This window comes from Castor canadensis, chromosome 11 (assembly GCF_047511655.1).
Source record: "Castor canadensis chromosome 11, mCasCan1.hap1v2, whole genome shotgun sequence".
NCBI classification, from domain to species: Eukaryota; Metazoa; Chordata; class Mammalia; order Rodentia; family Castoridae; genus Castor; species Castor canadensis.
This window is the reverse complement of record NC_133396.1, coordinates 63,493,938-63,632,625: the sequence shown is the minus strand read 5'-3', so window position 1 is coordinate 63,632,625 and position 138,688 is coordinate 63,493,938. Positions and strand designations below refer to the sequence as shown.

Sequence of the window (138,688 nt, the reverse complement as noted above, 5' to 3'; positions counted from 1 at the left end):
AGCTACCTGGAAGGCAGAGACCAGGAGGATCACTGTTCAATGGTAGCCTGGACAAATAGTTCGAAAAACCCTATCTTGGAAAAAAAAAACCCCAACACAAAACAGGGCTGGGGACTGGTGGAGTGGCTCAAGTGGCAGAGCACCTGCCTAGCAAGCATGAGGCCCTGAGTTCAAACCCCAGTACCACACACACACACACACACAAACCCTAAAAAAAAAAAGAAAGCAAGAAAAGAAAAAAAAATCCTACTGAAAACTACCAAGCATGTTATCAGAATGCTTGAGGAATCCTCCCAGGTGAGGGTTGGGACAACTGACATGGTGAGGTTCCCCAGGCAGGCTCCAGCCTGGAGGCTGCTCTGTAGAAAGGTGACTGGACCTTGACCGGGGTGGGGAGTGGATGATTGGGAAGCCTTCTGGCAGTTTTTTCTTGTTTTCTTTTGTCAGTACTGGGGTTTAAACTCATGCTTGCTAGGCAGGCTCTCAATCACTTGAGCCACTCTGCAAGCCCTTTTTTGGTTAAGTATTTTTGAAATAGAGTCTCATAAACTATGTGTCCAGGCTGACTTTGAACCTTGATCTTCCTGATCTCTGCCTCCTGAGTAACTAGGATTGCAGGTGTGAGCTACTGGCTCCTGGCTGCTGTTTGACCTCTTGATTTGGGGAATTCCTCTGTTACCCCTCTGTCTCCCCATAAAAGAGAAAAAGGGCTTCAGTTCTGCCTCATTCCAACACAGCCCATTCTACCATCCTGGCCACAGCAGCTACTGCCAAAGGAAGGGGTATTTGTAACCAAGGATGCCATGTCCCTGTCACATAGGCTCACACCTCCCTCCGTCCCTCCCTTTCCACTTTCCCTGGTTCCTGTCCTAGGATGGACTGTGCTGTTACAGGGCGCAGGAAGATAGGCAGGAAGGATACGAGCCCCATACCTCCTCTTCATCTTTTCTTTTGGCAGTACAGGGGCTTGAACTCAGGGCCTCTGGCTTGCCAGGGAGGCACTCTACTGCTTGAGCCACTCTGCAAGCTCTCTGTACCTGTACCTCCGTCTCACAGGGCCCCAGCACACCTTGCCTTCATCTTGGCATTGAGGATCTCTTGGAATGATGGAGATGCAGGGGAGGTCCAACTGAGGCCCAGTTTTCTTGTAGCAGTCACCTGTGGCATGCTGGGGCCACTTGCTCAGCCCTGTGTGCTTTCACTGCAGGCCTCAGACAGCACTAACAAGGAGACAGCCTGCCCTGCTCTTGCTCTCTCGATCGCTCAGCCCAGGGTCTGGTTCTATTTGTCCTCAGTTTATAAACCACCTGTGTTGTTTTTATTTCAGATTTCACTCTTTTATATTAGGGGCCTTTTATTCTTTTGTTCAGTGTTAGGACTTGAACCCGGGGCCTACCTTATGCTGGGCAAGTGTTCTAACACTGAGTTACACCCCAGCCCTTTACTCTTAGACATTGGTCATCCTTGCTGCTGCTGCTGCAGCCAACGGCAAGTGTTTCTCCTCATGGCTTCTCTTCTGCCCACATCCTGTCTCCCAATTTGAAGGGAAGGGGGATTGGGAAATAGCTACCTGGGTTACTGACTACCCCAGTCCCAGGAAAGATGGGACCTGTCCTTAGGATGCTGCAGCCCCAAACATCAAAGAAGTGTAGGGGTCACTGTTTCCCCCATTCTGCTGTGGAGGAAGGTGGATCTACCCTCTGTGTTCCTATTTGCATTACTTGAATAATTTTTTTTTTTAAACTTCTTTGGGGCAAAAAAAAAAAAAAAAAAAGAAGCCAGCAGAGCAGGAACGTTTGTACCATGTCTGCCAAGTGGCTCAAATGTTGGGTAGTTTCAAGATAGGGTCTCTCAAACGATTTGCCCAGGCTGGCATTGAACAGCAATCCTCCTGATCTCTGTCTCCCTAGTAGCTAGGATTGTAGGTATGGACACCAGCTCCCAGTTCTAATTAATGTTTTTTTGGAGCTGGGCTTGAACCCAGGTCCTCTCCTGTGCTGGGCAGACAGAGAGTGAGGGGTGGGAGGCAGACCCTTCCCTTGATTTTTTTTGGCAGTACTGAAGTTTGAACTCAGGACCTCATACTTGCTCTACTACTTGAACCACAGCCCCAGTTTTTTTTGCTTTAGTTTGTTTTTTAGATAGGGTCTTGATTTTGCCTGGACTGCCTCAGACCTCAAGCCTCCTGAGTAGCTGGGATTATAGATGTGAACCACTGTGCCAGCTCTCCATTGGGCTTGAGTGTCCCCTTCCTTAAGCCACTCATTCTGCCTCCTGGCTTCTATGCCCACCAGCCCTTGCCGGACTGACTCCTGCTGACCACCTGCCCCATCTGTTCCCTGGCTTCCTTTCCTTTTCTTCCCTCCTTGACCATGACTCCTTCTCCCCCATAAGGATTCACTTGTATCCCATAAACCTGCCCCTGGCCCACCCACTCCTAGGAGTGAGTTTCTAGTTTTGTCTCAAGCCATATGTGGGCCCAGGCTGACAGAAGTTCCTGTGCCTGTGGGGACAGAGGTAAGGAAGGGTCTGGGAAAGAGCTGAGTCAGAAAGAAGCCACTTATAATGAGTAGTTTAGGATGCATCTATGGTCATAATAAGCATATGGACACATTTATTGAAGCGTCAAACTTAAAAATACCACCATCGATCAAGTCCATATTCTGGTTCAACCTCAAAAATAGCCCAAAACATCTACGTTGACTAACCCCAGAAACTCACTAGGCCTCATTTTCCCTAATATCCACTGGCTCATCTCTGTATCTCTGCTTGAAGGGCAGAGACTGGCAAGCCCAAGTTAGGAGGAGGGGTGCTGTCTGACCCTGTTGGAATTCTCCAGAAGCAATTTCCCTCATTCTCATCCCTCCCTGGAGGAAGCAGGTGGGGAATTGCTGCTGTTAGTTCCTCCCAGCTTTCAAGAGCTGATTGGGTGCAAAATTTCCCACCTCTGTCTGGCAGAGTAGCATAAGGTGGTAAGAGTGCCTGTGTAGCAAGCATGAGGCCCTGAGTTCAAGCCCAAGTGCAGCCAAAAAAGTAAAATAAAATAAAAAGTTTAAAAAAGTGCTTGCTTCGGCAGCACATATACTAAAATTGGAACAATACAGAGAAGATTAGCATGGCCTCTATGCAAGGATGACATGGAAATTCATGAAGCATTCCATGAAACAACAACAACAAAACCTTCCCACCTCTTTGTGTTTAGCGGCATTGGTGGTTTGGCCCATCAGTGGGCTGTTAAGCCTTAACCACCTACCACTGGAACTGAATCATCCTTTCCCAGATTCCCCTGAAGCTCTTGGCCTGACCCTACTGTGTGGAGGCTCCAGGAGAGATGTTTGGCAGGAGAAACACTGGTGCAGAGCAGGGCAGGATGCAGGCGAGCTGGTGGGAGTGAGGGTGGGGCACAGGCATTTCAGACTTGTAGGTGGGGTGGGTTAAGGGTTAAGTGGAGCAGGGGCATCCTTCTGACTTTGGTGCATCCCCGCACACAGGTGTGACTGTTCCCTCTGCCTGTGACCCTTTGCCTTCTCTCAAGGCCCTACTGGCTAGCCCAACTCTGCCACCTATTAGTTCTGTGACTTTGGTTCCCTATAAAATAGGACAATGATATTTATTTTGACACAGGATGAACCTTGAACAAGGTACCTATGGGACATGCACAGCACAGAGCTGGCACCACATTAACGCTTGGCAAATGACTGTTCCTTTTTCTTCCTTTTGCTTGGCTGTGGCAGATTGCAGGCACCACTGGCTGGCCTGGGTCACCATAACTGTAAAGGCACCAGCTTGGCCAGATGGGTTGTCAGATTGTATTTTAAAAAAACCCAGATTCATGCTGTTCACAAAAGTTGTTTATACACCTAAAACAAGGATCTGGAAGGTTGGATGTAAACAGGTAAAAAATACTCACCAGAAGAAAGCTAGGTGTGTCTATACAAATACCAAAGAAAGTAGTATTTAAGACAATTTGGGGGGCAGATTCTGAGAATGGAATTGCAGGGCAAAGTAAGTCTTCTATCACTGAGCTACATCCCAGCACTGACAAAAAGTAATTATGAAGGAAAAGAGCAGCGCCCATATGGTGATCATGGGATCAAAACACTGTGATGGGACAATTCTCAAGTTGTGTTATTTAATATCTTTAACACACAAAATGCAAACAGTAAGTGAAGCTAGTCCACAGGTGAATGGGAGAAAACTTTTCCAAATCATGTAGCTTATTATAAGGGATTTGTATCCAAAATACATATCCGTGAATTATAATGGGGGGGCATTTGATTAAAGTACATTGTACATGCATGTGAGGAAATATCACAGTGAAACTCCTCTGTACAATTAACTATATATATATATATTATCTATATCTATATAGACTGGGGGTGTGGGGGTGTGGCTTAAGTGGTATAGTACTTGCATAGCAAGTTCACGAGGCCCTGAGTTCAACCCCCAGAACTGCTGAAGTAAAACCTTTTACAATTCAAAAAAGCCAATAACCCAATTTAAAAATGGGCAAAGAGCTGGTGGCTCATACCTGTAATTCTAGCTACTCAGGAGGCAGAGATCAGGAGGACTGTGGTTTGAAGCCAGCCAGGGGAAATAGTTTGTGAGACCCTATCTTGAAAAAAAACCCAACTCAAAAAAGGGCTGGCAGAGTGGCTCAAGTTCAAACCCCCGGGAGTTCAACCCCCAGTACCAAAGGGGGAAAAAAAAAAAAAGAAATACCATTTCATATACACTGGGATGGGTAGAATACATAGAGTTTAACAAGTGTTAGGAGAACTTGGAGACCTCACGTGCTGCTGGTCAAATGGTGCATGCTTTGGGAAACACATGGAGTTGCCATTTGACCTAGTAGTTCCTCTTCTAGTCCTGTACCCCAAAGTGAAATATGTATATGCTTACACAAAAACTTTAATATGAACGCTTATCCATGATAGTCAAAAAGTGACTCGAGAGGCTGGGACTGGAGGAGTATGAGTTTGAGACCAGCCTGGATGTATCACTAATTTTTTCCCCCATTGGACTGGGGTTTGAACTCAGGGCCTTGTGCTTACTAGGCAGATGCTGTGCTCCTTGAGTTATATTTCTTTCTTTCTTTCTTTCTTTTTTATTATTCATTTATTCACATGTGCATACATTGTTTGGGTCATTTCTCCCTCCTGCCCCTCACCCTCACCCTCTCCCCCCTGAGTTATTTTTCAGATAGAGTCTTACGTTTATGCCAGCTGGCCTGGACCTCCATCCTCCTATTTAGGCTATCTGCATAGCTGGGATGACAATTGTGTGTCGCTATGACCAGATTTTTTTTTTTTTAATTGGTTGAGATGGGGTATTGTGAATATTTTGGCTGGTCTCACTTTTAAACTGTGATTCTCTCACTCTCCACCTCCTCAGTAGCTGGGGTTATAGGCATGAACCATTATGTCTGGCTAAAAACAAAATTTAAGTGAAAGCAATCCAGATGACTAGCTAAAGAATGGATTAACAAATTATGGTATATTCATGGAACATTATTCATCCATCAAAAGGAATGGAGTATTGATGCATGCTTTACTATAGGTGAATCTTGAAAACATTATGCTGAGTAAAAGAAGTCACTTATAAAAGGCTAGATTTTGTGTGATTCCTTTGATATGAAGTATCTAGAACAGGCAAATCCATAGAGATGAAAAGTAAATTGGTTGCCAGGGGCTGGACGGAGGAAGGAGAGGTTGGAAGGAAATGGAGAGTGACTAGGAACAGGATTTCTTTTTAAGGTGAAGAAAATGTTTTCAAGTTGTACAAGCATCATCACAATCGGTGAATCTGTTAAAAACTATTGAATTGTATACTTTAGGTGAAATTATATGGTATGTGCATTATATCGTAACAGAGCTGATTTTATATATACAAAATCGTAAATAGACATCACATAGATAGATGATAGATGGTCCCCCCAACTCATGATGGTTTGACTCATGACTTTTTGACTTAATGGTGGTATAAAAGCAGTAAGCTCTTAGTAGACACAATAAGCCAAATTTCAAATTTTGAGTTTGGATCTTTTCTGGGGCTAGTGACATGCTGTAAGATTTTCTCTTGATGCTAGGAGTGGCAGTGAGCCCCAGCTTCCTGGCAGCCTCTTGATCACAAGTAGAAAGAATTGATGCCCTGCAATTGCTTGTGTTGCTAAGCTCTGATGTATTCAGTGCATTTTTCATTTATAGTATTTTATTATTATTGTTTTGGCAATAGTGGGGTTTGAACTCAGGGCCTATGCTTGCTAAGCAGACACTCTACCACTTGAGCCTCACCTCTCCCCCAAGCCCTTTTATGCTTTAGTTGTTTTTTAGGTAAAGTCTTGCATTTTTTTTTTTTTTTGATGTGGTTGCAAAGGGAGCTTATTAAAAGTTAGGACAGGGAAATACAAAGGGAAGCATGGTGGGGCCCAAGTGGAGTCACCAGCCCAGAGTGTGATTCTGCCCTTCAGGTGCTTTTAAACCTATGAGAACCTAGGGGATGGGACAGACCAGGTGACTGGCATTCAATGATCAATGAGTAGGGAGGGGCATGGGTCATTCCCAGACAGGTAAGGGCAGTTCCTGAGCCAAAGCGTGGTTAATCTAAGAAGTAAAAATTTTTTTTCTATGAGTTCCAAACTTGCCCTACTTTAGCGTGCCTCATAATCCCCCTGAGAGATAATATTCCAAAAAATTCTTTTTCTGGGGTTGCTGAAGGAGGGCGGTTCATCTTCAGTATCTGCTTTGAGCTGACAAGGGGCAGCAGACCCTACCTACAAGGGGAAATTGTCTCTCCTACTTCTTTCCTGTGAGACTCATTTGGACACAGTGTCTGAATTATTTATTATAATTATCGGGGTTGCTCATGGAGGAGGTCTTGTTTGTTTGTAGAGATCGACAGTCTTGATGCCTCCTGATTTGGGTCCTAAGGCGTTCATCCTGGAAGAGACAAATCTGGTTAGGAGGCCTGACCTGAATACTAACGATGACAGGAGCATCAGAAGGAGCCCTGCCAGGTGTGGCAGGAAGGATAGAGAATCTAATTTTTCATTTTGAAAAGTGACAGAGGGTCTTATGGTTACATTGCCTATAACTATTTATAGGTATTTTAAACTTTTAGCTGGCCCTCTATTTTGGACTGTCACTATAGTTAATGGCTGACTGCATTAGGGTCAGGTGTACCAGGGGGCAGGTGTTAGTCCAATTAGAGAGTAAACATCAGTAAGTCAGTTCTGTACGAAAGGAAGGGGAAAGTTACATTGCCTTTGTTTAAATAGAAGGCCTTGATTAAAGATATGGGTTTGCCTTTTGCCAAAAGCCTAGAAGGCTTAGAGTCTTGCATCTTTGCCCACAATCCTCTACCTAAGCCTCCCCTGTAGTTGAGATTACAGATATGTATCACCATGCTGTTTATTTGTTGTTATGGGCTCTTACTAACTTTTTGCCTGGACTAGCCTTGAACTGTGATCCTTCTGATCTCTCCCTCCTGAGTAACTGAGATTACAGATCTGAACCACCAATGCCCTGCTCTTCGCTTACAATATTTGCAACTTGCCATTGGTTTATCATTAACTTTGTTGAAAGTAGAGGAACATCTTTCTCTATATGTATGTGCATATGTATGTATGCATACACACATATGTATATATTCATCTTTCTTTTATCCTTCCTATGGTTTTGAATCTGTTCCTCAGAACAGGCCCTAGTTCTGGTGGGTGAGACTATATTAGAAGGAAATTTCTTCACTGCTTGCCCTTGGATATTTGACAAGGATATGAGTCTGTGCTTCCAAAGAGTTCTTCAGCCTGTGTCAGAATGTGCCTCCGAAAAGAGACCCGTTTTCGGTAGGGTCTCAGTGGGTCAGGATTGAGAAGGTGATCTGGCCAAAGGCATAACCATCTAGAGCACTTTGATGTGCACAGTAAATTCTTTTATTTTTATTTATTTATTTATTTTTGTGATACTGGGGCTTGAACTCAGGGCCTACGCCTTAAGCCATACCACCAGCCCTTTTTTTGTGTGTGTGAAGGGTTTTTTCTGAGATAGGGTCTCATAAACTATTTGCCCAATCTGCCTTTGAAATGTGATCCTCCTGATCTCTGCCTCCTGAGTAGCCAGGATTACAGGCGTGAGCCACTGGCACCTGGCCAGGGAATTAATTCTTATTGAAAATGTGAGGTCCTGGGCTCTGAGAACTGAGCGTCTCACCCTTGGACTCAGGCACAGGAGCCTGTTGACCATGGTGTGCATGTGTTTTGTAGAAAGGAGGAAGAGCAGTGACTTTAGCTGATCAGTACCCTTACTTGGGCCTCCTTTCTGAAACAATACCCGAGATCTCAAGTGGCTTATCACCGGGTTTTCTTCTAAATCAGGGGCCTGGGAACTCTGGCCTGCTGGCAGCCTGTTGGCCTCCTTTGTGGTTCCTTCTCATCCAGGAGCTCCCAACCCCCACAAGCATGATGGTAATGCTACACACCTTGTGTGTGGGCCCCTGGGAGTGTGCTCCTGACCAAGAGCAAAACCCTTCAGAGCAGCAAGCAGAAGACAGTGCAGCCTCTTCCATTTTCCATCTTCCCCCTTTCCATCCTCTGAGGCAGAGGAGCCTGGACAAGAAGGGTACCTATACTCAATGGACAGGCCAAAGACGGACAGCCAGAGATTCCAACCTCTGCTTCTGTGCCTGAGAACAGTCATTGGAGATCCCCATTTCAGGATTGTCCCTCTAGAAGGTATGGGTTCACTCCAATGCCTGGAGCCCCTTCCTGGTGGTAAACTAACCACAGGACACTTGGGCTCTCTACCAGGGAGTGTTTAGTGAAGTTCTCTCTTTAGTGTTTGGTGACACCTGGTGGCCACTGACCATCATAGCCTAGAAGCATTACCCATTGCATAGCTTCTTGTTTCACAGAGAAGGCTTGAGAGGGCACTGTTGACCTGCCCCAAAGTCACACTGCTTTTTCTTTTTTCCTTCCTTCTTTCTCCCTTCCCTTCCCTCCTTTCTTCCTTTCCTTCTTTCTCCCATCCCTTCCCTCCCATCCCGTTCCCTGCTGTCCCTCTCTTCCCCTCCCTTCCCCTCTCCCCCTTCCCCTTCCCTCCCTTTACTTCCCCTCCCCTCCCCATCCAGGCCCTGCACACGTTAGACAAGAGCTCTAACACTGAGCTACATCATCAGTACTTATTTGTTTATTTATTTATATTTTTAGGTTTTGTTTCTGATTTATTTATTTTACTTTCTTGTTTGTTGAATTTTGTACATATTTAGTGGGTTTCCTCATGATATTTCATACATGTATATACTGTACTTTGACCATGTTTTCCCTCTCTTGTCCCCTCTTCCCACAAATTTGTCCCCCTCCTCTTCTCAAATAGTCCCTCTTCTACTTTCATTTGTGTGTGTGTGTGTGTGTTGTTGGGGCTTGAACTTAGGGCCTCCACCTTGAGCCACTCCACCAGCCCTTTATTGTGTGATGGGTTTTTTGAGATGGGGGTCTCAAGAACTATTTGCCCAGACTGGTTTTGAACTGTGATCCTTCTGATCTCTGCCTCCTGCGTAGCTAGGATTATAGGCATGAGCCACTGGTGCCTGGCTACTTTCATGTCTTTTTAAAATCTTGATTACATATATAAAAGAAAATGTGATATTTGCCTTTCTGAGTCAGTCTTATTTCACTTAACATGATGATCTCCAATCCATTTTCGTGCAAATGACATCATTTCCTTCTTTATGGCTGAGTAAAATGTGCATATCTACCACATTTTCTTCATCTGGTCATCTGTTCATGGGCACCTAGGCTGATTCCATAGCTTGGCTATTGTCTCAGGAGCCAAATAGGGCTGAAAATAAATATGAATGTGCAGGTATCTCTACTATATTCTGACTCAAATTCCTTTGGGTATATGTACACTGTTAATAGTGGTACAGCTGGATTGTATGATCATTCTACTTTTAGTTTTTTTGGGGGGTACTGGAATTTGAACTCAGGGCTTCATACTGGGCAGGCCCTCTACTGCTTGAGCCAAGTCAGCCTATTTTGTTCTGGTTATTTTTGAGATAGGGTCTCACTTTTTGCTCAGGCTGACCTCAAACAGCAATTCTCCCTATTTCCACCTCCCAAGGAGCTAGTATTCCATGCACAAACCACCAGTGCCTGGCTCTATTTTTAGTTTTTTGAGGAACCTCCATACTGATTTCCATGGTGGTTGCACTTATTTACATTCCCACCAGCAAGGTACAAGAGATCTTCTTTCCCCACATTGCCACAAGCACTGATAGCCATTCTGACTGGGGTGAGATGGAACCTCCGTGCAGTTTTGATTTGTATTTCCTTGATGCCTAAAGATGCTCACATCATTTTCTCATGTATTTATTGGCCACTTGTATAAGTTCTCTTGAGAACTCTCTCTTGAATTCATTTACCCATTTATGGACTGGATTATTTGTTCTTTTGGATGTTAATCTTTTTAGTTCTTCTTTTTGTGGTACTGGGGGTTGAACTTAGGACCTCCTGCTTGCTAGGCAGGTGCTGTACCACTTGAGACATGACTCTAATCCCAGTTCTTTATGTATTCTGAATATTAATCCCCTGTGAGATGGTAGCCGATAAAGATTTTCTCCTATTCTGCAGGCTTCCTCTCCTCTGGTAATTGTTTTCATTGCTGGGCAGAAGCTTTTAAATTTTTTTTCAATACTGGGATTTGAACTCAGGTCCTTTCACTTGCTAGGCTCAAGTGTGAGCCTAGCCCTCAGCAGAAGCTTTTTCTTTTTCTTTCTTTTTTTTTTTTTGGTAGGACTAGGGTTTAAATTCAGGACTTTGTGCGTGCAAAGCAGGTACTCTACCATTTGAACCATGCCTCTAGTCCATTTTGCTCTGGTTTTGTAAGTGCGGTCTTGCAAACTATTTGCCCAGGTTGGCCTTGAACTGCCATTCTCCTGATCTCACCCTCCCAAGTAGCCAGGACTATAGGCATGAGTTATTCTTGCCTGGCTAGTAGAAGCTTTTTAAATTTTTTTTGGCAGGACTGGGGTTTGAACTTAGGGCCTCAAGCTTGCAAGTGCTCTACATCTTGAACCATATCTCCAGGCCCCCATTTGCCAATTCTTGCTCTTATTTCCTGAGTTATTAGAGTCTTATCCAGAAAGTTGTTGCCTATGCCTATATTTTTAAGTATTTTCTCTATGTTTTCCTGTAGCAGTTTCAAACTTTTAGGACTTACATTAAGGACTTTGATCCACTTTAATTTTTGTACAAGGTGAGAGATAGGGTCTAGTTTTTAGTCTTTTACATGTGGATATCCAGTTTTCCCACCACAAGTGTTTATTGAAGAGGCTATTATTTCTCCAACATGTGTTTTGGAACCTTTGTCGAGAATCAGGTAGCTATGGCTGTGTAGGTTTATTTCTGGGTTTTCTATTCTATTCCACTGGGCTTTGTGCCAGTATCATGCTGTTTTTATTACTATAACTACTATAATTTGAAGTCAGATGTTGTGATACATACAACATTGCTCTTTTTGCTTGAGAGTGCTTTAGTTATTTGAGTTCTTTTGTGCTTCCAAATGAATTTTAGGATTGTTTTTTCTATTTCTGTGAGGAATGTGATTGGAATTTTAATGAGGATTGCACTGAATCTGTAGATTGCTTTTGGTAATAGAGCCATTTTCACAATATTAATTCTGCCTATCCATGAATATGGGAGGTCTTTCTATCTTCTAGTGTTTTATAGTTTTCATTGCAGAGGTCTTTTACCTGTTTAAGTTAGGTTTATTCCTAGTTTTTTTTTTTTATGGTACTGGGGTTTGAACTCAGGGCCTTCACCTTGAGCCACTCCACCAGCCCTTTTTGTGATGGTATTTTTGAGATAGGGTCTCACGAACAATTTGCCTGGGCTGGCTTTGAACAGCAATCCTCCTGATCTCTGCCTCCTGAGTAGCTAGTTTTGCAGGCATGAGCCACCGGCGCCTGGCATCCTAGGTATTTTTTGAGGTTATTGTGAATAAGATTATTTTCCTGATTTCTTTCTTAGCATGTTCATTATTGTTATATAGAAAAGTTACTGATTCTACTCATTTTTGTATTTGATTTTGTGTCTTGTCACTTTGCTAAAAGCATTGATCAGATCTCAGAGTTTTCTGGTGGAGTCTTTTTTTGTTGTTGCAGTGCTGAGGTTTGAACTCAAGGCCTATACCTTGAGCCACTCCACTAGCTCTTTTCATGATTTTTTTTTCTTCCGAGATTGAGTCTCGAGAACTGTCTGCCCTGGCTGCCTTCAAACTGTGATCCTGCTGATCTCTGCCTCCTGAGTAGCTAGGATTACAGGTGTGAGCCACTGGCCCCCGGCTGGTGGGGTCTTTAGGGTCTTTAAAGTATAGGATCGTATCTGTGAGTAGGGATAATTTTTATTTTTGAACTCAGGACCTCACACTTGCTAGGCAAGTGCTACACTTAAGCCACTCAAGTGTTGGTTATTTTAAATTTTTTTTTGCAGCACTGGGGTTTGAACTCAGGACCTCATGCTTGGTAGGCAGGCAATCTACCACTTGAGCACTGGGTGCTTAAAATTTTTTTTTTAATTTTTATTTTTTTATTATTCATATGTGCATACAATGCTTGGGTCATTTCTCCCCCCTGCCCCCACCCCCTCCCTTACCACCCACTCCACCCCTCCCTCTCCCCCCCACCCCCTCGATACCCGCCAGAAACTATTTTGTCCTTATCTCTAATTTTGTTGAAGAGAGAGTATAAGCAATAATAGGAAGGAACAGGGGTTTTTGCTGGTTGAGATAAGGATAGCTATACAGGGAGTTGACTCACATTAATTTCCTGTGCGTGTGTGTTACCTTCTAGGTTAATTCTTCTTGATCTAACCTTTTCTCTAGTTCCTGGTCCCCTTCTTCTATTGGCCTCAGTTGCTTTAAAGTATCTGCTTTAGTTTCTCTGCGTTGAACAAATGCTATCTACTTTTTTAGGTGTCTTACCTATCCTCATACCTCCCTTGTGTGCATTCGCTTTTATCTTGTGATCAAAGTTCAATCTGCACTGGGTGTTTTTGAGATAGGGTCTTATGAACTGTTTTCCCAGGCTGGCCTAGATCCTCGAACCTTCTGATTTCTGCCTCCCAAGTAGCTAAGATTACAGATGTGAGCCACTGGCCCCTGGCTGTGTTGGTTATTTTTAAGAAATAGTCTTAATTTTTTTTATGGATGCTTCACGAATTTGCATGTCATCCTTGTGCAGGGGCCATACTAGTCTTCTCTGTATCGTTCCAATTTTAGTATATGTGCTGCCAAAGCGAGTACCATGGTCTTGATTTATGCCTGGGTTAGCCTGAAATTTGATCTTCCTCATTGTGTTTCCCTGCATAGCTGGGATGACAGGTGTGCATCACCATGCTCAGCTATTGGTTCAGATGGGGTCTTGAAAACTTTTTACCTCAGCTGGCCTTTAACCATGGTTCTCTGCCTCCCAAGTAGCTAGGATTATAGGCTTAAGCCACTGCATTTGCAAAATAGGGATAATTTGAGTTTTTCCTTTCCTATTTGAATTCTTTTTTTTTTTTTCTGGTGGTTTACACTCCAGGCCTCAGGCTTGCTAGGCAGGCACTATATCACTTGAGCCACTCCACCAGCCCTTTTATTGTGTTGGGTATTTTCAAGATAGGGTCTCTTGAACTATTTTCTGGGGCTGGTTTTGAACTGCAATCCTCCTGATCTCTGCCTCACAAGTAGATAGGTCCACAGAGGTGAGCCACTGGTGTCCAGATCTATTTGTATTTTTATTTTTTTCTCTTGCTTTGTTGCTCTAGCTAAGAATTCAAGAGCTATATTAGTTCTTGAATTAGAGTGGACACCCTTGTCTTCTTTCTGATTTTAGAGGGAATGCTTTCAGTTTGTCACATATAATCTTTATTATGTTGAGCTATTATCCATTTATTTCTAGTGTATTCAGGGCTGTTTATAATGAAGGGATGTTGGATTTTTGTCCAAGGCTTCTTCTGCATCTATTTAGATGGTCATGTGATTTTTTTGTTCTTCATTGTACTTATATGCTCTATTGCATTTGTTGAACCATCCTTGCATTCCAGGAATGAAATGAACTTGATCATGATAGATGATCTTTTAAATGTGTTATTGAATTCAGTTTGCAAGTATTTTACTGAGGATTCTTCCATCTATGTTCATCAGGGAAATGGTCTATCATTTCTTTTTTTGTTGTGCCCTTATTGGGTTTTCATATCAAGATAATACTGGCTTCATAAAATGAGTTTGGACGTACTCTGTCCCTGTCTTTTTTTTCTCCTTGGCAGTACTAGGGAGTTGAACTCAGGACCTTGCATTTGCTAGACAGGCTCTTTACTACTTAAGCTGTGTCCCAGTCCTTTTTACTTTATTAATTTTGAGATAATTTACTTTAAATTATGCTCAGACCAGCTGGGGACAATCCTCCTATTTGTGTTTCCCTGTGTAGGTGCGGATGATGGGTGTGTGCCACGAAGATTTTTTTTTTAATTGTTTGACATGGGGAGGGTCTCTTGAAATTTTGGCTGACCTCTAACTGTGATTCTCTCCATCTCTGTCTCTTGAGTACCTAGGATTACAGGCTTGAACTACCTTGCCTGGCCTATCCTTTTCTATTTATGGAATAGTTTGTGGAGCACTGGTATTGGTTCTTCTTTAAAGGTCTGGTAGAATTAAGCAGTGAGTCTGTCCAATCTGGGGATTTTCTTTTTTTGGGAGTCTTTTTTTTTTATGCTACTGGGGCTTGAACTCAGGCCATACCACTTGAGCCACTCCACCATCACTTATTTGTGATGGGATTTTTCAAGATAGGGTCTCTCGAACTATTTGCCTGGGTCTGGGTTTCAACTGCCATCCTCTTGATCTCTGCCTCCTGAGTAACTGGGATTACAGGTGTGAGTGCCCAGCAAGAGATTCTGTATTACTGCTTCACTCTCATTGCTTAGGCCTTTTTAGGTGTGTATATCCTCTTGGTTCAATTTTGGTAATCATATGTGTCTAGAAATTTATTAATTTCTTCTAGATTTTCCAATTTCTTGGAATATAAGTTTTTGAAATATTGCTTATTGATCCTCTGGGTTTCAGTGATATCCATTGTAATATCCCCCTTTTCATCTCTAATGTTATTAAATTGGGTCTTTTCTATTTTACAGTTATCTTGTTTTTCAATCTTGCTTCTCTTGTCAAAGAACCAACTGGTTTGTGTGTGTGTGTGTGTGTGTGTGTGTGTGTGTGTGTGGTACTGGGGTTTGAACTCAGGGCCTACACCTTGAGCCACTCCTCCACCTGTTTTGTGATGGGTTTTTTTGAAATAGGGTCTTGTGAACTATTTGCCCTGGGCTGGCTTCAAACCAGGATCCTCCTGATCTCTGCCTCCTGAGTAGCTGGGATTAATGGCATGAGCCACTGATGCTCAGCAACAAACCAACTGTTTTATAGATTTTTAAAAATATTTTTTGGCAATACTGGGGTTTGAACTCAGGGCCTCATTCTTGCTAGGCAGGTACTCTACCCCTTGAGCCATGCTCCAGCTATCTTTGTGTTGGTCTTTTAGTCTCTGTTTCATTAATTTCCACCTGATCTTTATTATTTCTTTCTTTCTATTAATTTTGTTCTTGTTTTTCTGAGAGGTTGAGGTGCATTATTATGTTGTTTATTTGAGGTCTCTGATTTTTTAATATAGACACTCATAGCTATAAATTTCCCTCTAAAATGCCTTTGTTGCATCTCAAAGTTTCTGATAAGTTGTGTTTTCATTTTCATTTGATACTACAAGTTTTAAAATTTCCTCTGATTTCTTCAGTGATCACTGACCACTCAAAAGTGTATTCTTCAATCCCCATATGCTTGCATACTTTCCATTCTTTCTCTTATTGATTTCTAATTTTATTCCATTATGATCTGATAAGATACCAGAAATCATTTTTATTTGTTAAGACTTTCTTTATGGCCTAAAATGCGATCTGTTTTGAGAAAGTTCCATGTGCTGCTGAGAATGGGTATTCCACAGCTGATGGATGTAATATTGTGTGGATAGCTGCTAAATCCATTTGATCTATGGTGCAGTTTAACTCTGAAGTTTGTTGATTTTTTTTTTTTTGATCTGGATGATCCATCTGCTGGCTGGAGTGGGATATTGTAGCCACCCACTGTTGTTGTATATGAATCTACCCGACCCTTTATATCCAGTAGTGTTTGCTTTATGAAATTAGGGTGCACTAATGTTTAGTGCATACACATTTACAATTGTTATAGTTTCTTGATGGGTTGTTTCCTGTATTGATATGTAGTGACCTTCTTAATCTCTTCTAATTTTGGCTTGAAGTCTACTTTGTTAGACATGAGTAAAGCTACTCTTGCTTGTTTTCAACTTCCTCTTGGTCAGTGTATCATTTTCCCTCCTTTCACTTTCAGTCTGTGGGTGTCTTTGCCAGTGAGGTGAGTTTCTTGTAGACAGCAGATACTGCATCTTCACTTTTTATCCATTCAGCTACTCTGTAACTTTTAATTGGAGAGTTAAGTCCATTTACATTTAGGGTTGTTATTGAGAGATGTATACTAACTTCTCCCTTCTTCATTTTAGAGACTTGCTGTTTTACTGAGTTGATAATAGTCCTATTCTTTCCTACTTCTTATTTGTTTCTCTATTCTCCTAGTGAGATTTATTCTTTCCTGAGCTCTCATGCTTGTGTGTATCTTTCTTCTTCTTCTGTGTGTGGTATTCCTTTAAGTATCTTCAGCAATGCTGATTTGGTGGTCATGAATTTTAGCTTGTATTTATTATGGAAGGTCTTTATTTCTCCTTTGAGTTTAAAGAATTCCTTTGCTGGATATAGGAGTCTTGATTGGTAGTTATTTTGTTTCAGTACTTGAAACATACCAGTCAATACTCTCCTGGCCTTTAGGGTTTCTTCTGAGAGGTCTGTTGTGATTCTGATAGATTTGCCTTTGTAATTAACTTGGTACTTCTTCTCTTTTTTTGTTCTGTCATTTTAATTATGATGTTATTTGGAGATGTTCTTTTCTGGTCATGTCTATTTGGGGTTCTGAATGCCTCATGTACTTGGTTGTCCATTTGTTTTCCTGGGTTTGGGAAAAATTCTGCTATAATTTTTTTGAGTAAGTTTTCTATGCCTTTAGTTTGTATCTTGGTCCTTTCTCCTACATCGCAGATTTATAGGTTTGGTCTCTTAGTTGTATCCCAGAAGTCTTGGCTGTTGTGCTCATGATTGCTTTTTTTGTTTTCTTTTTTCTTTATTGCTATCTGAATGTAATAATCCCTAAATCTGGTCTTCAATCCCTGATATTCTTTCTTCCACCTGGGCTAGTCTATTGGTAATGTTTTCCAATGAGTTTTAAAATGTGATTCATGAGCTTTTCATTTTCAAGATTTCCATTTTTTCCCTAATATCTCTGCCTTTTTGCTGAATTTCTTATCCAAGTTGTTGAAAACACATGAAGCAGGAAGGCGACATTGGAGGTTGTGCTATCTGCCATTCACAACCTGGAGTTTGTACTCTCTGCTGTGATTCCAGGCAATGGGTCTTATTCCTTACCACAGAAAGTGGGGCCACTGACCACCATGACCTTCATAGCCTGAGTTCCTTACTGCCTAAACTTCTCAGCAGGTCCACTCATGGCTGTCTCCCACCCAGACAGTGTGGAAGAGTGTGCCCACGCGCCCATGTTTTCAGGTCTTTAAAGTGTCCCAGTGTCACACAGTAGGTCTCCTTTCAAGAAGGCATCTGGTGGGGCCTGGCATGGTGGCTTAAGTCTATAATTCATGAGAATTCATGAGCCTAGAGTGAGGATCTCTACTTCCTAAGGTAGAGATCAGGAGGATTGTGATTTGAGGCCAGCTCAGGCAAAAAGTTGTCAAGACCCATCTCAACAAAACAAGTGATACGTGTTTTGGGTATAGTGGCACATGCTTGCAACCCTACCTACATAGGGAGGCATAAATAAGAGGCTGACCCTTGGCAAAATGCATGACCCTATTTGAAAAATAACTAAAGCAAAATAAGGGTTGGTGATGTGGCTCAAGTGGTAAAGCACCTTCCTAGCAAGCATGAGGTTCTGGGTTCAAACCCCAGTATTACCAAAAAAAAAAAAAAAAAAAAAAAGACACTTGCCTATAGCTTTTCAAGATATAGGGAGTGACAAAAAAGATTTCTTCTCCAGTGCTGGCATGCCACACAGGAGGAGTCACTCTCACAACAAATCCCCACACTGAATTTAAGGCTTGTGGGAACTGTGAATATATCCTGTGACTCGGGCTGACTGTGTGGGTCACCTTGTAGTTATGGCTTCAGCTTCCCCTCCCATGTGGGGAGCCAGAGTTGGAGCTGTGGGCTGTTTCCTACTTTTCTGTGCACAGCCTGTCCTGTTTCTACATGCTGTCCTGTTACCTCTTTTGTTGTTCCTGATGCTCTTCCTCTCTTCCTGCAGAGTGTAGCCTGTTCTTTGTTCCTTTTCTCATTCACAGTTGAATGGAGGAAGCTTCTCATCTGCCAGTTTACCTAGAATGTCGTCTTCTTCTTTTTTGGCAGTCCTGGGGTTTGAACTCAGGGTCTCACACTTGCTAAACAAGTGCTCTACCACTCAAATCACTCCTCCAGCTTGTCTCTTTATTCTTAAAATGTCTATGGGTGGTACAACATGAGTGTCAGGCACCATGGGGCTGATGACACAGCAAACCACCAAGACAGGTGAGTCAGGAAGAAGGAAAATAAACCAAGAAGCACATATGAAAAAACATAGGAACTATGTGCAGAATTCAACTATGGAGCTGGTTGGCCAGGGAGGGCTTCTTGGAGGTGACATTTAAAATATCTGAAAATAAGGAGTTGTACAGACAGCTGGAGGAGAGTGTTTCAAGCAGAGAGGATTGCTGAAGGGTTTGGGGACAGAGGAATCAACATGGTGGAGATGGAGTAAGTGAATAGGAGTGGGAGTGGTAAGAGATGTAGGGCTGGGATGACAGGGCAGTAACTATGACCTGAAGCCAGAAGAAGTGACTTCATCTGATGTCCATTTTGTATAGATCCCTCTGGCTGCTGTATAGTAGTAGACTGATGGGGGCCAGAGGAAGCAAGGGGGCAGTTGGCATCCCGCAGCAATGATCAAGGCAAGGAATGATGGCAGCCTGGACAAGACCATTGGTGCTACAGAGCGAGAGAGAGAGAAAAGGATTTTCAGGGCAGAGTTGGCATGATTTGCTGAAGGACTGGAGAGAGGGTAAAGGAGAGAAGGGCCTTGTGAGGTTTTTTTTTTTGAGATGAAAGGGGTCTTACTATGTAGCTCAGACTGACCTTGAACTCACAATCCTTCAGCCTCAGCCTCCCTAATGTTGGTATTACAGGCATGACCAAAACCTGCTGACTCATGAGGGTTTGTGTGTGTGTGTGTGTGTGTGTGTGTGTGTGTGTGTGTGTGTGTGTGGTACTGGGCTTGAACTCAGGGTCTTCACCTTGAGCTACTCCACCAGCCCTATTTTTGTGAAGGACTTTTCAAGATAAATTCTTAAGAACTATTTGCCCTGGTTGGCTGCAAACCGTGATCCCCCTGATCTCTGCCTCTGAGTAGCTAAGATTACAGGCGTGAGCCACCAGCACCCAGACTTCATGAGATTTTTTACTTGAACATCTGGGTGAATAGTGGTGACTTAAAGTTGGGGGAGCTGTGGTTGAGATGACAGAGAGCAAGCAGGGAGAATTTTGTGGGAGACTGAGATATCTGTGGGATTTCAGCGGAGGTGACAAGAAGATGGTAGGAAAGATGTCTGAAGCTTGGGGCAGGGCCAAGTCTGAGGATTGGAATCTGGAAGTCCCAGAGATGAACTTAGTGTGGACAAGATGAGAAAGAGAGAGAAGAGGGGTCAGGATGGGCTCCGGGACCAACAGGATTTCAAGGTGGTGCTGTGAAGGTAGCAGAGCAGCCTGGTGATGAGGAGATGTGAGTCAGGGGACCTTTGTAAAAAGATGGATGATGATACATCATGCCTTGGGATGGCCCAGTGGGAAGAGAGAGACTGATGCAGTGGAAGTGATGGGTCATGATAGGCAAGGAAGTCGCTGAGGAGCAACTGGCGGACTCTGGGAAGGACACAGGAAGCAAGATACACCGGGCATGGGAAGCTGAGCGATCTCTCCAGTGCTTGCTCTTTCTTTTCTCCTGGGCATTGGTTGAGAGTGCAGGGGGAACAGTGTGGAGATTTGAGGAGACAGGTGATGCTGTGCTGTGGCCATTTTGGTTGATGGGAAAGCAACCCCCCTTGGGGAGACAGGGAGCTTTCTGAGAATTACCCGGGCCCACTGCAGGATTGGAGGATGAATTTAAAGTGAGTTTCTACCAGTGGCTCATGCCTGTAATCTTAGCTACTAAGGAGGCAGAGATCAGGAGGACCATGGTTCGAAGCCAGCCCAGGCAAATAGTTCACAAGACCCTATCTCAGAAAAAAACCCATCACAGAAAAAGGGCTTGGTGGAGTGGCTCAAGGTGTAGGCCCTGAGTTCAAGCCCCAGTACTGCAAAAAGCAAAAACAAAAACAAATAAAGTGACTTTCCCAGCACAACATGGTGTGTTCTTCCCCCTTGGCACCATCTAGCTGTGCCAAGGGGGTAGGTGTGACATGGACATCCTGCCCAGCCTGGAGTTGAGGCTTTGGCAGATGGGTCCCTGGAGAGAGAAAGCAGTGGAGGAGTTAAGGGTGGTGATGGTGATGGTCCATGGGGCCAAAACTGGAGAAGGAGGGAGGTGAACATAGGAACTGATGGCTGGTAGACATGAGGTGGACTGAAGAGGAAGGCTAGCAGGGAACAGGATGAGGGGAAGGAGGTGCTGGTGTGGGTGATGGCCTTGGGGGGTGATGGCCAAGATGGAGAAGAAGGCTGTTATAGGAGAAGTTACAGAAGTGGAGCGCAGTGGCCCAGGTGATGGAGCCAACTATGTGGTGGTGAAGTTGCCTAAATGGTGGTAGAAACAGGGAGGATGAATGAGGGGATGAGCAGGAGGCCTTTAAGGTCATGGAAAGGAGGCTGAGGAGGAGGAGTGTGTGCCTGAATCTATTGGTACAAACTTCTGAAGTTTTAAAAGACAAGGAAGGAAAATGGTTTGGAGCAGACATGGTGCACATCTGTAATCCCAGCACTTAGGAAGCTGAAGCAGGAGGATGGAGAATTAGGGGACAGTCTGGGCTCCATAGCAAGACCCAGTCTCCAAAAATCTAAAGCAACAACAAGAAAATAAATAAATAAGATAAAATGGTTTGGAGGTGGTCATAGGGAGCAAGAGAGACAGACATCTGTCATGCTACAAGGTTTTGAGAAATGAGTGATAAAATGTGATGCTGTTGTGGATAGAATTTCTTTAATTTTGTTTTCAGATTGCTTGTTGCAAGTGTGTAGAAATACAATTTATTTATTTGTAGTTTTCAACCTTTCTGAATGCATTTACTAGCTCTAGGGGTCTGTTAGTGGATTCCTTGGGGTTTTCTATATACAAGGTCATGTCATCTATGAATGAATAGTTTTGCTTCTTGCCTTTTTATTTATTTTATTATTATTACTATTATTATATTTACTACTATTATTAATATTATTTGCAGTACTGGGGATTGAGCCCAGGGCCTCACATAAGCACTCTACCACTTAAGTAGTACCTTCATCTTCCTTTTTTTTTTTTTAAAAATTTTTTTTATTGTTGTTGTTGGTTCTGGGGTTTGAACTCAGAGCCTCACACTTGCTTCACAGGCACTCTGCCACTTGAAACACTCTGCTGGCCTGTTTCTTCCTTTTTTTGTTTTTCTGGTACTGGGGTTTGAACTCAGGGCCTACACCTCAAGCCACTCCACTAGCCCTTTTTTGTGATGGGATTTTTCAAGATAAGGTCTGGAGAACCACGATCCTCCTGATCTCTGCCTCCTGAGTAGCTAGGATTATAGGTGTGAGCCATTGGTGCCTGGCTTGTTTCTTCCTTTTTAATATTGGTACTTTTAATTTCTTTTTCTTCCTAATTGTGGTGGTGAGGACCTCTAGTACAATGTTGAATAGAAGTGGTGAGAGCAGCATCCCTGTCTTATTCCTGATCTTAGGAGATAGCTTTCAGTCTCTCACCATTAGGCATGATGTTAGCTGTAGGTTTTTCATAGATGTCTGTATCAGTTTAGGAAGTTCCTTTCTATTCCTAGTTCAGGTGTCTTATCATGATGGAGTGTTGGATTTTGTCAAAGGATTTTTTCTGCATCTATTGAGATGATCATGTGACTTTGACCTTTTATTGTATTAATTATTATTATTATTATCTTGGCAAGACTGGGGTTTGAACTTAGGACTTTGTGCTTGCAAAGCAGGCACTCTACTGCTTGAGCCACACTTCTAGTTCATTTTTGCTCTGATTATTTTGGGAATGGGGAGTCTCACAAACTATTTGCTTTGGCTGGCCTCAAACTATGATCCTCCTGATCTCAGCTTCCTAAATAGCTAGAATTATAGGCGTGAGCCACCGAGTCCAGCTAGTTTTTTATTTTATTGATGTGATATACTATATTAATTGATTTTCAAATATTAAATGAACCTGGTATCTCTGGAATAAATCCCACTTGGTCATGGCATATAATTTTTAAATATTTTAACTGTTATTGTTTTAACCTATTAAATTTTGGGGTAATTTACTAAGCATTAACAGATAACTACTTTTTTTTAAGGTAAGGTCTTGCTGTATAGCCCAGGCTGGCCTTGAATTCATGATCCTTTAGCCTCAGCCTCCCAAGTGCTAGGATTACAGGTGTGTGCCACCATGCCTGGCTTTAGACAATTATTTTAAACTGCGTGTTATGGGGTTGCAGGTTCTTTTCTGCCTCCTTGGCTTACAGGGGAGTGTCACCAAGAGGGACAGATAGCTTCTTAGGGCCGGCTCTCTTGGGCAGCTGCGAAGGCCTCTTCTCTCCAGTGGCTTGGTAGTGGCGGAGTGTCACACAGAGCTAGGGGCTGGAGACTCCTGCTCTCTGGCAGTCTGGGTGTTACAGCTGGAACAAGGGGCACATGGTAGTAGATCTGGGACTAGAACTCGAGCCTCAGGTCCCTGGGTCTCCAAATTCTTTCATCGGTGGTAGGACTCAAGCTTGAGTTTCTGCTCTGCTCCCCTGTGGCTTTCAGTTCTGTTCAGGCACATGTGAGAGACAGGTGCCCATTTGTCTGAGGGTCTAGATTGCCTTCCAAAAAATGATTCACCCTCAATAAGTTATTGAAAGCATCAGGCCCTCAGGCTTGGTTGGAGCAAGGCTCCAGTGTTGGAGCAGAGTGATACTGTGTACGGCACCTGCCTATTGCTCGTGCTGCCCACTGCTCCCTAGCCCTCATTCCAAGCCAAGGGGGAGGGGCTGTGGATATGACTGCGGGAATGGCTTCTGTAGGTTCCCAAGAAACTCTGGAAGCTCCACAGAGGAATGTCCCGTGTGCACAAAGTGCCTGGGAGCCCTGCACACAAGATCCCCTGTGCACAGTCCCAGAGGAAGTATGCGTGGTCATGCTTTCTAAAGGGGACAGGGTTCCAGCTATTTTACTACATCTGTTATGGTGACTTATACTATGGAAATACCTTTGCTGAAATCACTCATGCGGAGCACCTGCTCTTTCTTTCTGCTCTGATCAGGGGCCAGGCCAGAGTCTGGGGAGACAGAAAGGGCTCAGATACCACATTTCCTTTAGGGCCTTGCTGACCAGGGGAGGAAATCCTGATAGTGAGCAGTAGCATGATGGATAAGCAGTTAGCCAAGCCTGGAGGCTTCCTGGAGGAGATCAGAGTGGAGTCTGCACCAGTAGGAGGCAGCATCAAGAAGCTCGTGGAGTGGGTGTTGAACCTCAGGAAAAGTGGGAGCTGGGGATGGGGGAATGTGGAGCACTCACCTTCTCCCTCCTTCCTTCCTTCCTTCCTTCCTTCCTTCCTTCCTTCCTTCCTTCCTTCCTTCCCACCTCCCTTTTTTTTTGGTAGGACTGGGGTTTGAACTGAAGCCTTTGCACTTGCAAAGCAGGTGCTCTACTGCTTGAACCACACCACCAATCAATTTTGTGTTGGTTATTTTGGAGATGGGGTCTCAGAATTATTTACTCAGACTGGCTTCAAAGCACAGTCTTGACCTCAGCTTCCCAAGTAGCTAGGATTACAAGCATGCGACACAGGTGCCCAGCATTCTTCCTCCTTTCTTACCATCTCTGCCTACTTCCTCTTCCTTTTCATTTTTCTTCCTTTGTTTTTCTTCTCTTATCTTCCTGTCACTTTGTCACTCTCCCTTTCCCTGACCTCTGCCTCTGGTCTAGGTCCATTACTCACCAGTCTCTATTAACTGTGGTCCTTGTATTTATAGATTCCAAGGCAAAGGAGAGATTTTGATTATTGCTTCCAAATCAGGAAAATCCAGTTGAAAAGGGGGAGTGGGCCTTTGCAGACACAAAGTCTGACCTTCCTCGTGTAGCCTTGACCCATGCAGCTGCATGGATGGCCTGCAGGCAGATGTGAATTTTGTTTTGTTTAATAGCATTATTTGGGCTGGTGGCATGGCTCAAGTGGTAGAGCACTTGCCTATCAAACACAGGCCCTGAGTTCAAACCCCAATACCTCCACACCCCCTCACCCCCTGCCAAACCAAAACCAAAAACATTTTTCTGACTATAAAAGCTATGCATGAGCTGGGTATGTTGTATAGTAATCCCAGTACTGGGGAGGCTGAGGCAGGAGGATCTTAATTAGAAGACTGTCTGTCTCAAAAACCCAGGCCCTCTAAAAGTTATACATGCCACACTTCTTTTGTTTTATTTCTTCTTCTTCTTTTTTTGTTGCAGCACTAGGGTTTGAACTCAGGGCCTCATGCTTGCTAGGGAGGCATTCTACCACTTGAGCCACTCCACCAGTCTTGTTTTGTTGTTGGGTAATTTCAAGATAGGGTCTCTCAAACTATTGCCTGGGCTGAATTTGAACCATGATCCTCTGATCTCTACTTCCCAAGTAGCTAGGATTACAGGTGTGAGCCATCGGCACCTGGCTACACACTTCTTTTCTTATATTATTATTAGTATACAAGCAATACTGTGCAGAAAAATCAGTGTAGATAAATAAGACAGGGGATGGCACAGCAAAAAAGGAGTGGAGCCATACTGGCCTCACTTAGCCTCTTAGTTGTCTCGATTTCCCCATCTAAAAAGTAAGTGTAATGATCAAACCTAGTTCACAGGTGTCCAGCTTACGTAAGCACTATGTTAGTTGTTATTAGCAAGTAAGAAAGAAAAAAAGGAAAAGCTAAAGAAAAAAAACTATGAGCCTGACAAAGTATTGTTGACCCTTTGGAATACAGCATTTCACTTTTGCTATTGACATACACTACAGAAATACAGTCAGTTCAAAACTCGCTCTACAATATGGTCACAACTCTTATTTTCACGATTAACGGCCCATGCTTGCATATGCCTTGTTAAAGAAAATCCAGGAGCCTGAGACCACCCTGAAATATCTCTCTGTGGCCTCCCTCTGTGACTGGATTAGCTCATGCTGCTGTAGCTTGTCATGACCACATGGTGTCGCTCTTGAAGCCTGGCCCTTACCTCCACAGGATTCTGTGAATGATACTTTTTGAAATTGTAAATGCAGTTAGGAACATCTCAGTCTCAGGCTTGGTTGTGGTCCTCAGCGTTCAGCAGCTGCTTTTCCTGTGCACTTTCTGCCATCTTGGGTGCCTTCTAACATCAAAGGTCCTTGGTAAGGATCTTAATTTAAGGCATCTGGCTACTTCAAATTTTCTTCTCGTCCTTGGCAATCCACATCAAGAGGCCATTAAAAGGGCCAACTGTACCCCCTTTTCCTGGAACTGTGGATGCTCCCTTCCTTCTGTGAGGACAGCAACCCTCTCAGGTTTCTAAGTGGTCAGTCATTTTATGGAAGACGTTGTCTGCTTGCACAACAGCCACTTTCTTTCCTCATCTTCCTCATGGACAGGGCTGACCTCCTGTAGTGCCTCCTTCCCAGCTTCTCTTGCAGCTGGGGCCTGGACATAGGACTCCATCCTGGCCCATGGCTCCTGAAGTAATGGCAGCTGAGGGATTCCTAGGAAAGAAATCTTGAACATTTTCCTCACTGATAAATATACATGGCACACTTCAGGAAGAGTCTCCTCTTTTCTCACATGTGCAGTGACAAGCCCTGGGATGTGACTGTGGGAGACAGCTTCTGAGAGGGTCTCTGGACAGTTTCTTAGCATCCGTGCACTTGGGTTGTCCCTTCCCACAAAGAACAAGACAGGTCAGTGTGACCAACAGAACACAGCAGGATATAGACCTGGAAGGCTAGGTCATGAGAGGTGTTGCAGTTTCTGCCTTGGTCCCTACTGGAGGAAATCAGTCTCTGTACTGTGAGGGCACATAGCATCATATGGAGGACCACGTGGACAGGAGTTAGCAGCCAGCACCCACATTCAAGCTGTGTGCATGGTGAGCACCTTGGAAATGGAGCCTGCAGCCTGTTGCTGCACTGATGAGAGACCCTGAGCCAGAGCTGCCCATCTAAGCTGCTGTCCGGTTCCTGACCCACTGAACCACAAGAGATAATAGCTCTAGGTCTTGGGGGATGGTGGTGGCATTTGTTATACAACAATAGAAAAGTAACCAAAAGTCACCACCAAAGACATCAGAGGGAAAGTTGAGGACACTGAGGTCTTTGAGGACATTGTGGTACCAGTGAGCTAATCAACCTTGAAGGTGCCTACTTCTCCACTTCTCATTCATGTCCTTGTTTAGCTGCTGATCGGTCTGCTGTTACTTGCAGCCAAAAGCATCCTTACTGATCTATCCTCTAAAAGAAGACTCCCTAGGGATTTTTCTTTCTTTTGTTTTTTGCAGCACTGGGGTTTGAAATATACTGAAAGGTATATTGAGGGCCTATACCTTTTTTATGATTTTTTTTTTTTTGAGATAAGGTCTTGTGAACTATTTGCCCAAGCTGGCTTCGAACTGCTATCCTCCAGCACCTGGCAAAATTCTGTCCTGGCTATGGAACTACAAGATGGCTTTTATTTATTTATTTATTTATTTATTTAGGTGGTACTGGGGTTTCAACTCAGAGCCTCAGGCTTGCTAGGCAGGTTCTCTACCACTTGAGCCACAGCCCTAGGGATTTCTGAGGGGTGAATCTCCAGTGATTTTCTGTATCCTTTTATTCTGTGAAAGGGCTCTGGAATCTCAAATGGGCTGGGGATGTGATTCAGTGGTAGAGCCCTTGCCAAGTATGTGGAAGGTCCTGGGTTCTGTCCCCAGCACTTAAAAACAAAAACAAAAAAACTCAAGTGAATGTCTCTATCAGTCAGAGTTCATGGGGGCTCCCAGATGAGTTATGACTACCCAACTCACAAGTTTTCATTTTATTGTTTTTACCTAAATGGAATCATGCCAGATATGCATCTCATATTTTTGTTTTTTAACACTTCATGTCCTAAACACCTTTGAAATCAACATAGTCTGACATCATGAAGAGGACTGTTATATGCTCTATCATGGAGGTACCATTATTTATTTAACCAGACCTTGAAATTGGGAATCTAGATTGTTGTTACCTTTGATATTACAATTACCACATTTAAAAAAAATTATGGTAAAATATACAATTTAACTTTTTTTTAACTGTGCAGTACTGGGGACCAAACTGAGGTCCTAAACTAGGACCTTGCATACCAGGCAAGTGCTCTACCACTGACCTCAGCCCCCAATTTAACCTTTATTATTATTATTATTTTTGATATGGGGAGGTCTTCCCATGTTGCTCAGGCTGTTCTCAAACTCCTGGGCTCAAGTGATCCTTCTCCCTCAGCCTCCCAAGTGACTGGGATGGCAGGTGCGCCCACCACGGCCAGCTAATCAATTCAACAGTTTGAAGTGCCCAGTTTGGTGACATTCACATTGAACAGCATCACACTCTGCAGCTCTAGAGAGTTCTCATTTCTAAAGCAAACTCTGAATCAATTAAACATCAACGGCCCCGGCCCCCAGTCCCTGGTAACCTTTGCTCAACTTTTTATGGCTATGACTGCCGTTCTAGATGTTTCCTAGTGGGAACAAAAGATTCCTGCTTGTTACTGGCTTATCTTACTTAGCATGTCTTTAAGGTTCATCTGTGCTGTTGCTTCTATCTGTAATTGTGAGCAATCAATTGAGATACCTCACTGTGTTCACATCAACTGAATTTCCTTCCTTCCTTTTTTTTTGACATCAGGTCTGACTATGTAGCCTAGGCTGGCCTCAAACTTGCTAGGCAGCCCAAGCTGGACTTGAATTCTTGATCCTGTCTCAGCCTCCTGAGGGCTGAGATTATAAACCTGGCCTTGAACTCTTAAGATTTGGCCTCCTGCATAGGTGGGATTACAGGTGTGACCCACTATGCCAGTCTCCTTCCTTTTTAAGGCTAAATATTATTCTATTGTATGTACATACTGCATTATGTTTGCTCTTTCATCTGTTGGGTGGTTAGGTTCAGTTGGGGGTTATTTTCTACCTTTTGGCTATTGTGACTATGCTGCTATGAATATGGGTTTACAAAGGGAATATTCTTTTTTTTTTTTTTTTTGCGGTACTGGGGCTTAAACTCTGGGCCTACAACTTGAACCACTCCACCAGCTCTTTTTTTGTGAAGGGTGTTTTTGAGATAGGGTCTCTCAAACTATTAGCCCAGGCTGGCTTTGAATTGCAATCCTCCTGATTTCTGAGTAGCCTCCTGAGTAGCTAGGATTACAGGCATGAGCCACTGGCACTGGCTGCATGTTCACTCTTAAGGGAAAGTGATTTTTGAACACATTATGCCTCAATTTGCAAAATCCATAGTGCCATGAGCTCTGCATTGCCGTGACTGGGAAGGTCTGTCCTGTGCATGGACTTGCAGCTAGCACAATAAAGAGCTTCCCTTTACCTTCTCCTCAACGTTCGGGGCTCTAGATCCCACTCAAAAGTGCTGTTTCCTGCAGTGTCCATGTGGACATTCTTTTGTTCTTTGAAAAGGAAGACTTCTTGGTTTTAGCTCCCACATGGAGCTGGGAAGGTGGCAGTAGCTACCTTTGATCTTCTTGCTGACTCCTCATGGGAGCCTGAGGGGACTTCCTTGGATCATCCAATCCTTTCATCAGGCATTCAAATAAAGAAACTGAGGCCTTGGCAGGACTGAAGTGTCCTGCTGGCACCTCAGAGCTTTGGGACCCAGGTTTCACTTCATATACCATTCCCTGTTAGCCTTATGCTGGGGATACTCTTCAACTTGATTCCCAAGATGCCTCTAGGTGAAGCCCGCCCCCCATCTAGGACCACTCCAGGGCCAAATTCCAGGGCCCCAGGGTTGGGGGACCTGTGCCTGGGGCTTGGGTTATATTCCAAGGCTGATTTGACCAAGTGCTGGGAGTTCATCCCGATGAACTTCCTTAGTGCCTGACTGGGTCTGAAAGTCTGGTGCAGTGGTGGGGACTGGACTCTGGAAAGGGGTGCCCGAGGCAACCTAGGCTGCAACAGCCATTTCGGGGGTGGGGACAGCTCTATATTGATGCCCCTTAGCGGCAATGGTGTCGTATGCTTTGCATGAATGTGGAGATGCAAGTGTAGGTGAGGTGCGTGTGTGCTTAGTACTCCTTCACTCATACACAGGGATGGAGCTCTGTCCCGGCTTTTTTTTTCTTTTTTGGTTCTGGGATTTGAATTCAGGGCCTACACCCTGAGCCATTCTACCAGCACTTTTTTTGTGATGGGTCTTTTCGAGATAGGGTCTAGTGAACTTTTCTCCCAAACTGGCTTCAAACCGTGATCCTCCTGATCTCTGCCTCCTGAGTAGCTAGAATTACAGGCGTGAGGCCAGAGAGATTAAGTAGTTTGCCTAAAATCATAAGGCCAGTGAGTAGAGAGTCTAACTCTGGAGCAGAAAATCTTGTTCAAGTGTTAGACTGCCTGCATGTGCTCCTGTTGGAGGCCCTGAATGTTTCTGAATGTTTCTGTTTCACCAAAACCATCCACAGTGACCCCTCATTGTCACTACAGCAATAGTGTTACCTACGCATCAGGGTTCATGCTCGGAACATTCCTTGCATTTATCCTCACTCATTCTTACAGTTAACCCCTGCTGGGCATCTACCACATAGAAGACTCAGGCAGTTAGGACTTGCCCAAAGTTCACAAACTAAGAAGTAGCAAAATTGGAGTTTGAACCCCAAGTCTGCCACGTTGCAAAGCTGACATTCTTGCCAAATCACCAGACTAGTGTTCTGTTTGCTTACTTAAACTTTTTTCTCTTCTTTTCTGATGCTGGGGATTAAACCCAGGGCCTCAAATGTGCTCACACACCTGCTCTCTCACTGAGCTATACTCCTCCAGCTCCTGTTACTTTCAAATAATTCAATGCCTTAAAAAATAGTGTTCCTAATTAAAAAATTAAAATAAAATAGAAAGAACTTACATATGTAAAAAAACAAATAGTGTTCCTAAACTGGACTTTGTGGTAAATACCTGTAACTCCAACACTGAGGCAGGAAGATCATGAGTTCAAGACTAGCCCGGGCTACATAGTGAGACTCTGTTTTAAAACAAAGCAACAAAAATTAGTGTTCCTGGCTGGTGGAGTGGCTCAAGTGGTAGAGCATGTGCTTAGCAAGCGTGAGGCCTGAGTCTAACTCCCAGTACTGCCAAAAAAAAAAAAAAAGTTCCTCAATTTGGGTTTGTCTGTTGTTTCCTTATGACTGGATTCAGGTTCTGTGTTTCTGGCCACAACTCTGCACTGTGCCTGGGCAGGGGTTCACACTTGGAACCACACGGAGACTGTCACACTGTGGCTGTCTTAATTCGTCTGTCAAAACTTCTGACCCCTCTGTTGTATAGCTACTCTTTTTTGCCCCTTGTTGCTAGTAAGAGACACTTAACTCATGCCATTGTACTTTCCCTCACCAAACTCTTGCCCTAGATTTAGCTCCATTGATGACAGTGCAAGGCTGTCTCCATAGGTGGTTCCCCCAGACCCCAGATATATTCTTTCAGGTAAGGCAGTAGATGGTGAGCAGGCAACAGCCAAAACCCAGCCTTCCGATCTCACCCAGGTTCAAGGTCCCTGCTCATGATCCATCATCTCTTGTGTGGGCAGCCAGGCCAACTTGTGATGAGCAAGGCTTGGGGTAGACATGTCCTGTTTCCTGTCTCAGGAACTTCCCTTCCTTACTGAGGCTGCTGCAGACACAGGCTAAGTTGAGGGGAGCACAGTTGTCCAATCACCAGTACCAGGACCCTCCACCCTGGAGGTGGAGGATGGTGACATGTTACCGGCAGCGAGGCTGTGGTGGGCTCAGCAGGAAACTGTGATAAGATGCCCAACAGTTAGAATAGCTGCTTGAGGTTGGGAGGCTGGGCACCCACAGGAAGTGACTTGATGCTGAGCTGAGGCATCTGTGTCCTGCACACATCCTGGGACTGGAACTGCAGTTGGTATGGCTGAGGAGATGTCTGCTGAGTGCCCAGATCCTGGGCCAGGAGGGCTGCAGGGCCAGTCCCCCGGGCCAGGCAGGCATTATGGGGCCTTGGCCTCAGGTCAGTGTCCCCCACCCTCCATGCCTGCCCAGTGGAGCCTGGCCCGCTGGAGAGCATATGTGGTTACCGTGGTTCTCTGCTACATCAACCTCTTGAACTACATGAACTGGTTTGTCATTGCAGGTGAGGAGTGGATGGGTATCCTGGTGGTGACATAGCTCCTCAATATCCTTTCTTCTCATGGAGCACATTTTGGCATTCTCAACCCTGGAGGTGGCTTCCAGCCATGCCCAAATGGCCCCAAACTAAGAGGGGGCACTATGCATATGGGGGCATGGGCACAAGGAAGGTGTGGGTGAGGACAACAGGGAAGACTGGGCTTTGCAGGCAAAGCCTAAAGGTTCTTGGTGGAGCTGTCAGGCAAGGTTACGGATGGAGGGCAGAGCAGCTTGGCCCAGCTCCCAGGTGAGAATGGCTCTTACTGGGGACAGCAGGCTACTGCTTGTAGGGCCCAGGGTGTAACCTGCTCCTGTCTTCTGTCACTCACGCGTTCATTCACTCACTTATCCGTCCATTCATTCAGAGCCAATCTTTTCTTTTCATCACTTGCTGGCTCAAGATGGAGCACTAAGTGCAGGCAGGAGCCTCTGGTGGGCACTGGGGACCCAGGAGGAACCCAGATTTGTGGTTCTTGACTCAAGGATGGCCATCTAATGGGGCACAGGGAGAAGCTCACTAGCAAGGATCCTGTAAGGCAGAAAGATTCGGCCAGGTGAGGAAGGCACAGACTAGGCTGGGGAGCCCAAGAGGGGCACCTACCACCTGCCAGGTGTTCTGGAGGCCAGGATGTTGGTCTGTCAGTTATGAGCTCACACACCAAGGAGCAGTCACAAGATGAATAGGACTCTGGGGGCTGCAGACATCACCTGGCCTGGCTTCTGTCTTTGAGGAGCTCAGAGGGATCCAGAGTACATATCTGAGTCACTGTAATATAGGACGGGGCTGGGGGAGGGGTGTCAGCTGGACAGCCCCAGGCAAGACTGAGGGCTCCTGCAGAGCTTGGATGAGGGGACTTTTGTTTTGGGCCTGGAAGGCCGAGAAGATTGGAAAAGCAGGGATGAAGGGGGATACTGGCATTCAGTAGGGCCAGCAGGAACCAAGGCACATGGATGGGCTGAGAGTGTCTGCTCTGATCAGGAAATAATTCCCCAAAAGGGTTTTTAGGGCAAGATCTCAGGCTTCTCCAGTGCCAACCTGGGAGCTTGGACTTTCTTTCCTGGGCAAAGGAAGCCATGGGAAGAATTTTTAGGTGGGAGAATATAATTGTATTGAAACCTGATGGAGGGAAGTGGGCTGGGGAGGTGAGCTCAGAGACTATTGTGGTGCGTGTTTGGGGGTCCCATCAAAGCTGAGGGAGAGGCAAAGGGGGTAGGCAGCACCATGATGCAGCTTCCTGAATCCTGAGTTTAGGCTGCCTGCTCTCCCTTCACTGGCCCTCGGTGCCCCTGGCTGGGTCATTAGACCCTGAATCCTGTCTGTCCCGGTTCTGTTCCCATTGGAACTTCCTCTCACTGTGATCATGGTGGAGGAAGACTTGGAGGAATGAAAGCATATCGTGCCTGGGACTGTTGGGACAGGAGTTTGGTGCAGCAGTTAAGATTGCCTTGTGGGAAACAGCTCTTTGGGAGGCCAGGGTGGTAGATACTGGTAAAAGTCTTGGTCTTGAGCCACCCACACAGTGCCGCAAAGTCAAGAGGAACCCAGGGGAGACAAAACAAGAGGACTCTTCACTAAAACTGGAAGATGAGTGCAATTATAGAAGTATTTAGCTATTTATTTTGCTTACTTGTATTGTCTGTCTTTTTCTCTCCAATGACTATGCCTTTTTTGTGTCATTGAAAGGGGGAAAAGACATTCAGACATATGCCCGGATGCTGTGGTAATTGGGCTCAAACTAGATGTCCAAATAAAAAACTCACGCCTCTGATTCTTTGACCTTCATTTGCATGTTGGCAGGTGTTGGAGGGGTGGATATGGGGCTTTCTTGGTGTGAATGTGAGTGGTCTGCAGGAGTACATTTGGGGGCTTTTGCTCCCCTTCTGTGATTCTGAGTGACAGGGCAGACTACCTGTGGCTGGGATTTGAGTCCCAGCCCTGCCAGTTCCAGCAGCTGGAGCATGCTTCCCTATCGGGGTAAGAGGAACAGTGACAGTCCCTTCCTCTTAGGATAAAAGTTGCATATGTTGAGCTCAGGGCCTGGCTGTTGGCTGTCCTATGAGTCAAAGGAAGCAACGATGTTCTTTGCTATGGCTGGGACGTGGGCTGTCTCCCACATGTTCCTCTGCTGGATGTGTGGAACCCAGTGTGCAGTGTGGCACCTTTAAGAGATGGAGCTTTGTGGAAGGTAATTCGGTCATGGGGGCTCCACCCTAATGGGTGGATTAATGCTGTCTCACCGTGATTATTCCTGAGAGGATGGGTTGTTATAAATGAGCCTGTGCCTCTCTTCTGCATGGACTACTTTCTGTTCTCGAAGATGCTTCTGCCACACGATGCCATCTGCAACAAGACCTTTACCAGAGTGAAGCAGATGCTGGCACCGTGCTTTTGCACCTCCAGAACTATGAGCTATATAACCTTTTTTTCTTTAAATACCCAAATTCAAGTATTTTCTCATAGCCACACAATACAGACAAGGATTCTTCTCCACAGTAGTGACAGGACCAGAGCCACGTGGTTCCCATGAGCACGTACTGCAGACCCTGGCCTTTCTAAGATACGATCACGAGGCTAAGGGGATTTTAGGGAGCAGAGTCCAGTGTCTGAGAAGCTACCTCTTCTTTCTGTATTAGGCTGAGCACTCACACACCAGCCTGTGGCTTACCAAGATCTTGAGGGGCTTCAGATCTGGAGCCAGTGCAGAGTGGGAGCCTGCCACCCTTAGGGAGGTGGGACTGAGGCCAGCCTAAGTCCCTGAAGCTCTATGTTCATGTGCTCAAGCCTCTAGAAGAACATGCTTGTGTGTACACATGTGCAGGCCAGGGCATGTACACACTCATGTGTGATGTTTGTGCATGAGCAGGGCTGCTGCATTGCACACTGCTGGGACTTTCATTTACACAGTGATCTAACCTGTGGAAAGGGAGCTGCTGGCTACTCTGACTATGATGTGAAGCGGCAGCTGTGCACATGTGTGCCTGCTTGCCAGCGTGTCTTTAGGTATAAGTCTCAGTGTGTATATATGTCTGGGTATACTTGGCTCCTGTGTCTCTGCAAGCATATTTCATTGGGAATGCCTGTTTGTGTGTGCATTCACCTACTTGCATACCTGCAAGTGCATGCTGTGTGTAAGTATGTGTGTACATGTGTTTGAGTGCTATTTCTGTGTATGTTTGATGTGCGCATGTTTTGTCCTTCCTCTGTGTGTGTGTGTGTATGTGTGTGTGTGTAGGTACAAATGTATGGGAGAGAGGAATATAACAGTGGGCCTAGCTCTGTTGGCTCCACTGTGTACTGTTCAGCTGTGCTCTGCCCCAAACTCAGAGGAAGTTGCCTTTGGAAGCTCAGCGGGCTACTTCTCATTTCCTGACTGCTGTCCCTCCACCCCCAGGAGTGCTGCTGGATGTACAGAAGTCTTTTCAGATCAGTGACAGCAATGCTGGCTTGCTTCAGACAGGTGAGGAGTAGCTCCTGGGCCCTGGGGTCACACTAGACACAATGAGCTGTGCCTAGCTGCCATCCTCCTGAGTCCCCTACACAAAAGAGGGGTGGGATCTAGGCTGGATGGACAGTGGTGGTAGGAGGAGAAGAAAGGAGGCTAAGGCCTGGAGTGTCAGGTGCTCTAGGACAAGTTGAGGGAGAGCTTTGGGAAAGTCTCTGAGTGTAGAGTCACCACTATGGCTTTGTCATTCATTCCCTTTATGCTTGTGAGCTCAGCTGAGTATTTCTCAGAGATGCGAGAAATCCTGATGTGTGCTTTTCTAACACAGAATGGAAAATCTGACCAGCAGGTCACAGACAGACAGATTCAGACCCAGGAAGGGCTTCTGGCCACAGAGAGCCTAAGTCCACCTAAGTCCAGCAGCAGGGAGCAGCCATTTGAAGGTGGAGCACTTGGGGCCATGAGGCACAGACTTACTTTCTCTTGCCAGTGCCTGAGTGGTGACACCCACCCACATATTTGCATACATGGTCACAGCACATGACACCCATGTGTGCACCCCCAGCCTACAACGCACACACACTGTGATCCCTCTGTGGATCCTTCTTATGAAGGTCCACTATTGCAATGCTGTAGAACATGGTTCTCGAATTAGTTACAGGATCCCCAGAGGGATGCAAAAAGACTCCCCGGGACTGTGTGAGCAGTTTTGAGAGGTCCACTTTCATATCCTCTCTCCTAATGTGGTCTGCCTGACAGCAAGCCTGCTCCAGCCGTGGGGTGCCTTCCTCACTTCCCCCTTTACAATCTCCTATGTACCTCCTGAAGCAGGAATAGATGCCTCATCCTGGACACTCTGCTCTGTGGAATAAAAACTGCAGGGCACAAAGCAGAGGCACTTTGTGGCTTCTGCAGGGAGGCCTGGGCACAAACTAGAAAGAGCATGGACAGAGTGCTCTGGGGATCTTTCTGCGGGCCACAAGCCTGGCAGGAAGCCAAGCCTTATCTAGCAGTCTGCTCCTGCTGTGCATGACTGTCTGCTCTTTATCTACAAATTAGAATTCAGAAATGAGATAGTGGTCTCAGGGATGGGTGACAACACATTGCTTTCCGTTTAAAAAATGAAGCCAACATTTTTCTCACAATCATTCTGATTTGTTGAGTTGGTTTGGCAAAGCTTTACCAGTTGGCTCTACCAATTGGCTCTGGAGTGGATGATTCCCATAAACACAGTAAACTTGATCTGCTGCAACAGGGTTTGGATGAAAATCTGGTTTACAGAAGTACAGATCGGTTCCAGGACTGATGGAGGCAAAATCCAGAAATGCTCAGGTCCCTTTAATAAAATGGCATAGTGTTTGCGTAGAACCTGTGCATATCCTCCTGTATATTTTAAATAACTCTAGATTGCTTATACTATCTAATGCTATATGAATAGTGGTTATATCGTAGTGATGAGAAAAAAGTCTGTCAGTGCAGATGAATTTTTCCCTAGTATTTTCAAACTGTGGTTGGTAGAATCCAAGGTGTGGGTATGACCCACAGATACAGGGGGCCTGTTGTACACAATAATGCCAAAAATCACATTCTTGGCAACTACGTCAACTTACAATAATATTGTTTTAAAGTCAGCTGAAAATGTCTGAAGGAGTAGGTAGCTCTATAAACTTCTGTAAGAGTCATGTGAACCCAGACCAAGTAGCTTTTCCAATTGCCTGTGACTCTTGGGAGATGAGCTGCACTGACTCTCCAGTCATATTTATAGCGAGAGTGAGACCATCTTGCCTCAATACCCACAACTTTCTTGATTTGAAAGATAATGGCAGTTGAGTCAATGGTGACCTTTGCTTGTTCTTACCATAGAGGAGTTACGGTTATTTCTACAAGGACCTCAATAAGTGAGGTGTTATGAGGGGAAGCGTGTGCTCGTGCCTATGTGTGTATGTGCAGGTGCATATGTGCCTATGCATTTGTGCATGTGGTGTGTGTTGGGCAGTAGATGGAGGAAAGGGTCATCTTTGCAGAAGCAGCCCAAATAGGTTCATGGTAGGGGCAGTAGGCCTGCAGGCCTAATGACCAGGTTGGTCTCTGGTGGCCTCAGGTGGGTTGTTTCACCTTTCTGGGCCATTGTGCACTGGCCCCAAGACTCAGCCTGCTGTCTGTTCACAGGGCTGCGGAGAAGAAGCTGATGGCTGAGAAAGCTTGGTTAAGCTGTGAGGGTGGGGTAGAGGTAGGTGTGGCTCAGGGGTAGAACACTTGCCTAGCATGAAAAAGGCCCTGGGTTCCATCCCCAGCTCTGGCAGAAACGTTTTCTTTTGGCACATAGCTACACTCAGGAGGCTGAGACAGGAGGATCACAAGTTCAAGGCCAAACTGGTTTACATAACAAGACCCTGTCTCAAAAAAAAGAAGAAAGAAGGAGTAAGGTGGGAAGCGGCAAGACAGTGGTCAGGCTCCCTCCAACTCCCATGAGACAGAGAAAGTACTGGAGGAATTATTAGTTAATTAATAATATTTAAAACCATCAAGAGCTACTTGAGAAGTATTCCTAGCTACTTGGGAAGCTGAGATCTGGAGGATCATGGTTCAAAAGCAGCCCAGGCAAATAATTCATGAGACCTCCATTTCTAAAACAACCAGAACAAATTGAACTGGAGATGTGGCTCAAGCACTAGAGCATCTGCTTTGCAAGCTAGAAGCCCTGAGTTCAAACCCCAGTCCCACCAAAAAAAAAAAAAAAAAAAAAGTAATAAAACTAACACTGACTTGTCCCTTACCACACGCCAGGCACCTTTCCAAATATTTTATTAGCTTAATTTTATTTTTTATGATTTGTGGCTGGGATAGTTAGACCTTACTAGACATTTTATGCAACTTTATTTTATTTGTGGTGTTGGGGATCAAACCCAGGGCCTTGTATATTCCAGGCAAGGGTTGTACCACTGAACCACACCCGTCCCCCTACGTGCTTTAACCTTCATGACAATCCCAGGAGGCCGGTATTATTACTATCCCATTTTACTGAAACTGGCTCAGCCATGGAGTCTGGCTCCAGATTCCAACTATTGACTTAATTCCTCCTACCTCATCACAGAAATGAGTAGAACTGGAGATGCAGGAATGAGGTGTTCCTGCCTTCCCATGGAGAAGGTCCTGCAGATGTCCAGGCTTAAGGCATTTTTTACTGGCACTAACATAAAGCCATTCAGATACCATTTTATGTTTTATTTTAGTAGTCCTCTCAATAATCTTATAAAGGAAGTACTAGTACTGTTGCAGAGTTGATGAAATGGGAATAGGGAGAGTGAGAGTCAATAGGCAAAAAGTGATGGGCCAGGATTTGAACCCAAATGATTTCCTTTAGAGCTTTTCTTTTTCTTTTTCTTTCTTTCTTTCTTTCTTTTTTTTTTTTTTTTAACATGGAGTCTACCTATGTTGCCCAGGCTGATCTGGAAGTTCTGAACTCAAGCAATCCTCAGCCTCCTGAGTAGCTAGGACTATAGGAATGGTCATCACACCCAGCTTAGAGCTTTAAAAATCCTTAAAACCTAATATAAAAGACTGGAAACTTGGGCTGATGTCGTGGATCAAGAACCCCGCAGTTCAAACCCCAGTACTGTCCAAACAAACAAACAATAAAAGACTGGGAAAGTATTATAGGCAAACAGCCCAATAGAAAAGTGAGCAAAGGATGTCGAATAAGAACTGTTGCTTAACTTCACAGGGAATAGGACCATGCAGACTAAAACAGCAGAGAGAAACTGTTTGTTTTTCACTAGATGAACAAAAATAAAGTGATTGGTCATATGGAGTGTCCATGAGGGTGCTGGCGCGCACTTCGGCAAGGGTAAATTCAGCCTTTTTGGAGCCCTATTTTGGCAGCAGCTATTAAAATTTTCAATGCCATTGACACCAAAGATCTCTCTCTATGGAGCATTAGGTTGAACTGTATTAAATTGCTGGTTTTGTAGGTCAAAACTGGCCTAATTTCCACAATTACATATGGCTTAACCCAGTACTAGAGCAGGTCAGGGAGAGTGGGAGGGCTGGAATGTGAGCTGGGAAGAACCTGGCCATTCATTGGGCTCAGGAAATGTCAATCATCTGCCCTCAGGGACTGCCGTTCCAGGTGCTGGGGACTAGGTGGAGGAGGGTCTGGACCTACTTTTGTCCACCTGCCAGCTCTCCCAGCTTTGAGGCAGGGACTCACCATCCTCCAAGAATGGAAGTGATTTTATTTAAGACACGGAGGTAGTGTGTGCACTGGGCACTTACCCATGTGGAATATAGCCAGGCAAACCATGGCTATTCCTCACAGAATAGCTAGTATTAGTAAGGGCTTACTTTAAAAGGGATATAGATACAACCTTTCAAGGAAAACCAACTCTTCCCCAGCCTCCTGGAATCATCCCTGGTCATGGTCAATGTGCTCATCTTTTTTTTTTTTTTTTGGTGGGGTCTGAACTCAGGACTTTTACCTCTAGCCCATTTTGCTCTGGTGATTTTGGAGATGAAGTCTCAGCCTCCCAAGTAGCTAGGATTACAGGCGTGAGCCACTGGAAGCCAGCAGTGTGCTCATTCTAAGCTATCCTTGGCTGCTGGTCGAAGCAGGCCTCAGGCTGACTTTTCTGTTGCCAGCAGCAGGTGTGTCAGTGACAAATCAGGTCAGGCCCACTCCCTAGGCTCACAGAGGTCATGTGTTGTGGTAAGGCTAGGAAACTGTCATCCACTCCATGCCGGAGCTCCACATTCATGTCTCATTTCCCTTTGCACAGCCTGGGAAGGTGTTGTCTTCTCCAGTGCTGGGGTGATGCTCAGGGAGGCTTCACGGTGAGCAAGTGGCAGAGCTGTGGTTGACCCAGGCCCGGTGCTGCACACTCTGGGCTAGAGGCTGTGTATTGTATTAGGGCTGAGCAAGCCCCCCTTGTCGTTTTCTCTTCATGCCTTGGACCCACTGCCAAGATGCCAGCTTGCAGCATCTGAGCAGGGCCCCTTCCCAGGCCAGCGGGGCTGTCTGCCCACCCATGTCGTGGGGGGATCCAGGCTGCCCCTTATGTGTCTCCTTCAGTTTTCATCGGCTGCCTGCTGGTGTCTGCACCTGTGTTTGGCTACCTGGGTGACCGCTATAGCCGCAAGGCCACACTGAGCTTTGGGATCCTACTCTGGTCAGGGGCTGGCCTCTCTAGCTCCTTCATCACCCTTCAGGTATGTGTTCATACTCCTCAGCCCCTGGGGGGCCTCTCCCTCTACTTCCTCCCTGTTCCCCTCCTCAGAGCCAGGTGGAGATAGTTCTACTGCCTTCCTGCCCGGGCTGGCTCTGGGATCAGGCTGCCAGGGGTTGGGAGGAAGTGGGGCAAAACCTCCAGGCCTGAAGGGCAAAGCAAACAGGAGGCTCTGTCTTGTACCTCCCACTGCCCCATCTACCTGGTCTTTCTTCCCCGATTCTGCTGAGGGTGGGGTGGGTATGACACTACTGCCTGGGGAACTGGCCTGGTTAGCAGAGACCCAGGGGGAGGGCTCTCCTGGGTGTGGGGCAGGTGGTGACTGAAGGTACCGGCAGGGGTACTCATGTGGGGGGAAGAAGAGGGGTATCTGCAGCCCTGGTTCCTACTCCCTCTCCTAGTGGTTTTGTCATGAGATCCCTTTGGAGCCTTGCCCCATGGGCAATGTTTAGAACTCACTGTAGTCTTGTGCCTGGCTTGCCCAGTATTCTTGGCTCTTCTTCCTGGCCCGGGGAGCTGTGGGTATTGGCACAGCCAGCTATTCCACCATTGCTCCCACTCTCCTGGGCGACCTCTTCGTGCAGGACCAGCGAACCCGAGTGCTGGCCATCTTCTACATCTTCATCCCTGTTGGAAGGTTGGTATTACCCCTAGGTCCACTTCCCTAGGTGGTAAACTGAGGCCCAAAAGAGTCAGACTAGGGGCAAGGCTGGGAATAGGAGAGGTCAGATCACAGCGCTACCCCTTCTTCCCGTCACTTTACCTCTCTGAGCCTCCATTGAGGGGGCTGTGGTGAGGAGTAAAGATTGCAGAAATGCTCCCTGCAGGTTAGTGCACTCCTCTGAGGAGTGAGAAAAAGCAATGGTCTGCTCAGGAAAGGGCAGCCTGGGAGGTGAGGCTGGGAGGAAGTGTGTCAGGGTCACACCCTGTGCTTCCAGCGAGGAGGACAGGGTGAGATTTGCAGTCAGGCCTCTGAGCTCTGACCTGGTTTCCTGAACTTGCTTGACTCAACAGGACAGGGCCTTGGGCAAGAAGGCTGGGGCTGGGGGCATGTGTGTCCTAATATACGGAGAGTGGCACTGGTGCTGGGCTAGAGGCCAGAGGTCACTAGTGACTTGACCAAGGGCAGCAGACACCTGGGCCTCACATGGGCCACTTTTCCCAAGGAGAGGGCTCTGAGCCTGCAGAGAGTTCACTTCTTGGGTCAGGGGCAACCTGGTTTGGGATGGCTTTGGCCCTGACTTTCACCCCTAATGGCCCATCTCCCTTTCCCTTTGTTGCAGTGGTCTGGGCTATGTGCTGGGGTCAGCTGTGGCAAAGCTGACTGGGAACTGGCGTTGGGCCCTCCGAGTGAGTCCAGCTTGCTTTTCTCCCCTCTGCTTTCCCCCGGGCTGGCAGGGACTTTCCAGCCTCTGGTGGCCTTGGCCACTTGGCAGAGTACCCGGCGCCATGGAGGAGCGTCAGTTGTTGGCCGCTTTGGACATTTGGGGCCTCATGTGGAACATAGGCTTATGGGTTCATGACCTTGAGTTCAAATCCCAGCTGCTCATTTTACTACTAGCTGTGCAACCTCAAGCAAGTTGCCTCTCTCTTTGTAGCCTGTGCCCATCTGTAGATGAAATGCTACCTCTGGAATCATGAGGACTGCTGGACAAGGACTGGAAAGTTCCTAGTCCCATTAGCAGGCCCTGATGACAGGCAGTTAGGGCTACTCAGTTAGTGGAGCCAGGACCTGGGAACATACCAGTGGGTCCTGCAGGGATGAGGCTACCACCCGCTCAGCATCAGATAGGGATGTGCAGTACTCAGAAGAAGGAGCTTGGTGGCAGAGGGCTGGGACTCTGTCCTGTGTATGGATCTTTGCTGAGTTGGCACGTGAGGCCATGGAAGGAGAATGGCATCTTAGGCTGGGGGAGCTTGAAGGAGGCTGGTCTGACTTGCTTTGAATTGAACCTTCTCAAGGTCTGAGCTGTTTGAAACTCCCCCAAGGTGGGCAGTGAAACACCTGTCTTTGGAGTATGGGCAGCAGGTTCTCCAGGAGAGGATATCAGGCCAGGAAAAGGGCTGGTTCTTGAGGCAGAAGTACTCAGCAGCTTCCCATTCCCAGCCATCTTGGGCCTACGGATCCCACAGAGGCGCATCTATGCTGAATAGAGGGGCATTCATTAGGTCCAAGGGGACTCTACTCCCTAGAGAGGCTATGCCCTTCCTCAAGAGTGAAAAACAGATATGTCCAGCTCTCTGTATAACCAGTACCAAGTTCAAACACTGTGACTTGTCACTGCTAGGTCTCTAGAGCCACAGTAGCGTGCAACTCCGAGCTTCCTGGGCCCTCTTGTCCCTAGATCATGCCCTGCCTGGAAGCTGTGGCCTTGATCCTGCTCATCCTGCTGGTTCCAGACCCACCCAGAGGAGCTGCTGAGAAGCAGGAGGAGATAGCAGTGGGGAACCCGAGGAGCAGCTGGTGTGAGGATGTCAGATACCTGGGGAGAAAGTGAGTGTCTCTGCTCCCTGTTACCAGCCACAGAGAACCCCAACTGCTTCCAGGGAGTCCTCTCTGCATGTCTCAATGTTTACCACCCTCTTCTTCTTCTGAGCGCCACTTACCTACCCCTCTATCACTTCAGGCTTAGCCCCCCATAGCCTTTTAATGTGACACAAGTGTGGGCTGGGAGGGAGAGCAGGTGGCATGAGTTCCACCCTGAGACTCGGAGCCCCACTTTCTTATTTGCTTAATGGAGTATTTCTGCAGCCTTGCCCACTTCTCTGGGCTGCTTGGAGGATGCCAGGAGCTTGTTGTTTACCTCTCCAAGTCACATAGTGGAGACAGAAAGAACCAATCACAGTCCCAGGACTCATGATCCCCTGCAGCATAGGGCAAAACAGGACTCAGCTCTCTATGTTCCAGAGAGCCATGAGACCCAGTGAGGGGACTCCCAGGGAGATGGAGGCAGGCAGGGACAGCTTCCTGCAGACTGCAGTGTTGGACTGGGGCCTCAGGATAGGAAGACATGGCCCTGTGGATGAGGGAGGCAGGCACGATGTGCGCCAGGGGGATGGAGGTGGGCTGTGGAGGGTCTCAGGAGCATTGGGGACACTGGAACCTATGTGAGGGAGTGGGAGTGGACAGGCCCCTGCAGCCCCAGCCCTCTTCTCTTGCAGCTGGAGTTTTGTGTGGTCGACACTTGGAGTGACAGCTATGGCTTTTGTGACTGGAGCCCTGGGCTTCTGGGCACCCAAGTTTCTGTTCGAGGCCCGTGTGGTGCATGGGCTGCAACTTCCCTGCTTCCAGGAGCCATGTAGCAGTGAGGACAGGTGAGGAAGGAGGGTGAGGGGCATTGGCCCAGCCCAGGGGCTCTGGCTGGGGAAGATCTCAGGAGGCCATGGGCACCTGACTCAGTGTTCCTGGGTACATGGTGCTCTCTGAAGAGGCTCTGGTCACATTCTTAGTACAATTGCATCTGTGAAGTGTGTTCCCTTAGGAGGTTCCAGAGACGAAAACACCTTGGGAGGTCGGTCATTATTCAGTTACCAGAGTGGCAGAGGTTCCTGTGTTGGGTCTCTGCACAGACCTGAGATGCTAATACACCCTCCTGGATTAGGACAGGCCCTAGGTGTGCACAGGGCAGGGGTGGAAGCTGTAGGCCAGGATTCTTAGGATCCTGGTGCAACCACAAGGAGGATTCCAGTGCTGGAACTGAAGGGCGCAGCTGGAGGCGCTGCATGGCGGGTAGTGAGCACCAGCCTTGGAGGTGCAAGTGTACAGCCTGGACAGCTGCTTCCCAGGGTTGTTGTGTAGGAGATGGCGTAGAAGCCTCAGGCCCTTAAGGGCCCTCTTGGCTCTGAGAGCCAGTGATCCTGGAAGGCCTTGCATGGGGAGAGGGGGAGCTCAGAGGGCTTGTTGCTGGGTGTGTCTTCTGCTTGCACCAGGGCCAGTGGGGACCTCCCTCCCCCAACTGCCTGTTGCCTGTTTGAATAGTCAATCCAAAGTCTCACAAAGGTTTTAGAACCTGCCACAGCCAGCTCATTCCAGGACTTAGAGGCGATAACGCTTATCCGGGATCTGAGGTCATTTGACTTGGCTCTGCCAAGCCTTGCTCAACTTGGAAGCTTAGGGAGGTCTGGTGAGGACCTTTTGCTGCAAAGAGCACACATGTGCCTGGCCACCAGGAGTCTCAGCCCTCCAGAGACTGTGTGACCTCAGGCAAGTTTCCACCCTCTCTGGGCTCCACATGCCCTCCTGTACACTGAAGGGATTGCAGTGTGTGTGTGTGTATGCACGTGTTCACATGCACATGATCCGGTCCTCTGCCCATGGGATGAACTTTTCACAGAGGATGAAGGGCAGGTGGTTTCATGGCCTGCAGTTGGTAGTGCCAGTCTTGCACAATCACACTCTTACATCCTTGTGGGAGGTGTGGAGTAATAGCAAGGCCCATAATTCTGGAATTGTTTGGGTCTAGGAGGAGATGGGATCAGGGGGAGGAGGGTGTGGGGACAGTGGGCTTCAAGCCAAGGGAACAGCATGGGTCAAGGGGAAAGCCTGAAAGCACAGGGCAAAGAGAGTTCAGGATGGAGGGAGATGAGAGGGAAGCCACACAGCTGGCCGGGGCTGGTCCTTCAGGGACACTGTGCTGGCTGAGGGCTTGCACAGAGGACAACAGGCAGGTCCTCTGAGGTCTGGGAAGATCTTGGTTAGATTTGGGTGCCCAAGAGTTCATGCTGGTCACTGTCCAAGCTGTGCCTTTGAAGTCCTTTAAAAGGGGCTTGAATGGAGCAAGAAGGTGACAATGTGTACCACTTACCAGCTGAGTGAGCTTGGCCTTAACATTTCTCAGCTCTGCTTTCCTCTTTTCCCCAGAAATTTCCAGAATTCTGGAAGGGAATCCATGAGTTCACTTGCTCAACATGTATTTCTTGATTCTGGGCTCTGTGCTTCCAGGATAGAGTCAAGAAAGCAAAACAAACCTGGGCACTGTTCTCTAGGAGTTCACAGGGGAGAGAATGATGTTGATGATAGAGACATAAATAGTGTTATGAGATCTGATGGAAGTGAAGGGATCAGTAAGGAAACAGAGGAAGGCATTTCTGAGGAGTGGGCATTTGTGATGGGTCTTGAGGAATAAGTAGGAATTTGGTAGGTGAAAAAAAAACAAAACCTAGTACAGGGTGTTCCAGATGAAGGAATGAAAATATGAGGTGAGGACTGGGGTGCTGGATTAAGAGGAGAATAGAGATGGGCATGGGGTTGAGGTGAGCCAGAGTCAGATCACGAAGATGGATGGAGTTGGGACAAATCCTGGTGGGTGTATGATCGGTAGTGGAGAATGTGTGGCAGAGTTTCAGAAAGCACTCTCGGGGGCCTGTACAATGTTATCATGGATGGGCATTTCTCCAGAGGAGAGACACACAAGGGGGAGCCAGACACTCCCAGATCAACTGGATCTGGGAGTAGATGGGTAGCAGGAGGTTGCCTGACAGGTGTTCAGACAGGGGGTGGAGGATGGGATTGGAGGACTAGTGTGTGCCAAGGCTGGACAGGGCTGGGTTTGTCATAGGAGCGCAATATGCTTCATTCCTCTCAGTATTGGAAGTGACAGGAAGAGAAGGTTGAAGCCAGAGAGGGGCCCGAGAATAAAGATTCCCAGGAGGGCCATTTTGGGTGGTGAGAGGGTGAAGAAGGTAACTGGAGGTGAGGTAGGCTGGGACCTGGGGTTCTGAAGTACTGGGCAGATCACCCACATGAACAGTGGTTCCCCAGGGTGAGGCAGGAAGGGCATGGAGGAGAGCGGGGGGAGTCCATGGGTCTCTGACCAGGGTCCTGAGGCCCCAGGACCACTGTTAGGAGGAAGGGAGGGGCAGGTCTGGTCAGGGGCCCACAGCCATAGTTCCCTGGAGGTACTAGATCATACCCCTGGCCAGGTAGCTAGGCTGGGGAGTCGGGGGGGTAGGGCCAGGATGCAGCACTGACCCAGCCTTCTCTTCTCTGCTCATTCCATCAGCCTGATTTTTGGGGCACTGACCATTGTGACTGGCATCATTGGTGTCATCCTGGGGGCTGAAGCTGCAAGGAGGTACAAGAAAGTGAATCCTAGGGCTGAACCCCTCATCTGTGCCTTCAGCCTGCTTGCCACAGCCCCCTGCCTCTACCTGGCACTCATCTTGGCTCCAACCGCCCTCCTGGCCTCCTATGTAAGTGAGGGCTCCTCCAGAGGGGGTGGGAGCCTCAGTGGCTATGGCTCAGTCCTACTGTATCAGTTCTCAGCTCTTGTTAGTTAGGTTCCCCAAGTGCTGCATGGCTAGGATGGGGTGGATGTGGAACTGAAGCCTCTCTGACTTTGGAGTGAGTCCTTTGAGTTCCTGGTGGGTGCTTTGATTTGAAAGCATGTGAGCCCAGGGGGCAGAGAAGATTCTCTGCAGGATACAGATGAGGAAATCGAGGCCAGGTGGTCCTAGCCACAGCAGACCCTGCTAAGATGGCTGTAATTGTGGTAAAAGCAGGTTTTCCAAATCTGCACTCTGCATCCCAGGGACGAGGGCACTACTCCCAGCTCCCAGCCTCATCTTGAATCTGTTCCTTGTCCATGCACCCTCAACCCCTTCTCTTTCTGCAAACCCACCTCAAAGACCATTTCTTCCAAAAGCCTTCCCAGTCCTCTGTCCCATGGTAGAATTTACTGTTCCTGCTTAGGCTTGGCCTGTGTTTGGGCCCATTCGGCACCATGGTATATGCAGCTGTGTCCTCAGACAGGGAGCCCCAAGGCAGAGATGGGCTCCTGACAATCTCTGTGTGCAGAAGTGCTTGATCCCTGCAGCCCCAGCCCTGCCTGTCCCCTAATGGGACTGGGCCATTGCTTCTGTGAAGATGGCACCAGCCCAGCCTAATCAGTCCCCAGTCCCATGGCTCCAGGTACTGTTGCTGTGCCTAGGGGTCCCCACCTCTGTGGTCACCATGCCGTTGCATATGCATGCAGGTTCACTCGCAGGCTGGACTTGGACAGTAAATGATAAGTACTTTCTTCTCCCACCAGCTCAGGGGTTGCACAGAGGAGGACCTTTGTGGGCACTCAGGAACCCCAACATTTAGCAACCAGGGAGAAAGGCTGATTTCCCTTTTGGCAGCACCAGCAGCACCATCTTCTCTGGGGCTGGGGTTACTCAGCTGAAGAAAGAGATTTGTTTGTTTGTTTGTGTTGGTGCAGTGCAGAGAATTGAACTCAGGGCCTTATACTTGCTAGGCAAACTCTCTGCCACTTGACCCATGTCTCTTTCTCTTTTGTTTTTGCAACAAGTTCTTACTGTATAGCCCAAGATGGTCTTGAATTTGGGATTCTCCTGTCCCAATGCTGGGATTACAGTTGTGCACCACACCCAACTAGGGCATCTTTCAATAAATGCCCAGCCTGACTTGGAGCCTCCCTCTGTGTAAGCTGATGGGCTGCACGGGATGCTTCTTTTTCTGGAATGTATCTTAAGGTGTGGGTGAAGCTCACCTGTTGTACCAGCCTTGGGTTTCAGCTGACTTTCCTGGAGACTGGAAGAGGCTGTCACCAGTTCCTTCTGTAGGTGCTCTTATTTAGTCTGCTTGACACTGTGATGAGAAGTTTTTTCTCATCCCACTTGACAGATTGGAAAACTGAGGCCTACAGAAAGCAACAGACAAATGTTGGGACAGACAAAACTCCAACTCAGCCCGAAAGACACCAAGTCTGTGTCCCTATCTCTCCCATGGGAGAGAAGCAGAGTGTGGGCCCCACTGGGCTGCAGCAAATGTCTCCTGCTGACTGACTGGATGGGGTGGGGGAAATGGACCATTCCTTCTGGCTGGTGGGAACTGGTGGGGACCACTGGGGCCTGACCTCCAGGGAGACTGAAGCCCAGGCAGGTGGAGACCCTGTCAAAGTCCTGTCCCTGCATTAGCCAGCTGGGACTAGAGACCCCCTGCCAGCTCTGCTTCTGTCAGTCTTGTTTGGCTCTGGGAGGCTGCTCCTTGGCTGTGTTTTAGAGACATAGCTATCCCCCACTCTGCAGACTGGCTCATCTCCAGAGCTGGATGGATCATCTAGAAGTGACATTGCGTCTTAGCCAAAAAAGCCAGTTGGAGAAAATCTTCTCCTGGCCTGTCTGGGGGGCGGGGGGGGGCTGAAGGGTGGGAAGGTAGGCAGGGCCCGGAGGTGCCCATTCTCTGCTATAGAAGCTGCTTAGCCTGAAGGATACCCACTGGTGTATCCTTGATCTAATGGTCAGAATTTCAGCTTCCCCCACTCCCCCTAGTCTGTGCCTCTGAGGTCTACCTGACTTTCTGACGTGGCTCCTTCCCAGCAGCCATCATTTACAAAGTCCTTACCCTCTCCAGTTCTGCCCCTTCTTCCCACCTGTCCCTCTGCACTGCCTGGCTCCTGCCTTGCCAGCTTTCTCTAGGACAGTCCTGGAACTTTCCTCGCCTTCCTGCTCACCCAACATGGTATGCCCTTCTCACACGGCCAAGGTGAGCTTTCTGACACCATGGACTCTCCCTGCTCAAAAGCCTTGCATGGCTCCATGGTGCCTCTGGAACTAGGTCCAACTCTGCATCCTGGCTTTCAAAGCCCTCATGAATTGCTGTGACAACCTCACTGGCCTTTCCCCCTCTGTAGTTCTGTCATGTAGGGCCCTTCCTGATTCCCAGGATGTCCCCCATGTTTGCCCTTCCCTCTGTCCCCCATCTTCCCCCTTCTCCATACACCAAGTCATTCTGGGTCTTCAAGGGCCAGCTTAGCACCATCTCCTCATGGGATCTTCCCTGACTGCTGACCTGACCCTTTGTCTCCATCCTAGCTTTCTTCGCACTGTCATCCCTGTGTTGCAGTTATTTAGCTGTGACTCTCCCCACTCCCACAGCTTCCCCGCTGAGGGTTCTAGAAGGGCTCAGGTCCGGTTCTAGTCCTTTCTCAGAACTTCAGCCTGAAGCACAGTGTCAGGCACATGGGTGGGGTGCGGATACATCTTGGCTTTTTGAATGAAGAATTTAGTAACAAGCTGCTTGTATTTATTCAACAGATATTCATTGAGTGTGATAAGTTCTAGTTTATATAGCAGTGTAGAAAACAGACCAAAATATCTTTGCCTTTGGGGGACTTAAATTCTCATTGGGAGACAGAGACAACAAGAAAGACACTTAAGTAAAAAGCTTAGTGTGTGGTACATTCCTGTAATCCCAGCACAAGGGAAGTTGATGCAAGGAGATCGTGAATTGGAGGCCAGCCTGGGCTACTTATGAAATCCTATGTCAAAATAAGCAAACAAATAAAAAAAACAGATACATAGGTAAAATTCACAGTATTTCAGATGGTAAAGAAAATTAGAGCGTGGAAGGGAAGTACAGAGAATGCAAGTGTTGTGGGGAGAGAGCCGTAATTTTATGTAGGGTGAACAGAGGGTTCACTGAGAAGGTGATTATTTATTATTATTATCTTTTGTGGTTCTGGGATTGAAACCAGGTTCTGTAGCATTCTACTACAGAGCCACAACCCCATTCCTGGAAGGCAATTACTGAGTGAAGAGTTATAGAAAGTGAAAGAGTGAATTATGTGGATATTTGGGGGGACAATGTTCTAGGAAGAGGGATCAGTGAGTGTAAAGGATCAGGAGTACATCCGGTGGGTTTGAGGAATGGCAAGGAGACCACTGTGATTAGTATGGGGAAGGAAGGGGAAGTGGGACATAAGCACAGAGAGGATGAGGGGGACCAGAGCATATCAGGCCTGTGGACACAGGGTAGAGTTGCTTTCACTGGGAGTGAGGTGGGATTCTGTGCTAAGAAGCTGGAGGTCTGACTTTGTCTTTTGTCTCTGTTGAGATGGTTGTGCGGTTTTGTCTTTTCATCTAATACTGTAGTGTATTACATTAATATTTATTCGCTTAACCAACTTTGCATTCCTGGGCTATGTTCTTCCCTGGTCATGGGGTATAATCATTTTTACATATTGCTGAATTTGACTTTGTAGTATTTTGTTGAGGATTTTTGCATCTATATTCATACTGAATCATATTGAACATTTTAGGGAATATGTATATTTGCATTTATATTCTTGTGATATCTTCGTTTGGTTTTGATATTAGAGTAATGGCCTCAGAATGAGATGGCAAGTGTTCTTTCCTTTTCTGTTTTTTGGAAGAGTTTATGAAGGATTTGTGTTAATTATTCATCTTTAGACATTTGGTAGAATTCACAGTAACGCCATCTGGTTCTGGGCCTTTGTTTGGAAGAAGTTGTTTGATATGAACTCAATATTTACTTGTTATAGGTCAATTCAGATTTCTCTATTACTTCTTGAGTCAATTTCAGTAGTTTGCATTTTTCTAGGAATTTGTACATTTAATCTAGGCTAATCTAATTTCTTGTCATACAGTTGCTCACGATATTTCTCTATCATCCGAGTCCCACTGTGTAGCCCAGGATGGCTTCAAACTTGGATCCTCCTGCCTCAGTCTCCTGAGTGCTGGGATTATAGGTGTGCACCACCAAATCTGGTTTTAATTTTGCTGATCTTTTCAAAGAACCAACTTTTTGTTTTAATGATTTTCTCTTGTTTTTCTATTACCAAATTTATGTTTATAGAATCACTGTGGCTACTCTGTTGAGAAGACTGGGGTGGTAGCAAGAACAGAAGCAAAGAGGAGTCAGGAGGCTGTTGCTGTAACACAGATGAGAGCTGAAGGTGCTTGGACCAGAGTGTCAGCAGTGGTAGTGGTGAGAAGTGGTTGGGTTACAGATGTATTTGGAAGGTAGTGTGTCAGAATTTCCTAATAGCTTTGATGTGGAATATCAGAGAAAAAAAAGTCCTAGTCGAGTCCTGGGATACTGGCCTGAGGTGCTGGAGTAGGGAAAGGCTGAAGTAGGGAAGTGAGCTGGAACAACAGCTTTAGGGGAAGGCCAACAGCTTGCCTTTGTGCCCGCAGTTTGTGTGGGAGGCTGTCATCCAAGTGGAGGTGTTGGTAGAGAGTTATGCAGGAGTCTGAGATCCAGGGGACATGGCCTCCCACCTAAAACTTCAGTGGGTGGTCTGGCTGCAGATCACCACAATGATGTCATTAGGGTTAGAAAGGGCTTCAAAAGGGACTAAGGAATTGGCTTTGTCAACCTTTGAAATAGGAAGAGTTACATTAGACTCTTCTACTCAGCCATCATCCATCCATCTAACCATCCATCCCATTTACCTTCTTGGATTGTGGGAACCAAAGTCCTTTGTGTACCACCTCTGCTGCTGAAGGAGTGAGCCCTGGGGAGACAGGCTCCCAGAACTTCTTGGGAAGGGCCGATGGGAAGATGGAGTGTGTGCTGGAGTGTGCATGCATCAGGGGGGAATGCATTCAGGTCCACGAATAGAAGTATGTATGTGTGTGCTCTTTTGTGTACATTGATGAGTGCATGTATATCCATGCTGAATGTATATTGAGTGTAACATGTAAAGTCATGTTGGTATGTGCGTGGGGTGTATGAGTGTGTCCACCGGGCTGTTTATATGCATGTCTGTGTTTGAGCGTGTCCATGTATGTGTGTCAGGGGATGCAGATATTTACATGGGATATGTGCGCACTCGTGCATCTCTGGCTAGATACAGCTTTTCTTTACTGCTTTTGTGGCTGAAACTGCTTTGTGTGGGAAGGAGAGGTTTGGCAGCAGTGTGTCTGCTTCCAAATTTCTGGAATAGAGACTAAATTGTGCTGTGGGCTTCATGGAAATGAAGTTTTTGAGCATATATAAAGTCTGGTCTGGGGCTTCCCCTGGGGTGCCCAGGCCCTGTGGCCACCTGCGGGTGCAGAGGGCTCCATCTCTTCCATCCTTCCAGTTCTCTTGGCAAGGGAGCCGGACTTCTCAGCTGTTAATTAGGATCCAGACACACACGCAGCAGGTCTTGGCTCATACCCTTTCCTTGGCCTCCTTCCCAGAGCTACTGCCCTTCAGAGGAGAAGAGGTTTGGACTTCGAGAAGGGACTGAATCAAAGGCAGGGGCTCCCCATTGCTGACCTGGTGGCTGGAGGACGTGACTGAATGTTGACAGTCCTCCTGTGGTGGGCTTTGTGTTCAGGATAGCAGTTAGAGACAAGGTATGGGGGTGAGCATTCTCTGAGGAGTCTACAAGACCTGGACTGCACTCCTGCTTTGTCACCTCCTGGTTGTGTGACCTTTACCTAGGGCAAGAGCTTGACCTTGCTGAGCCTCAACTCTAAGCAGTGAAACCAAGGAGGCTACTCCCTGCTGCTTGGCTTCATTGAGGGGATAAGTAAATTTTGAGCCTGTTGTAGTTACTAGGATTATGTGACAAAACTTGGTGACTCAAAATAAGAAAGCCATGTGTTGTGCTCACAGATTTTCAGTTTGGGCAAGGCTCAGTTGGGGGCAGGAGGGGATGATATCTCTTTTCCACTTGATGCTAGCTAGGTGGGATGGGGGCATGGGGTGCCAGATCAAGGAAGGCCAGGGCTGTCTGGCGGTTGATGAGAACTTAGCTGGAGCTGTTGGCTGGAACACCTGCCATGGCCTTCCCATGTGACCTGGGCTTCCTCACAACATGGTGGCCAGATTCCAAGCACTAGCATCCCGAGACAGGTGAAGCCACATGGCCTCATGTGACCCGTCATAAAAAGTTGCTGTGAAGGTGATATTTGGCTGCATTCTGTTCTTTGCTTGAGGTACACTTCCTGCTCAGATTAATGGGATAAGGAATGGAAAATAGTCAGCCACAGTGCCCTAGGGACTCCCTGTCCCCTGTTCTCTGGGTCCTGTTGAGGTCTGATCTTGCAGGGAAGAGTGTCTACACATGTGGCTGGGAGGCCACTGAGGTATGGGTCTCCATCTCTACGCTGCTCTTCTCATCCCCCAGGTGAGGATCCTGGGGTCTGATGCTTATCTTCACACCCCGCTCAGCCTCCTGAGCACCTGAGGCCTCGAGGGGAGGTGAGTCAAGGCCATGGTGAGGTGGTAGGAAGGCAGGTCTCAGCCAGGAGGAGCAGCAAGACCCCCTACTCCCATCAAATATTTTCCAAGCACCTCCCATATGTCAGACACTTCCAGGTACTGGCGAACAGTATTGAACATGGAATGAAATAAAAATGTGGAATGAATTAGACAAGGATAAGTTCTGTGGAGAGTAACAGAGCAGGGAAAAGGACCAGAAGGGTGATGGTGCAAGAGGTCAGGTGAGAGGCTTTGCTGTGATGACAATACCAGTAGCAAGTAAAGGGAAAGAACCACGGGGATATGCGGGGTGGAGCAGGGAGGAGCCCTCCATACAGGGGAATGGCAGGTGCAAAGGCCCTGAGGGGGAAGGTATGGCTAGTGTTGTTGAGGAAATGTGCCTGGGGTGAGGCAAACCAGTAAACAATGGAAGAGATGAGGTTGGAATCATGGCTCTGGCAAGTCAGGGTGCAGAGGATCATGTGGGGCCTTGGATGTACAATGAATGTGACTTCACGTGAGATGGGAGACCACTGAGGATGTCCTGCACAGAAGTGAATGCTCTGACTTGTGACTTGTATCAGTTATCTATTGGTGCTTAACAAATCCCCCAAAACTTAGGGGTGTAAACCCACCATTACTCTTAAGATTCTGTGGATTGGTTGGCCAATCTTGCTGCTGGGTTGGCCTGTGGCTCACTGATGTGGGCTGCTTGACCTGGATGGGACTTACATGTCCATGCTGCCCTTCCTCACGTCTGGCTGCCAGCTGGGGCTCCTTGGTCCTTGGTTCTTTTTCATGTGACTTTTTATGTTCCTTCATGGTGGTCCCAGAGTCTCCTAAGAAACCAAAGTGGAAGTTGCAAAGCCTCTTAGACACAGGCCAGGAATGTGAATCAGGATCATTTCTGCCTTCTTATATTAGCAGGCCCAGGTTCACTGTGTGAGGGGGTGGGGGACAATAAAAGTAGCATGAGTAACAGGGTGCTTGATAATTATTGACCATGTAATGTGAGGGGTTCTCTCTCGCTGCTGTGTTGAGATAGAATGAAAGGAGATAAAGGCAGAAATGGAAAACAATGATGTTTTCCAATACTACAAGTCAGAGAGGGCTGTGGCTTGGACCGGGTTACTTATGGAAGAAGTGTGGAGAAGTGGTCAGATTCTGGGTATATTTTGAAAGTAGAAAGGCAGGATTTCCTGACAGATTGGGTGTGAAGTGTGAAAGATAGGGAGGGGGCAAGGGTGACTCCATGACTTTTGACCTGAGCAACAACAACCATGGAGCTGGCATTTCCTGAAGCGGGGGAGATGCCTGAGGGAGAGGCGGGATGCTTATTTTAAAGGTTTTTTGGAGGAAGTAGATTTAGAGTTCATTTTAGGCATGTTAAATTTGGGCTTCCTTTTGGGACACCTGACTGGCTATGTTAAGAGGCAGCTGAATGAGATGAGCCTGGAGTTTAGGAGAGAGGTCTAGGTTGGAGGTTTAAAGCCACAACACTGAATGAACTCAGCAGGGGAATGAGCAGAGAGGGGAGGGAAGCAACCCTGAGATGAACCTCTGGGGCACTCCCAGGGCGTGGGTCCATAGCACCGACCATCCTGAACTCAAGGGTTGGGACCAACAATCCAGTCTGCTACACTGTTTCAAATGACCTTCATAGTTTTACTTGGGGGCAACTTAAAAGAAAAACAGAACCCAGTACCACAAAAAAAAAAAAAAGACATTTTTTGATTGGTGGCATAGCTCAAGTTGTAGAGCACCTGTGTGAGGCCTGTGTTCAACTCCCCAGTACCGCAAAAACAAAACAAAACAAAACAAAAAGCAAAAAACGAAACCAAACCAAACCAAAACACCAAACCAGAAAGTACAAAGAAGAAAATAACAGTTATCCACATTTTCATCTTCCAGAATTAACTAGTCTTAACATTTTGGCCTTTTTCTTCCATGTATGTTGCTTAATTAGATGGCCATCATTCTATGTGTCTTTCTACATTCATGCACAGGTTTATAGTTAGAAATAGCTATTCAACTGGGGTAATATGGTGGTATAATTTTAGAAACAAGATTTATTGAGATGTAATTCATACATCGTACAATTTTATCCATTTAAGCCTTCCATTTCAATGGTTTTTAGTATATTTATGGAGTTGTATAACCATTGCCACATCAATTTTAGTTTTTGAGATAGAAGTCTTGCTATGTTGCCCAAGCTGATCTTGAACTCCTGAGCCCAAGTGCTCCTCCTACCTCAGCCCCCTGAGTGCTGGGACTATAGGTGCCTGCCATCACACCTGGCTACCACAGCACTCTCAGAATATTTCATCATGCCAGAGAGAAGCTGCATAACCATTAGCAGTCAGTCCCATTTCCACCCAATCTGACCTCCCCACCCCAGCTCCAGGCAACCATTGATCTACTTCTTGTCTTTAGAGAGTGCCTATTCTAGACATTTTTAGGAATAGAATCATAGTGTATGTTTAATTTGCCTGAATCTACCTGAAGAAACTGAGGTGAAATCAAAGCATTATATTCAAATTAATTGCAAACCTTTGGGTTAATTGATAAGCCCAGCTATGAGAATTCCTCCCTTCTTTCATATCTCCCCAGTCTCCTGATTTTTGCTAGTTATATTTGTATTTTTATGTTTTCTAGAGTTGTGACATTCACAATCTGTCCTCTGTATATAATCCTTGTGGTTATTTGACAGTGGTCCTATATTTATATAGATTCAATGCCCATTATCAGTCTCTATAGGTTTTATATAGGTTTTCTAACTCTAATATTCTTTATTTTGCTTCACTTCTTTTTTTTTTTTTAATTTTTGCTGAGACTGGGTTTAAACTCAGGGCTTCACCGTTGCAGAGCAAACACTCTGCCACTTGAACTTGTCCATTTTTTCTCGTGTTATTTTGGAGATGGGGGTCTTGTGAACTCTTTGCCCAGGCTGGCCTAGACTGGCGATCCTCAGCCTCCCAAGTAGCTAGGATTACAGGCATGAGCCACTGGTGCCTGGCTCTGCTTCACCTCTTAACTGGACATATGTTGTGGCTAAATGGGTTGAAATAGTCTTTTTTTTTTTTCTTAGCTTTTGAGACAGGGTCTTGCTGTTAACAATGAGCTGGCTGGGGACCTTTGACTTTACTCAAAAATTGTGGTAATCCTAGATCCTTGGGTGCCAAAGGCTTATTGACTGGGTTGACAGATTCAGAGACTTATCACGGTAAAGCCCCGAGAACTACACTTATACCTTTAGGCTTTAAAGCCAGGGAGGGGTGAGGATAGGTAAGACACCTAAAAAATTAGCTAGCATTTGTTGCCCTTAACACAGAGAAACTAAAGCAGATACCTTAAAAGCAACTGAGGCCAACAGAAAAAGGGGACCAGGAACTAGAGAAGAGGTGAGATCAAAAAGAATTAACCTAGAAGGTAACACACACACACAGGAAATTAATGTGAGTCAACTCCCTGTATAGCTATCCTTATCTCAACCAGCAAAAACCCTTGTTCCTTCCTATTATGGCTTATACGCTCTCTACAACAAAATTTGAAATAAGGGCAAAATAGTTTCTGCTGGGTATTGAGGGGGTCGGGGGGAGAGGGAGAGGGCGGAGTGGGTGGTAAGGGAGGGGGTGGGGGCAGGGGGGAGAAATGACCCAAGCATTGTATGCACATATGAATAATAAAAAAAAAAAAGCCAGATACTAATGGTCCTAAGTGTTCAGCTTGGAAGCTTATTGCTCTGGGCTTTGACTTCCAGTGGACCAGCACTTGGCAGCTAGTGAAATCCTCAGCTCTAAGCAGCAGTTGGTGGCAGCAGCAGTCAGCAGCAGTCAGCACCAGATAGTGTTACAGCTTCTAAGCCTTGGGTGTTGGGAGCCTTGGCCTTTAAGGCTTGGCAGCTCCCTGGAACTCTTCTAGTGACTTGGCCCTTTAATCTTTCATTTTGGCTCTTCATAGCCTTTGCTGTCTCTATAGTGCCACTGTCCTTTGTCATTTCTGTCTCCTCTGCTCCTTGCCGTCTCTGTCTCTGTCACTCTCTGGAACTCTTCAGTTGCCTTCTTCTCCCCACTGTTGCCGCCACTGCCTCGGATGCTACCTCTTTTCCATGTTGTCAGATCAGCCTGTTCTACCCATGACAAAGATCACAAGTAGGTAAGAAGAGACCATTCAGGAGGATCTTTTTATTGGGCCTAATATTGCAACACCAGGGGCAGCACAGGAGGGTGTCTCCCAGCTGACTCCAAAACAGCCAAACAGCCTGGTTATCAAGTCAGAAAAGGGACATGGTTGGTTGTGGCATGAACATGTGGCATTGTGATTATTATTTTTATTTATGTTTTGGCATTATAATTTTTACCTATCACAGCCCAGCTTCCAGTTTCACTAATTGCAGCCCTTACATAAAGGCCAATCACAGGCCTCACATTGTACCAACCATAAACTTTTTGCTGAGCCACTGGAGGAAGTGCTCCCACTCTAGGCTGAGTGAGTACAGCTGCAAGGTGAACAGGGTCATCTAGAGTTCACTGAAGCTTGACTTAGAGTGACTGATGTCTTCCAAAGCCAGTGCAGGTGTCTGGAGTGGTTATGACTGAAGCAAGGCCTTCTAAAACAAGAGTCTTGTCTTCAGTGGTAGTGGTCCGATGGCCAGAGTGAAGTGTTCCTCTGAGTCGTCGTGGAGGATTTAAAACAGATGGGTATGTTGGAGCAGTCCTATTATTTGCCAAGGGGCTATGTGTTGTCAGTTTCATGCTTGAGGCAGCCAGGCCAACTGATCTGACAAACAGTTATTCAAGCAGTTGAGTGGCTTATTCCTGGTAATTCAAGTTATTTGAAGGAGAAAAGCATCAAGGAGTATACATCAAAGAATTAACATGAAAATAATGTTCTTCACAGTGCTTAGCTGAGGCTTAACACCCAATGCATTAGGGCAAATGCCCCTAGGGAGGGTTGGATCACTCTAACTTGTCTCATTGCTATGTAGCCCCATCCAGGCTGGCCTCAGGTTCATGATTCTCCTGCCTTTGCCTCCTGAGTGTTAAGATTACAGGTGTGAACTACTGTGCCTAGCTTTTGAGATAGTCTTTGACTCTTTACTTGAAAAATATTCAACTGGATGTAATGTTTTTGGGTTAGCTTTTCTTTCTTTCCCTACTTTGAAAACATTTGCTCTGTTGTCTTCTAATATCAAATATTGTTATGGAGAATAAAGTTAGTCTGATTTTAAAAGTCTTTAATGTTCTGCTTGGGCGCCGGTGGTTCACACCTGTAATCCTCACTACTCGAGAGGCAGGGATCAGGAGGATTGCAGTTTGAAGCCAGCTTGGGCTCGAAAAAAACCATTAAAAAGAGCGGGGGGTGGGGGGAATGGTGGAATGGCTCAAGGGTAGGCCCTGAGTTCAAACCCCAGAACTGCAAAAAAATCTTTAATGTTGATTCATTTTATCCATGCAAATATCTGAACATTTTAATATTTTCTCTTGATGCAGCAGCTTAACTAGTTAGTATTAGTCTCTATTGCTGTGTAACAAATCACCCCAAACATACTTAGAACAAAATACATTGTCTCACAGTCCATGTGGCTCATAAATCTGGGCACAGCTTAGCTGGGTCTTCTTTTTTTTTTTTTTCTCTTAAGTAGTTGTGGGTCTCAAACTCTGGACCTCCCAACCTCTAGGCCAGCACCCTAAGAGTTGAGCCACCCTGCCAGCTGGAGTGGAGTTTTTTGGCATTATTGGGGTTTGAACTTAGGGCCTCACTTAGGGTCACCAAAAAAAAAAAAGAAGTCACAGGGCTGGAGGAAAGGCTTAAGTGGTAGATGGCCTGCCTAGCAAATGAAAGGCCCTGAATTCAAACCCCAGTACTGTAAGAAAAAAAACCCAAAACCTAATTACAGATTCAAAGCAAGTCACTAGGTCCATACTTTGGGTGGGGGGTGTTACACAAAGGTAGGAATACAAGGAAGCAAGTCAGAAGGTGCTGCTAAGAAATATCTCCATGTCAAATACTCCATAGCATATCAAAATTTCCTCAGCAGTGTTCTTCTGTCTGCCGGATCAGAGTTTTATCTGTTTGAATTGTTCTTAGTCTCAGTGCTGGCTGGGACTAGGATGAGGCAAGCAGACCTCCTAGGGAGCAAAATTTAAGGATTGTGCAGCCCTGAGAGTGAACACCTCCTTAATTGTGTACCCTAGTGCCTCTTTTGCTCCATCCTAGTTCACACCCTGTCCATCCTTGTCTGTCTTCCACATAGCTGTCCTTCTCTTTAAAAAAAATTCTTTTTGGTGATACTGGGATTTGAACTGTGTTAGGCAGGCACTCTATCACTTGAGACAAGCCACCTCTTGGTCTTTTTAAAAATCACCAAGACTTTTTCTCTATCAGTAATTATACTCTTATTAGTATCTATTCTAAATTTGTTAATTCTGTAATGATGCTGTTCATTTCTTAGCTTCACCATTAATTTTGTTAGACTTTTATGTCGCATTCTATTGGGTGTTTGTTTTATCTTTGAGAACTTTATTGAATTAACTTCTTATATTGTTCTATAGTTTGAAGCAATTATAAGGAACTTCTGTTAGTCTTCTTATCATCTATCTTTTAGGTTGGGTTCTGCCTCCATCCATCTTTCTTTCTTTCTTTCTTTTTCCCTCCCTCCCTCCCTTCCTCCCCTCCCTCTTCTCTATATATCTACATAGTTCTTTTGGTGTGCGCTGATTGCTTTCCCCTAACCTTGGTGTGGGCAGCTGTGCTCAGACACTGAAATTGCTTTGCTATCATAGTTCTTGACTTTCATCCAGGCTCCTCTGTAACCATCCCCTTCTGCAGAGGGGCTGTAGTTTGAGAGATGAGCATTAGGTTCCACAGACTTTTCTGTTGCCCGAGGGGATTGCACGGCTCAGGCAGCAGTATGGATGGAGTCTTTGTTAGAACACCTGGACTCTGCTCTCTCTTCTGAGATTTAGGTAAATGCTATGTATACCAGGGTAGACTCTGTTTAATTGCTGGGTGCACCTTCTTATAGGATGGGGTCTGCCCTCAAGCTGGAGTGGAGGCAGTGACTGGAGTCATTGTTCACTCTCTCCATTTCCCCCTTTCTCTCCAGCAGCTTGTTCTGCTGGTTCTCTGTTAAGGATGTCTACTCAATTTATTTCTCTCCAGATAGGAGAGCTTTGTTGAGTGGCTTTGGGATGTGAATCTGAGAAGGGCTATACTCCAGAACCATCTGCCTTTTTGCTTGGATGCCAGTATTTAATGTTTATTTCATTAGATTTTGTTCTTTTCTTTGGTGAAAAACATTTTTTTTCCTGATGTACTATTTTTTGCTTCTGGAGAGAAGGAAAGTCTATGATGCAGATTCTGTCCTTCATCTTTAGCCAGGAGTTGTTCCAGATAACCCCAAGTCACTGTCCAGCCCAAATTTGATCACCACCCAAAGTGGTGTGGTTACCGCCACACTGAACAGAGTCAATGTGGCCGTCCCCAAGCCCTCACATCTGGGAAGAGTTGCCTCTCTTCTCAGCCTTGACAATACCTGAGTGAGGACATGAACTGGAGCTTGGCACCTGCTCCCAGGGGAGCTTGTAAGGTGGTTGTCAGAGGTCGACCAGGATGTGTATCTTCCATAGCTGTAGTCAGGGTCTGTAGAGGATTCAGGGATGGCCATATGATCTGTTCCTGGCCCCCATGGTGGCACCAACAGTGGGGCTATGGCCCTGGGGCTTCTTGGATAAGACCTTTTTCTCTTGCTTTCTGGGCTGGAGTAACCAGGCTCTCCCAGGGGCTGCCTCAGAGGGGCTGAGAAAGGCTTCTGTCCTTCCTGTGGGGCCCTACCTCCCTATCAGGATCTAGCAGGTGTCTCTTCTTGGATAACAGCACAGCCCACCAACAGAGTCCACAGCCTGGCTGAATTCCCTAGGAGGACCCCAGAGCTTGCTCCCTTTGCTGCCTCCCTCCCCACCTGCCAGTTGACCAGGTTGTTGGGTTGCTGCCAGCCTCTGGAAACCAGGCGGTACCCTTGTGCCTGATACCAGTCCCTGCAATTACAGGTTGGCAGGCCTAGGTGTAAAGTGTGCCAGCTGGTGCAGCAGCTTGCTGGTGGCCAGTCTGTGCCCTGGTCCTTTGTCCTGACTGGCTCAGCCATGCTGGGCACAGAGTTGGTCCATAAAGGGGGATGGTTGGATTTCAGGTCTTCCCCAGTCACCAGGAGGGGGACACTGATTTTCTTTCTTCCTAGTGGGGCCTAGAATCCATTCTTTGGAGCTCAGAGATCAGTCAGTACCTAGTTGAAAGACTGAGATGGGCCATGATTGAAGATTGTGACTCTCCACCTTACTGGGGCTGACTCTGCCCTGGGATGGATGCCTTGTTTTCCCTCCCTGATCCCTCCTGAAGCCTACTTCTTTGTGCAGGTGTGTATGAGGAGAGCTGTGTATGTGTGAAGGCACAAGTGTGTGAGCTGTGTGTGTGAATGTGCACCAGGGTGAGGGCATGAACATGTTTCTGTGTTTGTGTGCGTGTGTGTGTATGTATGTATGTGTGTGTGTGTGTGTGTATGTGCCTCTTAAGAGACCAGAGATATGGGGGGGGGTGGAACATGTGCTAGGCTATTCCTCAGCAAGTGCTCCCTGGCCTGGGCCAAGACTTAATGCTGCCATCTGTTGGCTTCATTACTTTGCCACGTGTTCTTTGTTTTTGTTTTTATTTTTGAGTAGCTGGGATTACAGTGAGGGACAGTGCCACACATGTTTTGATATTTTGAATGTCGCCCCTGTTACTTACATGTGTGTATACTTGTGATGTGTGAGTTTCCTAAGTTATGAGTGTGTGTGTGTGTGTGTGCACGTGCAGGTGTGTATATGTGTGTTAAAGCTCACATGTGAAGCCTTGTGTCTGCTTATATGTGCAGGTGTCTGTACATGCTGTGTGGCTGCTTGTGTGTGTGCATTGTGACAGAGTGAGTATGGGTATGTATGTGTGTAGGCCTCTCTGGCCAGGGATGACTACAGCCAGGAATATCCATCATGGCTTTCTCAGTTTGGGGCGGGGGAATGGCAAAGGCCAGGGCTTTCAGGCTCAGCCTATTTCTCAGGCTTCAGGCAGTGTTCCCAGGCCCTCTTGCCCTGGAGTGGGAGTGGGGGTGGGGTGGGGGAGTGGGGGTGTGGCACAGGGAAGCCACACAGGCTCCAAGGAGCAGCAGAGGGCAAAATTGGATTTCCCTTTTGGAAGTCCCCTCTGGGCTGCTTTGTGTGTGTGTGTGTGTGTGTGTGTGTGTGTGGCCAGGGGGGTGGGTGATGGTGGGGCCTGGGAACCTGGTTGAGGAGGGGGAAGCCTGGGCCAAACCAGAGACAGTGAATGTGAGGAAGAGAAAGACTAAAGGACGGAAGGAGCAGGAGATTCTGGGAAGCAGAAGGGACAGAAGTTGGGACCAGGGTGTGAAGGTGAGGAAGCAAGGCATACAGGGTCACTCCATGCGGCATCTGGTCTGGGCTCACCCTGTCCCCCTGAGCCCAAGGAGCAGCACCTTTGACAATTTGCTGGTGGCCTGTCTATGCTGGTTCCTAGCCAGTTTAGCCACACTGGGCAGAAACAGTGATGTAGGAGGATGGACACCCTGTCCAGAATGAGTTTGGGAACCTGGCCAGTGTGAGGTATGTGGCTGTCTAGGGGAGCCTGGACTGCAGGGCTGGATACCCAGGTAGGAATAGCTTTGAAGTCAGCCAGATTCTGCAAACTGGAGCTCTTTTTGTTTGTTTGCCTTGCTTTTTACTTGAGGAACCTAAGTTTCCAATCAATCATGGACACCATTGGGCTAAGGCCCAATTTGCATTCTGCCTGTGGGAAGCACAAATGTGCATAGTGAGACTACTAGCCTCAGGAGCGTGGTGTGTTGGTGTCATAGGAGCCTGACTGGGTGTCTGGACCCTCCACCATGGTACAGTCCAGGAAATCAAGGCCTAGAGGCAGGGACCTCCCCAGCAGGCAGGATGGGCCTTGGCATCCACCCCATAGGTCACACCCCATTGCTGCAGAGCCTCTCCTGGAGCCCAGGTGGCTGGGCCTCTGCTGCCTCAGGAGCCTCTGTAATTATGGGATTAGAAGGCGGCCTCCCCCAAGCCGGCCCTTTGCCCCTCAAAGCCGCAGAGAAGAGCTGAGGATTTGGTGGCGCTGGGCCGGTTTCCAGGTGTCTGAGGAAACCTGGCATCTTTGGGTGGCTTGATCAGCCTGAAAGCCCCATTGTGGCTGCAGCCTGCCTCTGATGGGCTCTATTTTGGGGTCAGGATCCACCCTGTTGCAGCTGGAGGAAGGAAAAGGTGTATTTCAGTATGTCCTGTGGGTGTGGAGGAGGGGCAGGGGAAAGACGAATGGGGAGGCTGTGTGACCATGTGGCTTTGGCTGCTGGTGTTTGGCCTATGTGGAGGGAGAGGACCCAGCGGCAGGCTGATGTGTGTTGGGAAGACAGGTCTGGTAGTTCAGGTGGAGGTGACCTTGAAGACATCACAGGAGGGTGGGTGAAGTCAGGCTGGACTTTCATGTGGTCCCAGGAGGCTGAGTTGGCAAGCTCTGTCAAGTTGGAATGTGGGTCTGCAGCCTGCTCAGGCCCCGCCTGGGCCTTGCCCAGCAGCAGCTTCCTGATTCCTACCACTGTGGGTGCCTAGCCCATGTCCTAGGCCCAGAGGGAGACCCACCCTGCCTTCAAGGGCCTCCCAGTTTGAGTGCCAAGGGCCAGAGGCTGTTTTGCTTTGTTGCCCAAGCTGGTCTGAAACTCCTGGGCTCAAGAAATCCTCAAGCAGCCACAGGGAGTTGGTTACACTGAGAGAACACACAAGCCTCTTGATCTTCTTGGCCTGTTCTGCCTTCCCTCTACCAGAGCCTGTCATGTTCCTGCCCCACCCAGTGTGGTGGGCACGGTCTGGTCTCTTGCCTCTGCTTATGAGGGTCCTCTGCCTGGTGTGCTCTTGCAGTCCTTCTCAGCCCACCCTGAATCTGACTGGCTTTCAGGGCTCTGCCAAGGCCCCTCATCCCCAGGGCTCCCTCCCATGTCGTTCCCTGTGCCATCCTTCCCAGGCACATGATCACTGGAGACTCCTGCAGCTCTTTGTGCTGAAGGTTTTCTAGCTCTCACTAAGCACAGGCAGGCCAGGCTCAGGGGTGAGGTTTCCTTAGGAAGGGGCTGAACTGGGACAAGGGTGTAATGATGTCCACCTCATCAGGTTACCTGACCTGAAGGGGTAACAAGAGTGAACGTGCCTGGCACATTGTGAGTGTTCAGGTGAGGGGTCCTTCATTCCTCTACCCTTGTGCTATCAGGCCTCTGAACATCAGACCCTTGAGTCTCTGACCCTGGGCTGCCGGGCACAGCCCCGTGACTCCAGGAATGGCTAATTCCATCCCTCAGTAAGCTCTTGGAAGCGCTGAGAAATGATGCTTTTTTTCTTGCAGCTTTATTAAACTCTTCTTGGGTAAGGGGAATGAGTATTGTCCCAGTCCCTTGGCATGCAGGAGGAGTGTTCAAAGGCCGAGGGAGACAGGCCTGCCGTAGCCTGTGGGCTCTAGAGAACCTCGGGAGACGGATAGGGGGTGGGTGCTGGACAGGGCCAGAAGCTTCCTGCTGCAGACTGGCTTTGCTCTGGGCTAGCTGGTGACTTCAGACAGCCTTGGTCTTGACTGGGATTAGTCTCACTGTCTAAGCAATGAGTGTGTGGTAACCCTGGAGGTTCTAGGGGTCTGGGAAAGGGGTGGACTAGGAGAGGCCAGTTTTGGGATGCATAGGGCCAAACTGGTTGGCTGAACACAGTAGGTATCTTGCCAATGATATAGGTCTTATGGGAAAACAGAGAAGGGGTGGGCAAGTCCTGATCAATCTTTCAGCCTTTCTCCTCCAAGTTTCCTCAAATTTAAAAGTGGTTTGGGAGTCCTGGCTGCTTCCTCCCCATGGGTGGCCACAGCTCTGTGTCCTGGTGGCTGTCTATTGGGGTGAGTGTGATTCTTACACCTGGGCCTTGGTGCTCACTTGGGGTTATAGCTGCTGGCCTGGCCCACCTGGGGATGTTTACCCACTGTGATACTGCTGGAAGTGGAAAAATTGTGGCAGACTACTCCTGCCTCATCAGTCTCGATATTGCCCTCCTCTGTGGAACCTCAGTTTCCCTTTCCACAGGAGAGAAAAGACACTGTAGGCAGGCTCGTGACTGAGGTGGGGGGTTCCTCACTCAGGCCATCCTCTGTCTACAGGTGTTCCTGGCCCTTGGGGAGCTGCTCCTATCCTGCAATTGGGCAGTGGTTGCTGACATCCTGCTGGTAGGTGTGGGTAGGTGGGGGCTGGGACTGGGGTCTCTTGTTTCTGTCCAGCTCAAGGTTGGCCCTCTCTTGCTGACAGCCTGGGGATTGGGTGGGGTGTCAGTGACCATGGGGTCGGGGGCCAAGGCCACTGCAGTTACCTCAGATCAGAGGCCCCTGACATTCTGAAACATCTCCTTTGACCATCACCCTCATTTTGCCTGGACCAAGGTCGTGAGGTACCAGGGTTCTGAGTAAGACTGATGTTCAGGCTTTCTGATTCCTGGGCCCTCAATCCTTGTTTCTCTGCCATGCTGCTTCTGAGCAGGCAGACTCCATGGCCTGCTTTCTGGAGAGTACAGAGGAGCTGCTGGACTTCAGGGAAGTAACCACTGAGCTCAGCTGGGTCCAGCCCACCCCACCCCATGTGTCATGGGCTGGAATGCAAGGGGCTGGCTCATCCATCATGAGGTCAGATGCTGTGCTGACCACACTACTCTGCTATGTACATAATCCAGGTGGGCCTCTCCCTGAACCTTGCATTCTCTCTCCCCACCTCCTCCTGGGGGACAGGCAGGGAAGGTTTTGGATACTGCTGAGGGCTGAAGGGTTAAGCCCTTGCTGATAACATGTCCTCAGGCCTAGGAGCTGCCTCCTGGCAGGCTAGTACCATCTGACAGTGGGCACAAAGGAGCCTGGCCAGCCTGCTGTCCCAAAAGCTGTCTGGGGCAGGGGGGCGCTGACTTGGATTCGGGGGTACACTTGGATTTCAGCCCTGCTTTTGCTACTAGCTATGTGACTTTAGGCATGTTACTTTGTGCCTCTGAGCCTGTTGTCCATATGGAAAATGGGGAAGACAGTACCTACCTCATGGGCTGTTGTGAGGGTGAACTGAGATTCTCTGTATGACATTTTTGCTCAGTGCCTGGAATGGGGAATGGTGGCTAGGAATATCATGGCGATTCTCAGGTTTCTATTTGTTCCTTGTCTATCCCCCAAAGATGCCCTGGAGCCCTAGAATCTGAGTTTGAAAGAGTTGTGGAGATGCATAGTCATCTAATGAGCCAACAACTTGGCTTGAGAACTCCTGTTGATGGGCTGCTCGCTCCCTGCTGAGATGCCCTCTCTTTCCCTCTCCCAGTGGCCCAGGCTCAGCCAGCGTGGAGAGCGCTGCCCTGTCTTTGGCCCTGGTGAGTGGATCAGCTGCTTGGTTGGCGGTCTTCATTGCCCTTCCTCCAGACGGTGGACTTGGCTTCCAGCCCAGACTCAGCCACAGACCTGCTGGACAGTCATGGGCCTCAGTTATCTTGTCGGTGAAAAGGGGTGATCATAACTTGCTTGGTGGGGCAAGCAAGAGCCTGCAGGAAACCCTCCACCCCAATATAGCTTGTTCTCTCTCAGGCAGTTAGAACAGAGCTGGGTCTGCCTTCCACCGCTTCTACCACTGCCCCCCGCTGTGCAGTTCCTTTTTCCACATGATGGCCCCACAGACATTCGAAGCCTGTTTGTGTCCCCCAGTGTCTGTGTTTGCAGGAATGATTAACCTGGCAGCGCTAGGCTCTTTATGAGCTGAAGAGGAGTGTGTGTGCCTGGTGGGGAGAGGTGAGGGGGGTTCCGCCCGCCAGCTGTAGTCTGACCCATGGGGGAGCTGGCTGGAAGCCCAGGGAGCCGACTGACCAGGATCTGGTCCAGTTCAGGACTCCCCAGGCCCTTCTGTGGTATGGAGTCCTCTAGCTCCTCAGCTTAACAAGGCCCTCTACCCTGGCAAGCTTCTTGCCCTCTTTCCCAGCCTTCTCACCTCCTGAAGCCTTTCCATGAGGTGCAGCCCCTGGAGCCTTGTCCTCTGTGCTGCTGATTCCCTGGCAGAGAGTGGGGAGGCTCAGGAGGGGGTGATCTAGGAAGGACACATGTTGACAAGAGGAGAGGACAGAAAACTGACCTTTCAAAGGGTGGCCAGCTCAGCCTCCCCAGGGGACAGAGACGAGAGAAGGCATGGGGAACCAGGGAGGAGCAAGGCAGCAGGACGATTGGGGGAACTGTGAGCAGGAAGTGGAGGAAGGTCCCATTCACTGGCCTGTGCTTGCTTCTGAGGTGGGAGGTGAGCTGGTCTTTGGGCAGGTGGAGGGAGTGAGGAGGCCCCAGGGAGTGTGTGTGTAAGGCACAGGATGAGCTGAGCAGGGGCTGATGTTCAGGTAGATAGTCCTGAGTGGAGAGGGAGCCAAGAGGGTCTAATAGGAAAACAGAATGGAGAGACTGTGGGTTTCTGGGGGGATTTGGAGCCCAACCGTGAGAATTCTGCAGCAGTCCATCTGTTTTACTTTCAGCCCTAATGCTGTGTGAACTTGGCCAAGTGACTCAACCCCTCTGAGTCTCGGTTTCCTCAGTTGGTAGTACCTACCAATTATGTTCCAGACTATAAGTAGAAAATGAGCTAAGGCCTGCACTACACACATTCCTGAGGACATGATGGTGGCCTCCCTGGGGGCCAGGTCAGTTCAGGCAGTGCGCTGCTCTCTTTGATCCCTAATCCAGGACGGAATCCAGATTCTCTCTGGAGAAGGGGCCTCTGGAGCTGTATGGTCCAGTGGCTTTCAACCTTCATTCTGCATTCCAGGCATTCTGTCCTCAGCATCTGGTTTAGTGGGTCCAATGAAGTTCCCATGACTCCATCCAGGGTTCCTCAGTGCACACCTGGACAGTCCCCTCCCCAGTCCACAGAACCTTTGTCAGTTTCCCACTACCCCCTTGTTCACACATGCTCCATGGGTGCTCACTCCCACAGCTCCTGCCTCCTCAGGGCTTTGTGTACTTGTAAGTAACCCACATCTGGGCCTTCCCCTGGACCTGGAGGGTCCTGCTTCTTCTAAGGCTGAGATGGTGTCTCTCCTATCACTTGAGCCTGTGCCTCCCCCAAAGCTGCTTCTGGGGGCTCAAGCTCCCTCCAAGCCTTGCTGTCCATCTGGGCTCAAGCCTGCCTACTCCAGCTCCTCAGCAGACCTTCTTAGCCCTCCAGGGTCCTTCTTGCCCTTCCCTCTTTCCCCTCTGCCCTCTCCATGTTTCCCTGCCCAGCCTCCACCCTCCAGGAAGCTGTCTGCTCACACACCTATCTCACCCTCTCAGGGGTGTCTGGGCACAAGGGCCAAATGGAGAGCACAGGAGGCAGGCTGCCAGGGAGGCTGCAACTGGTGGTCACTGCTCTGACTTTCTGTAAGCCCCTGGCTGGTGCTGGTTTTGCCCTGGACTATAAAGGGATCTGTTCTTTTGAGAAGGGTGATCCAAAAACAGAGGTATTTTTCTCTCAGAATAAAGTGAGCCTGGAGTTTTGGGAACCCCAAAGCCTCTCATTTAAAAATTAACCCTGTGCTCCCCAGGTGCTGCTAGGCCAATCTTGGCCCCTGACTGTATGGAGACAATGGGGACCTAGAGTGTGAGGGAAGACCTATGTCTCCCACCATTGGTAGTAGCAGCTGGTCTGAGCCTAGCACATTGTGGATCCTGAGAGGGAAAGGGAGGAAGGCCCCAGCCTGCCTGGGATCCACATGGACCTTTGCAGACATTCAGGGCTGTCCCTCTAGGAAGCCCTGCCTAGTCCTACCCATCTCCCCAGAAAGGCCAGTGAGTAATCGCATAATTATGGGGTGAGAAGGAAGTCCTGGGGAAGGTGCAAAGCTGTGGTCAGGTCCTCCTCAGGCCAGTCCAGGGATGGCAAGAGGCCTGGCTTCTCTTACCACCTGCACAGACTGGCTCAGTGCCAGTGGCCCCAGATGGACTGTTACCTAGTGACTGTGCTTTGCCCTGCCCACCCACAAGGCTGCTTTCCACCAGACCCTGTCCTCTGTGCCTCTGAGTTCCTGCCTCTACCCTGTCTCCAGCTGGAGGGCCTTTGCCCCATTCTCTACTAGTTTCCAATTTGTCTCCTACTCATTTGCAGGGCTACTGACAAACCTGTCCTCTTTAGCTTTCTGACTTCTAAACATTCTGTAACAAGCACATCAGTGTTGCTGGAAATGCTGGCTTTCCCTTGCCCATAACAGCAGCTTCTCCCTGGAAGGAGAAGGCCTAGTCTCCAATCTTGGCCCCGTTAGTTCCTGGCTGGGTGACTGTAGGCAAGTTACTTACCCTCCCTGTGCAGGTTTTTCATCTATAAAATGCAGGTAATAATTACATCTCCCTCATGGGTTTGAGTTTGCTACATAAAATGCACACAGGAAGCATTCAATAAGTGTCAGCAATTATTATCATTGTTATTATTCTCTGACGGGTTCAGATTGTGGACACTGGGGTTTTGGGGACAAGACTCTGGACGAGACCCCTGCAGCTGCACTAGTGGGCAGAAGCCCTGGGTCTGGCAGTTTCTCCTGGGACCTGCAGTCTTCCGGAAGGTTCTACCTGACTTACTTGTTTGGCAAACTTTCACTTGTACCTCTGAGCCTCATGTTTTCCTCTATTCCGAGAACCCCAAGAGAAATGAGGGTCTTTGCTGCTTACATAGTATAGGGAGGAAGGGGGTGGACCAGTTCTAGGGGCCTGCATTCAGTAGGGGTGTGCGTGGGGCTTAAGAGCTCATCTAAACTCTGAGAGGGATTCATAGAGGAGGTAGCCCAAGGGTAAGTCCCATATGACCAACAGAGATGCTCCAGCTGGACCAGAGAAAGAAAGCGTTCTGCCTGTAGGGCAGATGTCCACAGGAAACCTCCGGTGGGAGCCAGCTGGGTAACAGTAATGAACATAACCCTTGAGGCAGATACCAGCAGTATCTCATTTAAAAGTGAGGCCACAGAGGCATGGAAAGGTGCCCAGAGTTACACAGCTGGTGGGTGGGCGTGGGATGGGACTGGAACCCAGGCAGTTTGATGCCAGAAGCTATATCCTTGGCCTCCTCTCTCTATTGTATGGAGACCTGTGTGCTTCCCCAGCTGGCTACCCGCATGTGCAGACACATGGCTGTGCCCCCAGTAATTTGTCCAGTGCCTCTGGACTGGGATACTGCAGACCCACCATTGTGGTCACAGCCAAGCCTGGTCCTGGCCCAGTTCCAGTGCAGACTGTCAAGAGGGGTGACCATGATCAGTGCTGTGATACCCAATTCCTGGGACCTGGTGAGGCCTTCTGAGCATCTCTGGCCTTGGCGATTCCGCTCCCATCCATTCCCTTTACCTGGCTAGCCTGTCAGCTGGCCAGCCTATCACCTCCAGGCAAGTGGGAGCAGGAGGTAGGGAGAGGTACCCACTTTGCTCTCACTGAGGGGAAATCTCCTCTGGGGCTTCTGTGTTTTGCAGTCCGTGGTGGTGCCCAGGTGCCGGGGGACAGCAGAGGCGCTTCAGATCACAATGGGCCACATTCTTGGAGATGCCGGCAGCCCCTACCTCACAGGACTCGTAAGAGTGTCCAAGGGTGTGGGGTGGAAGGGTCTGGGGGAGGCACCACACTTCCTAAGGCCCTCTGGCCTTCTGGCCTCGCTGACTTGCTCCCTCTTCTGCAGATCTCCAGTACCCTGCGTGCAAGGCGCTCTGACTCCTACCTGCAGCGCTTTCTCAGCCTGCAGCAGAGCTTCCTGTGCTGTGCCTTTGCCATTGCCCTGGGTGGTGGCTGCTTCCTACTGACTGCATTGCACCTGGAGAGAGACCAGGCCCAGGCCTGGCAGCCTGGCACAGGTACTTCTGCCCCCTTGCATCCATCCCAGGCTTGGAGTAGGGAGCCCCAGCCATCTCTGAAGGCCCTGGCCAGTTTGTTCATTCATTCATTCAAAAGCATTTCTTACACCCCTGTTGTATGCCAGGCAAGGCTGTGGATGCTGGGGAGTGACAGAATCAGGCCAAGTCTAAGCCCTCATGGAACTCACACTCCACTGGCTGGAGACAACTCAGAAACAGAAAAAGTGGGAGATATAATCTGTTCAAGGTGATAAGTGCTATAGAGAGACCTAAGTCTGGACAGGGAGTGAAGAAGGACAGGTGGGGGCAGGTTGCAATTGTTGATAAAGTGATTAGAGAGGCCTTTGTTGCACTGGTGACATTGGAGTAAAGATTTGGAGGAAGTGAGGGAGTGAGCCATGCAGCTCTCTGGTAGAAGGTGTTCCCCGCAGTGAGAACAGCTAAGGCCCTGAGGTGGGAATGTGCCTCACATGTTGAGGACTGACAAGGTAGCCAGGGTAGCTGGAGCAGGAGTGTGAGGGGGATAGTGACAGGCAAGAGGGCAGCAGTAACAGGGCCAATGTGTGTGTGTGGGTGTGGGTTTGTGGGTGTGTGGGTGTGTGTGTGGGGAAATCCTTACAACTGAGGTTTCCAGAAGAGGAACTGCAGAGGGTCTGATCTGCATTGCAAAAGTATCACCAGGGTTACTGTGTCGAGGACAGATTATAAGGGCAGAATTGGGGCAGTGAGGCCATAGGAGGCTCTGGACTCCTTTAGCAGGAGAGTTGTGCTAAAACTCAGTGGTAGCACTGAAGGTAGTAAGAAAGGGTTGTATCCGGAATTTATTCTGCACAGAGAACCTAGAGGATTTCCTGACAGACTGTGGCCAGGTCTGGTTCCCAAGCCTCTCCACAGCCTATGGAGCTGGCTGAGTATCTTTTCTCTTTCAACAGGTACCCTGGACGGCAAGAACAAGGAGCGCCATGGCCTGCTTTCTGGCACCAGCACCTCCACATAGGAGCCCTGAGGCCCTTACTCTGCAGTGAGGAGGTCCCTAACAGTACCAGTACCTCTGCCCTTCATGGCTGTGACTCAGAGACCCCAGCCTAACTGCACCTGTCACTTGTTCTCCAGGCTAGAGGGCTGGCAAGGCCCAGCAGCTGGCTGGGGATTGAACTGTTGGTGCTCTCTAGGGAGACTGGCCTGGGCCTGCATCCAGCACAAGGCCCCTCCTGCCTACAGGCCTCAGCCTGGCTGCCCACAGCCTTGATTAAAGCAGGGCCAGTGCAAAGCTCACAGATGTCAGGTCTTCAGACAGTCCTGTCATTTACAGCCTCACAGAATCTCTGCAGGAAGGGGGAGGGGGAGAAGAAGAGCGGGGCAGTCCAGGCCCAGGATGTATGGTGGCTCACTAAAGTGGAGACACTGAGGGGAGCACTCAGCTTGGGCCTCTAGGTGTTCCCACCCTGGACCCAGCTTCTCCAGGCTGCAAGGTCGTGAATCCTCCCTCTAAATAGAAGGTGGTCTTGGAGATAAGTTTGCACTCAGAGCTGGTGTGGGGGTGTGCCCCTCAGAGGAGTATCCAAGCCTGCACAGAAGCACAGCAGCTGCCCCTGAACCACGTGGAGAGCCTGACATGGTTGTGCCCTATCCTGGGTACCCCTCCCCCTCAGCACTGTCTGTGGCTCTGTGGGACCTATACACGTAACTGGGTTCAGAGCAGCTGGGCTCAGCGGACCCTGCAGGAGATCAACAGCTTCCAGGCAGGCAGCAGTAGGGAGGCATGTTTCTTCTCTCCCTGAACCAGAGCTTCCATCACCGCCCCTGGAGCCTGGCCAGGTCATTACTCCCTCTCTTGTTGATTGCCTCTAAGCAGCCATGGGTGGAGCAGTGGCTCTGGCCTCCTGCACCACCTTGCCTGCCTCTGGTCCTTGCCTGCCTCATGGGTACCTCCTTGACTCTCACTGTTGGCTATGACAGGTCCCAGACTCTCCAACTCAGCCCACACTTTCCTCCAGGGTCAGCCCTCCTGAAGAGCAAGCATCTCCAGGCCGACCAGCCCTGATCCAAGGCTTGATACCTAGAGCTCATGAAACAGCTACCCTGAAGTTTCGAGGAAATGCATCTGAATGATAGTTCGCTTCCCAAAGAGGAGGCAGCCAGTCTGAGCTGGAGCAGAATTCCATTCCCCCTCAGCATTCACTGGCTGTGTGACCAGGGCCACCTCCGACCTCTGTCTGAGCTCTATTTGATTCCCCAGCTCTATTTGAGAGGTGTCAAATGTAGGTTTCTAGCCCAGGCCCCATGTGATTCTCCCAGGTTGGCTCTAGACCCACAGAAGCCCAACTCCAAAGTCTGAACATTCCACCTACCAGCCCTGGGGAGCTGTGAGGCTCAGCATCCAGAAATGGGCAAGGGATCCCTGAGAGTTCTCCCCACCCCCCTTTCCAGTGGCTGAGGAGGAAGATCAGAAATCTTATCCATGCCAATTCTGCATACATATATTGGTATGCCTTCAAGGTGTCAGGTAGTGAATGACACTTGAACTCTGCCCTAAGACCTCCCAGTCCAAGGCAGGACAGAGATCCCTGGGCTAGTCCAAGTGAGACACTCCTGTGAGAAGGGACCACTCGGAAGCCTTCCAGGAGCTGGTAAAAGTGGGAGGTGTGGGGGAAGGGAATCCTAGGTGAATGGAACAGGACAAAGTTCAGGATGTGAGGCAGAAGACGTGAGGAATCACAGAAGTGTGGTGTGACTGGAGAGGAGAATGTGTGTATTGTTGGTGGGGAGAGGAGGACCTGGGCTTCTGCCCTCTGATCCAGGGTACTCCAATGCTGGGTTCCTGGGCAAGGCAAGGTGGTGCTTCCCAAGATGCTCAGCTAGGAGTTTATAAGATGTCATCTTCCAAAGTGGTCTGGGGAGAGCTGGAGCGCTGGGACTGGCTCATCTTGGGAAGGACGGAGACCAATATCTTGTCTGAAGACAAAGGTCCTAGCTTTGCTCAGCTCCTATCTCCTGTCTTTTTGGGACTGGTCACAGTGGGCCGAGGTCACAGGTATGGGTTCTGTGACAGGTCTGAAGAGCCTGGCCACTCAGGCGAGAGTGGAGGAGTCTCATAAACAACACATCTTACCTGCCTGAAGGGTACTTGAGTAATCCCAGTCACCGATAGATACACTGGACTCGTTTACTGGGAATGTCAACAGGAGGGAAAATGCTGCTCAGCGAGACAAGTCCTGAAGCCTGACCTTGCTCACTTCAATAACTTGGTTTCCAGGTTAGACCCTGGCTGGCAGGTGTGCCTGTCCATATGCATGTGTACTCGAAGTGGCTCACGCTCATCTCTATGTAGGTGTGTGAGCATGTGAGGGGTGTTTATAGGGTATTCATAAAAGCTCTCCTTCCTCTCTGACCATAGGCTTGGAGCATTGATACCTACACCCCAGCCCTGGCTTGTTCACCTACATCACCATTCCCTGAAGTGTGTGACTTTCCCCCATGCCCGGGTGGTCTAGAGGTTGTTAAGCTAAGAAGGTCTGTAAAGAAGAGCTGGCAGGAATCACTGCTAGAGCCTGGCTTTACTCCCATACAGGTTGCTGAGTGGCAGCATCGGCCCCTCTGGATGGAACGCATTAGTATGGGCTGTGGTTTGTGTGCAACAGAAATGGACTGACTACCTTAAGTAGGAAAGGGGTTTATTGGAGGCATATCAGGAGCTTACAGAATTGATGGGAAGGCTGCAGATTCTAGAGCCAGGGTTGCTGGGCTACTTTATTTGGAGGTCTTCATTAGGTTTCCAGACATTTTCCCTATTCTTTTGCCACCTACTCAAAATTTAAAGTCCTGTGCATGAGACTCCATTTGGGGTGGCTTGGACCCCGTGCCCATGCCTAATCTATAGTTTCATTAAGACCAGGAAACCAGAGCCCTGTTAGGAAGAAGAATGAATGAATTCTAATTATCAAAACAAAGCAGCAAGGCTGACAGTATTGCTCAGTGGCAAAGTGCTTGCCTAGCATGCTTGAGGCCCTGAGTTTGATCCCCAGCACTGAAACAAACAAACAAACAAACTAGTAATGAAAGAACAAAAATGACAAAAATAAAGGCAGTGTCTACTGCAATGATTCTAGGCAGGACCCTGGCCTTCTTTGAGCCTCCGCTTCTCCATGGGCTGGGAAGAGTCTGGGCTCGATATTCTTTAAGGGAGTTCTCATTGCTGATTGTCTCAGTTCATGATCGATGGGAATTGAAGCTTCTGTAATTTAGAAAGTGTTTAAAATGTTCAAATGATAGAACAGGAACTCCTGTTTTAGTGTGGACTCAGAGCCATCTGTTCTGAGCAGGAGAGAGAGGCAGAAACGAAACGTTCTAGCAAAACTCATGAGGCAGGCCCAGGCTGGGGGTGGGAGGAGGAGCTCCAAGGAGTCCTCAGCTTGACAACAGCAGGAGCAGAGAAAGGGTGTCATCTCCCCAACCAGGGTGGTGACCTGCAGGGAAGGCTAATCAATGGGTGGAAAACAAGTGGCAGGTAGAGGCTAATGGAGGGTGGAGTGAATCAGGGAGAAAATGTCTTTTCTAGAAGGGTCAGGAGGGGAACATGGCTGGTTTCTGAGTCAACCAGAACAAGAGATACATGATGCAAACTAACACACATTTCCTGAGTCTGCTAAATGTCGTTTACTCATTCAGTCAACAAACATTCTCAAAGCACCTCTTCTGTCCTGGATCGTGAGGATGAATCAGATAGGGTATGGGCCCTTGAAACTCACAGTCTGTTGAGGGGACAAGGGTGGTGGTGGACTCTTACACACAAACAATATTAGAATAGTAAGTACGGTGTAGTGGAGGGATATGCAGGTTAATCACTAGTCCAGAGGAGGAAATGACCGGTTGGTTGTTCAGGTGGGTCAGGGAAGGCTTCCTGGAGGAAGTCATATCTGTGCTCAGTTTCTGAAGGACCAGCCCCAGGAGTGAGCTAGGTAGGCACTTCAGGCAGAGTCCAAGGAAAGGGTTGGGGAGGGGGTTGCTCATGAGATGCTCTCCGTGGTCCTGAACCATCACTGTGTTAGAAAAAAGGCTTTTCTGTTGAGAGGAGGACAGGGATTACAAACAAGTGACCTAACTCTTGCCACTTCTAGGAAATAGGATGACTGTGAGTCCGGGGAATCTGTGTTCAGTGTGATGGAGAGTGATTTTGAGATACGGGTCATAGGATCCAAGGCTGGACCTCATGGATCTGGAAGGGTTGTGAAGAGTCATGGCGACCCCATTAAGGAACTTAGATACTTAGAGATAAAAATCTCTAGGTGATGGGGGAGCTGTGGAAGGGTTTTGTGCACGGCAGTGATGGGGTCACTGCCGTGCAAGCACTACAGAGGAAGGTCTGGAGAAGGGTGCAAGTCACTTACAGAGAGGTCTGAGATGTGTCAATGGGCAATGGGGACATTGGAAGAAAAAATCAGCAGGCTGTACCTGTGGGAGGAGAGGAAGCAGTCCAAAATGACTCCTAGGTGTCCTGCTTGGTGATGGTTCCACTTGTCAAGATATAAATGACACCCTGGTAAAAACAGGTTTGGGAGGATGATGAGTTCAGTTTGGGATGTGCTGAGCTAACAGTGTCTGATCCCTAGGGGGATGTTCAGGAGACTGCATGAGGATCTAGTGCTTAGGGATGAGGGTTAGGGTGTCATGAGCACATGCCTGATCACTGAGACCCTAGGCATGGGTGACAGTTGCCAAGACAGAGTGTGCCAAGTGAGAAGGACTGCAACCAAGGCCTGAGTCCAGAGATGCTCCTATGTGGGAGAGATGGGCAGAGGAAAGGGGCACTGAACTCTAATTTTTCACCTTGGGGAGGCAGGTACATTCTGGGACAATTTCTGCAGAATGTACATCTTAAAAAATGTTTTGTGGTCAAGTACACATGGGAACATGGCAGCCTCCACTTCTCTTTGGGAGACTTATAGTGTATACTCTCATAGTAAAGGCTCTGAGAAGTCCTTCAGTAAGGAAAGGTACTTCTTGATGTTTACCCCACAACTTCCCAAATGTACTTGCCCTTGGAGTAACAGCCATTAATGTCCTGTGCCCCTTTTGTTTTGAAGTTATGGTCTAAACCTGATGAATGCACATCAGAAGGCTATGTAGACATCATCGAACTCAGCTTCCCATTAGGCCGACAAAGAAACCGAGTCCTGCAGAAGTGATGAGAGTGGCTGGCTTGCTTGGTGGCAGTTCAGAGGTCCTCCAAATTTGAAAAGCTCAAAAATCTTTCTCTCCCTGCTGAGACCTACTTGGTAGTAGAAAAGGAGAGCCATGGAAAGATAAGGCTCCTCTTTGGGATCAACACTGTCCCCTGAGCAGGGTTGTGAAAGAATGAAGAGTGGGGGATGGGAAAGGGAGGCTGGGCAGGATGCAGAGCCATAGCTGGGCCTCTTTTGCATCTCCACAGCTGGGCAGCATCTCACAGCCAGATAGTCTTCTAGTTGAGGATCATTTCTGGGGCCCAGTTCTAGCCCCATGAAGCTCCTACCCCAGGCCACCCAGCAGAACTTCCTCTGCCTGACTTTGTAGGCCCGAGTTCAGCAAGCTGGAAAGAGGCAGAATGAGATCTGTTTTCCTAACCCTCCCATCACAGTCATTCATACTCAACACACTGAAGCATATTTTTAGTTACTTCACAGAATTTAAAATACACCTCGAAGGTGCCAAGAAACACCAGCTTGGGGATTAACTCTGCTTGACAGTGTGTGTGTGTGTGTGTGTGTGTGTGTGTGTGTGTTGGGGGGTGCCTCATGCTGTGTCATCTGTTGGCTATGCCATGACTCACTGTGGCCAACACCTTCACAAGATGCACCTGCCCATGGATGTGGACTCTGCAGTGGGACATGAGCTCTCAGCCCTAGAGGATGGTATCAGAGTCCTGGGTTAACTCCAACCCCACCATTGTCTAACTGCATGTTGGTGATGGAGTCATTTCTGTGCCCTGGGACCTGTCTGTGAAACACAGGAAAAAATCATTTGATTGCTGAGAGTCTGTCTAGTTTTCCGCACTTTCTATGGGATTTTCATTTCAATTAAAGTCTCAGAGAGATGAATGGGGGAGGGCTGGGGTGAGCTTCACAGAACCACAGCACCTTTGAAATGGGTCAGAGCTCATAGACTTTCAGACTGCCTGAATCCCATCTGCTTACCCCTAGACAGAAATATGGGACACAGAGCAAGGGTCTTGTGCAGGGTCACACCACACAGCAGAAAAGAGTTGGGCAGGGCTTCCTGACTTTGCACATAGCTGAACTTTGCACATAGCTGAAAACTGAAGCGTGGGGACATGGTACCCTTAGAAGAGAGGGTCCCTTTTAATATTCTGGTTTTCTTGGGCCCTAGTCAGCTCTGTGTGCCAGGGGCTGTTGCTCTGTGGGGCAGCGTAGGTCTGGGTGCACACACAGGAGTGGGCCTACGGTAGGTTAGAGCCTGGAGTTGTATTTCCCTAGACAGTGGGCAACATGGCCTTTGATTCTAGGTGAGGTTTGCGTCCTGGGCTAAGCCCCCACCAGTCCTAACTGTGTTACCAGACTGTGTGATTCTTCAGTCCTCCCTGCGCTGATTAAATCGAGGCTTGTCAGTAGTTGTTGAAGTCAGGATCTCCTGCTGAAGTCAGGTGCCCCTGTTTTGACCATCTGAGACCGTTCTCTCCAGGTTGTCCAAATACACAGGCTCAAGTAATTATCCCTCCCCACAACTCCCCCTACGCCTTTTCCCAGGAGTCCACTGGGAGGGTATTGAGTAGGTACTGGGGAATCCTGCTTCCCGCACCCCACTATCAGCTGTGTAACTCACTGCAAACCTCTTCGTGTCCTCGTGGGCTTCCACGGCCTCACAGCTCCAGCTTGACTGCGCCCCCCTCCGGCGGGTGGGGCTTTGCTGCCACGCTCCCTCTACCCCCTGGGGCAGCACGTGCGGGGCGGGGCTGTGGCCCGAGCCTGGAACTGATTGGATGCGGGCCTGGTGGGCGGGGCGGGACCGCAGCTGTCAGAGCCGCGGCGGCGACGGCAGCGCGTCTAGCTGAACAGTGGCAGCGCCGCAGCCGGGGCCGGAGCCGGAGCCGGAGCGCAGAAGCCGACGGGGCCCAGCCGGGATGGTGCAGCTGCGGCTCCGCGGCGCACGCACGCACTGACCGGGCTCGAGCTGGGCCCCGTGCCCCCCGCGCCCCCCGCCGCCCCGACCCCGGCGGGCATGATGTGCCTGGAATGCGCCTCGGCGGCGGCGGGCGGCGCGGAGGAGGAGGAGGCGGACGCGGAGCGGCGGCGCCGGCGCCGGGGGGCGCAACCAGGGGCTGGCGGGAGCGTTTGCTGCGGGACGCGGGGCACGGGTGGCGCTGGAGTCGTGGCCGCTGACGATGAGGTGCAGACGTTGTCTGGCAGCGTGAGGCGGGTTCCGTCCGGACCCCCCAGCATCACCGGTACCCCTGGCTGCGCATCTGCTGCCAAGGGCCCCGGCGCACCGCAGCCCAAACCCGCCAGCCTGGGCCGAGGGCGGGGGGCAGCCGCCGCCATCCTCAGTTTGGGCAACGTACTCAACTACCTGGACAGGTACACCGTGGCAGGTGAGCAAGTGCCCCACCCAGCTTGAGGGTCAGATCCCCCTCCTCCGTCCCCAGTGACCCTAAGGAGCTTTAGGGTACCACGCTTCCTATATTCAAGACCTGAGTGGAGTCCCTAAAAGAGCCCCTGCACAGGTACAACTGGGCAAATGATGCCTTCGTGTTCTACGGGACCAGTCCAGAGGCCCCTCCCTGGCCCTGGGATTGGAGGAGTCCCACCCCTGGGGCAGCCAGTGCGACTCGCCAACCCTTGACGGCCTCTTCTTGGGGTCTTCTCTGTGTCCCTTTGCTTTCTTGCCTCTTCCCCCCACCTCCGCCGCAGCCTCAGGTTCCCGGGCCTCTTCCCTGAGACGCGGGCGTCTGTGCGTCCATGGCCAGTCAGTTCCTTCCTTCCTCGGCCGCCTCCACCCCCCTGCGTGCGTGTGGCGAGTGTGTGCGCCCCTTGCGGGTGTGCGCCAGGGAGACAGGGAGATCGAGTGTGTGCGCGCGTGGCGGCGCGGGTGTGTGTGAGCGCGTGGCTGACAAAGGCTCCGGCCTGCGGGGAGCCGAGGGAGGGGCGGGGCGGGTCCGCTGCGCCTCAGGACCCAGGATGCGGTTTGCAGCTGGCCCTGGCTAGAAAGGCCTGAAGACGCCTCCCCCTGTTCTATGGCGCTGGGGCCTGGGGCAGGGCACAGGCCTCTGTGGTTAAAGAGGGACGGCCTCATCCTCTTTGAGCATCTCTGGAAATCAGCCATAGGAATGGGATTGAGGTCGATAGAGCAACTGGGTTCTAGTCCCAGATTTGTTCCAAATGTGCTTGGTGTGTGACCTTGGGCCAGTCTCAGTTTATGTTTCCGTCTCTTTCCCTTTTTGTGAGTTGATTGATTCCCGGGCCTCCTGGGATGGATGTGGTTCTGGAATTTGGTTTTGCTGGCTCCCCTCCCTGACTTCTCAGGGGCCAGGAGATAGGGACTTGCCCAGATGGAGCTATCCCTGGGTGGAAATGATGTAGCTTCAGGAGTAAAGAAATTCTGCCAGGCTGGCTGGGGGCTCTCTGTGGAGGAGAGCAGTTCTAGGTACCTGGCATGCTGGCCTAGAACCTACCTGTGGGGGGGTGTGGGGGAATGGGGGAGAGAGAGAGAGAGAGAATACTGGATTTTGGATAGACTCTAAGAGAACTTGAGGTGATTGGGAAGAGAGAGCCCTGGCATAGACTACATGCCATGTGCCCTTCTCTGGGTCTCAGCTGTCCTTTTAAATGGAGTTTTGTGTCAGGTGGAAGGGAAGAACTCTTAATAGGAGAGCAGAGGCTTCCCTTCTTCTCACTCCTGCTCAACCCTCCCCCCCTTTGGCTCTCCCTCCCTCCACTGGTACCAGTGGCATCAGTTTCTGGGTTGGGCTGTCCCCAAGAGACTCTTTCCTTGGTCTGGTGAGCAGGAGCATTGCATCCTCGAAAGTGCACCAACCCTTGTCATGCAGGTGCAGTGCTGCTGGAGCCTGGAAGCTGAGGTGCCACCCTGTGGGGAGAAGTCAGAGAGCATTAGGGACCTGTAGGCAATGCAAAGTAAGCTTCTGTGCACAGTTGCCCTTGTCCAAGATGGCACAGAAGGGGACAACAGAGTAAGTGTTAGATCTACCAGGAAGTCTGCCTGGAAAGAAGCCTCCACACCCTCTCTCAGCTTGTGCTGCTTCTGGCATGGTCAAACTTTCCAGCTTGTTTTTTCCGGCCCCAGACCATTGCGTCTGAGGTTCTAAGGGGAACTGACTGCCAGGGGCAGTGGGGAGAGGTGGGATCAGGAAGGTTCACTCTTATCTGCCCCTACCTCTGTTTGGTCAGACTATCAGAATGGGAGAACACGATAGCAAATTTCTGGTGAATGGGTTGAGGGGAGGGTTTGGGAGGGGTGGGAGCAGCTGCTAAGAGAGGTGTGGGGCAGTAGGGAAGAAGGCCTAGAAAGCCCTAGGCAAACACTTGCCTGGACTGTTCCTCCTTGTCCTGCTCAGGGCCAGGTTCATGCCCTGCCCTACCCCCAACACACAGCATGCACCACTTTCCTCTCTGGATAAGCCTGGCTCCTTCTCTCTCTTTATGATAGAACTCCCTCCCCCTGCCTGCCCCCAAGTTTGGACTATTTACTATTATTTTAGGAATATTTACTATCTCTATGGTAACTACTATAGCTTGATGTGTTTTGTGCCAAGGACTGAGTCTACCTATTGCCTGTTGGCCTAGCTGGGACAGAAATGGGCAGAAACTGATGCTCAGTCATCTTTGATGTCTGTGCCCACCTGGCCTTTGAGAACCTCATAATCTGGCCCCAGTGACCCCATGAAAGGGCAGGGGAGGTCTTTACATTTATCCCGTACATTTCTGTTTCCATGTTGTGGACCAGCTCTGTCCAAAGGGAATCTAATGCAAGCCACATGAATTTCAAATTTTCCAGGAGCTTGCTTAAAAAAGTAAAAAAGAAAAATAGGCGCAAGTAATTAATAATGTACTTAATTCAATATGTCCAACACATTTCAACAAGTAATCAATACAAAATTTATTTCTGGAATATTCTGGAATATTTTGCATTCTTTTTCATGCTGTTTTTGAAGTCTGTGCATGATTTACCGTTGCAGCAGGTGTCAGAGTCTCCACGGCAAGTGGACAGTTCAAGTCTAGAGTTGGTTGTCAGAATCCAGTTCTAGTGCTTCAGCTTACTAGCTGTGTGACTTGCAGGTGCTGTGGAATGAATGAGAATATATCTAAAGCCTGGGATGAGGCCAGGCACCTGGGACAAATGTCAGATGCCTTCTCTTTATCAGAGGCTTGAGCTGTGCCCCTGGCCAGGAAGCTCTTCATTTTGTTTATGACAGTCTCTTTCAGACTGCCATTCAGATTGTCCCTTTGGATACCTTTGAGAGCCCCTCCCTCCCACACCAGGGCTGGACTGTATCCTGGGAACTCCAGTGCCTTCTGCCTCTGCCCTGGCATTCATTCCCAGCACCACCCTGTGATCAGGTAATTAGGGCTTTTCCTCCACCCCATGAGAACCCCCGGAGGGCAGCAGGCCTCAGACCTGATGAGGAGCACCAAACTCCCTTCTCTTTTCTGTTTGAGGGTTGCCTCAGTTGGATGAAATTGAGGAATCCCAGAAACCTTGTCTAAGTTCTTCTTCTGCCTCCTTGTGCTGATGGGGCCACTGCCACCTAGAGAACAAAGGCATTTACCCAACCAAGGTCACATGGCCTGCCTCAGTGCAACAGGCTCCCCAGCCCAAGGAGCCATGGGTGGAGGGGGGCATGCCTCCTGGGGACACTGCAGGCCAAGGCAGGAGCCCTCTTAGGCAGATGAATTTCAGTTCCATTCAGCCCAGACGTTTGGTTCTCCTAGGGCATGTGGTACCCAGGCTCCTACCAGCACAGCAGCTACCCGCTATACATTCTGAGCCCACCTGTGGCTGCCAGGTCAGGAGAAACAGGAAACCTCTCAGGTGGGGGTCTCTTCTCAGTTCTGTTTCCTGGAGGAGAGCTACCTTTGCCCCCAGGCTCCCATTCTTCCATCTGTAAAATGGAAGCAAAACGGAGGGTGTGGGTGGCAGCATTTTGCTCCTGGAACCAGGCCCAGCAAGAGGGAGCTGGCCAGAGCCCTAATTATGGTTGGTGAGTGACTATTTGAGAACTTCTCTGGAGCACCTGTTCCCTTCCTGAGACCTATTTTCTGTCCCTTTGGTTCAGCCTGTGGCATACTGAGCACCTGGAGTTGAGCAGTGTGGGGGCTGGTGAAGAAAGGCAGAGCTTTGCCTGGGGGAGTCCTTTTCTGCCAAAGAAGCTGAGACCTGTATCCATGACAACTGTTCACTAACACAAGCCCAGAAGGAGTGATGAGTACAGGGATCCCAGCAGGAGCATAGACCCAGCAGGCTTGGAGTTTCCCCTGAGCTGGGGCAGAGGAGGGGCCACTAAGCTGGAGCTTATTCTTCTTGGGCCTATTTTCTCTGTCTAGTTGAGTCTGTCTAAAGCTGACAGATGGGGAAACTGAGGTCTAGGGTCTTTCACAGTGGGCCAAGCCAAGCTTTAAGACCTGGCAGCTCTGTGACTGAGACTACAGATAAGGAAAGGTACCCTAGGGATTAACACTGCCCCGGCTCCTTGGGTACCCTGCCCTGGCCATAGCCAAGGCTGTCTTGTGGAGAAACCTCAGAGCACCTGTCTGGCAGAATCAGGACCCAGGTGAGTCTCTGCATCCTGAAATGCCAGCACTCGGTGACTCATGGCCAACTGCCCAGTCCCTTGCTCCTGCTTCCTCCAGCATCTGACAGTTGACCTGCTGGAAGAAGTGCCTGGGGTCTCTTATGGCCCTGGCCTGTGCCTCAGTTTCCCATTTCTCAATGGGGACAGGAAGGCTGCAGGGCTGTAGATTACTGCCTGGCCTGAAAGTGAGGTCGCTGTGGCCAGAGCTGTTTGGAGAGTGGGAGCCCCTTGTACCTTCCCCTGATCCTTCTGCAGAGGAAGTGGCTTTTGTTTCTGCCTGGGTGTGGGGGCCTGAAGTCTTGAGGACAGAGGGAGATAAGAATGAGAGGCAAACAACACACTGCCCTGAGCCACAAGCTTCTAGGACTGGGCTCCCTGTTGGACCTTGAGTGTCTCCTGGGCTGAGTTTCTGCTCCTAGCTTTGCCAGAATTTGCCAACTTTGCTGTGTGACTCAAGGCAAATGCTGACCCTTTCTGATCCCTGAATCCACAATAGATGATTTTTCTGTGGTCAAGGTCTCACTCCAAGGGTATTGTGGGCACTTGGTTTCAAGAACTCTCCCCACCTCTGTACCTTCTTCCCCTAGGACAGTCAGGTGTGATTCCCCAAGCTGCAGCTGGCAGCCTCCATCTACCTGCTGGGTCTTGCTCCAGGAAGTATTCCCCATTCTCTGGACTGAGCCAGGTGCCTGACTTTATTTTTTGTGGTGGTACTGGGGTTTGAACTCAGGGCTTTGCCATTTCTAGACAAGTGCTCTATTGTTTGAGTCATACCTCCATCTCTTTTTGCTCTGGAAGATAGGGTCTCACTTTTGCCCAGGCCAGCCTGGACCACGATCCTCCTGTTTTACACTTCCCACCATAACTGGGATGACAGGTATGTGCCACCATGCCCAGCTTTTTTTAGTTGAGGTGGCGATCTCACAAACTTTTTTATCCAGGGTGAGCTAGAACCATGATCTTCAGTACCTGGCTCTGCCTCCTGGTTTTCAACTCTGTTGTGGTTTGCACTTGCACTCTGTCCAGCCTCCATAGTAGCACCTATCCCTTGTAGGGCCACCGTTTCCCTCCAGCCTCAAAGGACCAACATAGCTATGGTCAACATATCATTCACCTCTGGCAGAGAAGGTGTTGGTTGGTCAGACAGGTTTAGTACCAGGTCCCTGTGATAAAGGCAGGACTTTGCTGCTGGTGGCTAGTGCTGCCCTCTTGTCCTGGCCTGGGTGTACAGTGAGCCTCTGGGCTTGGTGTCTCCAGGAGCGAAACAAGAGGATATGGCCTGAGATGGTCCCTGTCTGCTCAGTCTTCAGCCTTGGCAATTGGATTATCCAGCCCTGAGATGGGCAGAATGCCTACCCTGCACTTGGATGGTAGCTCTGCCTTGTCTCTGCTGTAGAGAAGGCAATGAGGGCACAGGGTTGGCCTTGGTCACACAGCAAGGCCGTGTGAAGCCCAGTGCTGCTCTGCTTGGATCTTGGTCCTTTACTGGTAGCTGGGATCCTAGGAGACATATGACTGAAGGATAGGAGCACTGACATTACAGCATGAAATACACAGGGTCATGACACTAGCCAGAGCTTGGAGGCTGGGGATGGTGTTCTGACCTCCTACCTCCCATCAGTCCCCTGCCCAGCTGCAGACCTTGCCAGGGGTCTCCATGCAGCCCCTACTAGTTCTCTGAAGGCTTGGCCCTCCCCTGTTAAGTGTGGTTTTGTTAAGCAAGGCTCCAGGAGGCAGGAAGCACAGCCAGGCTTTGTAAATTCTGAAGGGCTGTGCCTAGCAGAGGTGGTATTGCTTAGACATACATATGTTTACAGCACTTGTGTGAGGATGGCTTGCATGGGTGTTGGTGGTGGGGGACTGGCTGCAGTCTCTTTTGAGGGAGTTGTTGAGGTGATGACGTGGGATACACGGTGGGCATAGGGGCTTGAGACCAACTCAACCCAGCTCCTGCTGAATGTGATGGTTGCTCTCCCATGCACCTCTGCCTTGAGAAGTGGCAGCCTGAGTCCCCAGGCTCTGCAGTCACTGGAGCAGGACACTGGGAGGAGGCTAAGGGTGTGTGGGCTTGAGCCACACCATTCTTAACGCTCTTATCGCTTCTCCACTCTCTCTGTGCCACGCCCTGTCCTTATCCTGTATCAGTGGCCATACCAGTCACACTCTCTGAGGGTCAGGGTAAGGCTGTGACTACCTTCTCCCTGGTCTTTGGTGGGCTGGAGAGTTGCTGGGCCAGGACAGGGCCCAGGCAGCCAAGCTAGAAAGGAGTGGCTGTGCAAAGTCCCCAAATTGCTAAGGCTGAGTCTGATTCCAGGAAAGCCAGCCCCAAATGATAGACTAGAACCACAGGCCAGAGGCCTGGCTGCCGGCCCCGCCCACTCTGGGCAGAGAGAAGTGGTGGGGAGGAGAGGACTCTCTGGGCTCCCATGGTGATGCCTCTCCAGCACTGTTGGGGTCTGTGGGCAGGACTCTTGGTTGGGAGGTGTTTTTATAAGGGGCTGAGACTCAGGGCTGGGGACCTCATCTTTATGTGCTGACATTAATGATCTGATTTATAGGGAGGGTATACTGAGCATGGATGCTCTGCATACAGAGAAAACTCAACTGAGATTTAGGAATGGACCCAGCAAGAATGCATTTGAGATCCTGGACCACGGGCAATCTGAAGCTGGGGAGCAGGCGGATGAGGTCACTCAGGTTATCCTGGAGGACAGACAGAGCAGAGGCAGGTCTGAGTGTGTGTACCTAACTCAGGGGTTGCCTGGGCCTGGTCTCTAGGCAGTGGGATGCCAGCAAGGCCAGGCTGTGGCTTCCAGCCTTAGCCATCCAGAGCCAGGTCAGCAGAGCCAGGCTCTTGGGCCTCTATAATTACTGGGGTGGGAGCTGTGGCTGAGCCCTGGAGCAGGAGGAAGACTCCCAGTGTGAGGCACTTCTGAGGGCTCCACATGAGGAGCAGGGTTCCTCTGAGAGGGACTGGCCAAGGTCAGCATGGCCCATGTCTTCAAATCCCTAGCACTTGTCTTCCTAGGTATCTGTGGTGAGAGTTCCCCATTGTTCTTGACTGGGGCTGTATCCTGCCCCACTACTTAGCTGCCAGTGATGACATTTGTGACATTTATTGAGTATCAACGACGTGCTAGGTTCCATTCTAAACACTTTACATGAATGCAGTTACTTTAAACCTCAAACAACCATGGGAAGCAAAATCAAGTCATTATTCCAGAGGAGGAAACTGACTCAGAGAGGTTAAGTCTGAAGCCATGCTCCTGAGAATTCAGCTAAGCTGCATGCTGCTCTGAGAGAGGCTCCAGTGGGGTGAACATGGGGTGATAATGACTGTGCTTGGGGGGACAAGCCTAGTGCCAGATGGTTTGATCCAGCTGATCAGGCAGGAAGAGATCTCAGGATCATGCTGTGTGGACCTTTCTGGGGCACTCAGATCAGCATGGGCTTGCTCTCATACCCTGACCTTTTTGAGATTTCTGACAGGAGTCCTGGGATTTGTCAGGTTCCTGGTTTCTGGCAGGGGCCAACTCCTTGGGGGGCCACTGAGGGACCATCAGTGATAGGGGCTCACCATGAGCATCTGAGGCTAGCCAGCTGGGCATATCAGGACTAGAGGCCATCCAGCTCTGGGTTCCTTGAGGTGACAGGCTGCACTTCACCAAAAGCCTCAGCTGAGAGATGAGTGCCTGGTAGATGTGACCTTGAATCTGGGTCTGGAGGTTGAGGCAGATCTTGACAGATAGAATTAGATATCACAGGAAGAGAACACAGCACTGGTTTGGTGTGGAGTCTTGCAGGTTGTGGTGGCTGAGTCACAGGGGGCTCCCATTGCCAGATTCTTGGGTCTTACTTCTAGGGCTGATAGTTCTACAGGTCTGGCAGAGGCATGGAGGCTGCATTTTTTAACAAACACCCTCTCTTAGGGTGACTAGGAGTCTAAGGATGGTTTGGGGAGCACAGTGATCTATGTGGTCTTTCCATGCGCCTGGAAAAAAATGGATGTCAGGGAAGTGAATGGCCACAGCTAGTGGCATGGTCCTTTGCCGAGGCTGTGTGTGTGTTTGTGTGTCTGTCTGTCTGTGTGTTTATGTGCTTACCTGGGACTCTGGCTGTTTTAGGCCAGGGCATGGAGGTTTGAGAGCTAGAAGTCTGGGCTTTACTTAGGTAGCAGTAGGGAGCCATGCATGGTGAACAACCCTTCTCAGCACTGTGTCTGGCATGTGGTGAGCATTCGGTCTGTGTTATTGTACACCTTGGTGTGTTAATTGTCATGTTACTGAACCAGAAGCCTGGGCTAGCGCAACATGAGGAGTCATGGGTGATCCTGAGGCACAGCCAGAGATGATGTTCACAGGGCCACAGCATAAGCTCTGAGTCCAGAAATGGCCTTGAGATCTCCAGAGCCCCTGCCTGGGACCCAGAAACCAACTGGAAATGGCTAAGTGCTTGTGGAATCAGGCTGCATGATGGGCTGGCAGAGGCTGGAGGCTGGGAAGTAAGGAAGAGCTAGGATGCTGCAGCCTGTTCACGAGACTGAGGGAATAGGAGGGGGTCACAGCTGACTCCCAGATGCCTGACCTGCAGCGGTGCCACTCAGGAACGGATGCAGATGGAAGCCATGAAATGTGGGCTAGAGGGCAGGGAAACCTAGGGAAGAGAAATCTCTGGGAGACAGCAGCCAGTTTTTGGTCTCGAGGAAAGATGCAGGTGGGGAGTGAGAAGTCAAGAGTTTCCCCTGTGAAGGAGGAGGGGAAGGAGCACTGGCTCAGGAGACAGGATTGTCCCAGCTGGAGTGAGCAGGTATGAGTATGCGCCTGGATGCTGGGTGGGAGACAGAAGGCAGGGAGAGGCGGAAAGTCCAGCCTCAGCTAGCAGCTTCCCTGTGCAGGGTCCTTGCCCAGGTTTTGGCCTCAGAGAGGACTCAGGGGCTCCTTTTGTTCCAGAATGTGCTCTTGGAGGAAGAGGACCCTCTGGCTAGAGGGCTATTCTGGATGTGGATTTGGGGCGGCTGCCTTGTGGCTGAGATGGCTGGGGATGCTCTGGGGTGGGAGCCCTACCTTGCATGCTCCAGGGCTGGTGGAACCAGGAGGGTGGCTTGGCCTGAGCTGTGGGAAGCTGCTTCTGGCATGAGGCCCATCCTGTGACCCACCAAACCTCAGCCTCCAGGAAGGAGACTAAAAATAAGGCTGTGGTAAAGAAGGGAGGGGGTGTGCCTGAGCCAGGCTGGAACCCAGAGGAAAATGTGAGGCGACTGATGGAGCTGCTGTGACACACACTTCAGTGCTGGAGGAATCTTGCCCTCCTATGGCCATGGCTCCTTCCAAGCCCAGAAGAGAGAAAATAAGTCCAGAAAGGCACAGATGGGGCTGACCTTGGGTCTGCTCTCAGGGAAAATTCTCTCCAGCATTCTGCCTGGAGCTTAGGTCTTGTATGGTTGGGAAAGCAGGAGAGGACCCAAAGTTTCCTGTATACTGGGTGTGAGACTTGGATGCCATCTGGTTGTGGAGAAATGCCCCTCCCCCTCCAATACCAGGAGCTATATGTGGCAGAGGAAGGCAGGGGGAACTTCCTGGAGGAGAGGCAAACACTGGTCTTCAAGTTGTTGGGTGGCTGTTAGAAGGCTGTGAGAGTTTTTGATTTATGTGAACATATGCATCGGCTGTTATGATACAGCTTCCCTCCCAGGATGTGAGCTCTGGTTATCGTTGACCCATGTCCTTCGTTAGGCTATGGACAGAAGCCACAGGCCTCGGGCCTCGGGTGAGCTGTTACTCTTCCACCAACCTCCTGACCCCACCCACCCTCTCATCTTTCCGCTCAGTGCTGAAACCATGACATCCCTATTCTGGGTTCTGGAGATGACTTGCCATGGCCCCTGTCCTGCCTGTGGTCATCCATCCATCTACACAGCCATCCCACAAATAGCCCAGCTGTGTGCTGGGCTCTTCCCTGGGCCATAAGAGCAAACTAGGAAAGGCAGTGAGGCAGAAGAGAACACTGTTTTCTGGCAATAGACCTCATGTGGTTATTGTGAAATATGTAGTTGGTCTTCATCTTGTCTCTTGTCAGTCCCTAAAAATCCCTGAATTTTCAAGACGATAAGTATTTTTTTGTATGCTAATGAATTGACTAGTGGTGGGTGGCTCCAGGTAGTTTCAGGACAGAGGCTGGTCACAGGGAAGACCAAGGTAGGATTAGAGGGTTGGAATTTACAGTCCTATCCCCAGCCTCCTGCAGGGGAGAAGGCCTGAAGGTTGAGTTGGTCACCAGTGGCCAAGGATTTAATCAGTCGTGCATATGTAATGAAGCTGCTGTAAAGCCCCAAAAGCACAGGGTGTGAGGGCGTCGGGGTACTGGAACACATGTAGATTCCCATACGGTCACATTCCAGGAGGGGTATGGAGGCCCTATGCCCCTTCCTACATGCCTTACTTTGTGCATCTCTTTATCATATCCTTCATCATACCCTTTATAATACATCAGCATGCTTCTCAGAATTCCGGTTGCTACTTAGCAAATTAATTAAACCCAAGGAGGAGGTTTTAAGACCTGCAGTTTATACCTGATCGATCAAAACCACAGGTAAAACAGTCTGGGGCTTTTAGTGGGCATCAGAAGTGGGCGTTCAGCATTGGGGCCCGAGCCCTCAACTTCTGAGATCTGATGCCATCTCAGGTAGAGTGTCAGAACTGAATTGATTGGAGGATGCCCAGCTGGTATCTGCTGCAAAACTAATTGCTTGTTTGGTGTGTGGGACACCCCCTCCCCCCACATTTTGGTCACATTTGGTGTTATGGGGGTATAGTTGGAGAAGGTGAGTTTGGTATTTTTTCCTCGGTGTTCTCAAACCTGGTTTCAAATTTCACCTCGAAAACCTAACATGCTGGTGGAGTGGTTCAAGCGGTAAGAGTGCCTTCCTAACAAAACCTAACATGCTGTGTGACAAGTTGTTTTGCATCTTAGAGCCTTGGTTTCTTCATATGCAAAATGGTGGTGATGGTCACAAATGCCAGCACACATAGCAGCCCACAAAACTTCACAGCCTGGAATTTAGCAGGAAAAAAGTAACTAGTGTCCTGTGTAGTTCCTGGCCATGGTGGGTCTTAGAAGCTCAGATCTGTGTCCCTGGAAAACTAACTGAGCCTAACCCAACCTTGGCACAAGTACTACAATCAGAATGAACAGGAGGGTGGAGAATTGGGGGGAGGTGTTGGGTACTGATTTATTGAAGGTGATAGGAGGGGAGAAATTAGGGAAGATTTTTTAGAAGAGGAGGCAGGGATTAGCATAGCCAGCCCCATGGTGCCAGAAGAGGAGAGGAGGTATGTGGAGTCAGGGTAGCCTGGACAGTATGGGTGGCTGGAGGGTATGGTGGGGAGGGGTGGTATACGAGAATTGAGGCTGGAAAGCAGGGTTGTAAGGACTGAACCTGCAACCTGGGAAGGATTTGGGTACTTGGGAGCCACAGATGACAGTGACTGAGAACAAGATGTGGGCAACAGGCCCTGGCTCAGAAGGGGGAATGGGTTTGCAGTTAGGAGGCAGGCATGGGTGGCTCTCTACGTTGGGCCATGTCACTGATGCCCCCAGGCACCAATGGGACTCTGGGTCTGAGGCTGGGTTGGGATACCTTGGGGATCCACTTGGAGGCCCTGCCATCCACATGCCCAGGAAGGCCACAGGCTTCTGCCCTCAGGCAAGGCTATCGCCCCATTAAGGCCGTGGTGTGGTCGTTAAGTCATTAACTGAGCCTCACACAGCCTCTTCATTAGGGTAATTATGGCAAATCCACTCAGGGCATGAACAGGGAGGAGGCTAGTTCCTCCAGGCTGTCAGGCTGCCAGGATTGCTCTGTAGCCCAGCCTAGGGCTTGAGAGGAACCCTGACATTCGGACCCACTCTTTCAGTGCCCTCCAGCTGCCAGCTTGGTCCTGACATAGTGCACAGAGACCCTGCAGCCTCCCACTTCCCTGTTGTGTAGCTTTGAGCACATGGTTAATTTCCTGTGCCTCAGTTTCCTTGTCTGACAAGTGCAATGTTAGTGCCGGGCTTATAGGGCTGTATGAGGATTAAACAACTAAGGAATTTCACGCTCAGCATAGCAAATTGCCATAATTTTCATCCCTGTCATAGTCATCATCATCGTGCATGGAGCCCCCAAAGGTGGGCACTGCCTTCCTTCTTGCCCCCCTACCCCTTCTTGAACAGCTATGCTCAGGGTTTCTGGCCCTCGTGGTCCTGTTGTCCTTAAAGACTGGCTGAAGTGGGACCTGGAACGGATGGGCTGGGGGTCATGTTAACTCAGGAGCCAGGACTGAGTGCTACAGAGGTAGAGGGCTTTTGGGATCTGCTGGCCCCACAGCCATGGCTCTGTCTGTCAGCAGTAGATGGTTTCTAGGTGTTCCACTTTCCCCTAATGGAGAGCAGAAGTAGAAGACTGGGGAGCAGGCACAGGGAAGGACGCCCTTTCCTGAAAAGCAGTTTGGGGCCTTGACCTCTGCCCTCTGCATCCTGCCCCCTGTGTCTGAGAACTGGGAGTCCTGGCTACAGTTTGGAGGGTAGTTGGAGTGAGCATGTACATGTTTGTGCATGCAAATGCTTGTGCACATGGGCAGGGGGTGCCCATGTGAGCGGCTGTGAGCTGCTCCTGCCCTCTCCCAGCCAGGTTTCCTCATAGCGGGCAGTGGCTATGCACTGTTCTCTGGGATCTGGGTTTCATGGGCTCCCTGAGGAAAGGGCCTGGGCCTGTTGCTCAGGTCCCAGTATACCATCCAGGGCTGGGCCACACAGGTGGGCAAGAGACAGGATAGCAGATAAGAGTGAGGCTGAATGGCAACGGGGGAGCCTTGCTTGTCTTTGCATCTCAGGACTTGGAAGTGACTCAGGGAAGGGGCCTTGTAATTAAGCTGAGTGTTGGAGGGGGGGTCCCAAGTGGGGTAGAAGGGAAACCTGGCCCTCCAGGTCCCCAGAGGCTTGACTAGCCTAGCAGGGCCAAGGTCACAGTAGGGGGGAACTGTGTAGATAGGGTCAGTGGCTGGGCTCTCCAAGGAGGGAAGGAGGGCTGGACTGGGAGGGATGGAGCACCCAGGCATCAACACTGCAGTAAGTACCCTCTGTCTTCCCTCCAGGCGTCCTTCTGGACATCCAGCAGCACTTTGGGGTCAAAGACCGAGGCGCCGGTTTGCTACAGTCAGGTGAGGCCCACTCCTACCCTTAACACCTGCCCAGGTGCTGCTGCTCCTCCTCCTCGGCCCTTGACTCCTGAAGGGCACTCAAGGCAGTGGCACTGCCACCCACAAACAGCACCACTTTTCTGAGCCTTGGCTTCTTTTCTTGCAAAACGAAACACATGCCACATGCCCTGAGGGGTGATAGGGACAAATGGGAGCACAGGCCCCAGGCCCAAGCCTACTGAGGAAACCTAAAAGAAGCTTGGGAAGGGAGCTCCTTACATCAGGAAGTTGGGTGATGCTATCAGAGCCTTGGTGACTCTGTTCCTATAGCCCATTCTCCCTCCATTCCTTCTGTGTCATCAACCCTGGGATTCACCACTTAGGGGACATGCGCAGACTCCTGCCATTGCTGAGAGAGCTGGGGACCTGGCACCCTGGCCGGTCCTGAGGTTCCCTGCCCCTCAGGGGCAGGCTGAGGGTCCCAGCCTTCTGATGGGGCTTGAGGCTGCAGCAAGCTGTGCGGGGGCCACATGGAAGGCCACTGAGCAGTGGTCACAGCCTGTCAGTCCTCCCTAACAGTGAGGCCATGTCTTCCTTGTCCCTACCCTCGCCCAGCAGGGCCCCATGGGACCTGCACTCCTGGTCTCTGGGCTTTACCCTGCCTGTGGCCATGTGAACCATGCTAAAGCAGGCTCTCCCCAGCCTGGTAGAGACTCAGTCCAGTACCAGCTTTCAAGACTAGAGGCAGGGTATCTGATCCTGATAGACCCTAACCTGATGCCTGCCTTCTCTGGGCCCTTGGCCCTGGAGTACATCGGCTGTGAGCTCTAGTCAGTCCGACGTGTGGGATAAGATCTCTGGTCTATGAACCCTTCCCTTGCCTGGGTTGTCTTGGGAGGGAGGGGGCGGAGGGAGCAGCTCTGTCCAGAAACCTGCTTGACCTGTCTAGGTGGCATTCCATATGCACAATGCCTCCCTGAGCTAGAAGAATGCCACAGTCACTATAAAGCCCCAAGTTCCCTGTCTGTAGATCCCAGATGGGGTCTTTGGAGATCAGAGAGAGGGGATGTATTGACTCTAGGGCTCAGTCCTCATAAGTGAGGCTTGCAGAGCTAGGCTGGGGCCAGCCTGCATGGTCCAGTATTCTCCAGAGGTGGCCAGGTCCCTGTCTTGGCAGATGTCACATCCACCCAGGCTGTAAGCTCAGACCCTTCCCTGCCCTTTCCTGGGCCTCCCTGATTTGTGCTGCCCTGCAAGGTGAGAGGGAGGGCTAGGCTGGGGCTGGTGGCAACCAGCCCAGGCATCCTGGGCACCTGCAGCCTCCTGCCTCTGGACACAGTGACTGGCACTCATTGAGATGACAGGGAGTGTGGGAGGGAGCCAGCTGCCCAGCTGGTGAAGAAAGGGCAGAGCCTAGCTGTCCAGCCCTTCCCCACCTGGCCCCTGAGTCACTGGGGACCTGGCTGAGCCTCATTCCCTTTAGTCCCATCCTTGCTACCTCATCTGGAGGAGGCACCCTGACCCTCCTCCATTTAACTCCATGCTTTTGGTGGACCATCTGGCCTCCTAGGGAGAGGCAGGGCGTCACACACCAAGGCAAGTGTGAGAGTCAGTGCCTTTGTGCCCTCTGTGGTAATCCTAGACAGGCTTCTCGATTCATGAGGGAAAAGTCGCATGTCCTACATCTCCCTGGTGACCCTGCTGGAAGTGGACAAGTTGCCCACAGGTGTTAGCCTGTATAATTCTTCCAGCGATCCTCCAAGCTCCCTTTGCTAGCTTCACTTGCCAGAATACAGAGATCAAGAGAGGGAAACAACTTGTTTAAAGTTTCACAGGGAGAGCGGCAGCCCTGGAAGAAGGACTCAGGCCTCTGCATATTATGTGCTTCCCACTTGGTTTGGAAGGTGTGAGGGTCTGGCATCTCAGGGCCTCCATGGGGGTGCCTCTGGGTCATGGTGAGCATTCTCAGCATTCTCAGAGTCTCGTGAGTCCAGCTTTGACCATGCCACACCTACCTGTGGCACAGCTGGAATGTCTCCATGGGATTCCTCACATCTTTGGTCATCTGAAGCCAAGAGGCCAGTTAAGTTAGACCAGGATGTGACTCAGTAGGCAACTAGGCAAGACACCTAATTGGCCCCAGGCACCTGTCTCTTCCCCAGCCTGATAAGGTTAGAGCTGAGCAGCGGGCGCCAGCCAGGTGTTGGTGCTTGCCCGGATCAAAGGGCCAGGGAATGGGGGCTGCTGGGATGGGAACAGGGCAGGGAGTGACTGAGCGTGAGACCTGGGCCTGTCCTTGATGTTTCCCCCAGGGACCAGAGCACAGCTGGATTGGGAGGGAAGGACTTATTCTCAGAGGCCTCCTTGCACAGTGCTGCCAGCTCAGACCCAGCCTCTGTGACTGCCTGCAGCTCTTAAGTCTTACCATTTGGGAAACCCCATAACCCACATCTAAAGGAGTGGCTGTTACTGAGCCTAATGCTTGGCAGGCGCTGTGCTGGGCCCTGCTGGCACTCCATCTCTACACCTCTGTCAATGGGTGCAGAAAATGGATCATCCAGTTGCCATCCCAGCATGGAGTTGCAGGGGAGGGAGGTGTGGGTCAGGAAGGGGCTGTGGGAGCTTGGGTGGATGGCGGAGAGTGTGTATCTAGCTCTGGCTGCAGCAGGTGGGGAAGGCTTCTGAGGAGGGAACTTTTGAGTGGGACTTTGAAAGATGAGTTAGAATTTGTTCACAGCAAAGGACTTCTAGTTAGCTTGTCAGATTGAATAGATGTGAGAAAGCCTCGTTTCCCCTCCAAGCTAGATAAACTATGCCAAAGAGACATGTTTAAATTACATGGCTGAACTTGAAAGCTAAAGCCAACAGGGAGGTTCCTAGGGGTCAGAAGAAAAGATCTGGAGTCAAGAGCTGGAGTGGGAGTGAGAATTGAAGCTGGGTGATACAGTATAGTGCTTAGGCCCAGAAATTTGTTACTGTGCTTTTAATAGAAACACTGTGTGTGTGTGTGTGTGTTTGGTACTGGTTTGAACTAAGCAGGCACTCTTACTATTTCAGCCATTCCATCAGCCCTTTGTTTGGGATGGTTTTTTTTGAGAGAGGGTCTTGTGAATTATTTGCCTGGGCCTGGCTTCAAACTATGATCCTCCTGATCTCTGCCTCCTGAGTAGCTAGAATTATAGGTGTGAGCCACTGGCACCCAGCCTAGAAACACAAATAAATGTAGAGAGAATTGTGTAACATACTTCCATAGGCTCATAGTCCAGCTTAGCCACAGGGTCACCAGTCTGGCCCAGGTTCCAGGCTCAGGGCTTCTTTACTCTGAGGACTGGGCTCTGGGTTCATGGGGTGACTCAGTCTCCCTTTGAGAGAGTCCTCCTTACCCCCATCCAAGCTGTGTGCAGGCCAACAGGGTGGCATTCCCTTTGCTGGTGGAGATCCCTCTCACAGATGGCCTGGCTCAGATTTTATGCAAAGAGCCTGGTTCCAGTCCTGGCCTCTTATAGGTCAGGGCATTGCTCTTTTTCCTGGGGAGGCTTCTTGTTTCAGGGACCCCCAGAATAAACAAATCCCAGGCTGCTTGTTAGGGAAGACTTCATGATCCAGAGCCTGCATGAGACACAGGTGACAGTTTCCCTGAAGACAAACTCAAATTCAAAATAAATTGTGCACACAGCTAAGCCAGTATGTAGCTCACTATTAGAGCACTTGCTTAGCATGTGCAAGGCCCTGGGTTGAATCTCAGCACCACAGTAAAAAATTAAGTAAAATTAAAATAGAGTATATGGGGAACTCATCTTTATGAGAGGCTGTCAGCTGGCCCTGGAAATAACCTGAAGAGCTAAAAAAAATAGACTGTTTTTGAACTCAGGGCCTCACACTTGCTAGGCAGGTGCTCTACCACTGGAGCCACACCCCCAACCCTTAAAGGGATTTTAAAATTAGATACACTGTTTTTCAAAGCTAAAAGGAAAAGCATAGTATTTATAAGACAAGAGTAGCACATTTTGAAAAAAGAATAGGAAGATGTTTAAAAGTCCTATATTCAAAAATCATAGAAGTGAAAAATGTAAGCATTACAAGTGAAAAATTGTAACAATTAAGGGGGGAAGGGGAATAAAGGAGAAAGATGGAGGGGATAAATCTTACTAAAATATATTGTAAGCACTTTTGTAAATGTCACAATGTACCCCAAGTACATATAATATGCTAATAAATGAAAAAATAAAAATTGTAACAATTAGTTGAGTTAATGAATAGACTAGATACAATTGAAGAGAAACTAAGCAAATTAGAAGATAGGTTTGAGAGAATAAGCATAAACCCAGTACAGAGAAAGGGCAGTGAGAGTGAAAGTTGTTTAAAGCACTGCCTGACTTTTGTGACTTGTTCAGCAGCCATGGGCTAGAGTGGGAAGAATGGGAGAAAGCATGACAGTAAGCAGGGCCTGACTGTAAAAGGTTTGAAGACTGGCATAATGCCTCTGAATTTTATCTTATTGCACTAGGGAGCTAAGGAAGGCTTGGAAGCAGGGCAGGCCCATGTAGGATATATGCATCAGGATAGTCACTGTATAGCTGAATGCAGGAGTGAATGACACAGGAACTGAAGGCTACTTGGGGCTAGGATTTGTGGGGTTATGAGGAAGTGACAGGATGGGGCTGGGGAGGAGTCAGGGGAGAGTGAGATGGAGGAAGAGCCAGCTCAGACAGAAACCAGACAGTGCCTCTGCCTTGGGGCTGAGTCTTCTTCTGATTTGCCTCCCTCCTCTACCCTCCCCTGCATTCTTGGCCAGCTCAGGGATAGCCCCTGCTTTGTAGGGGAAGTCAGAAGCACTGTGGCTGTCCTCCCCCAAGGCCAGAGGGGCAGTACACCCTTTGTGTCCTGAGCAGGGCTGAAGGAGGTAGCAGTGCCATTCTTCCTATCGGAGGTCTGAATGAGGCAAGGGTGGGGCTTCCAGATGCCCACTGAGTCAGTCATCCTGGGTCCTCTCTTCAGGTAGTCTGACTTGGGCTGGCTCTCAGGTGGCAGAGCCTTACCCCTGCTCAGCTCATGCCTGCCTGAGTATCCTCCCTGCCCACAGATGTGGAAGATGGTGAGTCTTCTTTAAATAATGGGTCAGCCGGAGTCTGGACTTGGTAAAAACATCCCCAGTTCAGCCAAGGACAGGCAAAGAGAGAGAGAGTATGGGTTCCCTCAGCTCTGATCTTTACTTCTCCTATGCCAGGGCCACCCTCTGGGGTTACATAGGCCCTGTGTGCAGTGAGGGTGGTACTCCCACCATGAATGGGGCTGGGATGCCTGTCTGGACCCAGCCCTAGTAGGGGCTGCTCTGAGCTTCTGTGTGCTGTTAGCACAGAGCTAGGGGCCACCACAAGAGGTGGGTGGCATCTTAGGAATGGTGTCCAGCCTGCTGTCTCTCCCTCTTCTCTCCCTCTCCTCTCCCTCTTCTCTCCCTCTCCTCTTCCTTTTCTTTCTCCTTCTCTCTTCTCCTCTCCTCTTTTCTTTCCAGTACTGGGGATAGAACCCAGGGCCTAGCACATGCTAGGCAAGTACTCTACCATTGAGCTATACTTACAGCACTTTTTAATTTTATTTTGGACAGGGTCATCACTATGTAGTGCAGGCTGGCTTCAAACTTTTGATCCTCCTCGTCAGTCCCCCAAGGGCTGGGATAACAGGTGTTACCACCATAACTGGCAAGCTCATTTCTCTGACAGCTTCACACCAGACCTTTGAGGAAGAGGTTGTGAGGCTTGGTGTCCAAGTTCTCCCTGCTGAGCTGGGCTTAACTCCTCCCACCCTGCCCAGCCCCTCTGTCCTGCCCGCCCGTCTGCCTGGCTCCTTGCCTGAAGCTCCATTGTTCCAGAGCTGTGGGCTCAGCACACGTGAACTGGCCAGGGCTTCCCCACACCCCAGCCACAGGATGTCCTCGAGAGTACGGGAACTGCTGGGAAAACCACCCCTATCAACATCACGGGCAGGGTGGGGCTGCCAGTCCAGCCAGAATGCTCTCCTCCCACAAAGACCACAGTACTGGGGTGGTGGGCAGGGGAAGCTTCTAGCTTGGGCCAGTCTTTATTTTCTACAGAGCTGCCTGGGGCTTTGTAGGCATCTATGTCCTATCATCTCCATCGAGCATGGTTCACACATGCCATCCTTTGCCTGTACTGTTCCCTCTGCCAGGACCATTCTTCCTCCTGTGCCTATCCTGATGGTGTGCAGGGCTGCTATGCCCCTGAGGACCAGGAAGGTCCTCCCTTTTGTCTGCCCTGCTGGGGCTTGGGTACAAGGCTGCAAAGATGGATTCCGTCTCCCTCCTGACCTTGGATCTTTTGTCCCCAAAGGGAAGACACTGAGGGGCAGGCAGTAGGCTAGTCCCTGCTTGGGTTACTTTGTCAGGCGTGGTGAGTTCCTTCCCCTCATGGAGCTTCATTGGCCTAACTGTAAAGTGGGAGCAAATGGTGGGGCTTAGGTAAGCTAAGGGCATGTAGGTGCTTGGTGACCTTGGCCAGGTTGGACTGGCCGATGGGGCAGTTTTGCCTGCTCCTGAGAGCAGGCAGAAAGTCAGGGTCAAAGAGTGTGTGTGTGTGTGTTTGGCAGGGAGGGTGCTCTTTTACTGCATACAGCTGGAGGGCAAACAGGATGGCTGGGCTCTGGACAAGGCCTGGGTCACCTGCCTTCAGCCCTCTCCACCCATCCAGAGCTCCTCCTTGTTGAGAGAGAGCAGAACATAAACTTGGTTCCAGTCTTCTCATACCACAGCTCAACCTTCTCATGCCACAGCCCAACCCATTCCTTGCTGTTCCCAGCACACTCTGCACTTTCTCTGACCTTGGGAACATCAGCTAGGACCTTCCCCTTTTCCCACCTGGCAGCCTGTGCTGTGATTTAGAGCAAGGACTCTGGAGTCAGCCAAAATGGTGTTTAAATTCTGGCTCAGCTACACTCTTGCTGTGTGACATTGCTTCCTTCAGCTTTTCTTGTTTCTTCTGTAAGATGAAGATAATAGTGACTGTCAACTGATATAACCTGTGTGTATACTAATTGCACATCCCTGGGCCCGGTCTATAATAAGTGCTCCATCAATGGTGATTACAGGTGTTAGTAATAATAAGTATTATGCCTTATTAACTATTGTACAGTATCACTTTATAAGATTTAGAATTTATATTTTAGTATATATTATTGATTTTAAATATTATCATCATAGTAAACTCCTATGAATGCTTTGACTTCACCACACTTCCATGAGCCCTCCCTTCATCATTCTGGCAGGATTTGGTGCTCCTTGCTGGTTCCCTAGCATTTCAGCCCTTTAAGCTGGGTAACCCGAGGGTGGGTTCTTTCCCCCTGTCCAGAGGGGAAAGATTCTTTCTGTCTACTCTCTATGTAACATGGATAGGCATAGGGAAAACAATCTGCCCTCCTCTCTCAGTGTGTGTAAGTCCCTGCTCACATCCTGACCTGATCTCGGCAGGCCCTGGGAGGCAGGTCCAGCAGGAAAACATTCTTTTTCTAAATGAGGAAATAATACCTGCATTGGTTAATGTAAACAAGCCCCCAATGCTGACCAGTGGCCTCTGGGCAGGGCCTGGTGTGAAGCACCTTCTTGCAGCATCTTGCATAGTACTGAAGCAGCCCAGGGAGCTGCTATTTTTGTCTTATTTTACAGATGAGGAAGTTGGTGAGCCACACTGGCTCATACCACCCAGGAGAGTTGATTGTTAAATTTTCAGGAATTGTGTGAGCTACTTGCTAGACACAACCATTGTTCAAAATAAAATGATACAAACTTAAATAGTTTGTATTTTAAGAACTTGATAAATATTCTAAAATTTCCTAATTGTTTCCTCACATTTCATTATTATCCGTGTTCTTAAGGTGCATTGCACTAGTTTACCTGAGTGGTAGGCATTGTGCATCTCTTCCCAGCTCTGGTTAGTGCCCTCAAGTTGGTGGCTTGCTCAGTTGTTCTGGGCAGGTATACACGTTGGAGATGGGCAAAGGCAATGGTCAGGGCCCCTTGTTTCAGAGAGCCTGGTTACATTTGCCAGCATACCACTGAAGCAAAGCCACAGAGGTTGTGACCTGGCAAAGGTTACCCAGCTAGGAATGCACACACAGGGTGTCTCTCAGGCTTGTTGGTGCATCTGTATCCTGATTTTGCCCAAGGCTTCAAATCACATTGCCCTGGGTAACTGGGTCTCCCCCCAACACACACACCACACACACACACACACACACACACACACACACACACACACGTACTTGTGAGGACAACAGAGGGGCAGTTAACACTGCTCAGCTCAGCCCTCTCCAGTGCATCCATCCACTCCCCGCCCCTCTTTTTCTCTCTTTTTTGGCAGTACTGGGGTTTGAACTCAGGGCCTTCTGCTCACTAGGCAGGTGCTCTACCACTTGAGCCATTCTGCTAACCCTCTCTCCTCTTCTGTATATATCTTCACCCTGGGCACTCAGCTCAGGGGAGTTGCTGAGTCATGTACAGCTGCAGCCTGGTGGTCAGAGACCACCACATGGCAGCTTGTCTGGTTGTCTGTGCAGCTGTGGGACTGCCTTCCATGGGGAGCAAGGGGGCTGCCTTGCTCTGTGACCTGGGAGTCTACTCTGGACCTCTTTATCTCACGTGGAACCTGCAAGACTCTCTTATTGTTGACAGTGGTCTCCCCATGAAGTCCTCTCAGACACTACCACCCTTTGGTTCTGGAATGAAACCAGGCCATGCCACTCCTTTGCTCAGCATCTGCTAGCAAATGCTTCCTTTCTCATCTGTGAAAGCCACTAGTCACAGTGGGCCAAAGGTCTTATCCTATCTGGCCTCTTAACCTTTTTGCTCACCCCTTTGCCTCTCAGTCCCATTGTTTCCCTCAAACATGCTAAGTATACTTCTTCCCCAGGGCCTTTGCACTTGCTAGTCTCATCACAATATTTGAATTATTTGTTTCTATACCTCTTCCAGGTCTTTGCTGAAATATCACCTTCTCTGGCCCTTCTATTTAAAATTGTAACATGTGTTTTTTCTCCTCTCTCATATACATTTAACTATCTCATCTCCTGTTTCTGCTCTTTTACACTCCTTAGCACTTGTCACCATCTACATGTCACCAACATATATTATGTTTATTATTATTGTTATTATGTTTATTTTTGTGTTTTGGTGGTGAACTCAGGGCCTCACACTTGCTAGGCAGGCACTCTACCACTTGAGCCACTCCACCAGTCCTATGTTACTTATTTATTGTCTGTTTCTCCTCACTAGAATGAAAGCTCTCAAAGAAGGAATTTTGTCTGTTTTGTTCACTCATGTATCCGAAACACTTAAAACATTGCCTGGTACATTGTAGCTGCTTCCCTTCCCCCAGAATACTGAATGAATAGACTGATGAATGCACGAATGCCTGAATGAATGAAAAGCCCTTGCAGCCTGCTGGAGCCAGAGGGGTTGAGTATCTGTCAGGTAGCAAGACCTGGACTTCCAGGCCCAGATCTGTCCTGATTTGCTGAGATTGAGAGGGGAAGGGATGTATCCAAGGGAGCAAAGAGAACAGTTGGCTGTGAATTCAGATGGACAGCAGTCATGTCCCCATTGGCGCATCTGTTGCCCTCTGAGTCTGTCTCCTCATCTGTGAGGTGGGTGGTGGGAGGGGCCTCTGTTGCGGTACTCAGCATGTGGGAAGCGTTCAAGAGGTTCACCTGCAATGGATGAGCTGGGCAGATACCACAGGGGTAGACTCTGTCCCTCCTGCCTCCTCTGGTGCCAGCCTGCCAACACTGTGGTCCCTGCTCCAGGCTCAGCTTCATCTCACGGGCAGTTGGCTTCAAGCTTCATCTTCCTAGGAAGTTGGGCCTGGCCTGGGGACCCTGTTCTGCCCTCCAACTCTCCTTTCCCTACACAGTGTTCATCTGCAGCTTCATGGTGGCTGCCCCCATCTTCGGCTACCTGGGTGACCGCTTCAACAGGAAGGTGATCCTCAGCTGCGGCATTTTCTTCTGGTCGGCAGTCACCTTCTCCAGCTCCTTCATCCCACAGCAGGTGAGGCCCGTGGTCAGTATTTGTTTATGTGGAGGTTTCAGTTTGAACCCCAGCCAGTGCCTTTGCAGTGCAGAACTCAGTGCTGTCTGTGCGTGAATCTATAAGTCATCCCTGCAGAAAGGGGCTTCTTTCTCCATGCTGGCCTGACCCAGGACTTTGCACCCTCGTGGCACCCCTTTTTTTGAATCACCCTCTGACTTGGACAGGAAGCAAGGAACATGAGTTGGAAGTCTAGCCTGGGAGTGAGGACCTTGGCTTCTAGTCCTGGTTCTGCTGCAACCTTGCCATGTGCCTTCCCATCTCTGGCTCTTGCTCAGTTTGCTCTTTATGAACAGCTCACTCCTTGGGCCCATGACCCAGGGAGAAAAGCATCATTTTAACATAGAGGTTTAACATAATAAGTCCTGGATTTGAATATCGCAACTCTATTGCCCCTCAGCAGTGTGACCTCAAAACACGCACTGCTCCGCTCTCTGAGCCTCATTTCATTTCCTCATAGTTAAAATGGAGATAATCCTTCTCAGCTTGAAGATTCCTGTGAGCAGCTGACTAGAGAACATTCAGACCATGGAGTGCAGCAAGTGCTCCACGAGTGTTTACTTCTGTTCTTCCTTCCTCATCCCTGCCTTGTGAGGGCGGTGGGCTTCCCATCGCTTGCAGTGTTCAAGCAGAGGGTGGATGATCATGTGGTGCCTGGAAAGATGGGAAAAGAAGAAGAGACCAGGATTTGTCTTCAAGATGTTTCAGTTCAGACCCATCCTTGGGAGCCTGGGGTGGGAGGCTCTGAGACTTCCAGATGTGCAGACACATTGCCAAGTATTAGTGTAGAGAGAGTGGCCTCTCCCAGTCCATGTGGTCAGGGAGGGCTTCCTGGAGAAGGTGGGGAGAGCTGGGAGCCAGGCAGGGCTGGGTGGTTAGACCTTGTGGTGAAGATGGTATGGGCAGAGAACCATACCAGCAGCTGTAGGAATGGCAAAGAGTGTTGGGAAAGTAAAGCAGAGAGTGTCATGGTCAGAAAGGAAGGCAGGGACTGGGCCCTGGAGGGCCGGGTTGGGGATCTGGGTTTCCTCCTGGGCACTGATGAGCCCTGGAAGAGTGTGAAGGACAGGGTCAACTTCTCTCCCTCTGATGGAGGGAGGTGGGAGGCAAGAACAGAGAGAACTAGCAACTTTGCAGGGAACAACTTTGCTTCATAGAGGAGAGTCAGACCCAGGGGAGCTCCAGGCCCAGTGCCAGGTAGAGCCTGGTGGCCACAGGAAATAGCAGAGCCTGGGCTAGAAGCCTGTAGGTGCCCACTGGGTCTTGTCCTGTGCCCGGCCTGGCCCTTAGGGCTGTTTCTGGGACTGACTATTAAGCCCAGGCCCACAGTGTGAGGGCTTGGTCCCCTGTGGGTTGGGGAAAGGAGACGAGCAGAGGCAGACAGAGAAACAGATCACTTCCAGCTACTCTCTGAGTTCACTGCAATCAATCTAAGTTCCATGGGGGTTTTGGTAGACCTTGGCAATGTGATTCTGAAGTTAATTTGGCAGAAAAAATGCCCAGAAATAACCAAGAACAATGTGAAAAATAACAAGGAAATAGAAGTTATCAAAATAATGGCTATTCCAACTGACTTCACTGAGGACAGACGAGATCAGTGCTGCTGAGTCCTCGTGTCTATGGAGAGCTTGTGTGAGGCAAAAGCTGCATTTCAAGTAGTGATGCAGGAAGGGTTGATGATCCATCCAGACTGAAAATAAAGTTTGATTTGTGTTTCTAACCATACTGCAGAGTAAACTCCAGATAGAAGAAAGGAAAGACAAAGCCATAAGACAACAAGCAAAAGACAAATGTATCAGTAGAAAAACGAGCAAAGGACCATTCCAGGAGAAGATACCCAAATGGCCAATAAATGTAGGACGAGATGGCTCAGTCCCTGGAGTAATCAGGGAAGTGCAAATTAAAACAACAATGAGATCCCACTTCACACCCATCAGATTGGCAACAATTAAAAAGGCTGACAATACCTAATGTTGTTATAGCTGTGGGGACTCTGGCACAGGGCTGCTGGTGGGGGGTATAAATTGATAGAGCCTCTTTGGAGATCAGAATGGCAAGATACTGCAAAATTCTTGCTCTGTCCCCTGCACAGGCAGCCTTCAGCTTGGAAGGGTACAGCCATAAGAGAAGCTCCAGTTTGTTGACACCCTTGTGCAAGGATGCTCAAAAAAAAAAAAAAAAAGAGGAAACTGTCCAAATGACCACCACTGGGCCTATGCAAATGAATGGTTCACACTAAGGGTCTGGACAGCAGAAGAATGAACTAGAGCTACACTAACCAGTACAGATCAGTCTCAGCAAGATACGGATGAGGAAAAGCAAGTGGTGGGATGGGTTGCACGAAATCATCCTTCTTCTGTTCATTTGTTCCAAGCACACAGAGAACACTATGTGCTATTTATTGTACCTGCAGGTGCAACACAGGCAGAGACTTGCGTCACAGCAAGTCCACAATGAAGAGGGCCCTGCAAGAGGGGTGGGGATACACAGGAGCCCTTCTGCCTGCTAGTGCTGAGAGGATTGATACATATCTCCCATTCTCTCTCTAAAATGAAGCAAACACAAAATAGAAGAGGATGTTTTTATGCTCTGGGGATGGAGTAGACCTTCCTGAACTAGGCATTAAGGAAAAATCATCAGATTTGATATCATCAAATTCAAGATAACATTAGGAAACCTGTGAATGGTGAAAGTCTTTATAAGCAAGGATGGCTGAAAGTTATGGAAACAGCCAAGATGCTCCACTACTGACGAATGGATCAAGAAAATGTGGTATCTATACACAATGGAATTTTATGCAGCCATGAAGGAGAACGAAATGTTATCATTTGCTGGTAAATGGATGGAATTGGAGAACATCATTCTGAGTGAGGTTAGCCTGGCCCAAAAGACCAAAAATCATATGTTCTTCCTCATATGCAGACATTAGATCAAGGGCAAACACTACAAGGGGATTGAGCTTTGATCACAAGATAAAAGCGAGTGCACACAAGGGAGATATGAGGATAGATAAGACACCTAAAAAACTAGCTAGCATTTGTTGCCCTCAACGCAGAGAAACTAAAGCAGATACCTCAAAAGCACACACATGCACAGGAAATTAATGTGAGTCAACTCCCTGTATAGCTATCCTTATCTCAACTAGCAAAAACCCTTGTTCCTTCCTATTATTGCTTATACTCTCTCTTCAACAAAATTAGAGATAAGGGCAAAATAGTTTCTGCCTGGGTATCGAGAGGGTTGGGGGAGAGGGAGGGGGTGGGGGCAGGGGGGAGAAATGACCCAAGCATTGTATGCACATATGAATAATAAAAAAATAAAAATAAAAAAAAAAACCAACAACAAGGATGGCTGAAAATATTGCTGACACATGATAAAGGAGCCAGCCCCAAAATATAGACAAAGATAATATAAATCAATACAAAAAAACAAAGACAGTGAGTCCAACAGAAAAGTAGGCAAAGGCTACAGGCAGAAGATCCCCAGGAGCCAGGGGGAGAGAGAGAGGGGTCAAGGTAGAGGGCTGGCATCAGTCAGTAGACAGCCAGCCAGGCAACTGAAGAGTGAAGGGGAGACCCTGAGACAGGGTTGGATGTGGGTGATGCTGGCTGGATAGGTGGTCAGGGTGGAGCTGGGGAATGATGACCAGGCTGCGTTTCAGGCCCTGTGGACCCTGGGGACAGGTCGATATCAAAGAGGAGGTACCACCAGTAATTGGAACACCCCACCCTTCCCTGCTCAGCTGGCTTTGTCCTTTTACGTGTATGGGCTCTGACCCACTAGGCCTCCCTGCCCACTCCCTGCTCACACTGGGCCCTCAGCACTGCCAGGCTTTGCCCAGCCATCTGCCCTGCTTGGGGAAGGGAGGCAGAATGAGGGTGACCTGGCAGCTCCTGAGGTGGGGCCAGGACTGGGCTGGAGATTTTTCCAAGACAGAAATGTGGGCTGTGTCCTCAGTGTTTATGGGGACAAAGTGTCCTTTTGGGGCCTTACTGCTCTCAACCTAAGAAAGTCCAGTCCCAGTCAGACCCACCCTACACAGGGGCACACTGAGGCCAGTGTGGCCTGAGGATGTGGTCACTCCTGAGGCCAGGGCTGGCGGCCATCATCTCCCCTGGCTCTTGGACCCTGTGGGGGCTGGGATGCAAAGGGGGAGCAAGGAATAGGGAGATCCCTCAGCATTCTTCACTTTCCTCCACAGTACTTCTGGTTGCTGGTCCTGTCCCGAGGGCTGGTGGGCATCGGTGAGGCCAGCTACTCCACCATTGCACCCACCATCATTGGTGACCTCTTCACCAAAAATACACGCACACTCATGCTGTCGGTCTTCTACTTTGCCATCCCACTGGGCAGGTAAGCGTGGAAATGCCAGGGATTGGGGGAGGAGCCAGGCAAGGGCCCCTTGGACATTTAGCCTTCAATGAATCAATCAGGCATGCAGAGGTCAGCCTGGGAGAATTCCTGGGCCACTGTCTGGCTGGGTGGCTGGGTGGGAGGCTGCATGCCTGCCCTGTAGACCCAGGAGCATTCCCTGTCCAGTCCATCTCTTCTCTGCTTGGTTTGATATGTGTCTTTCTTCTCCCCAGTGGCCTGGGCTATATCACTGGCTCCAGTGTGAAGCAGGCAGCAGGAGACTGGCACTGGGCCCTGCGGGTAAGGCCTTGCTCCTGCCCATGAGATACCCTAGTCTCTTGCCCCAGGGTTGCCCAGATGATTTAGCCCAGCCCAGAGCCCAGGCTAGGGCATAGGCATTGATCTCCAGCCTTCCTCCATTGCCAGCCTGAGATCTTGTCTTTCTAGATAGTCCAGAATGAAGTGTCAGGAGGCAGACAGCCTTGCCAGTCTCAGTGCCTTAGTCTGAGCACTGACTACCCCCATTCCCTGCACTCCTGGAGTTAAGAGGACGGATTTTCTCACTGTGTCAGGAAATTCCAGGGCCACAGCACAGCTTCCTGCTTCCAGCCCTGATTATGTGTAAGAGCAAGACTGTGACTGGACCTCTATGTGGAGGCCATTGGGGTTTGGAGCCACTTCCTGTCCTGCAGAAGGGTTGGGGGCAAGTTACCAAAGGCCCAGGACAGCGCAATCAGAGGAAACAGAAATCCCCCGTCTCTCAGAGGAGCGGAAGCTTAAGACAAAGTGTTTTTTCCTCAAAAGCAGGAAGGAAGCAGCCTCCGTGGAATTTAGTGGGGGATGAGAAAGAGTAGCATGCAGAGAAACTCCCCAGGCCAAGGGCCCCTAGGCCTGGGGAGAGGGACAGAGTTCTCTGTTTTCATGGGCTGGTATATTGGAATTCAGCCTACCAAGATATCCCCTTCCCATGTGGAGAGAGGCCTGGGGCTTTGAAGATTCTGTTCTTAACATGAGGCTAGACACAGGGAGGAACCAAAGGGGCCCACACGGACCCTTTCTGAGGGATAGCCTACCTGATCTATTAGGTGGAGAAAGCTTCCGTGCCCCACAGGTGAGGAACCACCTGGGGAACATACCCAGCCCTAGGGATTGGGCAAGGCTGATAACTGGCTCCCTATCCCTAGGAACTCCTCCTTCAAAGTCATCATACCTTATGTCTGTTCATCTGTTTATCTTCCTTTTTCCATACTCCATCCACCGGTCAGTCCATCCATCTACCCACCCACTTATCCATCCATCCATCCATCTGTCCATTCATCCATTTATCCACCCATCTACCCACACATCCATCCATCCACTCTCCTTCCATCCATCTGCCTATCTGTTGATCTTTTCTCCATCCATCTGTTCAACCATCTCTTTTCCCTCTTCCATCTACTCACCCATTCTTTCCTTCCTTCTACCTCACTTCTTTCAGTCTGCCAGTCTTCCTTGCACCTTCCACCTGTCCTGTTCCTGGTCTGAACAATCCACTTTGAGCCTCTAAGCCCTTCACTGACCCCATCCCCAGTGGGTTTGCTCAGCAGCCCTGTCAGAAAGGCTGGGCAGGTATTAGCCCAGAAAAAACATGGTTTGCCTCTGAGTCCCTCCTACTGCAGCAGAGGTGGACCAATTGGGTCCTGCTGTCCTAACTTCATGCTTCTTGCTCTGACAGGTGTCCCCCGTCATGGGCATGATCACAGGAACACTCATCCTCATCCTGGTCCCAGTCACTAAGAGAGGCCATGCTGACCAGCTTGGGGGACAGCTCAAGGCACGGACCTCATGGATCCGCGACATGAAGGCCCTGATCCGAAAGTGAGTCCTTCTGGGAGTAGCCTAGTGGAAAGAAGAAGGGTACCATGATGAGAGGGCCCTGCCTGTGGGGCAGCCCACCTGCACCCTCGGACAGACCGCCTGCCATTTCCGTTGCCTGCAGTGCTAAGAGTGATATGGGTTTATTATTCCTATAACCTGAGCCCTCACCCTAAGCCTGTGAGGGACGCATTTCAGATCTTCTGTTGGGAGAAGGTGTGAGGCAGTGGGCTGGAGGAGGAGACAGCCTCCTGAACCCTTCTGGGGTTCCTTGCTGCAGCCAAAAGGGTCCTGCCCCAGCTCAGTTGTTGCCACCCTGGCCTCTCCCCAGCCGCAGCTATGTCTTCTCCTCCTTGGCCACGTCAGCTGTGTCCTTCGCCACCGGGGCCCTGGCCATGTGGATCCCGCTCTATCTGCACCGCGCCCAAGTTGTGCAGAAGACAGCGGAGACATGCAACAGCCCACCCTGTGGGGCCAAGGACAGGTGAGGTCTGGCTGATTGGGCCCAAGGGTGGCGAGAGACACTGGACAGGAGCACCTCTGCCAGCCATGGCCTCCTCAACCCATGCCCCACTGTCCTCTGTCCCCACAGTCTCATCTTTGGGGCCATCACCTGCTTTACGGGATTTTTGGGTGTGGTCACGGGTGCAGGAGCCACACGCTGGTGCCGCCTACGGACCCAGCGGGCCGACCCACTGGTGTGTGCTGTGGGCATGCTGGGCTCTGCCATCTTCATCTGCCTCATCTTTGTGGCCGCCAAGAGCAGCATCGTGGGCGCCTATGTGAGTGTAGTGAGAACAGGGACTGAGGGGGAGTTGGGCTGATTTACTGGACCTTCCATCCTCACAGGGAGGCTCCTGTCCTCTGGCTTCCTGCACCTGCCCTGTCTGTGGCCTGTCCAGGGGCTTTGAGTGCCCTTCAGGCCTGTGGGCATGGCTTAAAGTCTCTGCATAACGTATTAATTCTCATGCATGACCTTCAGGATGTGGGGCCCTCTGGGAGGGGTAGGAGGCTTTGAGGGCTCCTTGCCTGCCAGTGTTCAGGGGAGCTGCTGGTGGGCAGTGTGTGTGTGTGTGTGTGTGTGTGTGTGTGTGTGTTTGTGTTTTCCTCTGACAGTTACTCTCTTTTCTCTGGGCAGATCTGTATCTTTGTTGGCGAAACACTGCTGTTTTCTAACTGGGCCATCACTGCTGACATACTCATGGTGAGCCATGCAGGCCGAGGTCACCTCATGCTGACCCACACCTCTTGACCTTATAGGGGAGCTGGGGAGGGGGGGAAAAGAGCTGGCAGGGCTTGGTTGGGGTGGGCAGGAAAAGAGGCTGGCTGGGAAGTGAACCCAGAGATAGGGGAAAGAATACAAAATTTTGGGGTCTGCATCAGGACAGGGCCTGAAAACAGGGCTTTGAATAGGCAGATGGATGAGATGTGGGAGTGGAGTTGTCTTTAGGCTCAGGTTTGTGACTGGGAGGCTGGCCGTGCCAGGCTGGCATTGAGGTGGCGCTGCCTGCCAGCACTCCTCCCCCAGAGGCTGAGTGTCCATGCATTCTATGCTCAGCCTGGGTTGCAGGCATGCCTGCTGAGTGCCTACGGCTTGGCTGGGTGGACAGAGACCGTCTTCACAGGGCCAACAATGGGCTCCAGACCAGCTAGCCAGGGACAAAGGGTTGTCTGAGCAGCCACAGGGGCTTATGTCCCTGGGCAGGGATGGGAGCAGCCTAGGAGGAACCAGTAGGGGCTGTGGGTCTAGTGACTTAAAGTGCTCTACAGGATGAGGGTGGGAGTGGTAGGACTGGGTGTGACTCTTGTTCCTGTCCTTGGGGACCCTCCAGGTCAGGGTCAAGAGAGTACTTCAGAGGACTGGCAGTAGAGGATGTCAGGAGGTAGGGGCAAGGGAAGAAAGAACCTCAGGGTGCTAGTGGTCTGGTGTAACAACATGGGACAGCCCAGGAAGCCGGAGACTGTTCGGGCCCTGGACCCTACTTGCTCATCTGCTTCAGGAGGCCTGCCTTGCCCTGCCTAGCCTTCCTTGCATATCTGCTTCTCCCTGTTGCTCTATCTCCGACCAGTCTGGTAGGCAAGGTCAGACTCAGGTCTGTGCTTCGTTAGGGTCACGAGTGAAGGGGAGTGGGTCTGTCTGAGTAAAGGGCCCTTGTTGCTGGGCAGCTTCTGACTGCTGATGATAGGTCTGTTCCTGGGAAATCATGTCCCAGTTTATGAAGTGTTACAGCTAAGTGACTAGTTATTGCTGGAAATGGGGCCACACAATCTTGTCAGATCCAGATCACTCCCTGCCCCCCCTTCTCCCCTTCCCATCACACACACCAGGGCCTTTTGGGTATTGGCTGCTCCCACACTGTCTGCCATGGCTGGTGCCTGAAAGGATGAGGCAGTTGGAGCTCAGGGCCGAGGTTGCTAGAGGTACCACTGGGAGGCACTATTCACCTGGTCTCCTGCTGCAGTCCCTCCTTATCTGACTTGGAGTGAGATCAGAGCCTTCTGTGTTTGATGAGGGGCCTGAGATTCAGTGGTTCATGGCATGTGTTGCTGGGGTATCCATGGGTTCAAGCGGAGGCTCTTCTGGGTAGGGTCCTATTTCATACCACTCCTGTCCCAGGCCAACCAACCTTGGCCTTGCTTGGTCTTCATGGAGGGGAACCCAAGACAGGTATTTAGCTGTGGAAGGTAAGGGCAAGGATTAAGGTTAATGTTAGGCAGTTCCAGAATTGTGTGACTCCGTGTGTGATCCCTCAAAAATGGACCTCTCCAGGAGGATCTTGAGTTCAAGGTCAAACTGAGCTCTTCAGGGGAAAATAAGGAAGAAGGAAAGAAAGAGTACTTTTCTCTAGGCCTCAGTGTCCCCATGATCACAGAGCTTGTCTGCCCCCTCCAGAGCCAAGTGCGAAACCCCCGGCAGCAGGTGTCACAGGCAGAGGGGAGCGGGTTGGGGAGGGGACAGGTCCTGATGGCTCAATTGGAGCCCCCGGCTGTGCAGACTGAACCAGAGGACTCCCAAGTTGTTTTCCCTGTGCCTGGATGTGGTGGGGGAAGAAGAAGATTCGGTCTCTGACAAAGGGGTCTGGCCTCGAAGACCAGACCCCTTTGACTGAAACCTTGGTTGGGTATGGCAGCAGGGGATGGTTGGAGAAGAACAGAGACCTGATGAACTAAGGAGCAGCCACACCTACAGGGAGGTGAATAGTAGGGTGGAACTGAGGCTAAGGGTGGACCTGGTGCCTCGGCACTGACCTGCCTTTCTCCTGCAGTACGTGGTCATCCCCACCCGACGAGCCACCGCTGTGGCCTTGCAGAGCTTCACCTCCCACTTGTTGGGGGATGCTGGAAGCCCCTACCTCATCGGCTTTGTGAGTAGTTGAGGTGGGACTGGCCTGGGGCATGGGAGGGCTTCAGGAGGTAGCCCTGCCCTGATGCCTACCACCCCAATCCTCACAGATTTCGGACCTGATCCGTCAGAGCACCAAGGATTCCCCACTCTGGGAGTTCCTGAGCCTGGGCTACGCCCTCATGCTGTGCCCTTTTGTCGTGGTCCTGGGTGGCATGTTCTTTCTCGCCACTGCTCTCTTCTTCCTCAGCGACCGTGCCAAAGCTGAGCAGCAGTGAGTGGGGCAGGGTGGGCCTGCTGCCCTGCCATGGAGCAGGGGCTATAACAGCCCTGCCTTGGTTTGGGGGGTGGGTCTTGACTACTGGGAGGTGACCTACTGCTGGGGTCCAGGTCCAGCCCACCATATCTGGGCATAGGCCTTCCAGTGTTCCAGCTTATAGTGTCTCATACAACAAGCCCATGATGGCCCTGTGTGACAGGTGCCAGGCTCATTCATGGCGATTCTAGACATGGGGTTTTTTTTTTCTCTAGAGTTAAGGGTTTTTAGAGCTGGGACCCCCCCCTCCTTGCTTTTCATTTTCTGACTTCTTTCTCTTCTTTACTCCTTTCTCTTTCTCTCTCTCTCCCTCCCTACCCCTGGGCTCTCCCACCTCCCCCTGGGGCTGACGAGGTCTCTGCCCAGCACCTCCGGTCAGCCGGCCCCTGTGATGCGATGTGCCAGAGCAGTGCCTGGGCCCGGCCCCCGCTGATGCACCACCCTGACCCCCGCCCGTCTCTTCCCCAGGGTGAACCAGCTGGTGATGCCGCCCACCTCCATGAAAGTCTGAAGTGGTGAGTTCAGGCCAGAGAGGGTATGGGTCAGGGCATTAGGATACAGGGAGCACCCTTCCTCTTTAGTAATCAGTTTCCTCCTTTCCTTAGAAGGGCTGGGAGTACAGGTCAGGACTGGACTTTGCCAAAACTCCCAGCTGTCTTCCCCTGCCCTCCTAGAGGCACCAGGGCCTAATTCCTACTGTGACCTTACTCAGGGACTGGCCTCAGGGGGGCGACCACAGCTTCCTGGCAGTGCAAGGTCAGGGTTACAGGCCCCAGAGCCAGGCCTGTTTCCCTTAACAGCAGAGAAAGTGAAGAAAGGCAGTCTTGGAATGACCCCCAAAGTCCCTCTAACCTTACATCCCTCCCCCAGGTGCCGCTGGGACAGTGATGAAGCCTCACCCTTTTTCATACCTAGACTGGGAGGTGGCCTCCTGCACCCTGGACCTGCAGGCCTGTCCGAAAGCTTTCTGTGTGATCCACAGCTGGGCACCCACCCTCTTTGGCCCAATATTGCTGAGCAGCCCTGGCTCCAAGAAGAGACTGCATCCCCAGTGTACCTGGAAGGTTGTGTGTGTTGGAGCCACATGGTTGGACGGATTTCCAGTCCTGGGTTTGGGCTGGAGGGCCCCTGGGGCCAAGGGAGAAGACAGCCCCATGTGGGTGTATGGGGAGAGCCTGGACTGCCACCAGCTTCTGTGATCTTGGGCAAGCCCCTGCCTTCCCTAGACTATGGGGCTTGTGGGCTGGACTTTCCCGCTCTGTGTGCTGGGCAACACACTGACTGTAGCTTTGAAGATCTAACAGATCTTGGAATACAGAGCAGAGATGGCCAGGGCCTCAGAGCTCAGGTTCTGGAGGCCCCTGAAGGTCCTGGAGCAGGGACGACTGTCAACCTGGCCTGACTTAGGGGACATCAGACTCAACCTGACACATGGAATAGGTCTCTGGGTGCTTTCTGGCCTGACTGGCCACTGTGGAAGACACTTGTCTCTGCTGCTTTGGGCTGGCTCTTCACCTGGAGGTCTCTCTGGTGGGGACCATGGCCTCACACTAGCTGACTCTGATGGCAGCTACACACCACCCATACCCCAGCCTTGAGATATTTGGGAGCTGCCCACCAGCCCACTTCTGCAGGTTCCCTGTGGCCCCTAGAGTCCCTTCACTGATTCCACAGAAGCCAGGGATCCACTCCCTCCCCCATGCTGGGCCACATTCCCAGAGTCCATGGGGCAGAAGGAAGCAGCTACCCATCCACTTAGCTTCCTACACCAGGGTATGAGCCTGCTGGGAGTCCACACCCCCTACTGTGGCTCTCATACACTCTATGACTCCCACAGCTGACCCTGGGGGGGCCAGGCCTTCACCCCATTTCCACCTGCATACATGCACCCTTATCCCTGCACTTACCACTTCCCTCTGTGCAATCCCCATCCCCCCGCACGTGCTGGTTAGAGTGGCTCTGGCCCAGGAGTGCTGTTGTGAGCCGTAGACCCCAAGAGCCAGCTTGGACAACGTTCCCTTTGCCCACCTCTTAGTTACTGGCTGGCCATGGCTTCAGTGGTGTTAGCTAGTAGACTACTCACCCCACTAAGCTCTGGGGCACCCTGGGGGCCAGATACAGGGGTAGGGTGGTATTCCCCTGAAGACCAGCCTGACCCCCATCCCTCCCTCAGCTGGGGCCCCAGCGATGTTTTCTTGTTGTACAAGAACCAGGTCCAAGTGTTGTCTCCTCTTCCTTCCGGAAGCCAAACTGCTCCTTTATTTTTTAGAGCTGCTGATTGTGAATCTGAGTCTTAACAGAAACACCAAATATATTCCTCTTGTAAATGAAGTAAACATATTTAAATCATGTCCTGGTGGTTCCTGTGGCAGCACATTCAGGAAGCGGCAGGACACCTGTATGTGGCTAGCATGGCAACTTGTGCTGACCTGCTTAACCTGCCTAATCAAGTCCCCAGCACACACCAGCCTGGGAGCTGAGGTCCCAGCCCAGAACCCAAGATGTCTGTGCTCTGAACCTCTAGGAAAGCAGCTCGGACCATGTGCGCTTCAGGGGGACCCCTGGGAAGGCTGGTGACAGAGCAACTTCCCAGAGACAGAAACTCGTGTATTGGACTGTGGCTAGTTTATTAAAATCATGGTGAAAAAGTAGGAGTCTCTAAGGCTGCAGGAGGTGGGGAGAGGGTGGGCAGCACTCAGGGCATCATCCCCTTCTTCCGTGGAACTTTCTTTTTCTTGGCCCCACTCTGGAACAGGCTGGGGCTCCTACTAACCAAAGATAGCCTTGCCTTTTTCCGTGGCAGGGCAGACTGTGGGGATGTGCCCAAGACCCCCTTTTTGGGCAAAGCCTTCTGATGCTTTTTGCCTGTAGGCTCTGTGGGGGACATGGGAGCGGCCCCATTCACCTGTGACAGTTTCTCTCTTTCCTTCTGTAGCTTTGGGGTCTTAGCAGGGGTGCTGGGGCTTAGGGTGGGGATATCTGAGGTTGAACTTTTGGTGGCAGGTGTCCCGTTAACTTGGGGCAGGGCCAGGACCTTGGCCTTCCTCTTCTTCCTCCTCTTCTTGCCTGTGCTTGGTGGCTGGTCTCCACTGGCGGCTGCAGCAGTGGCATCTGCCTCTGGTGTGGCATTTTCTGCCTTGCGCTTCTTGCGCTTCTTGGTCTCTGGCAAGAATCCCTTTTTCTTCCGCTTCATGCTAATGGGGCTCTGGGTGGGAGCATCCTTGGCCTCCTTTTTTTCCGATTTGGGGCGCCTGGGAGGAAGTGAGCAAGGTAAAAGGTGTCCAGTGAGTAAGGCAGTTGCCACCTCCCGCTATGATCCTTTGGGACTTAGGTGCCCAAAGGTCCTGTGCCAGTGCACATACACCACAGAGTGTGCAGTGTCACTGAAAGGGTCTCTTCAGCCCCCCTTCCCGGATTTGGGCACCCCTTCCAAAACATACTGGACTCCTAGCATCTTCATGGCCTGCCAGTAGAGGTCATAGAGGCGGCTAGAACCAGAAGAATGTGTTCCCTGTTGCAGGCTCTGCTGCTGGCCCTGCAGCACGCCCAGGAGAGTGGTCAGGTCCACAGTCAGCTTCTGCAAAGAAAGGCCAGACTGGAGCTGCAATGGCGATAGCAGGCAGTGTCTCTTCCTGACTCTTGGACCCATCTTCCTGCCCTTGTCCAGCTGCTGCCTCTCCAGTGGCCCTGCCTGCTTCTGGCCTAAACCCCCTGCAGTGGCTCTACAGTCCCTGCTGGGTTGCCAAAGTCTTCCCCATCCTTCCCTCTCCCAGCTTCCAAGGCAGGTCTTCTTTCCACTGCTGAGGAATGCCACTCAGCTCTGCCTGTCCCTTACGCTATTGCTTTGCTAGGCTCTGTTCAAGCCCTGCCTCCCCTTTGGCACTGGCTAAAGCCCAAGTTCACCCCCCATTTGTGCTCCGACCAGTGTCTGTCTGTACTAAAGACTTCCAAGTCCTTCTTTTTGGTTAGACTGGGAAACCCAGATGTTCAGATCCAGCTGCTCTGACCCTTCACCCAATGGCACAAAAGCACCTCACACCCCACGGGACCCAACTCATCGCCCCTTTGCCCCCTTCCTCCAGGCCTGGAAACCTAGCCCCCTTCCAAATTGCTGCCCACCTGAAATCTCCAGCCCTTCCAAGCCTTTTCTCAGTTTTCTTATTGGAGTTTGGTAACAACACACCCTCCACTTCCCACCTGCCACATACAGATGTGACCCTTTACCTTTCACTCCTGTCAATCACCATCCACACAGTGGCTCTATGCTCACTTTTTAAAGCTAGCCCAGATTCCTTACCTTGGCACCCAGAACCTTCCCTGCCCTGGAAACCCCAATTCTCTCACGAAGTCTATTGACAGACCTAATGTGATGCCCTTCCATCCGGGGGCCCTGGCTCTGTGGCTGCCACCTCACCTCGTGATTGATCGTCTTGAAGAGGGTATTGAGCAGCTCCAGGGAGGCCAGCTCCTTCTGATGCTCCGGCTTGCTCTGTGCCTCTCCCAGTGTGCGCAGGGCCTAGGAGGAGAGGCCGGGCTGAGGCACTCTGGAGAGCAACCAAAGCCTTTCTGCTTTCCATGTGGGAGACTAAAACCCACAGAGGGGACAAGTTCAAAGCCTACTCTGGAGGCTCAGGTTCCATTACCTCAGTGACCTTTGCCAGAACATGGCCAATCAGCTGCTCCCACTCAGGGTCCTCAAAACATACTCTCAGCTCCCTTGTGGACAGGGTCTTCTGCAGCAGCAGGCAGGCCTGGGCCTGTGGTGAGGAGAATGTGGTCACCAGGAGCCTCAGCATGCATGACCTGAGGCTCAGGAGATTAGCTGACATCTGATAGGGTCCTGGTAATTCTAGGCAGTGTGTGAGGGGCTGCCATCAGCCACACTTGCCTGTCTCTTCTTGCATAGTGGGGGATCAGGTGGGGGTCGCAATTGGATAGAGGTAGGTCCTCAAGAGGGTGGGACCGTTCCTGGCCCTCTTACTGGCTTAGTGCTATCTCCCTCCAGCCCATGAAGCCCTGGCACCCAAGCAGACACTGCCAGGGGCATCCTCTTTGTATAAGCCTGAGGATGGGCTCAGGAGGGTGGTTGGATCAGGCCAGATAGGGAATGGTGGCTGTGGGAGCCAAGCTGGCTCTGTCACCTTAGCTCTCCTGTTCCTAGAGTGGAGGAAGGGCCACACCACAGCCATACCACCTATTAGAACACGCACCACACCCAAGGGTCAGCTGGGCAGGACTTCTGGGTCACAAATACCCAGTCAGAAGAGGGTTGAGCAGGTTAATTCAGACATCCTGGGTGGGACCTGAGAAGGCCCTTACCTGATGGCGGGGCCGTGTTGAGCCAGCCACATGCTGGATTAGGATGGGGAGCAGGTTCTTACAGATCACCTAGGGAGGGGGGGGATGACAGGAACCATGAGGGGGAGACTGTGGTGGATAGGGACCCCCAGGGGACACGGCTGGCCTGGCACTCACTGGGTACCGGGAGAAGAGGCTGAGGAACATGGAAACAGTGAGGGAGCTGTTGCGCTTGGTCAGGAAGGAGCTCAATGCTGACGAGTACACTGGGGTCACGATGCTCAAGTCCAAGCAGCTGGCAGTCTGGGCCAAGTGACAGAGCTGGGGTAAGGAAGGCAGCAGGGCCTAGGCCACCTTCAGAATAGTGAGGGTGGGTCCTGGGCAAGTTTTGCCTTCAACCTCTCACTGGGAAATGCCCAGTCTGGCACCTGCTTTCTGGGCTAGGCCTGGGGCTTCTCCTGTAGTTCTCTGGCAGGCCCTGCTCACCTGTGGACCCTTGGATTCAGGGCCAGTGTTGGCTCTTGGCTGCTTCTGGCTCTCATGGAAGTGCCTCTTAGTGTTGCCCTTCAAGACGCGCAGCAAGTACAGTGAGGCATTGAAGTAGTAGAGGGCAACAGAGGAGTCGGCCTGGTGACCAGCCTGCTGCACAAGCCGCTCTACCTGGGCGTGTAGAGCCTCTGCACAGTTGTCTACCTCATGGCAGTAGTGCCGGGCACGGCACAGGTGGTGCCTGGAGAGGAGTGGGAGGGACAGAGCTGGTGAAAATATTCTCTCCATCCTGCTCTTTGCCAAGGAGAAACAATCAAGAGTGAGCCTAAATTCCATTTCACAGAGGAAACAGACCAAGAAAACATTAACTTCAACAACATGCTAAACACCCATGACCTGGCCTACTTCTCCTATCTGTCTGCACTGCTCTTGTGGGATAGTGGCCCCCAGAACCTCTGTAAGGTCGAGACCAGGCTCTATGTGCTCAGGGAAGGAGATGGGCCCTGGGCTGGGACCACAGGTGGCAGAATCTGGGCAGGTGAGATCTGGGGTTGTGTTGGGAGTGTCCCCACCCTTTCTGCTATGGACTGGGTATCCCAGTTGCCTAGGCCTTCCTGTCCATTCTAGAAGGCAGGTGTGCATCTGGCCTGGACCTTGTTTCTCTTCTCCCTGCCTCTAGTATAGACCCTTTCAAAACTTCTCCATGACCTCTCCTCTCCCCATGCTCCTGCTGAAATGCTTGTGGTGCCAGCACTGCCCTGGGGCCCCTCCTGCCTTCTGTTCCAGCTATAGCTGCCTGTGACCACTTACCTATGACTTCCTCTTTTCTGCCCTCCCCAAGGCTCCTGACAAGCGCTCACTCATTCTACACTCCCAGCGCTGCTGCCCCCTCTCCTAGGACTGGGTTAGGCATACCCATCACTGCATGCCCACTGCCTCCTACCCTCCCCAGAGCCCTACCCACTCCCTGGGTCAATGCTGAATGACTGGCCTGATCTCCCAACCATCCTGACTCTGAGTATAGGTACAGGACCAGGGAGTCCAAGGACTTGGCTGTACGGTGCAGCAGCACGTAGGGTCGGGAGCTTGGGGAATGGATCAAGGACCATGGAGAGTTACTGAGTGGCGTGGGCCGGGGGCGGAGTGCCACACTGCACCCTCCTGCTGCTCACATGAAGACACGCGCTGTCTTGTGCAGGAGGTCCCGCTCCTGCTTGGTGGAGCCTCGGCTGCGCATGCTGTGCCGGATGATGCTCAGCAGGGGCTCCAGCAGCTCCAGGACCAGGGGGCTCTCAGGCTGCTTAGTCACCAGCACCTCAATCAGGTCCAGCACCTGTGGCCAGGAGGAGGGGTCAGCCTGCACAGGACCAAGTATAGGTAAGAGGAAGGGCCAGGTGCCACTGGCTGGCATGCTCACCCGGATCTGGAAGTCTCGCCGGAGGGTCTTCTCCTTCTGCAGTTTGTTCTTCTCATCTCGCCGGGCCTGGATGCGCAGCTTCTGCTCAGCAAAGAGGCTGGCGAGGTTCTGGTCCAGGGCCATCATGGCTTCGTCCCCCAGCTCCTCCTCATCCTCATCACTGTCCACTCCACCCTGAGGGACAGGGATGTAGCCATCAGCCTGGCCTCAGAAGGGCACACGACATGGATGGACAGCCATCCTCCTCTAGTTCCTGCTCACCAATGCCTTCCCAGCTTGCAGCACTGCCATCAGCTGCTGGCGGAAGCCTGGGTCTACATCCCCGTCACGTTCCTCCTCCTCGCTCTCCTCACCCTCCTCGCTGTCCGCTTCACTCCCTGAGTTGTCTTCACTGTCCGAGCCTTCATCCTGTGTGGGAACAGCTAGGTCACCCCTCCCCACTGCCACCATGTGCCTGCCCTCCCTACCCTGCTCCTTGTGGCAAGTACCTCTTCATCCTTTCCTTGCTTCTCACAGGAGTCGTCAGTGACCACCACGTTGCTGTCCTCATCCTCATTCATCTGAGGGTTGAGCACCTGGGGAGGATTCCAAGGCCCCCAACCCTCCTCAGCTCACTGGGTCCTCCTGCCCACCTCCTCTCTCTTGGTCAAAGACCCCCATCTCAGGGAGGAAAACGGAGTGTGAATGTCTCTCTGAAAGCCCTCAGACCACCTCAGGGAAGGCTGGCACTGCAGTAGTCTGAGCCACCCCCTCACACCACGCAGGGTTATAGGAAGGGGCTGAGAGGCCAATGTGCTCCCCCAGCATGGCTTGGTGAGCCCCGTCCCACCATCTCAACTCACATCCAAGATTAGCTTCAGACCACGTGAGGTCAGGTGGGAACAAATGTGGCCAAACACGGTCCGGGCCACCTGGCGCATCAGGTGGCTGGGCTGGGCCAATAGGGACAGCAGAATCTCCACCATCACCTCCACCCACGGCGGCTCCTGGGAGTCTACAAGTGGGAAGAGGGCTGAGCCTGCTGGGGCAGGACATGGAGGGGCCTGGCCCCTGCTGTGCCCAAAGACTTGCCCATCTCACCCTGCCCCAGGGGCAATGACCCACTGATGGCCTTGTTGCTACGGCGAGTCTTCTGCTCCATGCTTTTCTTGATGCAGGCCTGGATGTCACCTAGGAGTTCACAGCTCTCTACAGGGGACTGTGGGCAGGACAGGACAGGAATCAGAGGCAGGCCTTGCTCATGCCCCTGCTGACATGGCTAGACAAGTGGGAAGAGCTGGCAACAGAGGCCTTGAGCACTCCTCACTGGCTTGTTCTGACCAGCTACCCTTACCATCTAAAATGGAAGACCCCAGGACAACCTAAGATGTAGTCACAGGCTCTGAGACCTGCAGAGAACTTGGAGCCCACCTTCCCCACCGTCACCCAGACAGGATCACAAGGAGGCCAGCAGGCCCCACCTCTCAATGTATCCTCCCAATTTTAGAGATGAAACTTGAAAACCATTAATTAAACTTGAATGCATCTTGCTGGGGGGTGAGCCTGGGCTCTAGGAATGCATTGGGGAGTAGGGGTGGGGTGGCAGAGGGATGGGGGTGTTTGGTTGAACACACTCCGTGATCCGTGACACCTGAAGGCAGACTTGCCCTCATAATGCAACGGGTAGCTGAGAAATTCAGGGTAGGAGAACAGGAGCCCAAGCCCCTAGCCATTGTCTCCAGTTCTCTGGCCACGTGACTAGCAGGTGTGTGTCCTTGGAATGTACCTTTTCTCCAAGGATTTGACACACCTGCATTGCAGCCTCTTCCACCAGACTCAGATTCAAGCGATCCCAGAGTCTGGGGCAGGTGATGTGTGTGATGGGTATCCCATGCTATCAAAAGCCTGATGCCAAGTATAAGAAGCAAAAACCACAGCTAGGTGGCCACAAGGAGCAGCCCTGATGAGAGCCTCAGGTACCTCTGAAGAAATCTGGGCTCAGGGTCAAGAAGAAACCACAAGGGCTAGAAGCGTGACTGGCACTAAGCCTCTAATGCGAAAAACATCTTGTTGAGAAGAGACAGCATGGAGGTGGAGGGCCATTATCAGAAAGTATATGAGGTACAAATGTGATACAGTATGAAACAGGACATGACTAAGCACAGAGCCAGTGCTGGGGACCCACAGAGGAAAGCCACATCTCAACCACCACCACTCCTTCTAGGGGGCTAAGAATTACACATAAAAACCCAGGCCCATTCCTAAGTGAGGTCGAATAACACACCCACCAGTGTCAGCCTCCTTCAGGGGAAGGCCGCACTCATTCATATGCATCACCTCCAGTCAGTAAAGCACATGAGAGATCTTGTGGGATTCCGAATCCCAGTCACCTGCTGTATAGTAAAGGGCAAGTAGCTTTGCTTCTGTTTCCACACCTGTTTAACAGGTAAGTGCCCAGCTCAAAGCTGTGGGTATCTTAAGAGGGGGCCATGCATGGAAAGCTTGGGGGTACCTGTTGAGTACAGTGATTTTTTTTCTTGGGTTCTAATTCCATGCAAGATAGCATCAGCCTAGGAAACCCCAATTTCAACTCCGCAGAGCCTTCCCAGGTCTCTCAGTATGGGGCCTGTTGTGTCCCAGAACCCCAGCCCCAAGCCCTGTCTTCCATACCTTGAAGAGGTGGATGCCCACCAGGAGTAGCAGGTGCTGGAAGGCAGTGGCCTTGGCCTCTGAGGAGCGGGCCTCCAATTCCTTCAGAGTCTCCAGCATCCTGAAGCAAGATGGGCACTTTTGCAGGTTGCTGCCAGCCAGACCTGGGGGTCTCACCCATCCCCAGGAAACCCCTCTCTCACTGGTCCCAGGCTTGGCGCTGCTGCACTGTGAAGGGTGTCAGGATGGCCACGTTGTGGCTGTGGTTCAACAGCATGTTTGCCAACTGCACAAGGCGGTAGCTCCAAGACTGCCCACCTGTGACCTGGTTCGGGCTCTTCCTGAACTTTGTGCTGAGCGTCTGCAACAGGCTGAGTGAAGGGTGGGGGCTGGAGTCACAGGTCTGCAGTACTGAACATGGCCCTTCCTTCTTCCCACCCCAGGGTTCTGAACCCAGCCTCTGGACCCACTGACTTCATGGGGCCTAAAACAGCAGGGAGCGAGTGTTTTCAAGGCCACCTTCCCAAATATTCTGAGCTGCCCAAGGCCCACCTGAAGAAGGCGCTGATGATGAACTCGCGGGCCCGCTCGTCCACAGGGAAGGAGAAGTGCTGCTTAGTCTCTGGGATCTGGCGTGTGGGCTTCTTTGTTTTAAAGAATGAGTGGAACAAGCAGAACCTGGGGAAAGCGAGCAGCATTCACTTTGCTAGGCCATTGTCCTTGGATGGCAGCACGGGAAGAGGAAGCAAGCCCAGAGGTATGGTCTGGACCCCCAGCTGCACACAGCTTGGCTTGAGTTGGGGAGTGAGAACCGGGGTCCTTCCCCAGAGCCAGATTTGAGGCTATGTTCAGCAAGCACGGAGCTAGGGAGATGTTTGGCAAATGGCCTCCCTAGCACCATCTATGTGCCAAGAACTCGCCTGTTTCCCCCCTCCCCCAACTTTCTGGGTTCTTTCACAGGCTCCAGAGACATCTCCCTCAATCTCTGTGCTGATCCTCACTGGTGACTTAGCCCAAACACTTCTGGTACCAGGGGACGCAAACTAGGACAAGGCTAGGGGCCCGTTCTTTGGCCATACCACCCACAAAGCCAGGCTCAAGTCCATCTCACACCTGGCCACCTGCTCAGTCAAGGTCTCCTCCTTCTCCAGGTGCAACTGGTCTACAATGCTGACCAGGCGGTGGATGATCCACTTTCTTAGTCGGAACACAGCTCGTTCAGGCCTGGGGACAGGAGCCAAGGTCACAGAAGTCATTCAGAGATGGCAAAAACATGGTACAGTTTTGCTTCACTTTGACAGGAAACCAGGATCTCCCATCCTGAATGCTAGTGCGGAGAGGCTGAAGCTATTTTGAGAACTGTCTCCTGCCCTCCCCACACCACGGGCTCTGGGCTCAACAGCCCAGGAAGCCAACTCCTAAACATGGGTGCCCCCAATGCCCACCCACTCACACGTTGAGTGAAGTGTCCTGGGCTTTCTTCTGGTTGGCGGTGCTAAAGTCAACCAAGGAGTCCAGGTTGGGCTGGAGAAACATGTTCTGTAGCCAGGCCACATAGCTCTGCAGGGCATGGGGACTCAGGGACCGTGTGACACGCCAGGTGGTAGGCATGACAGGGAGACCTTGATTGGTGATGGAAGAAAAGGCCACCAGCACAGCTAACTGCCGCTCAGGGTCATCCTGGCATCCCTCCAGGAAGGTGGTCACGTACGTGCTCATCTCTGGAGCAAACTTGAACAGGTTTTGGGGCTGTGAAAGTCAAGCATGAGTTGAAGTCACTAGCCTGGCAGGGGAGGCGTGACAGCCCCACTGGCCCCTCCCGCTACAGTCTAGGCCCCGGCTGTGAGCCCTTCTCCCTTGTATACAGCCAGGCCGAGACTAAACTTACTGCTTCTGCCTGGCATTAAGACTAGCTCACGCCTGACTGCTCCAGATTTTGTATCTCTAGTCCCAGAACGTCCCCAATTCTGCCTCCCAGAATGGGGACAGGCTGCTTTCCTGGCTTGATGCAGCATGAAGTGATGGTTAAGAGTCCATCACTGCTAGGCCAGTTCTAAGCTGTTATTATCCTGGGACTCAAAACCCACCAGGTCATACAAGCTTACCAAGTGCCAAGCACTGAGATCCATGTTTTCTTACGGCAGCTTGCTGAATTTTTCCTATAACTCTTGGCACTGGGTCCCTGCTATCACCATTTCCTGGATGCCAGGAGCTGGTGAGAACAGCAAACCCAGCAATGTTTGCTGCATACTAGGCATGATGGTGCTCAGAACATGGATGATGCTTGTTCTCACTGCCGTACCAGGGAGTTCTCAACAGACACCTCACTTGTGGCAAGTGAGACTTATGGCAAGGGGGACTGAGAACAGAAGAGCCTGATTTGCCTAAGCCCCCTTCAGAGGGCAGGGTTTTTGGCAGCTCATTCTACTCACAGGGAAGGGATATCCATGTCACAAGTCCTTCCCCCTTTTGGCAGGAAGCTGTTACCTGACACCCACCTTAGCAATGACCATGTGTTCCCCAAAATGGCGGATCAAGTCTCCTCGCATCACCAGTTGCAGATTTTCTTTGGACAGCAGGGGAAGGGCTGCACCCAGCAGGCGGAAACACAGGTAGCTAACAAAAACAGAGCCTGGTCAGAACTCCTCTTCCTGGAGCAGACCACAGGACAGGTCCCACCCAGATAGGGAGTAGGCATGGAGCGCAGTTGAGTGCTACACACACACCTGGCCGGCCAGGATGGTTTCTTCAACAGTCCTTGTTCTATCACTTCCTTCCAGAATTGTGGGAACTTGTCCTCCTTAAGTGCCAGGCGGAGCAGGTCCAGAGCCACATCAGGCAGCTTGTGCTCCTTCTTCACAGAGGTGGCTGCCATCTTCAACACATTCACCAGACTGTGGAGGACAGAGAGGACTCAGAAAACACTGCCTAGCAGACAAAGGCACAGGGATCCACCCAGGGAGAGCCCAACCACCCACTGCCCTCACACCTGGGAATGTTCTCATGAGAGAAGAGGTGGACGGGTCCCATCAGCTTCTCGAGCTCTGCAGGCACCCTCTGTTTGGCCAGCAGGAAGAGTTCCAGGTGCTTTGGGGAGCTGAGGACAACTTTCAAGTCACCCTTGAGGACCTTGGGCAGGATCTCCTGGAACATGGCCTCTGGGACCTAGGGTGGGGAGACAGGTTGAGGGAGGGTGGCTCTCTTCCAGCATCCTTAGTTTCTCATTCTGTGGGGGTAAGCCCTCTGAGTCCTGTTCTGCCTGCCAGGAACCAGAATCATTATAGAGCACTTGCTAAAAGATGCTCAAATTCTCAACAGTTTTCCTTAGGATACTAATCAGCCTGGGGACACACTTTTAACTATTTCTGTTTTGGAAGTCAGCCCATTTCTTATACAGGGAGCCCTAAGCAGAAAGCTGGGGTTTGAATTCAGGTCCTTCTGGCCTTGAGGCCAAGACAACGGAGCAAGTCCCTACCATGGAGATGACAGTCCTTGCTTTTTCCTTCTGTATCAAGTGGGTCTAGGCATGAATCTACCTCAGTTTCCTGGGTAGGAAAGTGGAGACCCACGAGAGACCAGCCCTGACCAAAATTATGACAAATATGATTAATACACGTGCCAGATGCTAGGCACGGCCCTCGACCCATGCTGTTCAACATGGAAGCCAGAATGTGCCTGGCCTGAATGAAGATGTACTACAAGCATAAAATGTAACTAGATTTCAGAGATTTAATGACAGGAAGAGTGCAGTGTCTTCTCAGTTGCTTATACAGGCTGCATGCTTAAACCACAGTATTTCAAATATGTTATATTAAGCAAAATGTTTGACCAAACTACACCTGGTTCTCTTTACATTTTCAATGCAGTTACTACAAACTTTCCAACTATATGCCTTTTTATTTCTACAGGATGGCCTGCTCTAAAGTGTTCTCATATGCTAACCTGAGTTTTTCTAGAATTTCCTTAACGGGTAGTATGACCTGAATCTCATAGCTAGTAAGCCCGTACCTCAGACAGGATGTCCACCAGGGCCTTCAGGGGCTGCCCCTGTAAGTGATTAGAGTGCTGGGCCAGTGCTTGCAGCAGCTTCACCGACTTCATCAGAGCCTCCTGGTCCTGGTACCAGCAGAGGGCACATGGTAGAAGCAAGGAATACTACTGTGTCCCCACCACTCCCACGCCAGTCCACGTACCCCCCCCAACCCCACCTCCAAAGCTGTTACCTTCACCAGTCGGCCTGACTGAAAGAGGGCTAGCACTCCAAACAGGTTTGCAAAGAGAGCAGGTCTCTTTGCTACCTAGAAAAGGAATCCAAGTGAGAAAGGCACGGGGACCCCCCCCAACCCTTTGCTGGTCTCCCTGGGCCTTGCTTACCTTCTTCACCTTCTGCAGATCATACTTTTCTTGTATCTGTGTCAGGATGCTGCATAAGGGGATGTCTTCAAAAGACTGTAACAGCTGACAGGAATAGTGGTAGGAGGAAGAAAAGGCTCAGGGGAGCAGCTCAGCTACACACCAGCAGACCTCAACCTTACTTCTTCCTTCAACTTCCCTCTCCCAGAAGTCTTGGGTCCCTGCTCCCACCCAAGACTGCTTGTGGTGCTGCACACCCATCTGCTTAGTGCCGAGGATGGAATGGAACTCAAACCTTACCTCCCTGTCCCATCCCCACCAAGCTTCAGAAGCTACCTCCTACGTCCCCCAAACTGCTGGCCTGTAATTTTCCAAATCCTCAGGGCAGGGCTGAATTTCCTTTAGGAGGATCCTAAAGGACTGAGTCCTCACTGCTTTATGGTACAAGTTCCTAGCTAGTAGAGGGCCTGAGCCTTGCAGGAGCCCACCCCAACTCCTATTCCAGACCTTTAACTGCAAGTGAGAGGTCTGCCAACCTTAGTAGCAAAAAGAAAACTCACTCAAATTTCCACTTCGACTGCCTGGACTTTTTTGTAGATAGGCCTTGCTCTGGCACTTTCTTATGTGAGGGATGCCTCGCATCAGCTCTGATGCCAACCTTGTACCCCCCTCCCCTTCTCCACACGCCCTTCCATTTCGCCCAGCGTGTCTGAGCCCCTGCCAGGAGCACCGCCTCACCTGTGCCAGAGCCAGACTGTAGCAGGGCCGGGCGGTTTCTCGCCCCACCCCAAGTCCAGTGATCAGGCGCTTCAGGGCATATTTCATCTCCGATCCCTGCGGAACCAAGAGCGTCCCTTGTGTGGAACAGTAACCAGAGCGCCCGCCCTCACCCTCCTTGGCGTCCAGGGTCGTGACCATGCCCGCCCGTGCCCAATCACGGTGCTTCCGGCCACTTCTTCGCCGGCACTCGGGGCGCCGGGTCCCGGGCCCACCATCATACCCTCGGCCTGGTGCGCAAGTACTCCAGCAGCTTCTCCGTGGCCTCGAGCCGCGTCTGCTGCTGCGGCTTCGCGATGTCCCAGAAGAAGTCCAGGAACTCGCGGCTGTGCTCCAGCAGGCCAGGACCATCGGCCTGCACCGCCTTTCCTGGAGACACAGGCTCGGCATTCTCAAGACTCTTCGTCTCCGCCATGCTTCGGGAAACACGTGGGCTCGCAAGACGGCTCCCGCGCATGCGCACTAGGTCCACCGGCCAGGGGCGGGGCCGGGGGCGGGGGCGGAGCCAGAGTCGCCGCGTCCTTCCGCCCTGGCGCGGGATGGGAAGCAGCGTCAGAGCCCAAGGTTGCCGCACGCTGCTGGGGATGTTCCTACCGCCCAGCCCCGAAATGTCAAAGTGAAGGCAATTGATCCATCTCCTCTAAGAGCGGCCCCATGCACTCCCATCTTTGAGACATTCAGCAATCACTGATCACCAAGTACTGATCTAAGATGTGCTGGGCGTTGTACGAAACTATGTAGCAAAAAGCTATTGCTTCCGTGGACTTCCTAGTGGGAGGAGACGGCAGATAAGCTAGTCGAATACATTTAAAAAGATAATTATGAAGAAAATAAAGAAGGAATGCAGGGGCCAGACGGAGCCCTTTAAAATTTGAAGCACATGAATACATCGCCTGTTTAAAAAAAAATAATGCTAATTAAAATGAAAATTTTGTAGGTGATTTGAGAGGGTGGTCACCTCAATGTGGGCTGAGCTGAGTGACAAGAAGGACTTACTGTTGCAAAGCTCTAAGAGGGGACAAAAGCCCAGGCCAAGGACAGTGCAGCTACAAAGGCCCTGGAGGTGAGAGGATGAGGCTGTCAGGGGATTCAGAGAAGCAAGGTCGGGAGGACTCCAGGCCAGGATCGGGAGTTTGGATTTCATTCTGAGTGTGCTGGGAGGTTACCCCAGGGTTTTACACCAGATTTACATTTTTAAAAAAGTTTATCTGGCAGCTCTGTGGGGGATGGATTGCAGGCAGTTAAAGCAAGAATCAGGAGGACCAGTCAGAAACTGGTGGATTGAACCACTGTGATATGAAAACAGGTCAGGGTGTCACCAGAACTGAATAGAGAGAATGCCAGGTTTGGGGCTAAAATAACGGGGTAGATTTAGGAGAAATTTGTTTGAGCTGGAGGTGGGCGTGGTGGAATCAAGAGTTCTATTACCTGGCTGTGGTGACGTACTCCTGAAATACCAGGCATGGCAGGAGGATCAAGGGTTCTTTGTGTTAATTTTTGTTTTGTGGTACTGAGGTATGAACTCAGGGCAAGGCAGGCACTCTACCACTTGAGTTACACCTCAACTCTTTTTTTTTTGCTTTTAGTTATTTTTCAGGTAGGATCTCAAGTTTTGGACCAGGCCAGTGTCAGACTTGCATCCTTCTACCTAAGGCCTTCTGTGTTGCTGGAACCATAGACACACACGCCAACCCAGTTTATTGGTTGAGATGGGGACTTGAGAACTTTTTGCCTTAAGGCTGGCTGAAACCCTGATCCTCTCAATCTCCACCTCCTGAGTGACTGGGATTACAGGAGTGGGCCAGTGTTCCTGGTGAGGATAGAGAGTTTGAGGCCAGCCTGGGCTACATAGACAGACCTTTTCTCAAGAAATGAAAAAAAGGACTGGGTGGCAGCCAACTGGTGGAGTGCTTGACTAGCAAGTTGAACTCCTGAGTTCAATTCCCACAAAAAACCCCAAAAATGCCTTTTACAATGGCAGAGGTCTACAGCTATGGCCACTTCTACTTTTTGGCTTGAGAAGGTGTCTCTAGACACCTTCTGTGTTCAGAGACCTCAGCCTTAGAGTGGAGGTCAGGGCCAACCTTGATCTTTAAATTTCACACAGCCAGCTGCAGTCTCTTTGTACCCAGGCCTCTGAGGGTACCTCCTACTCATCCTTGCTACCCCTTCCCTGTTCAGCTATCTGTTCTATCAAGTGAAATTAAGAGATTTACCTTGAAGGTCTAGTACCCCAGGAGGCAGAGGGTGAGCAGAGCAGGGGGAGCTGAGCTAAATGACACCAGTCCAGGTTCTGCCTCTCTCTGGGTGTTTGTCATCTATGCTGCCCATGCCCTTATATCAGGGAGCCTCAAAGGCTCATGGGAAATTAACCAAAAAGCAGGAATGACAGTTGGCACCCAGAAGACTTGATCTTTATTTTTTTCCATTCCAGTTGAGAAAAATAAGCAGAGTATGGCCTGAAGGAAGATGGAAATGCCATCAGAACCTGGGCACTGTTGCTCTGCCCCTCGGAGCCCAGAGTAGACAGGGGCTTGGTGGTCTTCTACTTGTTTTCCTTCCTAGAGTTGATCTGAACTCAGATCACCTAGCTAACTCCTCATGATGCTGAGGAATGATGTACCCCAGTGGGGGTACTGTGAAGCAGGAGTGAGGGAGCCTTGGATGCCGGGGCCCATCAGTGAACACTCAATGGATACAGGCTCTTTACACATCCATGGCTGCTGAATCTGCTGTGCTCTGCCCGCCTGCCAGACAGCTGTCTCTCCACTAGAACCCCTGGAAGGGACAGCATCCCTTGGGGACACTGGAGACAAAGACATGCTCTGCATGGGCTGCGACCTGGAGTGAGGTCCCTTGGCTGCAAGAGCTGGGATTCTCTGTTGGTTCTTGTTGGGCCTGATGTTGGTGTTGGGTTTGGGCTTGGGGCTCTGAAAGATGGCTGAGTAAGGCATGAGTCATGGTTCTGGCCATGTTGGGGGCCCCTGAAGCCACTAGTCCCAATACATCAGTCTCTGTGTCATCCAGGCTGCTAGAGAGAATGAGGGGGCAGGCCCAGGCGCTAGTTGCAGACCTGTCCACCAGGTTGCTGAGTAGAACCCCAGTGCTTGGGGACAGGTGTCCAGAGCCGAAGCTGCTGTTGAGAGAGGAGATGAGAAGGAGCATAGAGCCGCTGCTGTCCACGGTGGCAAGGATGCTACTCACAGGGGTCATGGCTGTTTGCAGGAGCGGTGGGCAGGGGTCAGGGCTGGGTGTCCGGGAATGCAGGGCAGCTTCCAGCAGTGCCAGCAGTTCTGGGCCTGCCGAAGGGCTGGGGGTGGTGAAGAGGATGCCCTGCGGAATGGAAAGCCACAGTGCTGGCTCCAAGGTGGGCATGGGTCTAGCTGAGGGTTCCTCCAGGCCCAGGTCTCTGACCAGCAGGCTCAGTAGGGCATTCCCAGAAAGGTCTGGGGTAGGGGCGAGTGCTGCCCTGTGTAACACAGATGCCAGTTTGGGGTTGGTTGCTTGGGCCCCAAAGCCCAGGGGGGTCCCGTCAGCATGGCAGAGCAGTGGACAGAGGCCCTTGGTGCCCTGGGCTGCCAGGGCATTTGCCAGGTGTGCATCTATGATGAAACCCTCTTGAGCCAGCGAGGCGGAGTCCATCAGCAGGCGTGGCCAGGGGAGGTGGCCAAAGCGTGTGTGGAGCAAGTGCAGGGCAGGCAGAGCTGCAGGCAGCCCGAGACCAGGGGCCAGGGTCTGGGCTGGGCCTGATGTCAAGGCAGTTGAGTTTCCTGAGGAGCTATTGTGGAAGAGGCCCCAGAACATGGCACCTGGGGGAGATAAGGATCATACAGAGGTCAAGGGACCCAGCAGCCTCAGCTGAAGGGTCACTGACTTGCTGGAGAGAGAGGTTACTGTCTGAGCCTGCAGTCAGGAGTTACTGACAGGGTCTGGGGTCAAGGGTCACAGCCTAGGATTGGGGCCAGTGTCCAAATCCTATGTCCTGTTTACAAGCTCATCTTGAGGTCAGGGCCACTGATTAAGTTCCAGGCCACTGTCCAGGTCCTGGGTTGGGGTCACCGTTCAGGGCCAGGCACACTGACCTAACCCTGTGGTGTGAGGATGCACCACCGCCAGGCACAAAGCTACTCCAACTCCGGCGTCCACGACGTTGCCACCAGCAACAAGCAGCCTTTGGCCCAGATGGGAACATGTGGCTATGGGAAGGAAGGAGCCACATGTCATAAGAAGGGGCCTGGGGCCCGGAACCAGTGACCCCTGCTCTCCCCTTCCCCAGCACTCACCTGCAGGGCTGATGATGGCGCTGTGGTGGTACACACCAGTGTGATGGGAGTGGCCGCTGGCTGGAGGGGCTGCAGAGCCCAGGCTTCCCCCTGCACTGCCCCTACTTTGCAGCTGCCTTATGGCCAGGGAGCAGCTAACAGCCAGCAGCAGCAGGGCAGCCACCAGTCGGGCCCAGGCTCCGGGCAGCCCACCAACCCTGTTCCTGCGGGGGTGCGGGGAGAGTCCTGAGCCAGGACTGGAGCAGGGGAATGCCTGTGAGCCCCAAGAGAACCCAGGGAGTGCTGCCCCAAAGGGCTTGATTTTAAATTGTAAGAGTACAAATTTGTCAAGGCGAAGGAAAAGAGCTTCCAGGCAGAGGACGCACGGTAGGGGCAAAGCCACAGAGGAGGAAGAAGCTGGGGGAACTGAGGTTGCTCCAGAGCGAGCGTCTGCAGGGACTGGAGAGACAGGGCTTGGCTGGTAGGGGAGAAGAAGCTGAGGGGCAGGGCCTTGCCAAGTAGAGTTAGCTCCAACTTGCCCAGCAGGTGCCTCCTGCATTGGGGGAGGGGAAGGGTGGAGACTGGGACCTGTGACAGATTTGCAGACAGGGCAGGGACTGGCTTGATACAAATGTCCCTTCAGACACACAGCCCTTTGACTGGCTCAGTTCAGAGCTGGGGCTGCAGCCTAGGGCCCTCCGCCCCCATACAGCCAGAAAGTCCCTGGAACTGAGCCAAGCATGGAATTGCCTGGCTCTTCTTAGGGGCTCCAGAGAAAGAACTTGCCAGCCTCCCGTCTGAGAAGTGGGAGGCCTAGACCCCTCCCTGACTCACCCAGGGGCATCCTGGGGTCTCCCGGGGCCAGTGACCAGCAGCTCTGATCGCTCTTCCTCTTCCTCCTCCTCCAACTCCATGCTGGGCTCCCAGATCTGCAACTTGTGGTAGAGTACAGGCTCTGCTGAGGCTTCCATGGTCCCGTCTGCTCCAGCCCTCTGCCTGTTCACCAGCCTTCACAGTAAGACTCGAGTCAAGGTCTGCCTTGACTTGCAGACCTGGTGGGCAGAAAGGTGCTACAACCTTGGGGAAGGGTGGTGGCTGAGTAGAGAACAGGTCTGACCAGGGCGGGGCCTGGGAGGCTGCTGTGAGCCTGTCCCATTAGGACACAGGTGCTGTCACAAAGATTCCCCATTTGGCTGCCTGTCAGGGGTCACAGCCCTATAGCCATGGGCCCTAGTTGGGGATTACCCATTGGCCTCTTCCACTTGGAGGAGCAGCCCCTGGGTCCCTGGCCTCCCAGGACTCTGGCCTTGAATTAGAGGTATGATTGCACAGTAGCCTGGGTGGTGGCTCAGCAAGTTCTCTTGTGGGGGTGTGGCCTCAGGTGGGATCAAGGCTCAGCTTGAGGCTTCTCTGAGGTCAGGGAACAACTTGGGTGGTGACAGCCACCCTGGACTGTCATGTGGCTCCTGTTCAGCAGGTGGCACCAACAGACCACTGGGAAGCTTCAGCCTGGAATCAGCGAGTTTCCAAGTTCCTTTCCCCGGAATTCACATCCAGGGCCAATTCCCCAGCAAAACAGTGCAATTTGTAACAAACTCACATTGCAAAACTGCCCAAACACCATTCAGTCAGTGGGATGTCTGCAGTGGAGACATAGACATCTGCAACTCTAACCAATAGTACACGTGAATCAGAAGGAGCACAGTAAGTGCGAGAGGCCAGAGTGCAAGAGCACACCACAGCTTTCGTTTATGTAAAGCACAGCCAGACAAAACTGCTGTGCCATTACGGGTCAGAGAGTGGCTGGAGGAGGGAGTAGAGACAGGACATCTGAGAAGCCATATCTCGTTTCTTCTTCTTGGCCATGACTAAAGTTTATTCATCAAAAAGTTTAACATGAAAAGGTACAAGACTCCATTTTTATGTCATAGAATAACAAGCCCTTTGGAGAACGGATATGGATCTCTTTGGGGACAGCCATCACCTGGGCTGGTTCTTAGGCTTCTCACACATGTTGCCTCCATACAGTATGGTCACTCATCGCCATCACCATGGTCACCTGTCACAGGTCCATAAAGGATCAAATCCTCAGTACTCCTTGGATGTGTCTGTCTGACCTTGAATTGTAGCTTCTTGTCCATTGGGCTTCACCTTGGGAGGGTAAGGTTTGGTCCTGGTGTCTCTTTCTGGATGGGCTCAGAGCTGATACCTGTTTGTTAATGTGGGCGTTGACTAAGTGGATGTGCTATAAGTGTGGTATTTATGACACGTGCACTTTTCTGTATTACACTGTATTTCAGTAAATAGGTTAAAAAAAAAAAAAAGCCCCAGCACTCAGGAGGCCTAGGCAGGAGGATTGTAAGTCTGAGGCCTGTCTGGGCTACATAGTGAGACCCTGTGTCAAACAAAACAAAACAAAACAGGCTGGAGGTGTGGCTTGAGTGGCGGAGCACCTGCCTAGCAAGTGCAAGGTCCTGAGTTCAAAACTCCAGTACTGCAAACAGAAAACAATGACAATCAAAACCAAAACCAAAACCAACCAACAAATAAAAACCTTCCTGCCACATCTCATAAAAGCTGAGAGTAGAATGGTGGTCACTACAGGTGGGGAGGCTAGAGAAAGGGCAGAATGGGGAAATGTTGATCAATGGTATTAACTTATAGTTAGATGGGTTAGACAGAAGCAATAAGCTCTGGTGTACTATTGCACAGTACTTTGCATTTTTTCCTCCCTCCCTCTGTCCTTTCTTCCTTTTTGGAGACAGGGTCTTGCTATGTAGCTCAGGCTGAACTCAAACTCTTCCTGCCTCTGCCTCCCTAGTGCTGGGATTACAGTGGGAACCACCATGCCTGGCTGGAACCACACTTAGTCTACTAAAACTCATGGACCCCCTACACTTCTGTGCCTCCCACGTTTTCCCCTCAGCCCTACTACAGCTGGTTTCTGGACTCAACCACCCAGAGAAAATTTTGGTTTCTAAGTTTTTGGATTTTGTGGACCAATAAAAAAAACAAATAAACAAACCAATCAAATGGAAATAGCAGCATAGGGTTACCAGATTTACCAATGGTGTGTGTGTGGGGGGGGCACAAGACCATCTTCTTTCATTTAATAAAGTAATTTGATTTCACTTCTTGTTAACACACTGTAGGAAGGTTAGAATCTCAGAATGAAGTCCAGTCCTTCCTGACTAAGAAAAGGCAGCTAGGGAGCTGGGGGGATTTTTTTGCTATGGTTCTTTTGTTTTGTTTTCTGAGACAGGGTCTCACTATGTAGCCCAGGTTGGTCTGGAACTTGTAATCCTCCTGCCTTGGCTTCTTGAGTGCTGTGATTACAGGTGTGTGCCACCATGCCCAGTGACTTTTCCCCATAATTCTAGGGGTTGAACTCAGGCAGATACTCTTCTACTAGAGTCAGGCTCCCAGCCGGGGTTGCTTTAGTTTTTTCAAGATAGAGTCTCATGCTTTTTTCCTCAGATTGGTTCAAACTGCTCTCCTCCTACTTATGCCTCCTGAGTAGCTGGGATTACAGGCATGAACTTACACACCTGGCCTGAAATTGAAATACGTGTGTGTGTGTGTGTGTGTGTGTGTGTATAGATGTATATTTAAAAGAACAGATAGCTGGAACCTTGATGTCTGTTCTTCCCCATTTCCAGCCTCACCCTCACCCTGACCTCCAGGTTCCTACCACTGGTTCCTTTTGTTCAGCAGGTCATGATTCTTGGCTCCTGCCCTGCCCAGCCAACCTCACTCTACCCTTATAGCTATGCCCTTGCAAATGCTTTGGGACTAAGACCTGCATTGGTTGGATCTTAGGGACCATTCTTTATGGGTCTTTCTCATTCCCACAGTTTTGGGCCTGGACAGCACTGTTCCCCACACCTGCAGACTCGATGCCTAATTGCTCTGGGGACCAGTGATGCCCAGGCCATTGTGTAGCAGGAAAGTGAGAGCAGGGCACAAAAGAGACAGACAGGCTGTTTTCTGAAAACAAGACAGGGGGAAGGGATGGCAAAGCAGAGAGATAAAACTTAAAGAATTGAAACATGAAGCTCACACAGCACTGGGGAAATGAAATAGCCAATGAAGTCACATGCAGCCATATGTGGGTTGAGCTTTGCTTTTTGCCTCTGTAACCTGCTTGCAAGGGTATATAAGGTGAGATCCCTTTGTTCTCGGGGCTCAGCCTTTGGACAGGAGTCCACAGAGTCTGTGCTGGCACAATAAATGTTGCTTCCTGCTAATCTGCCTCAGTGTCCTGTATCTCAGCTCGTAATTTCTCACAACAAAGGCAGCTCAGGAGGAGATGGAGCCAATCATTTGGGAGCCAGAGGTGGGGGTGGGGTTGGCATTGGTTTCAGGAAACCTGGGTTTGGTTCAGTGCCTGCTACTGACTTGATGTGAGACTGTAAGCAAGTCATTTAACCTGTGGGAGTCTTGACTCTACCTCTGTAAAAAGGGGCAACAATATCTGTCCTCCTGGGACTGTTGTGAGGGTTAAACAAACAAAAAAATGTATTTAAAACACCTAGGCCAGGGTTTGGTCCATAGCAAACCTCCTGAAAATGAGTCCTTCTCTTATTTTCTTCTCTACACTGTAGGTCTTAGCTTTCCCAGTGCTCAGTCATATGGATAATCCACACCCCTACAATCACACACACACACACATGCATACACACACACACACACACACACACACACACATGCATATACACACACGTACACACACACATACACACACAGGTGCAGGCCTATGCACACATGGGTGCTCATACTTTCATAGGACGGCTCTAAGCCTGAAGTGTAAGACTACAGATTCATTCATTCTTTCATTAATTTTCCTTATTCTTCCCGAATAGTAAGAGCTGCACCTTAGAACACCTGGCAAACTTTTAAAAAAATCCATTACCCAGCAGACCAGTAGAATAATTAAATTAGAATCTGTAGTTTGAATTATCATCAGTATCTTTTTAAAGCTTCTTGGGTGTTTTCAATATTCAGGTGAGGTTGGGAACCACTGCCTTATTCAGCCCCTCGTCTAGTAACTTCACTTACGGGTGGAGTCACATGTATAGGTTTAACAAATCACCATTATCCTGAGCCCACCCCACCCAGCAGTACCGCACCAACAGAATGAGTGTCTCTGGAAGCAAGCCCTGGTCATTATGGGCTTCCTGGGAGATTCTGACGGGCAGCCAGCTTGGGGAATTGCTGCCTGTGGTAATGACCTCACAGAGTCCCTAACAGACTTTCCTGGAGAGCCTCTGCTGGACTTCGCTGGGGGAGGACCGTGAGCAGCCAGGCAACAGCTGAAGGTTGGGTGTTCCTTCCTTCACAGCTGTCCTCCAGCAGCCCCAGAGGGCTCTTGCCAGGCAGAAAGGGATTCAGAGATAAGGAAGGATAAGGGCCAGCAGTCAGCACTTAACAACCCTGAGGAGGTCCAGAAGGGACTTTCTTGTTCATTATCTCTCCAGCTCAGGTTTCAGATGGCCGTGAGTGTGTATACATGTGTGTGCATATGTGTGATTGTCTATGTGTGGTGCATGTACATGAGTGAATATCTGTGTGTGTGTGTGCATGTGTAAGCCTTTCTCCAGGGTGACACTACAATTGGCCCTTTGGGAAATGCTAGAATTTGACTCTAATTATAGATATGAGAACAAGATAGAAGAATTGGCTTTTCCTTTCAAGGTGTCTTTCTCTGAAATGTGACCTGAATTAAAAAAAAAACAAAACACTCAGGGTGTTTCCAGTTGCAGAAACCACTGGATAGGGTTTTTGAACAAATCAGCAATATAATCAAGAGGGGAGGTAATATTAGGATGACTGTATGCAGGAAATATCCACATTTTTCAGGGATTGGATGCTGACTCTGAGATGATTCCTTCCTTCCTTCCTTCCTTTTTTTTCTCTCTTTTCTTCTTCTGCTTTCTGATACTGGGGTTTGAACTCAGGGCCTACACTTTGAGCCACTCCACCAGTCCTTTTTTTGTGAAGGGTTTTTTTGAGACAGGTCTCACAAACTGTTTGCCTGGGCTGAGTTTGAACCTCGATCCTCCTGATCTCTGCCTCTTGAGTAGCTAGGATTACAGGTGTGAGCCACTGGCACCTGGTGGATGGTGGATTAGAAGCATCCTCTGACTCCATAAATGAGAAGAGTCAGGGCAACAAAGGAGAAGCTACACTCTGAAGATATAGAAGAAGAGCACTGGGAATCAAAAAGGAGGTAAC

General features: G+C 50.1%; 4 protein-coding genes and 3 non-coding genes across 23 annotated transcripts; 3 read left to right on the top strand and 4 right to left on the bottom strand.

Moving 5' to 3' along the window:
• The first annotated feature begins 3,060 nt into the window (after window positions 1–3,060).
• Window positions 3,061–3,167, top strand: LOC141414292 (U6 spliceosomal RNA). Its single transcript, XR_012439353.1, has one exon. It is a non-coding gene; the product is annotated as a U6 spliceosomal RNA (small nuclear RNA).
• A 10,021-nt stretch (window positions 3,168–13,188) lies between these two features.
• LOC141414294 (U6 spliceosomal RNA) lies at window positions 13,189–13,295 on the bottom strand. Its single transcript, XR_012439355.1, has one exon. It is a non-coding gene; the product is annotated as a U6 spliceosomal RNA (small nuclear RNA).
• Window positions 13,296–31,275: 17,980 nt separating this feature from the next.
• Window positions 31,276–72,570, top strand: Spns3 (SPNS lysolipid transporter 3, sphingosine-1-phosphate (putative)). 7 transcript variants are annotated; one of them, XR_012438781.1, is made up of 14 exons: window positions 31,276–31,594; window positions 35,145–35,210; window positions 40,264–40,400; window positions 40,903–41,054; window positions 41,701–41,767; window positions 42,763–42,911; window positions 43,580–43,732; window positions 46,420–46,609; window positions 65,595–65,660; window positions 65,968–66,157; window positions 66,781–66,829; window positions 70,919–71,017; window positions 71,122–71,293; window positions 72,226–72,570. XR_012438781.1 is itself a non-coding variant. In XM_020185966.2 (12 exons), exons 1-12 carry the CDS (start codon window positions 31,495–31,497, stop codon window positions 72,288–72,290), a joined length of 1,539 nt encoding a protein of 512 aa, XP_020041555.1. In that variant the 5' UTR covers window positions 31,276–31,494; the 3' UTR covers window positions 72,291–72,570. The 7 variants fall into 7 exon arrangements, 2 of the variants coding, with proteins under 2 accessions (XP_020041555.1, XP_020041556.2); XR_002213720.2 differs by having other exon boundaries at window positions 31,276–31,717; window positions 41,002–41,054; XR_002213718.2 differs by having other exon boundaries at window positions 31,276–31,717.
• Window positions 72,571–79,353: 6,783 nt separating this feature from the next.
• Window positions 79,354–115,579, top strand: Spns2 (SPNS lysolipid transporter 2, sphingosine-1-phosphate). Of its 6 annotated transcripts, none has more exons than XM_074047155.1 (13): window positions 79,354–79,877; window positions 93,227–93,292; window positions 103,189–103,325; window positions 107,566–107,717; window positions 107,951–108,017; window positions 109,432–109,574; window positions 109,903–110,055; window positions 110,164–110,353; window positions 110,710–110,775; window positions 112,838–112,936; window positions 113,025–113,188; window positions 113,699–113,745; window positions 114,101–114,239. In XM_074047155.1, the coding sequence occupies exons 1-12, from the start codon at window positions 79,508–79,510 to the stop codon at window positions 113,739–113,741; spliced, it is 1,650 nt and encodes a 549-aa protein (XP_073903256.1). In that variant the 5' UTR covers window positions 79,354–79,507; the 3' UTR covers window positions 113,742–113,745; window positions 114,101–114,239. The 6 variants fall into 6 exon arrangements, 4 of the variants coding, with proteins under 4 accessions (XP_073903256.1, XP_073903254.1, XP_073903253.1 ...); XR_012438780.1 differs by having other exon boundaries at window positions 79,493–79,877; window positions 113,585–113,745; window positions 114,146–114,227; XR_012438779.1 differs by having other exon boundaries at window positions 79,493–79,877; window positions 113,585–113,745; window positions 114,101–114,201.
• On the bottom strand, window positions 101,635–101,707 carry Trnat-agu (transfer RNA threonine (anticodon AGU)). The gene has a single exon. It is a non-coding gene; the product is annotated as a tRNA-Thr (tRNA).
• Window positions 115,580–115,833: 254 nt separating the features above from the next.
• On the bottom strand, window positions 115,834–128,644 carry Mybbp1a (MYB binding protein 1a). Its single transcript, XM_020163485.2, has 26 exons — window positions 128,416–128,644; window positions 128,154–128,249; window positions 127,437–127,520; window positions 127,286–127,360; window positions 127,071–127,178; window positions 126,052–126,227; window positions 125,789–125,956; window positions 125,561–125,678; window positions 124,516–124,811; window positions 124,176–124,286; window positions 123,615–123,740; window positions 123,266–123,433; window positions 123,084–123,183; window positions 121,539–121,632; window positions 121,277–121,428; window positions 120,923–121,009; window positions 120,696–120,842; window positions 120,435–120,608; window positions 120,190–120,350; window positions 119,015–119,258; window positions 118,706–118,831; window positions 118,550–118,618; window positions 117,874–117,987; window positions 117,645–117,746; window positions 116,671–116,807; window positions 115,834–116,481 (listed from the first exon to the last, which is right to left on the bottom strand). The coding sequence occupies exons 1-26, from the start codon at window positions 128,605–128,607 to the stop codon at window positions 115,926–115,928; spliced, it is 3,981 nt and encodes a 1,326-aa protein (XP_020019074.2). The 5' UTR covers window positions 128,608–128,644; the 3' UTR covers window positions 115,834–115,925.
• A 1,940-nt stretch (window positions 128,645–130,584) lies between these two features.
• Ggt6 (gamma-glutamyltransferase 6) lies at window positions 130,585–133,761 on the bottom strand. 6 transcript variants are annotated; one of them, XM_074047151.1, is made up of 5 exons: window positions 133,289–133,761; window positions 132,476–132,678; window positions 132,275–132,388; window positions 131,793–132,001; window positions 131,264–131,485 (listed from the first exon to the last, which is right to left on the bottom strand). In XM_074047151.1, exons 1-5 carry the CDS (start codon window positions 133,423–133,425, stop codon window positions 131,402–131,404), a joined length of 747 nt encoding a protein of 248 aa, XP_073903252.1. In that variant the 5' UTR covers window positions 133,426–133,761; the 3' UTR covers window positions 131,264–131,401. The 6 variants fall into 6 exon arrangements, with proteins under 6 accessions (XP_073903249.1, XP_073903250.1, XP_020019070.1 ...); XM_074047148.1 differs by having other exon boundaries at window positions 130,585–132,001; window positions 132,476–132,711; window positions 133,289–133,758; XM_074047149.1 differs by having other exon boundaries at window positions 130,585–132,001; window positions 132,476–132,672; window positions 133,289–133,758.
• Window positions 133,762–138,688: the final 4,927 nt, after the last annotated feature.

Bases quoted from the DNA above. Each gene is read 5' to 3' on its own strand.
- Spns2 (XM_074047153.1), top strand. From the start codon at position 79,508: ATGATGTGCCTGGAATGCGCCTCGGCGGCGGCGGGCGGCGCGGAGGAG. The intron at 79,878-93,226 runs GTGAGCAAGTGC...TCTTCCCTCCAG, and splicing joins GGACAGGTACACCGTGGCAG to GCGTCCTTCTGGACATCCAG. The intron at 110,056-110,163 runs GTGAGGTCTGGC...CTGTCCCCACAG, and splicing joins CCCTGTGGGGCCAAGGACAG to TCTCATCTTTGGGGCCATCA.
- Spns3 (XM_020185966.2), top strand. From the start codon at position 31,495: ATGGCTGAGGAGATGTCTGCTGAGTGCCCAGATCCTGGGCCAGGAGGG. The intron at 41,055-41,700 runs GTTGGTATTACC...CCTTTGTTGCAG, and splicing joins ATCTTCATCCCTGTTGGAAG to TGGTCTGGGCTATGTGCTGG. The intron at 42,912-43,579 runs GTGAGTGTCTCT...CTTCTCTTGCAG, and splicing joins GTCAGATACCTGGGGAGAAA to CTGGAGTTTTGTGTGGTCGA.
- Ggt6 (XM_074047148.1), bottom strand. From the start codon at position 133,425: ATGGAAGCCTCAGCAGAGCCTGTACTCTACCACAAGTTGCAGATCTGG. The intron at 132,712-133,288 runs GTGAGTCAGGGA...CCCCTGCTCCAG, and splicing joins AGACCCCAGGATGCCCCTGG to TCCTGGCTCAGGACTCTCCC. The intron at 132,002-132,274 runs GTCAGTGTGCCT...TATCTCCCCCAG, and splicing joins TCCTCACACCACAGGGTTAG to GTGCCATGTTCTGGGGCCTC.
- Mybbp1a (XM_020163485.2), bottom strand. From the start codon at position 128,607: ATGGCGGAGACGAAGAGTCTTGAGAATGCCGAGCCTGTGTCTCCAGGA. The intron at 125,957-126,051 runs GTGTGAGGGCAG...TGTCCTCCACAG, and splicing joins TCTCATGAGAACATTCCCAG to TCTGGTGAATGTGTTGAAGA. The intron at 120,609-120,695 runs GTGAGCAGGAAC...CCTGTCCCTCAG, and splicing joins TGCAAGCTGGGAAGGCATTG to GGTGGAGTGGACAGTGATGA.